Genomic DNA, 119952 nt, shown 5'->3' on the forward strand with positions numbered 1-119952 from the left:
CTCGTTATCCTGATCCCGATCTCGTGTCTCGTCACAACCCTATCGTTTAATAGCCTGCTGCCCTTCGTGTTTTATCATCACTGGACGCAAGCCTCTTATTAGTCACAATTACTGTAAAAGCATCTCCAGATAAACTGGAAATATGTCATAACTGCAGCATTTAAGACCAGTATATCTGCTCAGCACTTGGTGAGGCCGATATAAAACGGATACTCAGCAACTTCTGTGTAACTGCACGCGTCAGTTCTTTTGTTTTATTTCTCATGTCTTCTAAGATTACAATCTCAGACAGGTTGAAGCAGTTTGGTCTTAAATGGAAAAATCTTGCGTTATTACGCAAGTCACAGTTTTCATGAAACATGAGGAGGAAGGAAGAACTTTCTGAAGATGAAAAGCATCTTTCTCACTGTTTGCTGCTCACCAGTGTTTTTTTGTTTTTTTTACAGTAGCCCTTTTAATCAAATTAATTTGTTTGACAGAAACTATTCATTAATAAGCCTTTATCTGACCGAGTTCTCTTGTGCTGTAAATCATTCACAAATCTTATAGTTTGATCATCTCTATTCAGTTTTCACACATTATAGTTGTTTTCATACCTTTTGCATAACTGCACCATTTCATGCTTTTCATCTTCAGAAAGATCTTTCTTCCTCCCCATGTTTCATGAGAACTGTGACTTGCTTAATAATGCAGAACAACCTCTAAGTAGGGTTCCCATTTATCTAAGTAGACCTGGCAAACTACTCAAACCTGTCTGAGAATGACACCAGTTATCTAAAAAAAAAAAAAAAAAAATGTGGAGAAATAAAACAAACAAACACTTTCTTTGAAAAACTTAAATTCCTACTGATATGTCACTTGCATATTAATTTGGTATATTTAGAGACCTATATTAACATTAATTAGCATTTCACCATCAGATCTTAAATCTACACTGTATATTTTTTTTTTAAGTTGTAAACAAAACAAAGATTTTTTTTTTCTTAAAAAAATATTTTAGTCTTTTAACTTCAAAATATCACTTTTGATTCAATGTGACATTTCTTTTCAATTATTTGCAAGATGTACAAGTCATTTCTGAATGCAAACTATAAACTCTGTGCACTGTGCAGTTTGATCAATAAAACAATGATTTAAAGAATCTTTGTGTCCTTAATATTTCCACTCAAGATGCTCTACATCTCAAGGATGTAGTGCTTAATGTTTTAGCTGTGACCAAACCCAGAATGTAAATGAATGATTTTATGTTAAAATAATGAAATTAAAACACACTCAGTCAACACGTTTGCTGGGAGAGAGTTTTTCGGCTCCTGTAATCATGTGGTTTGTGCAGTGATGATGTCACACTGCTCCTAAAACAGCATTTTCCTAAGAGAAAGTAGAACCAGAGCACACTTCTAAAGCTCTTCTATTATTGCTTTACAGGATTAAAGTTTTTTAAGGACCTGATGAGGAAAAGATGATCTGAATCAGTGTTATTTTATCATTGAGATTTTTAATTTGGTTTAAGTTATTTTAATAGGCTACATCAAGATAAACTGAATGAAAATTACATTTAAAAGTTAATTTAATATATATATTTTTTATTTCAAGTAATTATTGCAATATTACTGTGAGAGCGGTGAGATGTTTAAATTCCCCCTGTGGTGAAAATCAGGCTTTTAATGTTGTTTATATATCTATGTGGCGTTTTTAATATGCTTTAAGACAAACCATTCATGTGCAAATTCTTAAGTCAACTCCATTGCTGAGTATTTTCCCCTTAAGGGCCAGATTTACTGACAGCTTGCGCCAGCGAAAACCCTCTTTTGGCGTTAAAAAAACGTCTGTCAGGATTTACTAAAGACGCAGTGAAAAATTAGAGATGAAAAGGCGTGAACAGTTATTTTCGCGGCTGACCTTATTGCATATGCATTTGTAGGAGTTTCCCTTTCAGGCGCCAAATTTATGGGAGGAGAGTATTTAAATGAATCACGTAAGGTTTGCGCTCGTCAATGTACGGGTGTTTGCACCATTATTTACAGCCCCCAAAAAGCATGTCTTAAACCAGACGCTACCTGGTAGATTGTGTTGGTCATTATGGAAATGATCTGACTGTGCGTGTGTTCTTTGATTTGCGCGTCGTCAGTAGATCACATGCAGAACTTTCCACTCATCAGCGCTGTTTTGGAATTGTGCTCTCACGCTAATTTGCATGGTTTGAAATCGCTGGTGTTTCTGACGTCACAAACTAACTTGTAACCAATTAGATCAACGTGTGATCATCAACGAGTGGATCTCTGAGCTGCTGTGAGTGAGTGGAGGCGGGGATAATTTGCATATTTATAGAACCGCGTATACTAAATGAGGAAAGGGTATAGAGTTACATTCAAGCTATTTTAAGGCAAGTTTAAATAGGTCTATATAATTTTGGTGATCAAAGATGAATGTTAAGGGATAAAATGATTGACTAGAGGTAAACTTTAAGTGATCTGGTGTTAAATACTCTGTGTCTGAATGCAAGTCATCAAGGGAAATCTGACACTGAGGGCAGGAGGAAGTGACTAACAGCAATTCACACATCAGATGGGCAATCTGCTACTTTCACTTCTCTATATTACTCTCAATATTCAAATATTAGCAACTGATAGTTTCATATTCCATTAAAGCAGGTGTCATTTGTTTAGAAAACCTTGTGAATTTGTGATTATTTTGATGTTCTTCAATCAAACAGCGAGGGAGAAATATAGTTTTTACTGAGAGTGATAATTTTTTTAAAAGTAAGGTTAGTTAAGAGGATGGAGCGTATATCCGTTTGGACAGTTACATGTTTGTAAGTCTGTGATGCTCTGTGTCATGAATTTCTGTGTCCCGATTTGCTTCTTAAATGGTGAGAAATATTAGATGGAGTCTTCAAAATCATAGTACGTTTGCAAAAATATAACAGGTGTACAGACACACCATTTCTGATGGATTTTCAAAGTATGCATATTTTTGGGGCTTATATTGTGCATGACCCCTTGGCACACCCCAAGATAATTTTGTTACAAATTATTTTTTTTCAAGAAAAGTGGAGGAATATGAGGCCACGTCACCATTTCAAATGCATTAAGAACATCCCTTTAATGCATTTTTGTGGACAAAACACATCTGAAAAATATCAGAGGACACAGAGCAAGCTGTTGCGGGAAAAGTGCATAAACCACGTGGACCTAAACAGAATACTTGATATTAAAGCTGCAGTCCGTAACTTTTTTGGGTTAAAAATTATCCAAAAATATATTTTTGAGAAAGTACATCACCAGCCAGTGTTCAAAACTATCTCATTGCCTTAGCTTGATTCAAAACAGTAAGCTTGTAATAATGTTTTAAACATCTGTCCACATAAAGAAGAGTCTCGGCTAGTAGGCTATGAGTGTGAGGATGTTGGAGGTGGAGATATAGCCTTTTCTCACAGCACTTTATATAATTAAACATCAATTTGATGGCGGATCCAGAAAGGTTCATACGACAATCACCACTGACAACTGGAGATTCACCCGTTGTAAAATGCAAAAGACTTTGGACTTCGGAGTGGCTACAGAAAAAAAGAGACTGCAACCGGCCCATGCGAAAACAAGAATAAATATCGGAAGGGCATTAAATGTAGTCACGCAATGCTGATGTTGTTAACATTAAAGGGATAGTTCACTTTGAAATTAAATTTTGGTATGTTTTAGCTTACCTCAAGGGCATCCAAGATGTAGGTGTCTTTTTTTCCGCAGTAGTTTCAATTTTGATATTTTTAGGTCAAACCGTTCTTGTCTGTCAGTCATAATGCAGGTCGATGGTTACTTGTCTCAAACAGCATGCACAGAGTCCAAATTAAAACAATTCCCCGTCGTCCAAATTAAACAATTCCCCATCGTAAGTACACATTGATGGCCTAAGACACGAAACGAGCGGTTTGTGTGAGAAAACGAACAGTATTTATATAGTTTTTACCTCTTGAACTCAGCCACGTCCAAGTGATCTGAGAGCGCGGGCGGTTATAGATATATACAATAGATGTCGCCTTGGCTACGGTTTCGCAGTAGCCAAGGCGACATGTTGTGTATATATCTATACCCGCCCGCGCTCTCAGATCACTTGGACGTGGCTGACACATTGGGAAGAGATCTGTTTTACGGATCTCTCTCTGCATCTTCAGAGATGCGCGGATCAAGCCGCGGGGAAAGCCATGGCCACAATGGTTATCCAAGAGAGAGGACGATGGCTTAATCTGGCTAATCTCTCTGACAGGGAAAAATAAGCCATCCTGGACGCACCGGTCATTGCAGAGGGCATTTTTGGCTCAGTTCTGTCACTGATGCAAAAGAGATGTGAAGGAAAAAAAGAGGAATGATGAGGCCTTGCAACTCTGTATGCCGAGAAAGACACAGACTGCACCCCCTCCGCCACCCCAACAGACCTTCGCACAAGCTACGGCGGAGACGGCAGAGAACTGCCTGGCATAGGAAGAACTATCCACCTGCAGCAGCTCAGACGGTCCAGCCAGCTCAACCTCATCCTGAGGGAGCGAGGAGGAAGAAGGCAGTCAACAGCCCCCCAGTTCGCTAGCTACCGACCCTCAGTCTTTTAGCGTTTGACATGAGTTTCAACGTTTTCAGATGTTCCGTGGAGAAAACAGAGCCTGGTTGGGCAAGGGGAAGCAGAGCGGTGAAAAAGAAAAGAGATGGTGCAGTGGTACACACCAACCCACTAGTCACAAGCACGTGACTACTATTAAGACATTTAATAGTATATTAAGACAACACAATATTATTATTATAGTATTTAAGACAACACAATTCGGGTACAGACTGCAGTTTGCCACTTCTCCCCCGCATTTCAGAGGGATAATTCATTCTCAGGTACGGGGAGAGTTAAAGCATGTTCTTCATGAAGAAATTTACTCTCTGTTGAAAAAAAGAGCGATAAGAGTGGTCCCATCCGAGCAAAGCCACAGTGGGTTTTACTCAAGATACTTTCTCATCCCAAAGAAAGGGACTCGTGCCCTTCTTCCCATATTAGATCTGCGTGCACTGAACAAATACCTAAGGAAGTAAAAGTTCTGAGTGCTCACTCATTCTACACTCCTAAAACTGGTGCGCCCGGTTTACATCGATCGACCTGAAAGACGCATATTTTCACATAAGGATATATCCACCCCACAGAAAATTCCTGAGGTTTGCTTTCCTCGGAGTGGCATACGAATATCTGGTTCTACCTTTTGGCATGTCCGTCAGCCCGAGAGTGTTTATAAAATGTACAGAACTGACTCCGCTCAGGGAAAAAGGCATTCATCTCGCTACTTACATAGACGACTGGTTGGTCAGTCAGAGTGAGAAGCGAGAGATCACACAGTTATGCTTCTGGAACATATACAGAAACTGGGCTTAAAATTAAACACAGAAAAGAGTGTTTTAATTCCCGCACAGTCTATAACATATCTGGGGTTGTTGCTGGACTCAGTGACCTTCAGAGCGCGACTGTCAGAGGAGAAAGTGGGAAAATTCACCCGATGCCTGACCGAATTTTAGAGGGGGAAAAGGGTCTCTTTCCGCACATGCCTCAGGCTATTGGGACTGATGGCCTCAGCCCTGATAGTTATTCCCTTAGACAGACTGTTCATGAGAGATTTTCAGCGCTGGGTTGCGTCTCTGAGCCTGAACCCATTACGGCACTCCCTGAGGAGAGTGAGAGTGCTGTCAGCGGCAGTCTTGGCACTGCGCCAGTGGAGTCACCCAACCTTTCTGGTTCAAGGGGTACCCATGGACGTGGTTCAAGCCAGAAAAGTCATAACGACGGACGCATCGTCGTCAGGTTGGGGGGGCATTCACAGGTGCAGGATAGGGAATGGAAGACGGGATCATCATCTGACCAATCTTCACATAAACTATCTGGAAATGCTGGCCATGTTTCTGACGTTGAAGCATTTTCTCCCTTTTCTGAAAGGGCATCATGTTCTTGTGAGAACGGACAACACTACAGTTGTGGCTTATATAAATCGACAGGGAGGTCTCAGATCACTTCCCTTGCCAAGCTGGCAAGCAAACTGATTTTGTGGAGCAATGGCAATCTTTCATCCCCGAGAGCGACGCACGTACAGGGTGTCATGAACCAGGGTGCGGATCTGCTGTCCAGGGGCAATCCCCTTTACGGGGAGTGGAAATTGAACAGGGAATTGGTCGAACAGATTTGGGACATATACGGCAGAGCAACAGTGGATCTGTTCGCTTCCCACGACAATGCTCAGTGTCCTCGGTTTTTCTCCCTGAAAGATCAGAGTGTGCCTCTGCGGATAGATGCGCTGGCGCACGAATGGCCCCGCACTCTCCTTTACGCGTTCCCACTGATAGCGTTAATATCCCCAACAATCTACAGAGTGAGGGAGGAGGGACTAAAGCTGATATTAATAGCTCCGAGATAGCCTGGGAAATACTGGTTGGCGGAGATCATATATATGCTGTACGAAGACCCGTGGTCTCTCCCGTTACGCAGAGATCTACTGTCTACTGTCACAGGCGGGGGGCGATCTTTGATCTTCACCCAGAATGCCTGGCACTATGGACCTGGCCAGTGAGTGGTTCAATTTGAATAGTTGTCAACTGTCTGTCTGACAGTGTTATCAGAACCATACAGAATGCTCGAGCGTCATCGACTAGGTCTCTTTATGAATGGAAATGGGGTGTGTTTGAGCACTGGGGCGCGGCTAAGCACGAGATTCCCTTTCGGTGTTCAGTGGCAGTCGTTCTATCATTTCTGCAGGATTTGATAGACCAAGGGAAAGCGTTGTCTACCATAAAAGTGTATTTGGCCGCTATATCTGCTTGTCACATAGGTTTTGATAATAAAACCATTGGGCAGCACCCTTTAATATGCAGGTTCATGAAGGGCACGTGCGCTTTGCCAGTATCAAAACCGCTTTCTCCTTCATGGGATTTAGCACTGGTACTTGATGCTCTCTCAATGTCCCCATTTGAGCCACTGGACAAGAATGATTTCAAAAACTCAAGATACTTTCTCATCCCATAGAAAGGGACTCGTGTCCTTCTTCCCATATTAGATCTGCGTGCACTGAACAAATACCTAAGGAAATAAAAGTTCTGAGTGCTCACTCATTCTACACTCCTAAAACTGGTGTGCCCGTTTACATCGATCGACCTGAAAGACGCATATTTTCACATAAAGATATATCCACCCCACAGAAAATTCTTGAGGTTTGCTTTCCTCTGAGAGGCATATGAATATCTGGTTCTACCTTTTGGCACCATCTCGGCAACCAGGTACAGGGAAGCCGATTACTAAGCAGCATTTGTTGCACTGGAAAGTGGAGGCGATTTCGTTGGCATATTCCAGTAAGGGTCATGTGTCCCCATCTGGTTTTTCGAGCACACTCAACAAGGGGAATGTCTACTGTGTGGGCTCTTTTTAAAGGAGTCAAGATACATGATATTTGTAAAGCGGTGAGTTGGTCCTCACCGCATACATTTGCAAGGTTTTATAAATTGGATGTTACAGCTCAAACTTTAGCACATGCAGTATCGAGCGTAGGAGTTTGAGTAATGACTCATGACTCGTCCAGCCCTGGAGCCGGTGCTTGTGGTTGGCAGGAGACTTCGAGGCAGGCTATCTGGCAATATGGGAGTTAGGATATCCCATAGTGAGACACCGAAACGTATGCTTGAAAGAGAACAATAGGTTACTTGTGTAACATCGGCTCTCTTATAGCATTAAGTGAGGTGTCTCATCAGATCACCCTCCTTGCTGCGCGAAGCGAGGAAAAGGTGTGGTTGTTTTAAATGTCGTAATGACGTTGTGTTGCTCCTCTTATACTGAGGGGTGGGGTAGCCACTCCCAGACACTACGTCACGTCTGCAAGCCAATTGGGCTGGCGTAATGTAATATAGGGCTTCTGAGGAATTCGTGCTATCAGAGAACGGGGTTACGCAAGTAACCTATTGTTTTGGTCTGCCTCTCTGTGCGTTGGTTATTAATAATAATAATAATGCAATTATTTGTAATGCCCTTTTCTTTAACCTAAAGCACTACAGTGAAATAAAAACTAACACAACAAGTAAAGAACAAAACAAATTAAAAACAACCTTAAATAAATGCGTCTTAGTCAACTTTTTAAAATGTTCCAAAGTTGAAGCATTTCTGATATTGAAGGGAAGCGCGTTCCATAACTTATGGGCTGTAAATGAAAAAGCTCTTTCCCCCATGGTCTTAAGTTTACATGAAGGCTGATGAAGTAAGAGTGTTGGCGGAACAGAGAAAACGCGAAGGAGTGTATGGACTAATAAGATCACAATGATACACTGGTGCTGTTCCATGTAATGCTTTATCTGTTAAAATTAGACTTTTGAAAATCAATTCTAGCATTAATGGGAAGCCAGTGCAACTGTGAAAGCACCGGTGTAATTGTGTTCCCGAGGAGAGGTACACGAGAGTTAGCACACGAGCAAAATCATTTTAAATATACTGTAGCCTGCTTAAAGATTTAGCTGGAAGGCCAGAGATCAAGGCATTACAGTAATCTAACCTGGACGTAATGAAGGCATGTATGAGCCTTTTTGCATGGGCAAAAGAGAGAAAAGGTTGAAGTCGTGCGATGTTCCTAAGATGACAGAAGACGATTTCTGAGATGCATTTTATATGTGCATCAAATGTTAGTTGAGGATAAAAAAAGAACACCAAGATTGCACCCCTGTGAAGTGGGAAGTACCTTATAAGAGTCAACAACCAAGTTAATATGATTAGCCTTACGAGTAGCCGCCTTCGTACCAATAAGCATCAGCTTAACTTGAGTCGTTCAATTTCAGGAAGTTATTCTGCATTCAGGTTCTGATCTCTTCTAGACACTTAACGTACTTAACACACCCTTAGTTAACGTACGGTGGACATTAGGGCTAGTAGTGATGTAGATTTGAGTATCATCCTCATAGCAGTGATACCCAAGGCCATGTTTCCTGATAATCTACCCAAGTGGAAGCATGTATATACTTAATAAAGTTGGGCCCAACACTGAACCCTGAGGAACTCCCTCTTGAACAGGTACGGTGTCAGATTTGTGATTTCCCAGGCTAACAAACTGGGCACAATAAGATAAGATTAAAATAAGATTTAAAACTGTCCCAGAGAGTCCCAGCCAACTATGCAGCCTATCCAACAAAACAGAATGGCATAAGGTGTCAAAAGCAGCAATGAGGTCTAGCAAAACCAAGATACCGCATACACCAGAGTCAGCTGCAATAAGGAGATTATTTACGACCCTCACTAAAGCGGTCTCAGTACTATGCCCTTTTTCTGAAACCAGATTGAAAAGGTTCAGACTGTTTAGTGCTAAGTGATTATTTAACTGAGTAACCACATCACACTCCAGGACCTTAGTCAAAAATGGGAGGTTTGAGATAGGCCTATAGTTAGACAAGTCAGAAACACCACAACCAGGCTTCTTAAGGACTGGTGTAATGACAATTATTTTTAATTCTGTAGGAACAGATCCAGAACCCGATGAATTCACAATTGAAGTTATAGGAGGACAAATTGATGCAAATTGACTAGTTTTGTAGAGTAAAACCATGACTTAGTTGTAAACTAGTATAAAGAGTCAAAAGCATTTAAAAAATGATCAGCAGTAAAAGTGAATTGATGCTGAATGGGAATTCATTTGTGTGTGTAAATGTAAGAGAACAGAACAGGACAGAGCAGATGTGGATAAAAATGTTTTATGGTTCTTCACAAAACACAAGGTTCTGTTTACTGTACTGAGAGACATTGTGGAAAAAGAGAGGTCTGACAAACACACACACACGGATATACAGTCTCTTAATGTGAATCAGTGACGGCATCTGTAATGGAACTGTCTCTTGAACACAAAAGTGATTCCTGCAGATGTCTGATCACACATTTTAAGGCAGTATTAAAAGTCCTGTGTCAACGTCTAGTGACCACGATCAGTCCTGAGTTTAAAAGGGTCTCCTTCCTCTTCCTCTCCCGCCGCCTCTTCCTCTCCCACCGCCTCTTCCTCTCCCACCGCCTCTTCCTCTTCCTCCCCTGTGAGAATGTAAATGTCCAGCCGCCCGTCTGATCTTCCTCCTCTCCTCATGATGGTCACGTTCAGCCTGCTGTTGAAATCGCTGCTTCTCCGTCTGTGCAAGTATAAGATGGAGTTAGTGGCGAAGCCAAAATGGTCCACAACTCAAAGGGATTATTAATAATTGGTTCCAAAAGGTTACTACTCTGATGAATCTTGTGATGAACGAATAGACGTTTCTCCACTGTCTGTTCAGTAGCACAATACCTCAGCTATTTTTAAAATAGTCTCTTTTCCACTAACTGGCGACCTTTTCCAAAAAAGATCAGACTAGCTTGACAACTCACCCCGGCTGTAATCAGATGCATTTTTTTTGTGCTTTCTCTCCTAAGAGGCACTGGGAAGCTTGATTCATTTTTAGTGATTCATCAGCTTTCTTTAGTCATTCATTGGTTTGTTCAGACAGTTCATGGAAAGAAACGGTTCAAAGAAATGTCCCAGCATGGCATTTATAGTAAAATACAGTCTTTAAATAAGTGCTGTGGTCCATCAGTATATTCGGAGTCTTTTCTAGTTTTGTAAGTTGTATTTAGTGTTTAGTATTCAGTTATCTGTTCAAGTTTAAAGTGGTAAACCTTAAATGGATTGGAAAACAACTACTGCTTACACTTGTCAGAGAGGTCCAAACAAATCTATCATCACAGTCTAGTGTTTTAACTCTCCCTTACTGTCGTTTGGTTGAGACGGTCAAGAACAAATTATGTTTTATAGACTATCATGCAAAAGTTTGTAAGATTTTTAAAGTTTCTGAGAAGTCTCTTAAACAGCTTTTGTGGAGTATTATTACATTTTAAAATAACTGTTTTCTAAAATACACTTTTAAATATATTTTAGTAATTTATAACTTTTAGAAAAATGTAATTTATTCCTGTGATCAAAGCTGAATTTCCAGCATCATTACTCCAGTCTTCAGTGTCACATGATCCTTCAGAAATCACTCTAATACGATGATTTGATGCTCAAGAAACATTTCTGATTATTATCAATGTAGAACAGTTTCTATATATCAGAAACCATGATATATTTTTCTCAAGATTCTCCAAAGAATTGAAAGTTTAAAAGAAATCTTTTCTAACATATTTTTTACTGTCACATTTAATGCAAATAAAAGTATTAATCTCTTTAAAAAAATCTTTCTGACCTCAAACTTTGAACGATAACTGTGTCATATTAATTTGAGCGCAACAGCAGAAGGTGTAGATAATCACTGAACAATTACAGAAGGTTATTACATGACTTTAGTAGAGCTGGATTATAGTGCATGAGTCAGAGTATTTTAATTGGTGCTTGACAGTTTGTTGTCGTTCTATGGAAAATATGTGTGTGAAGATACTTTTGTTTGGTGTTCCATTGGAAAATCTATTAGCATGTGATTGAACAGTTAAATTCATTATTCATTCTAGGGATGCAATGACATGAAAATTTTGGCCGATACAATAATTCTTTATATTTGAAAGCCGATAACCGATATATTGGCCGATAAATCTAAATCCAAATTTGTATATAATTTTTGAGGGCTTGACTACAAAAACAAAAGTCTCACCATTAAAATCCACATCCTAAGCACACAATTATAATGTTCTCACTATAATTTTATGTAGCCTATATGACAGACTTGCGCTGCACGTGTTGCACTTTACTGTATTTTCCTTTTTTGAAGAGATTTCAATCATATTTCAAGCTATTCAAAACCATCATGGCGAACAGTGCACATCTGAAGTGTCTCAGCTGAAGGAAATAATCCATTATTTATCGGCTTTAATATATCGTCCAAATAAGAAAATAATGGATTATTTCCGATAACATTAAAGCTGAACATATATCGGCCGATACCGATAAGGTGGCCGATATATCGTGCATCCCTAATTCATTCCTTCAATGCAAAGAACAATCATATATGTTTAGATTTTGTAAGGATCAGATGACCTCAGATTACTGAAATATTTCCAGGAACATCCAACAAAGCAGCAAAGTGACTTGACTGAATAATGTGTCCGAAAGAGAGGAGGAGAATGGGAATTAAATGGGCGTGCGAGCGGTCAAAGGACAGAAAACAAAGGTGAGAATTTCAGGGCATACTGAAGCCATTCTTCTGTCTATGGTGTGAGTCAGCAGGAATCTGAGCTGGGAATGTGTCTGACCCAATTTTACCACACCATCATCTTCATTTAACAAAAGAGGGAGGAAGAGCGAGAAACAAACATATGACTAGGTCCGGGTTAAATGAAAAGGTTTTCAGCAAACCTGTACGTAATGGCTTATGTAATTGTTTGAATAGATCTGTCATCTGTTTTCACTCGTTCAGAAATTTCTAGGATTACAACATCACAACTGTTCATTAAAGAAAATTCACCCATATTAACACACTTTCAGTGCTCTGCAACTCAGCTGATCAGGATGACGCATCAGTAGAGTTCAAACAAGTGTTATAAAGCGTTAGTCTGCACAGGTGGCAGCTGGGATAGGTTGTCATCATCATGCTTACCTTCCTGAGAGTGAAAGTGAGCTGTTTGCTTCCAACCGCTGCGTCGCTGAGGTTTAGCATCCCTGATCTCTCCTCCCGCTGCAGTCGCTCCTCCAGAGATGTCCTGTGTGACGGCAAACATAGTGTTCAACTTTAATCCAAGAGCGATTGAGCAAAAGACATAAAAATTACCAACAAACAAAGAACGTCTCAAGTAATGGGGCACAACGGCACAAAAACTCACTGGAGCGCAGCAACACAAAGTTGATTCTGCACCAATTTGATCTTATATCTTATATTTAAAGTAGGGCTGTCACTAGCGATAATCTTGGTCATCGAGTAATCAGTCAATTATTTTGATGATTAAAAGAGTAATCAGATTTTTTTGTGGTAAGAAAATTGACCTAAGCAAAGACCTAAGAGCGAGTGTGTGTATGTGTGAGTGTTACTGTAACACTACTTGACAGTTTCATGCGCTTTAAGTATTTACTAGTGTTTATTAGTTCTAAACTCTAAAGTTTGGTTCGACTACATTCAGGAAGTGTACTGAGCCACTTCCGGTATTTTGCCGGTTACTCGACACGGGTTAATTGCAATTGAGGATTGTTTTAAATCGAGTACTCAAATTTAAATCAAGGAATTGTGACAGCCCTAATTTAATGTTTATTTTTAATATTTTTATTTAAATGTATATTTTTTATGTTTATTTTTGGTACAATATCCACATATATTTTGAATCAAAAGTCTTAATGATTTGCATGTGTGTTCAAGGAAATTAAATCAACAGTTTTTCAATAACAAAAAGTGTAAAAGTATTAACGTTAGCATGACCCTAACCGGCCTAGGTGACGTCATCTAGTCTTTTTCTTTATAATAATGTACATTTAAGAATCATTCCCAATAAGACTATGAATATGTATAATGCAAATATTAAATGTCAAAACCGTGCTAGGTTAGGTGCAAATGGTTAATCATGTAAAACCAAGTCTGGGAGCATCAGGCAATTGGGTAACACTTTACTTGAAGTGGTGTGCGTAAGACTGACATGACACCTTCATAATCATGATATGACACGTCATTATTAAAATGTCATTAAGTGTTAATACTGTCAAATTATTTTATAACTAATACAAAAAAAAGAAGTGGTTAGAAATATATTCATGACACAGTTATAATGGCCTCCTCCTTCAAAACCTCCTTCATATTCATGACGTGTCATGCAGAGCTCGAATTGAGTCAAGTCTTATGGGGGGTCCCCAAGTTTTTTTTGGGCGGGGGGTTGGTTAGTCTCGCAATATACACTTTATACAAAATATACAGTATATTTGATCATAATATGCGTATATATACTATTTATTAAAAACGCTGGATAAAGAATTGTGTATATATATATAATTCTTCTTTTAAATTACTTACTAAAGTAATATGGATTTAGAGGGTGAAAATTTCTAACCTCCCAAACTCAAAATTTTCTAGTGACTGATAACATCTAAATTTTGCAATTGGCCCAAGTGAAATTCTGTAAATTAAATTTTATAATTTACAGATTTTCACTTGGGCCAATTGAAAAATTTAGATGTTATCAGTCACTAGAAAATTTTGAGTTAGGGAGGTTAGAATTTTTTTACAGTGTACTTAGTATATATATATATCAGTGATGCGCGGGTTGATCCGAAATGAGCGGGTGCCTGCGGTCACCCGCGGTTACCCGCGGTTACGAGTCATCCAAAAATATTTTTAATGATATTCGGGTCGCGGTCGGTCGGGTCGTTTGAAATAAAGATGCCAATTAAACCTTTGTAATTTATATAGTAGTATAGAGAGCATAAGCGGAGTGGAGCGGTGAGAATCTTCGCTCATCGCTCACGGAACTGTCCACCCCTCCGCTCCCCCGCTCAAAGCTACATCAGGCCGCTCCGCTCATTATCGCTCGATCAGCGCTCAACGCAGTTTGATCCGCGCTCCACTCAAATCGCCCCCCGCTCGCTCCAAAAAGGGGAAAAAAAATCTACATGTAGCCTATATCACTGTAGCTTAGACCACAGCCTTACCTCCTAAAGAACTAACGAGCAACAACAACATTTTTCAAATAGAAATGTTTTATTTCAAATGACAAATTAGGCCTATGTAAGAAGGAATATAGCCTACACAAAGTCCTGTAAAATTAAACGAATAAATGGGCCTAATAATATGAATAATTATATAAACAAAAATATAGCCTACATAAAAATTTTAAAAGTAAATTTACTATTAGGCCAGAATTTTGATAAGTTAACTTTTGTGCAACGCGCACGATTAAAATTTAAATGGGCTTATATCCATTGTACACACAAACTGCTGTAAAATAAAACGAATAAATGGGCCTAATAATATAAATAAAATTTATATAAACAAAAATATAAAATAAATATACATAAACGTTTTAAAAGTAGGCCTAGGCTAAATTAACTATTAGGACAACATTCTTATAACTGAACTTGTGCGCAGCGCGCAGGATTAAAATTTAAATGGGCTTGTATCAATTGTTTGCATTTTACGCTGTATTTAATTTAGGCTACACTTTAAGTTACCGTATTCAATTTGCTAACCTTTTGCTTTCTTCCCAGCGTGTTCACATATCACACTGCATGTTTTCGAGAGATGTGTCTTTTTAGATTCCAAAATTAATCTTTAGGCCTACTGACTGAAACGATGTCGTTTTCTTCTACCACATAATAGTTAGTTTTACACCTGTATGACTTCTTATTTTCCTTTTTGAAGTAGCCTACTTTTTGAACTCCATTATTGAGCCGAGTTTTGACTGAAAATAGAATCCATCTTGCAGTCATCAACAGTAGACTGAGTCAGGCTTGACTGAGCATGCTTCAGAATCTTGGTGTGCGCGGAGCGAAATTGGAGCGGGAAATAGGGCGACGCTCCATCCTTTTAAAAATGCCGCTCTGCGTTCTGTCCAAGATCCGCCCGCTTGCTCCCGCTCCACTCCGCTCACATGCAATTTTCTATGAAATACATAGGCCTACACTTTATTGGCTGAATAACTGGCGCGAAGATGACGCACGAGCTCAGTCTGCAGGTAGAGATGGAGGCGGTAAGAGAAAAGGTGAAGACTGGGGAGTGGAAGCTCCGCAAATACACAAACAGAAAGCGCAAAGTTGCCGAAATAATGAAAGATAATGACCAAAGTGCTGGCTTTGTCATGTGTATTTCTTGCTATGCATTTACTAGCCTACTTTTAAAAAATGCGGGTCAGGAAGCGGGTCGGGTACAATATTTTCTTTCTTTTTTTTTGCGGTCCGAGTTGCGGGCGGGTTAGTTGAAAACGTCGGTCGGGTCCGGGTTGTTTATACATTGACCCGCGCATCACTGATATATATATAAACTCAGTCTCTTTTGCCACAACTGAAATGGAGAACTGAACATAACTATATATAATGTGTTACATAGAAATGTAGAAAACACGTTTCGGCCCAGATCCGGCCCACATCTGGCACTTGTGGAATGCGGATCTGACCCACATGCAGAGTGGAATGATGACAGTTGGGCGGCTCACTCCTGTTTGCCAGATCTGGGCCACAAGCAGGCCATAGCAATGCCACATGTCAGCCAAGAGCAAAGAAATAAACCAGAACTGGACCTTATCTGAGCCGCAAAACCTGTGTATATTAAATATGGAGTCATTTCAGCCTTAATAAGCCTGTTAACAAGCAGAATCACTGAAGGAAAGAAGAGAACAGAAAAAGAGTCGAGCAGAAACACAAGAACTACAACTGACTTCAGCCACAGTCTAAGATGAACTGAAGCGAAAAGGAGACATTAAATCTGTGAAGATCTCAGCAGAGGAGGATTAAACAACTCCACAAACAGCATCTTAGACTGTGGCTGAAGTCAGTTGTAGTTCTTGTGTTTCTGCTCGTCTCTTTTTCTGTCCTCTTCTTTCCTTCAGTGATTCTGCTTAATGACTCTATATTTAATATCAGACTTTGTGGCTCAGATAAGGTCCGTTTATCAATGACAGCCTTTAGATTTCGATTGTAAAACTAATTAAAATATAAACTAATGGTTTAAAAATGTGTTATTTGTTAAGTGACCATGGTATAAGCGGGTTAATGCCCTGCGAGGTGTCCATTGTCAGGTATTAATGGACTTCGGCGGAGGCAACCGTCCGACGCGCATTAATACCTGACAATGGACACCTCGTCGGGCATTAACCCTTACTTATCCATCTTCATCGAGATCTCTAGCACTCCTGTAGAACCAGGAGGACTATTAATAATGAAAAATTAGTAACTTAAGCCTAAGTGTTTCCAATTTATGCAAGGAATACAAAAGCCCCGGCATGGAGTGGACAGATATAAAGTAGAAAGATATACAGAGAGAAACAATTACCCCTCAAAAAAGTCAGTAAGAAGCTTTCTTTTCCCGACTGGGAGTGGAGGTTTATTTTTCTCCATTTTTTAAAAAGCTAAAATTAGCTTCACCGGAGCGGCGCCAAACAAACAATCCTGTCAGTCAACGATGTCATGCGCGCGCACAGCGCTCTTTAGATGTGGGGCGGGGCGTTTACATTTTAAAGAGACAACTAGCTATAAACAAACTTAAAATAAATGATTGTAAATAATCAATTCACGAAATGTACTGTATCCATTGCATGCATTTAATCAGATTTGTCATTATTATTTTTACTAAAATAAAAATATCTGAGGGACCCCCCTAATTCTATTTTTTATTTCTTATGGGGGGTCCCTAATACCTTATGGGGGGTCCCGGATCCCCCCAGCCCCCCCTCAATTCGAGCACTGGTGTCATGTGATGATTATGAAGGTGTCATGTCAGTCTTATGCACACCCCTTCAAGGAAAGTGTTACCCAATTGTCTAGCACTTTAAAGGCCATTCGGAGGTTCAGAAGGACATGCTCTCTATATTTGGCACGCTCATTTATATTTGGCCCTGAGTCAACATGTGTTACCTGTCAATAAACCACCCACTGAGTGTCAAACGAGGGTAGGACAGGAGTGCGAGTATAGTTGTTTTAATAGTTTCATTACAGCATGTACACACTGATCCTATGTCTTAGAAGAAATAATGAAAAAAAACAACACATTTTAACTCTATTTTGGCTTTTTTAGAAGAATTGAATCGAACCAAATCGTGTTATTAGCATATTGTTACACCCCAAATAAATAAAAGCGTTTCAAATATTCAGAATCGGCATCAAACCGATATTTTTGACAACTCTAGTCCCTTCCCTTTAAGCAATCCGTCTTTAAAGACGACCTATTATGCCCTTTTTTAAAGTCTTGATTTTGTTTATGTGCTCTACTAGAACAGGTTTTCATGCTTGCATGTAGGGCTGGGCGATATGGCTGAAAACTGTATCACGATATAAGTGTTTCATATCGGTCGATATCGATAATTATTGAATTTTTTTATAACATATTTAAAATAAGGACCAGTCCAGGAGACAAATATATTACATTTAAAGATTTTTTATTTTAAACTTAACCTACCTCTGATTATAATCCCATCAGTTAAAAAGGCAGAAATGTCAACACGACCATGGAAAACTCAAAAGTCTAAAATCACAATGAACACTTAACAATTATCTCTTAACATTAAGGTGCAAAATTAAAGAATACGTAAGAAATGCTTTATAAAGGGGTGGGCGATATGGCAAAAATATAATATTACGATTTCTTTCTATAAATTATATAAATCTATTTCTTTCTATTTTCTATAAATTATACATTGATACTTATTAAAGCTATTAATAAAGTTATTAGTCAAGAGCAGTGAGTGATTTTCTCTTTACATTTTGTTGTTTTATTAACATTAAAGGGATAGTTCTCCTAAAAATTCTAATTTTCATAATTTACTCTCTCACGTTGTTTTAAACTCGAATAAGTTTCTTTCTTCTGTTGAAAATAAAAGTTATTTGGAAGAATGTGGGTAACCAAACAGTTGATGTACCCCAGTGACTTCCATAGTATATTTTTCCTCCTATGGAAGTCAATGGGGACCAGCTACTGTTTGGATACCCACATTCTTCAAAATATTAATATTAGAAAATATTAGAAGGCAATTAATACAGGTTTGGAACAACATTAGAGTGCGTAAATAATGAGATAATTTTTATTTTTGGGTGAACTATCCCTTTAAGGACAAGCGGCAGCGTGTTTACTATTACTACTGTCTCTTTAAGAGCTGCGCGCGACGCGTCTATTATACACGCATTTGACAAGCAGATTTTCTCTCAATTTTCTCAAGTTTGCTTTCACTTTAGACATATCCGACTAGTTTATGTAAACCTTGTGTGTATAACAGTATTAGCAAAATAAGACTCGAAAGATAACTTAGTATTCAGGCGCTGGTAGACAGGCTTTTAGTGCATGTGAGCTTCACATGTATGCGCTGAGAAACGCACACGCTAGAACAGCGCATAAGCACGCGAATAACAGAAAAACTGACGACGGTCTTGCATAATCTGCAGACGACATTGGTCTGACTACGGTCAGACTTTAAGTCAGGCGAGCTGACTTTTTCTGTTTTATCTAGTTACTAGAGAGTGAGTGCCTTTGTTCATGCAATCAAACTTGCTTTGCTGGTTTCTTCCAACGAAAAAAATAAATAAATAATTATCGAACGTTTTATCGAACGCATTTTTTATTGATATTGATTACGTGTCTATCGCGATACATATCGTTATCGTTTTATCGCCCAGCCCTACTTGCATGTTCAAAAAACACATTATTTTTCCCATATTCTCCATTGTTGCAGCTCCTCTCTTCTCAGTCTGTCAGTAACGCTCTGTTTAGTTCCTGTCTCTATGAAGCTCCTCCTTCTGAAAAGCACACTATGCTCTGATTGGTCGGCTGGATAAGTGTGTTGTGATTGGTCAAGTGCTTCAAGTGTGACTAACAAACACATTACTAACTAACTCAACCAGGCCCCGCCCCTTTATTCTGCTTATGAATAATTTAAATGAGGAAGGCGTTTCAGGAGTTCAGAAACACTGACACTGATGTAGAGAATAACTCCCACTGGAGGGACTTTGTGCTTTGAAACTATGCAGAGATTTTTCATGCTCAAACAACAACATTAAACACTCTAAAGAAAGACGAACATGAAAAAAAGCATAATAGGTCCTCTTTAAGCTCTAAATGTGGTGCTATAAATGGTTTTAAAATGTATCTATGAGAACAGGTAACTTACTTCTGCATCTTCTGCTTGTGGGAAACGTCACTGAAGCTGCGAAACTCCTCTCCAGCTTTGATCTGGTAGAATCGAGGCTGGCTCTGGTTCTGCCGCTGCAGGTTTCCGGCTGGATCTGAACTCTGTAAGTTGGTGTCTCGGTCCTGTTGCCTCTTCTCTTTCCTCTGGATGAAGTTGCGCTCTCGCTCCTCGGCCCGTAAGAGACGCCGCTGAACCCTCACCTCCTCCACCCAACTCTTATCGTCATCATCAGAGCTCTCCTCCTCTGAGCCACGGCCTTCCACCTCCTCCTCCTCCTCGCCATCCTGCTAGTGAGACCACGGGTTTGAGAGAGGGTTTATGCTCTACTTGTTATATTATTATCTCCCACAAATCAGAAGACGTTAGCTCTGTTCCTTGTGACCTGCATTTTCGCCAACACCAGTGTTATTTTATTATCACTGAGATACTACTGTAGTTTTTATTCAGTAGTGTCTCAGTGATACTAAAATAACACATAACTGGTGTAGTTTTTATTCATATTTTGAATTATTTTATATTTTGTGTTTCCTTTTTAATTTTTAAGCTTTTAGAAACGCTGTTGTGTTTTTCAGGGTTATTATGACTAACTAATACAAAAAAAATGTATACATTAAAAACATTTCTGTAAATTGAAATGGTTAATTTCGTTAACAAATTTATGAAAAAAAAAAACAATTTGGTTGACGACCTTTTTTTTCCATTATGATACCGATAAATGTCAGTAACCAAACAGTTGATGGGTCCCATTAACTTCCATGGTATTTTTTTTCCCTACTATGTAAGTCAACGGCTACCTTCAACTGTTTTGTTACCGACATTCTTCAAAATATCTTCTTTTGTGTTCAGCAGAAGAAAGAAACTCATACAGGTTTGGATCAACATGAGGGTGAGTAAATGAAGACAGCATTTTCATTTTTGGGTGAACTATCCCTTTAAGTGCATAAATGCAATGATAAATCAGAGGTCATAACATAAGCCTTGTTGTGTCTACGAAACAGTCCCAATGAGGAAAGTTTAAGCAGCCCGATACAAACATGCATGTTTTACTTGAAAAATAAGAAACGTCAGTGTTTTGTTCACCCACTGACTGTCATTGAGCAGCATTATCATCATGAAGGGTAGACACGGTCTAAATCAGAGGTTTATTGTGCAGCACTGACAGCTTCCCTCATCACAACGAGAGAGTTTGTGAGGGTGCAGTGACAGTCAGAGAGCTCGCGCTGAACCATTCAATCAATCTGATCATTCACAACAATACAGCCAGAGCTTTAGTGTGCTGTCGCTCAGCGGTCATCTCGTCTTGCATGGATATCCTACATAAATAATACGGCCTGCAACACTACACTACCGGTCAAAAGTCATTAAGATTTATAAAAACTCCGCAAGAATGCATTGAATTAAATAAGAAGTGACAGTAAAGACTTTTACATTGTTACTAAAAAATGTCAAATAAAAGCTGTGTCGTTTGAACCTTTTTTTTTTTTCATCAAAGAATCATAAAAAAGACGGTTTCCACTAAAATATTAAGCAGAAATGATTAGAAATCAGCATTGATTTCTGAAGGATCATGTGACACTTTAATGAAGTAAAGAAGTAATGATGCTGAAAATTCAGCTTTGGTCACAGGAATAAATTATATTTTACAATATTTTCACACAGAAAACCGTTACTATAAATTCTAATAATATTTTACACCATATTGTGTTTTTTACTGTATTTTGGATTAAATAAATGCAGCCTTGCGGAGCAAAAGAGATCAACTCCAAACTTCTAAACAGTAGCGCATGACAGTAGTACACGTAATCGTAGTTATATTTATCATCATTAATAATCACATTATATTATATGTGAAATAATCGTGCTGCTCTAATTTACATGTAATCGCACTTAAACCAATTTGGCTTATCGTATTATGAAATTGCAACGGCTGCGATTATTTGTTATGTTCAGCTTGTCATTGATGATCGGCTCTGTAAACGCTGCTCCATCTGAAAGCACTGCGAGTTTCAGTCACTTATAACGTGCATTTGAAAAAGCAACACGAGTCAAACATCTTTCCAAACACGAGAAGCATTTATGAACCTCTTGTCCAACAAAAAAGACAACATTTAATAACATGCTTTTACTCCAAACTCACTCCATAAGGACAGTTGAGCTCAACCTTCTGTGAGATGATGTGCTTCTTACACAGAATAAGGCAGTCGTGTGTTTATTAGTCATGTTTAATCAATCAAAGCGTTTCAACCTTCTGTTTATTCAGCTACAGCGATAGGGATTTCCTGGGATGATGTGTGTTATCATACTTCTGTGGCGGGGCATATTTGGCATGTGTGTGTGTGAGAGCGCCCTCTGGTGTTCAGATGGATCAGCATTTACTACAGATCAGCCGTTCCGCATAAAATAATCGCAGCCTTTGCCAAATCACGTGCGGTTTCCTTGCGATTGTGCAGCCCTAATTACTACATACTAAATAATCATTTTACGTAACTTATCGTGAGGCATTTGCAGATACCCAGCTCTATCAGTAAGTGTGAGTTTGCTTTTTGTGAAAGACTAGGAGTGTAACGGTTCTCAGTAAAGAAAAAACGAACCGTACTGTTCTCCACCCACGGTTCGGCACGCACTTGCACCGCTGTTCATCTCAAATCTGATCACGCATCTATAATATAGGTTTGTTGAAAATAACGCATAAAACTGACAGATCGTTCCGCTAATGTATGTTTCTGTCGATGGATGCGCATTCTGGCTTCCCAATACGTTACAATAAAAAACGTGGACAAAAGAGTCATTCTTTGTAAACTTTGTTTGTGAGTGTCATATGAGCAGTCATTTACGCCATCATCACCCAGGTGTTCATATAAGACCTGAACAGCACACGTTGCTGTCTGTGTTTAAACTACACTCCTGTAAGCCTTACCCATTTAAGCATGAGAAGGTTTGTGTGTGAAAACAGAAGAAACTGAGCCCTGATATATTGAAGGGCAGGTAAATGTGACATTTATTATAATGGGTTTATGCAAAGATTGTTTGAAGCTCACAAATTAAAAGTGGTTGTATTTTGTAAAGCCTACTTTTTTTTTTTTTAATTGATAGCTTTCAATTATACCGTAATGCTGAATGGCTAAAACTGAGAAAAAAATATTCATAGAGAAATATTCATTCATTGGTATCAGTGATATCATTGATACCAAAAGATACCATTAAACAAGTATTTAAAATATACTGTCTATATGTTGTTTCTACATTAATTTGGAGATTCAGTGTGAAATTATTACAATAAAATATTAAAAACTTTAGGTGCAGTTAATCGCGATTAATTACAGAAAAATGCGCGATTAATTAGTCATTTTTTTAAAATCAATTGACAGCACTAATTTATAATTGTCATCTTTTATTTAAATATTATTCATGTATTTTTTCCGCACTGTAATTGTCTTCTCTAAGCTGGATACATGCGATACTGCCTGAGAATCTGGCCAAAATGATCTTATATGTTATTAGGCAGCATAATGACGCCTATCTTTTGGGACACATTAAAATAGTCCTTAAGGTTTTGGAACAGAGCTGTAAAAAGAGCTGGATTAAAGTGATGCTGTTGTGTACCTGCTCCTCTTGCTGAACAAGCTGGCTGAGTTTCTTCCTCCGCTTCTCTCCCACTTTAGACACGATGGGGTTCAGCAGACGGAACTCCTCGCTCCGCTCATCCACCTGGTAATCCGGGTTCTCGAACATCACCTTGAAACGGTCGTCCATCAGGAGATTGTCTACGGCCTTGGAAAGACAAAAAGATCATAGCAAATTTAGAAAAAGAGACAAAGGATTTAAAAGATGACTAAAATGTCTGAAATATTTCTATAGTAAATCAGTGTGAAAGAAAGATTGCCCACATTGGCCTTTTTCTTCCTCTTCTTGCTTGGAAGCTCACTCTCCTCCATGAGTTTCAAGGCCAGTTCCTTATTGACCTTAGGCAGCTTCTGTTTAGAGATAAGAGCGAGAGAATGACAGTCAAAGCATTGACGATAACAGACTCTGAGGAATTAGAAACATTCACTCAGCCTAGGGCTCAATGATTTCAGCGATGAATTCCAGTCATAAGAATGGATCACGGAATGCCACGAGTTTGGCTCATTTTGGATGTATAAATAAAAAGTAAGGCTGTACACAATCAAATCGTGATATGGACGAGTGTCTGTGAATATATAAAAATGCAAAAAGACTTTTGATATTGAAATCTGCACATCTCTGTTGTGTGAATGAGCGGCACAGTTTCGTCAACTACATATCCTCAAGCTTGTTAAAGGAATAATCACACAAATTTCAAAGGAATCGTTAGATTTTCGTTTAATTATAAAAAAATATATTAAATTGTTTATGTTTTATGCCTCAATTTGATTACAACCGTTTTAGCTAATACATCTGTATTAAATCATAAATCCAGAAAAAGAAAACAACAGATTTTCTGAAAATTCTAAACATGTTATAGGACTCTATCATTGTATAAAAAAAAAAAAAAAGGACCATTAAAACGGTATTAAAAAAATTAAATGTATTTTATAGGGTCCTAAAAATGTTCCAGTTTTGATAAATTGTTGTTAAATTGTTTAAGTTTCATGTTTTCAATTAATTGGGTAAGCTTTTTGATTACTAAAGTTATTTGAACCATTCAGGGGTCAGAAGTTGCAAAAAAAGAAAAAGAATTCATAACCACCACAGCTAACTAAAACATTTCTGAAAATTGTATTCAGTGATTTTCTGGATTACACTGGGTAACACTTTATTTTACAGTGTCCTTGTTACATATGTTAATAAATGCAACTAACTGTAGCGTCTGGACCAATCAGACACACACAAATTATTCATTTATTTAATGAATAATCCAGCAAACTCACTCTCCCAACAAATGCCTGTGAAACTTCCCCCAAAAAACTAACATCCCAAATGAAGCTAACACACTGGCAGAACGCGGTGTCTTGTTACAGGACACACAGAGACTGATAAGAGGATTTTACGATCCAAAAGAATGTCCAGAAAGCTGCGACTCTTACTTAATTCTCACTGAGAAGGAGAAATAAACCCTGTTAATTCTATATATTCTATATATAACCATTTGAGAAATGTGTAAACATGTATCTTAATTTTCCGATCTCATGATTTTCCTTTAATGTGGTTGTCTTTTGTATTCTTGTAAACTCTATTGGGTTAATATTTCAGACTTTGGATAATATGGTTAAACAAATCATATGTGTGACATTTTTGGTCTCCATAAACTCCAATCTTCATCCCCGTTTTGTTCATTTACATTACATTCTGCTAACTTTGTGACGCATTAGTATTATAAGCATCTTAAAGATTATTGTGTTAAACATCCAATCAAATTGCATGTTCAAAGGGACAATGGGTCGTAAAATCTCCCTCCAAAGGGAAATCTTCTCATTGGCTCACACAGCTCCAGAGGTTGTGCCATCGTCACGCTTTAAAGTCACTGATCAGCTCTTAGCTCTCGCTTAGTCCCTTTCTGAAATGCTGATGTGAAGATGATGCTGAACTAGAAGCCTCTAAGGACCCACCAAGCTTGTGCCAGGCTGCGGCCTTGTCTTTCCATTCACCAAAGATACTCTGAAAACCACTGGTTCTCTCTCATCAAGACCACATCAGCAAAGATCGACTGGAGCCTCAACAGATTGCATCAGGACAGTTTAATTCAAATGGGCGAGACATGCAAGTATCAAACTTGGTCTCATTATTTGATACATTAAGTATCCTTACCCCTTTAAAGAAGGGCGTGTTAGAACTAAACTGATGGTTTGCTCAAGGCTGTTGATCTGCTGAATTTCAAACAATGCTATAATTTCTTGCTTTCCTGTATTCTGCTTCAGCTCTCTTTCCCTTGGTAAACTGTATGCATGTATGTGTGTGTATGTTAGAGTAGGTTAAGTGTTTAGACTAGTTAATAAAATCTTGTTCATGTCACACGTAAAGTTGTCCGTGTCTCAAGCTCATAACTGGAGTCACTAATCATTTAAGATTTTTGCTACTGCTCTTAGTAGTACTGTAAATTAAGAAAGGCATTTCCCATGCCCCGGAAATGTACATTTCTTAGAGTTAATAAACAATTAATCCTGAGTGTTCATGGGACAAACAAGTTAATTGATTGTAATATTAATTTACGACAGTAAGTTAATTATATTAACTGATCCAAATATTCATAAGCAATTATAACCAGTTATTAATATTTCATAGAGCTAATTTGCTACATAACCCTCAACCAAACCCTAATCATAGCCCAACCCTATAGTAAGTACATGTAGTAAATGAATATTACTAAGTACTTAAATGTATAATTACACTGTAACAATGACACTAAAATAAAGTGTTAACTTTTCTGTAACGAGCTTTCTTTCAGCCAATCCTTCTGCCACGTTTACTCATAGCTGAGATAAGCACACAGTCAGACATGCAGACACAGCGTGAATGTGGCAACAAGCGTTACCTTGAGCTGGACTCTCTGAGCTCTGGACTCATCGATCTTCTGGCGGATTCGGTCCTTACGGTACTCCTCATAGGCGAACGGGTTCGCCATGGTCTTTACCTACAGAAAAGCATAGCAATCAAACATGTATCATCATTTAACCATTTAAAAGATGTCTTTTAGAGAACATGCACAAATGCCCTGACTCAAATCTGCACCTTGTGGTAGAGCCTGATGTCCATGAAGAAGCCGTGCATGTAGGCCCTGAGAAGAGCCGAACCAATCAGATGCGTCAGACCTTAGAGGGGGAAAACAAGCTCAATTACAGGAATTCATCCATTTTTTTGAGTTTGGACACTTTTAATGCACAGATTTAATGCACTAATATCAAAGTAATACAAACTATAAAGATATTGTTCAAAATGAAGACTAGTATTGTGCCACTTTGCGTGTGTTTGTGGTTAGTGGAACATTAATAGTTAATGTGATGAACTCCAGTTGGGGTTTCTCTGCTTTCTGTGTAAAGTTCAGCAGAACTAACTTACGTCCACTAATAATCACCTTGACATCAGTTAATTAAAGGTCAGTTAGCAAAAATTATGAAGTATTAGTTAGCTTTAATGCACTGACATTCAGACAAGTTACACAGTGCTTTGAACAATACAGATTGTTTTGAAAATCGGTGTTAATTTTCGAAAGTTTCGCTGTTAATGTTAAAGTTCATCAATTATTAAAAAAAATTCAATTTCATCTGTAAAGCAGCTCTACAGAAAACAAGTGACATAATTCAGCTCATTGATTAAATTCAGTTCAACAAGTGTCGACGTAGCAAAGTTAGCGTTATCTCAATTCAGTTAAAATTTTGTTCTCATCCGATAGTGTCAGTGTAGTAAAATTGATAATGTTACTGAATATTACGTATCTTTTGAACCCCAACTCAGCAAAGCCAAACGTGACAGTGGCAAGAAACTCAAACTCATCAGGTGATGGAAGGGGAGGGAAAAAAAAGATGTGATTTAAGTGTGCGAATACATTTTGGAGCCACTGCAGTCCGTAAGCATGCACAAGTATAACCTCCTGCACTATGATCATCGCCTAAACACTCGGAGACACTCCTGAACTCTGAGCCTCCTGCAGGACAACATCTGTCCTGCTTATATGGCATTTTCATTGATTTAAAATGACAAGGTTCAAAGAAGACACTCAAAGCATTTTGACAATTCAGCTTTGTCAGTATTGAGTAGGGATGAGCTATTCTATAGATTACACTCACTGATATCAGCAAAGAGGCCGATGCTCAGCAGTTACACTACTGATTACACACACACACATCAGAACATTTAAACAATCACAACATTTAACATTTCATGTTAGATCCCTTCAAATTCCACCCTCTTTTGATTTTACTTCTATGCAACTCAAGGGAAGCATTAAGCAGATCAGCTGAGATACTTTCCCCCATTCATCCAAAGAGATTCCTCTGAAGCCATAGAACAGCTCTGTGTGAGAAACAACCCGAAATTCAAGACCCTTGCCTTGCCTTCCATCCAATCAAATCATGATGCAACACTTCACATTACATAAAAAATCCTGTATATTATCATACTTTTCATGCATTAGGCACCTTGAACTCACAATGACATTTTTTTATTTAGAATTTATTAATCTATAAATGAATGATCATTTCAGCATTTACTAATACTTTATTAAAATAGAAGATTATTAAATTAGAAGATTGATCAATTATAAATACTGTAGTAATAAATGTATTGCCCATTGTTAGTTAATGCATTTCTGAACGTAAACTAATGGGACTTTTATTGTACATGGTTACCTAAAATGTATTTTTTTTGTGAACTAAATCTTTAACATGATTAATAAATGCTGCTCTTACTTTGCATTAACTAATGCTGATTTATACAGCCTTACTGAGTTACCATCTTATTTGTTCTGGAGGAGGCACAACCAACTTTATCGGATCTCATGTGCATCTCAATGTGTAAGATTCTTGTATTTTATCGGTCAAAATGATAATCAGCATATGACTTGCTTCATCAATGCTTTCAAAATTTGGTAAATGAGGGAAAGTTTCAGTTCCCACAACTATTGCCTATGCTAGTGCACGAGAAATACGCTCACTAGACTTTCTCTCCTGTTACATAATCCAGCCATTGCACCTGGCCCTCCACATCACCGCCACCCCCCCCCCCCCCACACACCCCCACACCCCCACACACACACACACACACGATCCGATCCGCTCTCTGCTGACGGCAGCATTCCTGAGCGGTTTTCCCATCTCCGACCCACTGAACTGGATCTTATCACCGCGGTAGGTCTGCCTCCATCCAGTGTGGCGACTAACATATCTGTGATACTTGTCTCTGTTTGAAGTTTAGCAGATTGACGTTTTGAGGGTCAAAGCTTGTAATCACAGCTCTGTCTGTCTTTCGCAATTACTGGAATGTTCTCATTGTTAATACTTGGTATGCAGACTCACCCCAAACTCTGCATATAGCGTGTCATAACATGCTCCTCAATGATAAAACTATAACTATGTCTATGAATCTGAATCTGAAGGAATGAAGAATAAAGGCATTATTTGACTTTTTTTTGGTCTACTTTATTGCTTTCTGTGTATCAGAATAATTCATCGTGTCATTGGGTTCATGATCAGACGTACCGCTGTATCAGTGTCCTTATTTGCACATATACATTTCATTTGTTGAAGACATGATGAAATATCTGTGCGTACATGGTTCATGCTGGTTCATGTTTGGAGTAGGAGAGTATGTGAAATATGTCTTTGTCTCTTGTATAATATGGAGAAACTGATGACGTAGAAACACTCTCTAGGGCTGCACAATATATTGAATTTGTAATCGCGATTACAATTACGGATGCCACAATTATGTAATCGTTTAAAAGCGCAATTACAAAAAAAGTGTGTTGTTTTTCTTTCTACAGCTTATCGTAAGGTTTTTTCCCCCCATTGTTTTCATTTTAGTTTTAATATAACATTATAATACTATGCATATATTTACTTTGGTATGTATATAAAAAAAAAAAAATTTATATGGATAGATAGATAGAGTGCAGGCCAAAAGTTTGGAAACATTACTATTTTTAATGTTTTTGAAAGAAGTTTCTTCTGCTCATCAAGCCTGCATTTATTTGATCAAAAATACAGATTTTTTTTTTTATATTGTGATATATTATTACAATTTAAAATAATTGGTTTTCAAGTTATTATACTTTAAATTGTCATTTATTTCTGTGATGCAAAGCTGAATTTTCAGGATCATTACTCCAGTCTATCACATGATCCTTTAGAAATCATTCTAATATGATGATTCATTATCAAAGTTGGAAACAGTTCTGCAGCTTAATATTTTTTCATAACCTGTGATACTTTTTTAGGATACTTTGATGAATAAAAAGGTTCAAAAAATAAAATATTGCAAATTGTTTAAAAATAGAAATCTTTTTTAACAACAATATACACTACTGGTCAGTAATTTGGCCAAGTATTTAATCAATACTTTTATTCAGGAAGGATGTGTTAAATTGATAAAAAGTGATAGTAAAGAAGATTTATATTATTAGACTTTTTTTTTTTTAATAAATGCAGTTCTTTTTAACCTTTTATTCATCAAATATATTAGGCAGCAGAACTGTGTCCAACACTCATAATAAATCAGAATATTAGAATGATTTCTAAAGGATCATGTGATAGACTGGATGTCACATGTGACACTGAAGACTGGAGTAATGATCCTGAAAATTCAGCTTTGCATCACAGAAATAAATGATAATTTAAAGTATAATAAATTGAAAACCAATTATTTTAAATTGTAATAATATATCAAAAAAAATCTGTATTTTTGATCAAATAAATGCAGGCTTGATGAGCAGAAGAAACTTCTTTCAAAAACATTTAAAATAGTAATGTTTCCAAACTTTTGGCCTGTACTCTATCTATCTATCTATCTATCTATCTATCTATCTATCTATCTATCTATCTATCTATCTATCTATCTATCTATCTATCTATCTATCTATCACATTTGAGGCTTAATGCTATAGAAAAACAAACAAAAAAAGTTTTTCAGGAAGAGTGTTTTCAGCTGGTTTATTTTGATATAACAATATGGTATGCAGTGGCTTCAACCAATGGCATAAAGCTATTCAAAACATCATTCAATGTAAATTGTGATTATCGTAATTTATAATCACAATTACAATTTCAAGGGAATAATCGACAATTATGATTTGTCATAATCGTGCAGCCCTAATACTCTCCAGCCACAGCTGCCAATCACCACTCCGAAATACTGTATATACCTCACTTTGGTTCAACTTCGCTTTTTAAAGCGGGAGAACAAAATAGCTAAGAAAAGCGGAAAAAAATATCACTTTTCCCTTAATAACAAACATATTGAGTGTTATTGTGGTTTTCATTGATGTGCAACCTGCACATATTTGTTAACATCCCAAAAAATGTGTTTTAGGGTCGTATTGGTGATCTTAGGACAAGGATCTTAGATTCTCCAACTTACCCAGGTTCTCCAGGTCTTGGCGGGTGACAAACTTGTAGTCGTCATAGATGGTGCTCTCCGGGTTCTCCTCAAGCTCCTCTGTGAGGTTATCCAGGAAGGAGCACCAGCGTGGAGCCGGACCGAGAGCCTGAAACACAGCGACACAAAACAGAGAAAACGTCAATGGCAAATAGGGATCCTTTTCAGGTAGACCATGAATAGCTTCCCAAAACATGGCAGTTTGCAGATATTATAAAGATGATCTTCAACAATTAAGGATCAATCTAACGAAAATGGTTGTAAACAATTGGTCAGATTTCACAGCAAAATCAAAAGAAGTTGCTTGAATGAAGGCTATTTTATGCGCCAGTTTGCATTGTTCTTAAATGTTGTGAAAAGAACCATTTTCTTCCAAAATTCCCAGTGAAGTGGAAAAAAAGAGTGTACATTATGGCAATATTATTTGTAAATGCCAATAATTTATGCTGAAAGAAACAACAACCCTCTGATCTTTACTACAAACCACCAGATAAAATTGTGGTTCACTTGAATAAATTATGACAGAATTCTATTAATATTGTACAGTAAAATGTACTTCTCAAAGTAATAATAACAACGTATAAAAACATTAGATTGATTTATTATTAGGAATATCAAACAAACAAGATAGTTTAAAAGATGTTTTAACTTGTACAGTATACAAGTTCTGTTGTGCAGCCCCTTATTTGACAAAAAAAAGAAAAATGCAGTTTAAATTGTTAAAGTTTTATGATTTTTTCCCATTAGACACTTATTTTTAAATGATTTATTTAATTTTTGTTTTTAGTTTTATGAATTTATTTTTAAGACACCATTTTTGAGATAACATTTGAATTAAATCCAGAAACGTAATCCAGAAAAAAAAAATACAATGGAGAAAACAGAATAAAAACAAATAAAAAAGGTTTTCATGTGTAAAAGAAGCTTACTCTGAGGAGTTTACATGAAATTAATATTGTTGTTAAATATCAATATCGGCAAAAATATTATCATACAGCCCAACCCTAATTGTGTGTTTGGAGGAAATGTGATGAAAATTACATAAAACAGGCTTCATTTTCTTTATGCAAGATGTTATTTAATTGTATTGTTTTCTTTTGAGTTTAGTGTGAAATGTGATCCAGACATTAATACAAGATTCACTGTTAGAAGGTCTGAACCATTTTCTGTTAGAAATGTCAGTACTTTCATGAAGGGCTGATAAACTGAAATTATTTTATTGATATCTCGAGTTTGTAGTTCTTATTTCTGTAATTGCGTGTACTCAACTCGGATCCTTCGGTGAGAGTCTTTTCTGTCTTGTCTCTGTTTAATGTTTCTTTGTTTGTCTTGTGTCTGACCACATGGCTCTGTCTTTGTTAATGTTGGTCATGTGCTCTTCTAGTCCCGCCTCCACGCCCCATTGTTTAGTCCTTTTCTAGTCCTCATTTGCTTTTGATTGTGTTCACCTGATCCTCATGTGCTCTGCTCTCTTTATATTGTACTCCTTTCCCTTTTGTCTTTGCAATTGTTGTGTGTGTGTGTTTCTCACAGATCTTGTAAGTCAATGCTAGATTTAGTTTTCTCCGTCAGTTCTAGCTGTGTATTTATTTCATTTAGAATTTTTCTGTTTTTTCTATGTTCCTTATTTTTATTCTAGTCAAGTTCCAGTATGCATTTTGCTCTAGTTCTCCCAAGCTTTGTTTTCTCTCGTCTTTGATTTGATTGTTCAAGTCCCCCTGTTGTCAATAATGTTATGCCTTAAAACTCATCTTTGATCACCAAAATTACATATTTAAACGTTTTTCTTTGAAAAAAATTCTTCATGCCTTAAAATATCTTGAATATAACTCGACACCCTTGCCTCATTTAGTATACGCGGTTCTATGAATATGCAAATGAGCCCCGCCTCCACTCACACACACCAGCTCAGAGATCCACTCGTTGACGATCACACGTTGATCTGATTGGTTACAAGGTAGTTTGTGACGTCAGAAACAAACCGTGTTACAAACCGTGTTTTTGAGACCGTGTTCTGCAGTTCTGCCGGAGAAAATACTCAGCAATGGTGTTGACTTATGAATTTGAACATGGTTTGTCTTAAAGCACATTAAAAACACCGCATAGACACATAAACAACATTAAAAGCTGGATTATCACCACTGGGGAACTTTAACTTTAACTATATTATATATATATATATATATATATATATAGTCTTTACTCAGTTTAATTTGCTTTTCCACTGTTTCCTGAGCTGCTGCCTTGTAGGGCTGTCAAAATTGCTCAAAAATGACGTTCGAATATTCCCTCTAAAAAACACACGAATATTCGAACTATTCGAACATCTGGTTGCGCATTTTGTCAATGCGCATTACGCATCCTGCATTACGTCAATAACAGGACAAATTAATACAAAGAGACATACATAACTACTTGTATAGGTAGTTAATTTAAGTTTAAACATATTTGACAATGTATTACCAACACAAAACCAAGTAAATAAACTAATGGCCAAGACCGCAGACCTCACTCTCGCTCACTCGCAGGCACTCTCTCTCTCTCTCTCTCTCTCTCGCCCTCGCGCTCTCTCTGCGCATAACGGTTTAAATGATCAACAATAAGCACATGTTGAGTGATGATCAAGAGTTTTGTGCAAGCAATTTAAGGTCGTGACTCTTGTCCCAAATATTATATAATTCAGTGATTGAAACAAATTTATTAACATTAATTGAAGTTTTACAGTATAGAACCGACATTGAACGATCCGAGCGAGCTGTGCTGTGGTAAACATGGAACTTTTCTGTTTAACGTTAAATAAAATGAGGCACACAATTCCGAGAAATGTGACAACAAAGAACTTTTACCCTGAGGTTCATCAAAAATAAAGTGCTATTAAAAAAGAAAAAGGCTACTTACATTATTGGTGCTTGTATTAAAAAAGGAAAAACTGACTGCAATTTATTCCATTGTCTTTTAGTGCACTGTCAACTTTCAGCAGTGACGCTGTGCTAGACAGTGCGACTCGTGTGACCTGTCCCTCAGGCAGCGCGCGCGCCCACTCGCAGAGCAGACAGACGCGCCTCTGCTTCCGCGGGCGTGTTTTTCCATATTCGAAATTCACATTCGAATATTAATTATCACGTTCGAATTTCTGTTTTTTAAAACTATTCGAATATATATTCGAATTTAGAATATTCGTTGACAGCCCTACTGCCTTGTGTCCATCTGTGGCCGTCACATCTTTGCGGTCTCATCCCCGACTAGGGCTGTCACTTTTGTGAAAAAATCCTGTTCGATTTTTGAGATAAGTGTTCATTGAATCGATTGTAAAATCGATTTTCCATGTCTAAAGACGTTTCCATTTTAAACGGCAAATATGGGCAAATCCACGGACAACTAAAAGGCATTAGGACGAACGTAAAGAGGGCGCTTGAGACGCACAAGTCAGCAATATTCCTGATGATTTATTGGCGTGAAGTTTCGTGCACAATGACAAACAGGAGTGCTACATTCTCGAAAAACAATAAGCAGAGTGGACTGCCATAACATCAATGAGAAACATGGCTGTGTTTACGATTGGAAATGTCAAACAAATTTCACCTACGTAGGCGATTGTAGACCGTATCTGTATCTGTATGCATGAGACTGTCTGCATACCGGCAGAATTCACAGTTTTGTTGTAAAAAGAGACACCAAAATGTACACATTATGCAGAAGTATAATTTGCTGTTATGCGTGTTTGTCAGAGCCTGCAGTTGCTGTGTGACGCTCGTTCGCTGCGGGCGTATCGTGACGAGCTGGGCGCGCTTCGAGAGAAGCCGTTAAAATCGATTCCCTATTTTCGTTTTTCGAAACTTGCGTTGGTTGGTCCGATCGATTGTGCAATCGATTTTCGAACGTAAAGTGACAGCCCTATCCCCGACCAACCTGTTCTCCAGTTGTATTCCCTGTATTTCCACCTCACCTATCTTATGCTGTTACTTTGTTGTCAATAAATAACAACCCTTGGTTATTCTGCATCTGGGTCCTCCCTCTCAGAATTCCTGACACAGACAGAATGAATGCTCTCTTATTGCCAAACACACAGAGCTACATAATGTGCAGGTCTGGATCAGAAGGCAGTTTCTCAGAAAGGTTTCGGTTGCCCTTAACTACCACTGCTCTGTTAACTATAAACACTATAAAACCACTGGGAGGTTTTGCTTTTACGTAGAAAGACATGAAAAGGAGTAATTGGTAGAAGGCGTTCACGGACGTGCCGTGACTAATCAAGGTACAAAGAAAAAAAAGTGCTCAAAGCATATGCTCATTTTCACGTCATACTTCATTTCACGCCATCTGGTACTTACAGGAATGTAAAAGGTGTTCATTTTGGGGTCTTCGTTGGCAGTGAAGAGCATACCTGTAAATTGAGGCATATAGAAGCAATTAGAAAACAGAAACGTCACACAAAACCCCTATATACGCGAGTCACCTTCAAACGCACGTGTCAGATGATGGTCTGATGGTCACAAGACATGTGTGTATGCAGGCCTTATCATTCTAGCTGTGTAAATATAATGCACTCACAATAAAGCAAGCACAATGAACCGGTCACCATCGTTCATGTTTGAGATCAGTAAAATTTTGGTCAGCAAATCTCTTATACGCACCATATTTTTGATCAAATGAATTGGACAGTAAAAAAAAAAAAAAAAAAAGAGTAACTATTATTACAATTGTTGTAAAGAAAGATTTTATATAGCAGTTACTGTATTGTTGCAAGATGTTTAATTGTATATTTTCTTTATATGCATGCATTTTTATATATACATTAGTCATATATAAAAAAGTTTGCCATTTATATGATTATATAATTATTATTTTGTCATATATAAAATGGCAATAAAAATGTTTACTGATTAACAGAATTTGCACTACCGTTCTCTTCTGCTCACCAAGGCTGCATTTATTTGATCAAAAATACAAAAATATTGTGGAATATTATTACAACAATTTAAAATATGAATATAATTGGAATATATTTTAAAATGTAATTTATCCCTGTGATCAAAGCTGAATTTTCAGCATCATTATTTATTATTTAACATGTATTATTATCATCATCAATGTTAAAGCTGCCGTCGGCAATATTTTTTTGATCATATTCAGTGTAATCGACACTATAATCCGACAGAACAACATAAATAAGGTGGTTTTAGAAAAAAACCCGAGCTTCTAACTCCACCTGGAGCGTGTTATTTGTTTTGCAAAAATCCAGCGCTCCCGCTTCATCAGGTCCAATCAGCGCAGGGGGGTGTGAGATCTGACTGTCAATCACAGGTCGTGCACACGCCACAGATCCCCCCTCACTCGCGCACGTTAATATCACATGCACACGCCACGCATGAAGTTCGCCTGGAGATTGCATGAAGCGTGATGGCGGAGAGAAAATCTACTAACAAGCTTCCAATTCCTCGGTTATTGCTATCTATGGATAGATTAGCCAGGGCAGCCTACCTCCGAGTCCATGGTGTTGACAGATGCTGAAGAGACGGACGCGTTCACAGAAAATCAGGTACACACGCACAGTGACGCACTGACGAGCACGACCTCGATGGGAGGGTGCTCGCTGGTAGTGGGGAGGGGCATGAGAGTTGTAAACATTCAAAATTTTGGCTAATCGACCCAATCTGCCAGACTTGCCGACGGCAGCTTTAAAAACAGTTGTGCTGCTTCATATTTATTTCTGGAAACCGTGGTATCTTTGAAAAGAGCAGCATTTATTTGCAATCGAAATCATTTGTAACATTATAAACGTCTTTACTGTCACTTTTGATAATTTAATGCGTCCAAGATGAATAAAAGTATTATTTTGGTTAAAAAAAACAAAACTCTTGAACATTAGTGTGGGTGAGCTGGTTTTATGTATCATGGTCTTTCTTCTAACATTCAAAAAATATTTATTAAAACTGATAACCCAAATTAGTACTTCACATCTATGTATTACTTTGGCATTACTGCTAAATAAATCCTTCAGGATGATACAAGATCCTCTTTTGGTCCAGATCACCCTGCAGTGATAATGACTGGCAGATTGCCTTTAAAAAGGGGTGGGATACATTAAAAGCTCTTTATGGGGGTTTAAATATCTAACAGTCTTTCGTTTAAGACAAACAGAGACATTCTCATTCTAGAGAGCATCTGATTGGACCAAAAAAATAAAAGTTTGTACACACCCCTATGAGCGAGTTGAGATCAATCATTTTGCTCTGCTTTCCAGTAAGAGAAAAACAGTAACTTTTAAATATATATTTCGTCTACAAAGTTTATGTTGGCAACCTCCAGCAGTGTATAAATGACCTTAAAGCTCACACACAAGGGCGAAATGCCACAGGATTCAAATTTAGGTTTCATGGGGTCAGATAGAAATGAACTAGTATCTTATTGTGGTTAAACTTCAGTTCTATTTGTGTGAACTAACCAGAGCCGGGGTAGAGAGACACATCATTGATGTTGGCCTGCGGTTCGATGGAGGAAAATACTCTTCCCTGAAATCAAGACAAAAAAAACAAAAAGTAGTTACGCTTCTGATGTTTTTCCAATAAAGGATCCATGCTGAACGTCTGGATAAAGAAATACACCAGCGAAGCCGGTCTTACATTGTCTTTGTGCCACATCTTGATGATTTTAGAGTCGGCGGACAGCACCAGGTCCAGCGGCTCGTGGAAGTGAAGGGATTTGATGGGAAGACCATAGTAATGATCTTTAACTAGCAGAGGATGTGAAGAACGAAGATCATAGACGAGGATCTGAGAAGAAATCGCAACTCAAAGTCAAAACAAGCATGGTCCATGAATCTGAGTTCACGTTTGCTCTCTCTTTTGAGCGGAGATGTCTCTATTTTACCAGGACTTTACACTTTAGATGTGAGGGTTAAATTAGTAGTGACCTGTCCGGTGCTGGTGCCCACCGCCATTCCCAGAGAGCCGTTGAACTTCAGAGCGCTGACGGACGGCAGACCTTCCACCCTTCAAACACAAGACGTCAGACGGTTATTATAGAGTTGTCAAAAGTACCAACTTCAGTAATTCAAATTCTTCGAGTTCAAAATGTGACGCTTTGTGCGCTGTTGAGCGGAATCGTAAACACCTCTGATTGGCCGTTGTGTTCATGCGCTCATCAAATATGTCTGTGATTGGCTACAATGATCAGCGCTTCATAAACATGTTATAAATATACATCAATGAGCTCTTCACCGAGCGCTTACACAGAATCACTCGGGAACGTTTGAAAGCAGGCGTCTATCGGCGGACCGGTCCTGCTTTTGCTTTCAATCTCTCTCGCTTTTTAAAGTCTGCATGAACCGGAAGTTGCAAACAACTTTTCTCCAGTATTGTGAAAGGGAATATTGAACAGAGGGCAGGGATTTACTTTAGCGCTCCTCCTCTCCATCTCTGCTCATAGCAGACTAACGGTTTGAGGGGAGTGGTTAAGCATTTTCAACCCAAGCTGTCAAACTGACGTCATCATAAAAGGAACGCCATTCCAGACCGGAAGTAACTTTATAGATTTTGATTAAAGTTTACCACGGCAAACAATTTTTTTCTGTGTACTAACTTGCACGGATTAATTGTTCACCACAAGACTAGTAATATGCGCTAACAAAGTAAATAGGGTCCATTTTGATTTCAGATGGACTTTAAAACACTTAGCGTCATATTTGGTACAGAAGTCGGTACTTTTGACAACACTACGTTATTACTTAAGCCAGTATGCTTTACAATAACAGCTTTGCATCACAGTAATAAATTGCATCTTAAAATCTATTACACTAGAAAACAGTTATTTTAAATTGCTAAATTATTTCATAATTTACTGAAAATTGTATTTGTTGTTTTTGAAAAAATAAATGCAGCCTTGGTGCGCAGAAAATATTAAAATATAATACAATGATTTAAATGTTTATAATACAGATATTATAAACAATAAGTTATATTCTTACACAACTGGTGAAAAGTTTGAAACATGGAAGATTGTATTGAATGTTTTTGAAAGAAGTCTATTATGCTGATCAAGGCTGCATTTAATGGTAACACTTTACAAAAAGGTTTCATTTGTTATCATTACTTAACTACATTAGTTAACATGAACTAACAAATGTACAATACTTCTACAGCAATCTTAGTTCAATGTTTACTATTACATGATTAAAATCAAAAGTTGTATCTGTTAACACTAGTTAATGCACTGTGAACTAACATGAACATTCAACATTTCATCAAGCTTTTTTATTAACATTTACAAGGTTAATAAATGCTGTGAAAATATTGCTCATTGTAAGTTCATGTTAGCTAATGCATTAATGCTAATAAATGACACTAGTGTAAAGTGTATGCCATATATTTGATCAAAATTACAGTAAAAACAGTAATGTTGTGAAATACTATTACAAATTTAAAATAACTATTGTGAATATTTTTGTAATGTGTAATTTATTCCTGTGATCAAAGCTGAATTTTCAGCATCATTACTCCAGTCTTCAGTGTCACATGATCCTTCAGAAATCACTCTAATATGCCACTTAATATTTTTGAAGAAACCATGATCATTTTCAGGAATCTTTGTTGAATAGAAAGTTCAAAAGAACATACATTTCTGTTTTAACAGAAATTTTAAATCGAAATCTTTTGTAACATTATAAATGTCTTTACAATCACTTTTGATTAATTTAATGCATCCTTGCTGAAGAAAAAGTTTTTTTTCAAATATTACTCAAAACTTTTAGTATCTGACAGTTTCCACAAAAATATGAAGCAGCACAACTTTTTCCAACATTGATAATAATAATAATAAATATTTATTGAGCATCAAATCATCATATTAGAATGATTTCTGAAGGATCATGTGACACTGAAGACTGGAGTTATGATGCTGAAAATTCAGCTTTGCTCACAGGAATAAATTACATTTTTACATATATAGAAATCAGTTCTTGAAATTGTAATAGTATTTCAAAATATTACTGATTTTCTGGTATTTTTGATCAAATAAATGCAGCCTAGGTGAGCAGGAGAGACATCTTTCAAAAACATAAAACCCTGGAATTTTTCCAAACCTTTGACCAGCAGAGTATATTTACTGCGATATCTCAGGTCTTCTGAAGCCATATGATAAACAGACTGGACCTTGTTCACAGAAAATCTAGTTTAACGGTCAACATTTTCATTGCACAACACTTGTTATGAGTCCCCACAAAAACATAATCATGCGAGTATTCATAGACGAGATGGAGAGTAAACAATGACAAATAGCTCATTCTTGGCTGAACACTGAACTATTTCTGTTCATGAATGAAACTTACTCAGTGGCGTCAGTGATGCTGCTGAGAGCGCAGTCCAGAACGCCCACTCGACCCCGGACACGAGGATCCCAGCAGTCCACTCTGCCCTTCACAAACACACACGCTCATTGATACACAGCGGCACAAACATCAGTCAGTCTCCTGACATCAACACATACCTCTAATGTTCCCGCAGCAAACAAGTTATGGACGGGGTTGATGTCGCACACGTTGATTTCCCTGCGAAAATATGAGAAATAATGTATGGCAGTTTATCATCATGTAGTGAAACATCTCAAACTATCATAAACAGCATTTGCTATTCCTCTCTTATATCTTATTGTAGCAGTCGCTCTTTAATTGAGAGAATATATGTGTTATTTTAAATGTGCATGTCACACATCTAGACTACGGATTAAAAACGTAAAGAAATATTGATTATCTACCAAAAATATACATTTCTAATATTAGGGGTGTAATGATGCCCTCATGTCACGATTCGATACACGATACTGAACTCACAATACGATATTATTGTGATACTACAAGACATATGGTAAAAGGTTAACAAAGAATGTACTGTTGATTAAAATGCTAAATTTGATATTACATTGTGTGTGTAAATGAACAGTCTTGGACTTGGTGCTGGAAACCCAAAGCACAGGACAATAGAGACGCCAGAATAACAATATTCATGATTCTGAAGCTGAAAATGCAGAATTATTGTAAACTTACATACATGCACTCCTTCACTGACCAGATATACAGTATTTAAAATAACATAGGCCACTTTTTACTGGTAACATCAGACATTTGGCATTATCAGGACCCACAAATATTCCCCCATTGCATTATTATACGTTATATTCAACATTATATATATATAGTAGTTTAATGTAGTACTGACACTACAAAACTTAAATCTTTTCTCACACAGAAATAGTTTATTTTGGGTGAACTATCCACAATACATATTGCTGCATTTTTTTATTGTGATATATTGTGACTTACACCCCTATTCCTTCTAGAATTGATTCATTCGAAATGCACCTGAAGTGTTGGTGTTTGTGACTGTAGAAGTGCGCCCTCTGGTGGAGAGATACTTACGCCGCATCCGTCTGTAAGGAGTTCAGGAATCTGCCCTGTTCAAGATTCAGCCTGAAGATCTCCGAGCTACACATGCATGTCATCCGAAAGAACAAAAGAGAGGACACAAATTTAGGAGTTAAGAGGGATTTGCACAGAGTCCCGTGTATGTCTAACATTTGTAATGGTCCTAAAGGTCGTTTAATAACAAAACAATCAAAGCGAATCGAAGATAAAAGGTCCATTCACGTCGAGAGTGAACTGAAAAAGCATGTCAGATGGACAGACGTCAGTCGTTCTAGCAAATCAGCCCACATTTTTCAAACATCATCTGATTATAAATATTTCACTTGCTTTAATGCATTTATATACTGATAGCATCATAGCTTATGCATTACTGATAGCTTATGACACAGATACGCAAATAAATGGATATTAAATATTACACTACTGGTCAAAAGCTTGGGATCAGATGTTTTATGTTTTGGAGAGAAGTCTCTTCTGCTCACCAAGGCTGCATTTATTTGATCAAAAATACAATAAAAACAGTAATATTGTGAAAAACAGCATCAAAAGAATAGCATTTACTTGAAATCGAAATCGTTTGTAATATTATAAATGTCTTTACTGTCACTTTTGATCAATTTAATCAAAAGCATTCTTGCTCAATAAAAGTGGTCTTAAAAAAATTTAAGAAATAGGTAACACTTTACAATAAGGTTTCATTTGTTAACCATTTTAGATAACATGATCTAAAAATGAACTACAGCATTTATTAATCTTAGTTAATGTTAATTTCAGCATTTACCTATACATTAAAATCAGAAGTTGTGTTAACATTAGTTAATGCACTGTGAACTAACATGAACAAACAATGAACAGCTGGATTTTATTAACTAGCATTAACAAAGATTAATAAATACAGTAACAAATGTATTACTCATGTTACAGTTCATGTTAGTTTGTACATCGATAATGTTAGCAAAAGAAATGTTAGCACGAGTATTACCAATAATCTTACTGATCCCTTACTAACAGCAGAAAAAGAAAAGAAAAAGTGAGCAGAATGAAATGTAAAGATATTAAAATATAAAATTGGAAATAAAAAACTAGCAGTTTAAGGATGATTATACAAATACAAGCCAGCAGAATGCCACGTTTGACCAATCATACAGTCCAGACAACCATAAAAGGAATATATTCAGTATAATGACAACAATATGTTTGCTCTTGGTGTGAACAGTCTCTGTTTTTACCTGGCACCAACAAAGTAGAGGTCGCAGGACGGGTAGTGGTAGGAGAAGTCCCGGCCAAACTTGGGGATGCGTGTCTTATAGTAGTGTCCGTGCTGAGAGTGGAACGACACACTGCGGTCGATGTGCAGAAACACCAGCTGGGACACACAAAAACACACTACATGGATCCTTCTGAAATCACATCACATTTGTTTTTCTATTCAAGTCAACGTTAACCTTCTCAAACATCATGATGACAGAGTCTCTGCATCGTTTTAAACATCCATTTTAATGCGCTCATCGATTCGTCCCTGTTAGAGAGACAATTTAAAGTCCCCCTGTGGTCAAAATCCAGCTTTTAATGTTGTTTATGTGTCTATGTGGTGTTTTTAATATGCTTTAAGACAAACCATGTGTAAATTCATAAGTCGACATTTTCTCCTTAAAACTGCAGTGAACCAAAGACAGTCTCAAACACACGCTTTGAAATCGCTGGTGTTTCTGATGTCACAAACTACCTCGTAACCAATCAGATCAACGTGTGATCGTCAACCAGTGGATCTCTGAGCTGTGTGAGTGAGTGGAGGCGGGGCTCATTTGCATATTCATATAACCGCGCATACTAAATGAGGCAAGGGTGTCGAGTTACATTCAAGATATTTTAAGGCATGAAGAATTTTTTTCGAGGAAAAAACTTTTAAATATGTCATTTTGGTGATCAAAGATGAGTTTTAAGGGATAAAATGATTGACTACAGGGGGACTTTAAGATTTCTAAAGGATATGCTAGTCTTTGGATGAATCACGTACAACAATAAGATAAACAGCAGACAAACAGAAAGAGACACACAGGCATATATACAGGCCGTTTGGGTTTTACCTTAGAGTAGTCGTCTGATAGGATGTCAAACGCCACCACTGTGAGGGGAATAAATCATAATCAGCAGCACATTAATGACAGCTCAGGTTGTCTTTGTGTGGACAGTCTCATTAAACATTCAGTGCATTGGGCTTTTATTACAGAGACCATTACCCAAAACCTTAGACCACTACAACTAGCACACATAACATGAAGGCGTTCAGACCCTGCATGCTGATTGGCCGATAACATCATATTTGCATGCATTATACAGTTATTATAACACTTACCATCAGAGTCCAGACACCTCTCAAACTTCAGAGACAACTGGTAAGTGTCATAGCATCGGACTCTAGGTTTGTACGTGCCTGAAAGCATTCAAAAAGATTTCAATGTTCCCCTTTCATCTGTTCCCACTCTATATTCAGCTTATACACAGCACAGGTAAAGCTGGTGAAGACACAGACCTGCCGCTAAAATGAACTGGCCATCTCGTGATACTTTGATGGAGGTGCAGACTGTGGGCATCTCAAAATCCTGGATGAGCTCGATCCTCCTCTGGATGTCTATTACACACACACACACACACACACACACACACACACACACACACACACACACAGAAATACAGAACCACGTGTCTTTTTTAAAAAGCTCTACAGGAGAAAGTGTGGAAAGCTGTGCTAAAGAAGGTATAACTAATACATTAAATTATGATTTAAGAAGTCTGCTTTTAGCTGAAATTAATAGAAAAAGATCATACTATATAGGCCAAAATAAATATGCAAATCTTATTATTATTATTATTAATAAAGGTATTATTGGCAAGGTATAAACTGAATCACTGGGGAACAAACACACACACACACAAGTTTCACAAAAAAATTATATGCATTTCACTAAATTAAAGGGTGCCATAAATTTTAATCACATTCAAGTCGGTTTTAACACATTCCACAAAAATTATTATTAACAGCAGTATTTAACATAAAATGTTGAAGTAACTCACCAACATCCTTATTCTGTAAAACTCTCTTCTTTCGATCAGACAGCCACTGAAATAAACATGTGCAATTAGGGCTGCAACTAATGATTGTTTTGATAATTGATTAATCATATATATATACACATATATATACACACACACACAAATTATATATATATACATACACACATATGTATATATATATATATATATATATATATATAATTTGATGCTCAAAAAACATTTCTGATTATTATCAATGTTGAAAACAGTTTTTGCTGCTTAATATTTTTTTATAACCTGTGATGCATTTTTCAGGAATAATTGATTAATAAAAAGTTAACTTAATGAAAATAGAAGTCTTTTCTAATAATACAATCTTTACTATAACTTTTTTTATCAATTTAACACATCCTTGCAGAATAAAAGTATTCATTTCTTAAAAAAATAATAAAAAAAAGATAAAAATAATTACTGACTCCAAACTTTTGAACGGTAGTGTATATTGTTAGAAAATACTTTTTATTTTGAATAAATGCAGTTCTTTTAAACTTTTTATTCATCAAAGAGTCCTGGAAAAAGTATCAAAGGTTATAATAAATATTAAGCAGCACAACTGTTTCCGACACTGATCATAAATCATCATATTAGAATGATTTCTGAAGGATCATGTGACACTGAAGACTGGAGTAATGATGCTGAAAATACAGCTTTGATCACAGGAATATCCAAAATATATCCAAATAAAATATAAAAAAAACATTATTTTAAATTGTAATAATATTTCACAATATTACTGTTTTTCTGTATTTTTGTTCAAATAAATGCTGCCTTGATGAGCAGAATAGACTTCTTTTAAAAACATTAAAAATAGTAATATTTGTTGTAATAGTAATAACAGAAACAAACTTTTGACCGATAATGTATGTATATACACACACATACATACATAAATAGATATACATTAAATTTAAAATGATAAAAAAACAAAAGCACAGATGTGTTCTACAAGTAAACATTACATGAGGTGCATTCATAATTGTTAAAAACTAGAGTTGAATATAAACATATAAACGTATATTAGCATCATCATATCATAAAAAAACTGTTAGTGACATCACTGACACACCATAATGTATACATAACATTCATGTAAATGTCCCCAAAGCATTAGTATTTATACTAATTTATTAAAAGAGTCTTGAATGTAAACTCAAACTAGCTGTGTACATAAAAATAACGTGGAAACAATATAATTATTTTACATGCATTGAAAACAGGCTTATTTTATTCATAATTATTGAAACACATTTGTTGAAGAGGGGTCATACAACTAACTGTAATTGACAGGTAAAATGAGTAAAACTACTAAACTATGCAGGTTCGACTTTTGATGTCTGATTTAGAGGTAAATGATGAGGTTTTACACTACAATGTTTACTGTCACTGTATTTACCGGCTTACTACCAACACGCTTCAGACTAACACAAACAGAAGAAGAGTTTTACCTCCGGAAGAGATTTCCCGTGACTCAGATTATATATCTTCACGTTATTCACACTAGACACCTGCATCTCTAAAGCGCTCAGTCAAAGCTTTCAAACATATCACATAAAGTCATGTAAAAGCTGAAGAACTAATGTAAGCTGGCATGAACATCAGCACAAAACCCACGTGGATCCACAACAGGAAGTGAAGAGAAAATGGATGAAGTCCGTGTGGAAACACATCTGGCGACAATAGTTCCTAGTGTTCACCGATCGCAGAGAATAGAGGCTTTTTTTTCTTTCTTTCTTTCTTTTTTTTTTTTTTATAGCATTTTATTGTTAACATTAACATTTAATAATAACAAAAAAATACAGCCAAAATTAGCCACTACTAATTATTCGGTGCTCTACTTTGAAATAAATATACCTGTAAACATTAAAATCTGCCATTAAGATTATTTTGGTAAGAGATGTTAAATGTTAATAATAGATGTTAAGAGATGCTTACGCAGAACGCAAGCCTGTAACATAGTAACATAGTTGACTGGAAACATTGTCAACTGTTGTGTCTCACAGATGTTAAATAGTGAGTATAGTTGACAGGGAAATTTAATTGTAAATTTCACCATTTTGATTTATAATTTCAATGGGTGGCCTTACTTGTCCTACAGGATAACCTCAAATTTTAATATATATTTTAATTGAAATAATAAAAAAATTATATAAATACATCAAATAACTTTAAAATAAAAATCAATAAAAGGTTGTTGTTTTTTTTCTTCTTCTTTGGTTCCGCTGTGACCACAAGACTTGCCATGGCCGGAGAATTAAAAAAATATTTTACAGTGGGGGAAATTATTATTTGATCTCCGGATTTTGTAAGTTTTCCCACTTACAAAGAAATTAAGGGTCTATCATGTTTTATGGTAGGTTTATTTTAACGGATAGAGACAGACTATAAACCCAAAAAAAAAATCCAGAAAAACACATTATTTAAAGATTGTAAATTGATTAGCATTTGATTGAGTGAAATAATTTGATCCCCTACCAACCAGCAAGAATTCTGCCTCCCACAGATTGGTTATGTGCATGTGGAACACAGATTAGTCCTGTCACTTTAAGAAAGTACGCCTAATATCAGCTCGTTATGTGTATACAAGAAACATGTCCACAGAATCTGTATCTTCCATTCCAACACCACAGCAAGACCAAAGAGCTGTCAAAGGACATCAGAGACCTGCACAAAGACTGTAGACGTGCACAAGGCTGGAACGGGCTGCAAGAAGACCATCAGCAAGAAGCTTGGTGAGAAGGAGACTTGTTGGTGTGATTATTCGGAAATGGAAGAAATACAAAATAATCATCAATCGCCCTCGGTCTGGAGCTCCATGCAAGATCTGGCCTCATGGGGTACGGATGATGAGGAAGGTGAGGGATCAGCCTCAGAACTACACGGGAGGAGCTTGTTAATGATCTCAAGGCAAGGTTGGGACCACAGTCACCCTTCATTTCTTTGTAAGTAGGCGAACTTACAAAATCAGCAGGGGTCAGGGGATCAAATAATTATTTTCCCCACTGTACTTGTCCAACAGCATAACCTCAAATTTGAATATATATTTTAATTGAAATCATTAAAATAACATAAATACATCAAATAACAGTTCAATAAAAGGAAATATATATATATATATTTTTTTGGTTCCGCTGTGACCACTAGACTTGCCATGGCCGGAAAAATAATATATTAATAATATATAAAACATATTTTTAATTAAAGTCCCGATGAAATTAAAATGGACCATTCTTATTTTTTATTTAATATTTTTTATTTAATATTATTTAATATTTATAATATATGATTTATCAGTGCACATCATTATTGTTTTTAATTCATGTGGCTGGTAATCTTGAATCAGAATATCTTCCCCTCCCTCTTGCAGCATCTTTTCTCTTCTCTGATGAAGAGGGCGGGGCAACCTGTCACTCACATGAGATCAGCCCATACAAACCACAACCATCCAATCACATTTGTTCTTGTTCCAGAAGCCCTTTCAATCGGATATACGGCACAATAAGGAAGAAAAGCCAATTGAAACTTCTGTTAATTGATGACTTTAAATACATTTTTAAAATATAAATTCATGGTGCACTCAACCGGTGGTGCTTGAGGTTTTGAGAGCCTTACCCCAATATTGGCAATGAATAAACAATGCCCTCGCATAATGCCAAATTTAACTTGAACTTTTTAAACATTTCTAGACCCTAGACCCCCAGCCAGAAGAAAAATAAAATAAGATAGAAACAATGGCTGCCTACACAGCCAAAACAAGCAGACAGTCATGCTTTAAAAAAACGTGATGGGAAACAAATTGTACTGTATGCAACGTGAGAAGAGCGTGTGTCTCTCATTATGGTGTGTTTGCACACAACACCTGTTCTCTCTCAACGATGAATTTACATAACAGTGCACTGTCTGCCTTACCTCACATACCTCAGACCACAACACAGAACACAGGCATAAACTTCATTCATTTAATTTAATTCATATTTATCTTCATTCATTGTTTTATTAGACACCTGCAGGAAACATGGCAAAATAGGTAAGTCAGAATCCATATGAATCACTTATTATTTGTTTCTAAAAGTCAGGATAAACTTGTAGGCCTTGTCTAACAGTTTAATTAAATATTATATAAACAAACAAATAAATTAGTAATTGTTGTGCTGAATGTGCTGTATTTTCAGTTTAAGAGATTAAGAGAAGTTTTGTAAAAACTGAAGATGGATCTCACAGAGCGTTCTTGATGAGCGATTACCTCATTCACTCTCATCATAAAACTTTAGTGTCTTTAGAACATGAGAATTGTGCTCGTCTGTCTGAGAAACCTAATCTTCTCCGACACTGTAGTCAGCAAACCAATGATACAGTCAGCGAGCGGTCAAGGTACGTCCACTAGAGTTCCTCATTTGCCTCAGTGTAAGTCTCAGACTCTTGTCACAGGTGAGAAGGACGAGCATGATGGAGTTCTGGTTGATTTCAGTTCCTCTGGATAAAATCAGCTGTCAGTCTTTAGAGAAACTCAAACGTGTCGCAGCTAAATCAGGTCTGGCCACGAGCACCAGATTCACTGTCCCAGAGCTGAAGGTAAGGAAACACTCTTCTTCTTCCACTTCTCTCTGGAGAATCTCAGATGATTCACTGTACGCCAGTTTACGGGTCATGGTTGAATCCCTGCTGACAAAGAGCGTTTTCCTAACGTTCACATTGAGTTCTAAAAATTTTATTTCTGAATGTTATTTCTGTAAGTTCTTTAAATGTTATGTGAACGTTAAGGAAACCTTCTTATTTATAATTTTGCACAAATTATGGGAACTTTACTTTAGAATTTTTCATAATCATTCTGAAACAAGTAGTAACATTTAAAAAACAACTAAAACGTTTAAGGAAAAACAGTTCCCCCAATGGAGGACAATGAAAACAATGAAAAAACAAACTAAACATGTTTATTCTTAGACATTTTCCATGAATAGAGTACAAAATGGGGCTTGAAGGAGATGCTTAAGCTTCAGAAATAAGCTGTATTATTTTCATGAGGAAAATGGAATGCGATCCCTAGTGAAAAAAGTATACTTCATTGTAATTTAATTATATTCCATTTTTCAATAGTATATTGCAAATATACTAACAAAAATGTTACTATCTTTAAATATATCAAAAGTAGATTAGCATCATGCTGTTACATATTTTCACAATACAACCTTTAACACACTTTAAAATAATTGTACTTTAAAATATTTTCAAAAAATTATATTTTAGAAAAATATACTTGAAGTCAAAATTATTTTTCTTTTTTTTAAGTGTATTTATTTGCACTTTATTAAAAATATATTTAAGGTATATTTTAACTGTGTGGTGGAAATGATCATAGTAACAATGCATGGAAAGTACACTGTACAAAATACTATTGTATACTATAATGTATTTTGAAAAACTATAGCTAAGTATTATTCGTCTATTAATGTGCATTAAGACAAAGTGAAGACAAAGTGTGCAATTTGTAGTAAAACTTATGATCGCCTCCAATAGCCTTGTGGGCAAGTGTATTAACATATAGTGCCATTGTGCTTTCAGGAGACCCGAGTTTTGAGTCCCGGCTCGTGGACCTTTCCCGATCACGTCCCCCCTCTCTCTCTCTCTCTCTTCCACCTCACTTCCTGTCAGGCCACTGTCCTATCCTAATTAAAAAAAATATAGATATATATAAATACACTTATGGTATATTGCTTGTATGTTTCGAAGACACTTGTAATGTACTTGTAACACAAATAAAGTTCACTTTAATATCACTAATCCATCCATGTATCTTCTTCCGCTTATCCGGGGCCGGGTCGCGGGGGCAGCAGTCTAAGAAGAGATGCCCAGACTTCCCTCTCCCTAGACACTTCCTCTAGCTCATCCGGGGGGACACCGAGGCGTTCCCAGGCCAGCCGGGAGACATAGTCCCTCCAGCGTGTCCTAGGTCTTCCCCGGGGTCTCCTCCCGGATGGACGCGCCCGGAACACCTTACCGGGAAGGCGTCCTAGGACATCCTAGGTCTGAAACCAAGATGGCGGCGCGAGTACATCGCGAGGCTCGCGGTCTCTCCAGATTCTGCAATTTAGTAGTATTTTTCTTGCTCATTTCGGGTCTGTTCGTGCAGAACAGTTGTGCCTTAACATCGTACACCCAAGGTGAGCTTTTGGATATTGGTTTGCGAATTTCCGACAGTTTTATGGACAACCTTCGACTCCTTCCTGAGATCGCCAAAACACCCGGGGCTATGCACTCTGCCCGGCCGGGCGGAAGTGCTCGCAGGCGGCGTCGAGATCGTAAACAAAGGCGGGGGAAGCGCGGAGGACTAAGAGCTAAGCTAAAGCTAACACCACACCGGCTCTCTTTACCCAGCATTTTCCTTGCCAATGTACGGTCGCTGTTGAACAAAATGGAGGAGATTCGACTCAACATCACATACAGCAAGAGACTTTTGAACTGTAATGTTCTAATTTTCACGGAAACATGGTTAAACAGCGGAATACCGGACAACGCTATTGAGCTAGCGGGACGCCATACATTCCGGGCGGATAGAACATTAGATGGCTCCGGTAAGACCAGAGGTGGTGGATTGTGCATTTACATTAACAAAGCTTGGTGCACAAACTCTGCTATTGTTGGGAGACATTGTTCAGCTAACCTTGAGTTTCTCATGGTTAAATGTAGACCGTTTTATCTACCGCGGGAGTTCACTTCCACTATTATAACTGCAGCCTATATTCCCCCGGATGCTGATGCCAAGTTTGCTATGAAAGAACTTCACGCAGCCATCAGTAAACAACAGACCGTTCACCCGGAAGCTGCGTTTATTGTTGCGGGTGATTTTAATCATTCAAACTTAAAGTCAGTGCTACCGAAATTTCACCAGCATGTTTCCTGTCACACCAGAGGAAACAAAACCTTAGACCATGTTTACACAAACATGGCTGGAGCTTACGTCGCGACACCCCTCCCCCACCTGGGACAGTCAGATCACCTTTCTTTGTTCCTCACCCCCAAATATGCACCTCTCATCAATCGCGTGAAGCCATCAGTGAAGACCATCAAGGTGTGGCCTGCGGGGGCAGATTCCTCACTCCAGGAAAGGTTTCTACACACAGACTGGAGTATGTTTGCTTCTCAAGCCACCAGTGGCTCTCACACGGACATTGACTGCTACACCTCCTCTGTACTGGATTATATCAATACCACCATTGACAGTGTTACAACCCAGAAGCAGATCACCACATACCCAAATCAGAAGCCATGGATGAACAGGGAAGTGCGACTCCTATTGAAGACACGCAACACTGCCTTCAGATCAGGAGATGCACAAGCCTATAGCACATCCAGAGCAAATCTGAAAAGGGGCATCAAAGAGGCCAAGCACTGCTACAAGCTTAAGATAGAGGGACACTTTTCCAACGCTGACCCTCGGCGCATGTGGCAGGGCATTCAGGCCATCAGTGACTACAAACCCTCTCACTCCACCCCCGCAGCCACTGATGTCAACTTCCTGAACGAGCTAAATGACTTTTATGCTCGCTTTGAAAGAGACAACAGAGAAACTGCCACCAAGCTCAAATCCTCAGCTGACCACCCGCCGATCACACTCTCCTCCACAGATGTCTGCAATGCACTGAGCAGGATCAGCGCGCACAAGGCTGCTGGACCAGACAACATCCCTGGACGCGTACTCAGGGCATGTGCGGAGCAGCTCGCTGGGGTTTTTACAGACATTTTCAACCTGTCTCTTGCCCAAGCAGCTGTACCAACATGCTTTAAATGCACTTCCATTGTGCCAGTGCCAAAACACTCCAGCCCGAAGTGCCTTAACGACTACCGCCCTGTAGCACTCACACCCATCGTAATGAAGTGCTTTGAGCGGCTGGTCCTGGCACACCTAAAAGACTCTCTTCCATCCACATTGGACTCACACCAGTTTGCCTACCGTAGCAATAGGAGCACAGAGGATGCAGTTTCCATGGCACTGCACTCTGTGCTCACACATCTGGACAATAAGAACACTTATGCACGCATGCTGTTTGTTGACTTCAGCTCAGCATTCAACACTGTCATCCCAACTAAGTTAATAGCCAAACTTGGAGACCTGGGCATCAACACCTCCATGTGCAACTGGATTTTGGACTTTTTGACCAACAGACCCCAGAATGTTCGATCAGGCTCCAACTGCTCCACGTCCATCACACTCAACACTGGTGTACCACAGGGCTGTGTGCTAAGCCCGTTTCTCTACTCCCTCTTCACCTCCGACTGCAAGCCTGTGTACGGATCTAATTCCATCGTCAAGTTTGCGGACGACACTACGGTGATTGGTCTCATCAGCAACAACGATGAGACTGCCTATAGGGAGGAGATCAAGCACCTGGCCACATGGTGCACTGAAAATAACCAGCTCCTCAACACCACCAAAACGAAGGAGCTCATCGTGGACTTCAGGAAAGTGTCAAGAGGCACACACGACACCATCCACATCAATGGAATGGCTGTTGAGCGTGTCTCCAGTTTCAAGTTCCTGGGGACCCACATCTCGGCGGACATGACCTGGACAACCAACACCTCCAGCCTGGTCAAGAAGGCTCACCAGCGCCTTTTCTTCCTGAGGACACTGAGGAAGAATCAGCTTTCCTCCACTATCCTGGTGAACTTCTATCGCTGTGCAATAGAAAGCATCCTGACCAACTGTGCTACAGTGTGGTATGGGAGCTGTTCTGTTGCAGAGCGCAAGGCACTGCAGCGGGTGGTGAAAACCGCCCAGCGCATCACTGGGACTCCACTACCTGCCATCGAGCACATCCAGAGGAAACGCTGTCTGCATCGAGCTCGCAGCATCCTTAAGGACTCCTCTCACCCAGCCCACAGACTGTTTTCTCTCCTGCCCTCCGGCAGGCGTTTCAGGTGCCTCCGGACCAGGACCAGCAGACTAAAGAACAGTTTTTTCCCCAGAGCTGTCTCTTTATTAAACTCTAACCCTCATTGATCCCACTCCCCTCATATACTGATTGACTCTCCTCTCCCTCCTCACACCTGCCTCCATTTTGTTATTTGCAATACTATAATGTTCATTTGCACTGCTGACTGTTATTACAGTAACAACTGTTTACATATGCATCTTGCACTACTACCTTGACTGGAATATGCTCAATTTGCACTGCCGACTGTTTATTTACAGTACCGACTGTTTACATATACATTTGCAATACCATACTTTAACTGTAATATGCAATTACTTCCACTGCACTTTCACTCGGATAGCTTCTGTCCAAACTTTATTTGCACTACTTTAAATCCATTGTTATACTGCTCATTTTAGCCTAACTTATACATATATCTATTTGTAAAATTCTGTTTATAGTAATAGCCATCTGTATATTATGCTCACATTCTGTTTATAGTAACACCCATCTGTATATATATATTCATAGTACATATCTATCTGTAAAATTCTGTTTATAGTAATAGACATCTGTATATTATGCTCACATTCTGTTTATAGTAACACCCATCTGTATATATATTCAGTACATATCTATCTGTAAAAATTCTGTTTATAGTAATAGCCATCTGTATATTATATTCAGTACATATCTAGCTGTAAATTCTGTTCACAGTAATAGTTATCTGTATATTATATTCATAGGACAAATCTATCTGTAAATTTTTGTTTATAATAGTATTCAACTCTATATTTATTCAGTACATATCCATGTTCTGCACTATGGAACCACTGTATATCCTGCACTTGCTGCTATTGCACTTCTGGTTAGACCTAAACTGCATTTCGTTGCCTTGTACCTGTACTTGTGTAATGACAATAAAGTTGAATCTAATCTAATCTAATCCGGAACAGATGCCCGAGCCACCTCAGCTGGCCCCTCTCGATGTGGAGGAGCAGCGGCTCTACTCTGAGCTCCTCCCGAGTGACCGAGCTTCTCACCCTATCTCTAAGGGATCGCCCAACCACCCTGCGGAGAAAGCTCATTTCGGCTGCCTGTATCCGGGATCTTGTCCTTTCGGTCATGACCCACAGCTCATGATGATAGGTGAGAGTAGGAACGTAGATTGACCGATAAATCAAGAGCTTTGCCTTGCGGCTCAGCTCTTTCTTCACCACGACAGACTGGTACATCGACCACATTACTGCAGAAGCTGCACCGATCCGTCTGTCAATCTCCCGTTCCATCCTTCCCTCACTCGTGAACAAGACCCCAAGATACTTGAACTCCTCCACTTGAGGCAGGAACTCTCCACCAACCTGAAGTGGGAAAGCCACCCTTTTCTGACTGAGAACCATGGCCTCGGATTTGGAGGCGCTGATTCTCATCCCAGCTGCTTCAGACTCGGCTGCAAACCGTCCCAGTGCATGCTGAAGGTCCTGGTCTAATGGGGCCAGCACGACAACATCATCCGCAAAAAGCAGAGACAAAATCGTGTGGTCCCCAAACCTGACACACTCCAGCCCCTGGCTGCGCCTAGAAATTCTGTCCATAATTTCTTTTTTACAGAAACGGCGAAAAAGTGCAGCCCTGCTGGAGTCCAACATGCACCGGTAAAAAGTCTGACTTACTGCCGGCAATGCGAACCAACCTCCTGCTCCGGGCGTACAGGGACCGGACAGCCCTTAGCAAAGGGCCCCGGATCCCATACTCCCAGAGCACCCTCCACAGGACGCCACGAGGGACACAGTCAAATGCCTTCTTTAAATCCACAAAGCACATGTGGATTGGTTGGGCAAACCCCTCCAGCACCCTGGAGAGGGTATAGAGCTGGTCCGGTGTTCCACGACCGGGACGAAAACCGCACTGTTCCTCCTGAATCCGAGGTTCTACTATCGGCCATTTTCTCCTCTCCAGTACCCTGGCATAGACTTTCCCGGGGAGGCTGAGAAGTGTGATCCCCCTGTAGTTGGAACACACCCTCCGGTCCCCCTTCTTAAAAAGAGGGACCACCACCCCGATCTGCCAGCCCAAAGGTACCGTCCCCGACCGCCACGCGATGTTGCAGAGGCGTGTCAGCCAAGACTGCCCCACAACATCCAGAGACTTGAGGTACTCAGGGCGTATCTCATCCACCCCCGGTGCCTTGCCACTGAGGAGCTTCTTGACTACCTCGGGGACTTCAGCTTGGTTGATGGACGAGTCCACCTCCGAGCCCTCAGCCTCTGCTTCCTCAATGGAAGACGTGTCGGTGGGATCGAGGAGATCCTCGAAGTTTTCCTTCCACCGTCCGACGACATCCCCAGTTGAGGTCAACAGCTGCCCACCTCCACTGTAAACAGTGTTGGTAGGGCACTGCTTCCCTCTCCTGAGGCGACGGACGGTTTGCCAGAATCTCTTCGAGGCCAACCGAACTCCTCCCAAGCCCGATTTTGCCTCCACAACCACCCGGGCTGCAGTCTGCTTGGCCTGCCGGTAACCGTCAGCTGCCTCAGGAGTCCCACAAGCCAGCCAGGCCTGATAGGACTCCTTCTTCAGCTTGACGGCATCCCTTACTTCTGGTGTCCACCACCTGGTTTGGGAATTGCCATCTCGACAGGCACCGGAGACCTTACGGCCACAGCTCAGAGTGGCCACATTGACAATGGAGGTGGAGAACATGGTCCACTCACAGTCCCTCGGGATCCGGTCGAAGCTCCGCCGGAGATGTAAGTTGAAGATCTCTCTGACAGGGGACTGAAACGACCACAAAGTCGATCATGGACCTCTGGCCTAGGGTGTCCTGGTGCCACGTGCACTGATGGACACCCTTATGCTTGAACATAGTGTTCGTTATGGACAAGCTGTAACTAGCACAGAAGTCCAATAACAGAACACTGCTCTGGTTCAGATCAGGGGGGCTGTTCCTCCCAATCACGAACCTCCAGGTGTCACTGTCGCTGCCCACGTGGGCGTTGAAGTCCCCCAGTAGAATCCTCAATCAGAGACACAGTCAGAGTACTTTCCAGCACCCCTCCCAGAGACCCCAAGAGGGCCGGGTACTCTGCACTGCCGTTCGGCCCGTAGGCGCAGGGAAGTGACCCTCTCGTTCACCGGGGTGATCTCCAACACATGGCGGCTGAGCTGGGGGCTATAAGCAAACCCACACCAGCCCACCACCTCTCACCATGGGCAACTCCAGAGTGGTAAAGAGTCCATCCTCTCTCAAGGAGTGTGGTTCCAGAGCCCAAGCTGGAGGTGATCCCGACTATCTCTAGTCGGTACCTCTCAACCTCACGCACAATCTCAGGCTCGTTCCCCGCCAGCGAAGTGACATTCCACGTCCCTAGAGCTAGTTTCCGTGTCCAGGGATCGGGTTGTCGAGGCCCCATAGCACCGGCCCCTTACGGTCCCTCCTGCAGGTGGTGAGCCCACGGGAGGACGGTCCCACGTCGCTCCTTCGGGCTGAGCCCGGCCGGACCCCATGGAGGGAGGCCCGACCACTAGGCACTCGTATATGAGCCCCAACCCCTGGCCTGGCTCCAGGGTGGGGCCCCGGCTGCACCATGCCGGACGACGTCACGGCCCTCGCTTTTAAATCCATCATAAAGGGTTTTTGAACCGCTCTTAGTCTGACCCGTCACCTAGGACCTGTTTGCCTTGGGAGACCCTACCAGGGGCATATAGTCCCGGACAACATAGCTCCTAGGGTCGTTCAGTATGGTGTATGATGTTCCCACAAATGAATATCTCGTGGCAACAATATATTATCACGTTCCCACAAGTTTATATGTTGTGGCCACGACAAAACTAAGTGAACCGAACATGTCCCCTCCCGGTCACTGTAGTTTGGGTACTCAAACCCCTCCACCACGGTAAGGTGGCAGTTCAAGGAGGGGCAATATCACTAATCAAGCATGTAATTAGTCCCTAGTAAAGTATACTTGAAGTTAGTCCAATTTAGTACACAAAAGTACACTAAATACACTTAAAATGATGCTTTACTACAATTTAATTACAACTAAAATACTTAGTACAAACTTAGTTGTTTCAAAATAGCACACTTTAAGTTAACTAATCATTGACACACTTAAAGTATACTAAATTAGTCTGGCAGCAAAATACTTAGCATATTTTTTACCTGTCTGTCAAAGAGCGTTCCATTTTTAAAATATCAATTTAACAACTTTAAATGATTTTAAATGGGTCTTATTATGCTTTTTTACATGTTTTCAAATGCCTCCATTGTAGTCAACTCCAACTAACGCGTCACAGTATTCCTCATTTAAATAATTCCCACCCAAGTAATTGGCTGCGTTCCAGTACACTTTTAGACACGCACTTGCGAACTTCCCTAAGCACTTCCCCTTGGGGGAATCCCTGCCGCCATTTTTAAGTGCGTTCCACTTCGTGAAGTGGACGAGGGAAGTTTATGGACAGACCCTCGTTCCTTCGATTTTTTTGACAGAGGGAGCGAGTCTACTTCATATGTCCCACAATGCAGTATGATTGTGACGTCACCACAGATCTCATCTAATCACCACTAGAGTTCTCAACGGGCCTGAAAATTACAACCCAACCCGACCCGGCCCTTGGCTTTTAAAGCCCGGACTCGATGTAACCCGACACATCAACATGAATTATATGCCCGAACCCGGCCCGCGGCGGAATTTTTTTTTCTCATACACGTATTATCATGACCAGCAGACGGGAATTCAAATCAACCTTTAATGTTCACGCCTTTTAACAATACAAACAACTGAAACAATAACTGAAACAATAAACTTTAAATATATAAATAGGCTGTAGTAGTGACGGTGAATTCACCTGCGGCAAGTTTACTTTCCACCAACATCTTCTTCTCCAGGCTAAAGGCGTGCACCACGCAGCGGCGTCAAGTCTGCCCCCGCCCGTCTCCATGATGCACGTTGCACGCAGCAGCCAGACTTTCTTTAAGGTGAACAGCAGCGATGATTAATAAATGTTTGTTTGTTTTATCACTGAGCGGAAAAGATTAAGCCCGAGGTCCGACCCAACCCAAGTCATTAGCTTATATTTTCGACCCGAACCCGGCCCGAACCCGCGGGTCCCGTCGGGTTTGTCGGGCCGACCCGACCCGTTGAGAACTCTAATCACCACCACAACAAACAACTCTATGATATATTAATTATAATTTTTTTTATTTAAAACAACCCAAACACATCTATATACATTTGGATGCTGCATTAAACAAAGTCTTAAACAAAAACAAAAGGGAAAAAACATTTAAATAATAAATCAACTCCATAGCTGATTCCAAGTGATCAAGGGCTTAGGACGTTCCAATGGGCTTTATGCACAGCTGCACTACTTCCTGAACTTCAGCCAGCTCTTTGTTTCCTGTCTACCATTATTGGACAAACTGATTAATCCAGGGGCATGTTCAAGTTCAAAACGGTGCGCAACGTTTTGCTACGGTTTCCGGGTTGAACGTCATGTTTCCTGGAAACGGCGTGCACCGGTGTGCAATGGGGTTTGAGATACGTTTTCTCTTGTTTGGTGGGTGTGTCAGAACTGCAGTCCAATCAGCAGCAACATGTATATAAAACACGGGGTATTAAAGTGAACTTGCACAATGGGTTCAAGGAAAGTAATTTACAAATGTGTTCGATGCAGCTCGGTATACGCAACAACTGAGGATATTAGAAGACATGTTTGTCGTAAGTTTTATTGTAAAAATATAGGATATCAACATAATGATGTAGTTGTTTATATTTTTAGCTTCATTGCAAGTGTATGACATTTGGTATAAAAATAAACAATGGTAATTAAGTGCTTTTCCTAAAAATGAGAAAGAAAATACAGGGTATTAAAACAGTATGACCTACAAATAAAGTCAGTATGTGAGGCTAAATAGATGTATTTTAGTCTGAATTAGGTAAGATGTGTGCTTCCATTTCAGTTTCAGCAATCCCTTCACTCGATTGGGATGTTCTCTTTTGTTCTGGGCGGCAAGTGCAGTAACTGTAACATCGAGCATATTTTGTAGTATTAAACACATATTTATACCGACTTCATCAGGCTCAGAAAATTCTTCACAAAGAACACAAAGAATGAGCCTTCTCAGCTGCCATAGTTGCAACTCTTGCGTCATCAGAACAGTGTGTTCAACGCATCACCGTTTCTGTTTAAAAAACGTTGTGCAACGTTTTGCCGGGGCTGAACGCAGCCCAGGTGTGCCTGACCTCAGTAACAATAATCAGACACACCTGGATTAATCAGTTTGTCCAATAATGGCAGACAGGAAACAAAGAGCTGGCTGAAGTTCAGGAAGTAGTGCAGCTGTGCATAAAGCCCATTGCAGTTTCCGCCAGTAGTGGGCACTCGTGCAACGTAAGCAATGACGTACATCCGAGTGAATGAGACGGAGGGAAGTTAGCGAGTGAAGGGCATGACAATTTTGGACTGGAACACAGCCCTAGTATTTACAGCACCTCAGTATCAGGTGGTATTATATATATATATATAAGGGGTGTTGCTTTTCCGACACATGCTTAAATTGGTAGACCAATCACAACAGACTGGGACCGGTTGACCAATCAGCGCAGACTGCACTTTTCAGAAGACGGGTTTTTAAAGAAGCCGAGACTAAGATGGCGTCCCAAATCGCATACTCTCTGGGTAGGCACTTATTTTGAATAAGTAATTACTTCGCGACTACTAAAAAAAGTATGTTCTATCACGTCACTGCCATTCACAAATCATCTCCCACAGTCTCATGGTATAGTAAAGTGTCCATTGTATGCGCATTACTCTATTATGAGTACTGTGAGTTCGGACATACTGTTTTTCGCCTACTATATAGTAGGGAAGTAAGCGATTTCGGATGCAGCCTAAAACAGAGCGTTCAGACAGACGTTGAAAACAGGTAAAAATTTGTTTTTTGAACATTGAATGATATAAAATTATTCTAGTAGACCCCATAACAAATTTATGAACCCCTAAGTTAGCATTATAGGACGCCTTTGTATTATTTCACCTTAAAAGTTCACACCAAAATTACAAATCTTTCATCATTTCCTCACCCTCATGTCATTCCAAACCTGTATGACTTCGGTTCTTCTGTGGAACACAAAATAAGGAATTTTGTAGAGCCCGTGTATTTTTGGTGCCTAGTGACTTCTGTTGTATGAACAAAAATCACTGACTGAGACATTTCTCAGAATATCTTCTCTTATTAATACAAATATAATATGAGGGTGAGCAAACAATGACAGCATTTTATTTTTAGGTTGAAGTATCAATTTGAATGGTGAAGTGTGTAATTTCTGTTTCACTCTTTAATTTAGAAAATATTGATTGTTTCCAAGCAGGTTTCCCAAACACTTAGACTGGACAACAGTGTCTCCCATTCTTAGGATTTTAAAAGGCATAATCTCCTCAAACTCAATACTGATGAGCCAGAATCTGTCAGGCTGCTCAAACTATGTTATCAAGGCTCCAAAGCACCAAAGAGTGTTACACTTTTTAGGAACTGCAGGAGAAAGAAGTTTATCGTAAATAATACACACTTGTGTAAAAAATGTAGGCTATATAACTTTCTTTCTTCAGTCAAAGAGAAATTAAGGTTTTAGAGGAAAACATTTCAGGATTTTTCTCCATTTAATGCAAGTAAATGGGGCTCACTTCACTGTAGTCATTTTTTTCATGGACCAAAACCCACATTTAGGCAGCTTTAAAGAGCTCCACACAACTCCAACCGACGATCATCTCTAGGGAAACGATCAGTCATTTACAAAATTATTTTTCTTCTCTGAAAATATCTGATTGTTTTGCTAGAGAAGACCCTTATTTGTTTGGTTGGGGACCTGTGAAGCCATTTGAAGCTGTCTAAATATGGATTTTGGACTGTCGCAAATAGACTATAGCTGAAAAAAAAATAAAAAAAAATAAGTAATATACATCCTGGATGGCCTGGAGCAAATAATCAGGAAATGTTAGTTTTTGGTTGAATTAATCCGTTAACAGAAGCTGATAGAATATGATAATGGAAAGCACAAGTTCTGCTTACCAATAATTGCAACACGACTCTAGATAATGACCAGTTTGTTCCATATGAATTTACGGAAACAAAAAGAGCTTACGGGTGTGTCAGCTGCTATCTGTCAGTCTATGAATCATTACAGGTGTTAGATTCCCTGCTTCAGTGAAATGTGTCTTTCAGAAGTACGCTTCTCAAAATCAGTTTCAGAATGGTAATTTCAGCTTCAGATTGTAAAAGTATATATGGGCTAAATGTTTGACCTCTTAAAGGTTTAAGTCATAAACATTTCTGGGGGACCATGCAGTTAAATGGGCCCTCAGGGTTAAAAGCCTCAACATATGAGAGGCAGATAAACCAAATACTTTATGGTTAAATTGTCTATAATTCCGTTGGTGTAGGTTGTGTAACTCATTGTTATGATGATTATGAAGGTAGGAACACTGGATGTGCTGCTGGGAGTTTCTGATGACCTGTCCCGACTGGACACCTATACAGAGGGGTAAGTACTGTTGCTTTAAAAATATATTTATCTCAGTATGAATGCATCGTGTTCTTTACTGAACTATCACATTCTTCTTTATTATAATGCATTCCAAGTATAATAATAGGATTATCTTTGACTCAACTAGCATAGGTTTCTAGTTTACAACTAGTAACTTACTGTAAATTTACAGTAATATTTAACTTTTGATTTAATTAATGAAAAATTTAGTTAATGTGTTTGCCATCACCAAATGTCATTTTACCTTGTAAAGCCTGATATATTAAATATATATAAAAAATATATTTTATTTAAATGGAACAGTTTATTGAACCTTTAAATAAAACATATTTAAAAAAAATATTTTTTTTAAACTACATGTTTTTTTTAAAGTATCACATTTGAGCCTTTATAGCTCATATAGAACAGTGGTTCCCAAACTCGCAGGGGTCGCGAGATGATTTCTTTAAAAAAAAGTGGAAAAAATATATAGGCCCTATATATTTTTGTTGCAATTAATTTAACCCTTTCGCACGTACGATCACACCGGGTAGATTTTCTGTTTGTCGAGTAAATCTCAAAAGGCTATCCGCCACACTGGCGGGTTGAATGTTCATACCAAAATATGAAATTTTCAGCGCGCACGGCACGCGCTCTTCTGCCTCTAGAGAGAGAGAGAGAGAGAGAGAGAGAGAGAGAGAGAGAGAGAGAGCGATAGCCCCGGCCGCGCGCGCGCACTCACTATTCAGAGCGGCCCAGCGTCAAGCTTCCCCATACTTTTTGACAAGCGCCCTTGACAGGACGGCCAGAGCTTCTTTGCAGCTCAAGTCGGTGGCGGTGTGTACACAGTTAACGCTCTATCTGTTGACGGCGCTGAGGAAAAAGCTCCCGCCACTGTAAGAAGCGGTCGCCGCCCATTTGTGTCCTGCAGGCAGTGGAAGGCTGCGCACCCATCTAAGCCGTGCAGAACGTCTTCAGCACTCGCGGATCGTGCATACTCCGCCGCTGGCCAGGCTGCTTCTGCTTTACACACCATAGCCGTTCTTTTCTCGAGAAAATGAGTTTTCCCATAGCGTTCGCAACGCAATACTCGTTCCCTTATCTCTCAGGGAACCGAGGTTACGTTCTGGCTTCCCTTCCACATGAGTCAGGTAACAAAACTGACAAAAAACAAACAAAAACATTTCACCCCAATGATAGTAATATTTAATATATTTCTCACATTTTTTTATTATGCATTTCAAATTTTGCTCTGGACATTTTTTTTACGTTTGTATTCAACATAATAGGCCTACCTTCAAGGGCGCCACCATCAATTTTGGGCCCTATGAAAGAATATGAGGTTGGGCCCCCTACCGCACCCATTCCATTAATAAAATCGATTTCTGGGGCCCCCAAAAGTGCCTGGGCCCTTAGAATCCCCCAAAAGTGCCTGGGCCCTTAGAATCGTCCTAACTTTCCCCCCCTTAGTGGCACCCCTGCCTACCTTATAGGCTTACCTTTCCTGAAATGGATGTATATGTGACAAAAAAAAAGGCTGTTTATTATTTTGGTCGGTTAAAAATATGCTTGGCTGGTGGATTTTTTCATCTACCAGTCCCCGTGGCAGGTGAGCCAAAAAGTTAATCTCGGACCCTGGGGTGGGGGAGGTGCGGGGTCGCGGGGCAGCAACGCATTTATCATGGGGGTTGCGGGCTAAAAAGTTTGGGAACCCCTGATATAGAATATAGTGAGAATATGGAGCTCAAACTCGAGGGGGGAAAAAACACCTCAAAATTATTTAGATTCCCAAACTTAGCAAATATATGCAATTTGATGTAGTTCTGGATATTTATATGGCCAAAAAGTAAGATGAAATTCTGATAATGTAAAACAATGACATCTTTATACCAGTATAAGAGACTACTTGCATAAAATGCATATAAATATCAGTCGTCACTCTATATCTGTTATGGTGCAGCCGAGGCAAGGAAGTAGAAGGGAGAGGTGGATCCAGTTGCAGCACTAAAAACCTAATTGCCAAGCAAACATCAAAGACAATACATGACAAAGGGTAGAGCAAAACTGAGACCTAAAATACACAGGCTAAAAGAAGAACCAAACAAGACAATCGTAATCGATTAACCAATGAGTGGCCATAGAACTAACATGGTGTGGTTTAATTCCAGGCTGTATGTATCACAAGTAAGAATTTCATATTGATATAATTCAGAAGATTTCATGCAGTTTATTCTACTTAAAGATCAGGGTCCATTACACCGACATTTGGAGGGAGGAGGAGTTGAAGCTGGCCATAGGGTCTGTGCAGAGGACTAGTCTTGTTCTTGTAGCCATAATGGTTTGCTCCAAACCAAATTTAGTGTGGCATCATCTAGGCTTGGTCAACTCACAGAACTGGGCAGAGTATAACAACAAGGGATGACCTTCTCGGGCAAGATCAATGAAGGCTGCTGCTAGATCCATGTTAGTGGTCCTGTATTCTATTACGGTGTAGCCGAGGCAAGGAAGGAGAAGTGAGAGAGGTGGATCCAGTTGCAACTGCACTCTTAAACTTTTATCAAACAAACTAAACAAGCATGGTATTCCGTAACACGGCAAGGCAGAAACATAATAGCTAAGCAAATAGCAGACAAAACAGGACAAAGGGTAGAACAAAACTGAGGGCTTAAATACACAGGCTAAAATAAGACACCAAACAAGGCACAGATAAACATAATCAATGTTCATCTGTGCAATGAGTAGCCATAATAACAAAGGAAATAATCAGGGTCATTCTTCAATTACGGTGGCAAATGGTTTTCCCCTAATCATAAAATATTTGCATATTTCTAGGGTGAAAACAATTTATGCACTGTTAAAAGTGTTTTTTTTAAATGCATATTTACTCGAGTTTGAGAGATTTAATTTGTAACAAAATCTCTGTAGCCGCCACAAATCTGCTATCGTGGGATGTAATTGCAAAAATATAATAATTTTAAAACAAATAAAATGGTTATATTGTAATTTAGATTTAATTGAACAAAACCGATTTATTAAAGTGCCCCTATTATGCTATTTAAAGGTTCCCTAATTTTGTTTTGGAGGTCTCCTACAACAGGTTTACATGCATCAAAAGTAAAAAAACACTTTAATTTTCTCTTAATATACATTGAACATCACCACATTTTTCAATGATTCTCAAACATGAATGATGATTCCTGTCCTTGAACTTACTCTGCTCTGATTGGCCAGATGTCCCAGTCTGTTATATTAGGTCTGTTGCTTACATCGTGTGTTTCGGAAGCTAAACATCCATTAACATAACTGAACTTCAGTTCCGTCCGGAGGCTTCCTAAAGCTCAGCTGACACATTGTAAAGACAGTAATGATGACTTTGATTTTACCATATCAATCCCAGCGTGAGTCCGATGATGAAACATTGAACAAACTAGTTATTCAACCCAAACCTCCATCGCAAGGACAACTTGAGCAGGACGTTTCTCAGTGATACGCTACTCAGTTTGATGTACATTATGAGATGTTTCAACTGTAATTCCTCAACATCAGCATTGACAAGAGTATGTCCATCATCAAACCAATGTGTGTATTATTGCGGTGCACATATGGGAACTGTCAATAATGGTGCATACGTTAGCCCAGCACTAACGTGAACGGCTGATAACATAAACGATAACATAAACAAATCTTGCTCCATCCTTTATCATTACTAGTAGTAAGAACGACAGACATTCTGTATGTAATTAGTTAATAGTGGCCCACAGTTGCTTAGCAGAAGTATTTTAAGTAAGACAAAGACAGTAATAACGTGAGTTAGCTGATTGGCCGGAAACTTACACAATATAAAACACAAAACTACTTATTTTGAACACCCAGTAGAAAATATACATCCATATTTAATCATACTTACAGGTTGTGATTCTGAGAAGCAAGCTGGTCCAAATAAACTGGGTACTGACCCATCTTTCAAGAGCAAGCATTTTGCGAATCTTGTGTTCCGAGATTTGAGAAGCACAAGCAGTCGTCAGTAAAATGACGTGTTGTGGGCAGGTCAAGTTGTTCGCTGGCGGACATCGCACAACATAGACGGGCATTATACAAATATATCTTCTAGTGACTTAGAACCGTCACTGTCACACTCACACACCATTTTGGACTTTGTTTTCAGTTTGCACTGTTTCCCTCATTTGTTGTCATGGTTATTAAAGGGATAGTTCACCCAAAAATGAAAATTAGGGCATGATTTACTCACCCTCAAGTCATCCTTGGTGTATATGACATTCTTCTTTCGTCGTAAATCGATGCGTACGGCCGTCTGTGTCACAGATCACCCTAGCCACTATCCTCTTCACTTCATTTCCCAGCACTCTCCTCGGTTCCCACCTGCACATCATTCCCAAACAATCACACCAATCCCTTTACCTCACTATAAAGACACACGCCTCATCACAGTTCCTTGTCCGACCTTGATTGTTCATATTCGTGTATGTTATGTGGACTCATCTCCCTGTCTCCTGTCCCGTCTCCTGTCTCCAGCGATCTCCCTGTCTCCAGCACCTTCCTCTATCACCCTTTGGACTCCACTACCCTGCTCATCTCATCACATCCTTTGTTTATCAATTGTCCATATAGCGTAACAGTCTGCCTGAAGTGAGTTATTTTAGTCGATAAATTAAATATGGATAATTTTTTTGCACAAATGCATTGCTTCTCATCAGAAGGCCTTTATTAACCCCCCAGAGCATTGTGGAGCACTTTTATCATGAATGGAAGCACTTTGATGGACTTAAAAAAAGATACAGCCGATCACTGCCATTATAAAGCTTGGAAGAGCCAGGACATATAACTCCAATTGTATTCGTCTGAAAGAGAATGTCATGTACACCTAGGATGGCTTGAGGGTGAGTAAATCATGGGCTTATTTAAATTTTTTGGTGAACTATCGCTTTAATTCATTTTTTCATTTGGTTCAGCTGTGTTCACCTTATTACCACCAGTACTTAAGTTCTCGGTTTCTGTTCAGTTTGTCTTGCTTCGTTAATGGTATATATAGTTGCTTTCGGTGTTCCTGTTGCCTGAGACTTATATTAAAATTCTCTTGTTCCTTCATCATCTTCGTGTTTGTGTTTTCCTACGTACCGTGACAGAAGGCAGGACAAAGAAAATATTTGTGGCGTGTTTTTGAAACGTTTATTTTTATCGTTTGTGTTTCTGTTCCTGATCACCATTCATACTGGCAGTAGTACAGCTGTTGTGCTTTGACCAAAAGGACAGCTCACTCAAAGTACATTATTATTAAGGAATTATTGTTCCATGTTGTTCCAACCCAGTAAGACTTTCTTTCATCTTCGGAACACAAATTAAGATATTTTTTATGAAATCTGAGAGCTGGCTCACTGAATCACATAGGCTGCTAGGTAATCGATATCTGCCATCCCAGAAAAGTTAGTAAAGACATCATTTCAATCTGATTGAAAAGTTTTATTCTACAGGATGTCCCGGAGACGTATGTGTCGCGTTCTTTACAGTCTGCCTGGAAACAAAGATGCCGTGACACCACACCCCCTCAGGGATAAAGAAAGCCGTCGTATTTACAACTATGACAATGAGCATTTATCAGGATCAACTAAACGCTGGATTTTCCAAAGTATGTGAAGTTTGTAAAGTTCACGGCATAGACTCTTTAAAATACGTCCAAGAGTTTTACACACCAGTCTGTTATTTTAGGGACATCGGCATTACATTTTCACCCCCCTAAACATGACGTGAACAAAACGAACTGTGATTGGTTGCTTTACATGTCAGTCAGACGGCCTCCGGGCGGTCCTTAGCCAATGAAAGCTGCGATGGAGTCCAGACCTTCTGCTGTCAGTCTGAAGATCTGGCTACGCAAGACTAGTGCTAATTGTGTTCGTGTTACCGTCTTTCATGGTAAAACCACATACTCCATTTTAACTCCACAGATAATATACAACTAGAAATGTTAAATTTGTATTAAAAGTATACCAAGATCCAGGTATACAAGGCTTGCATGGTGAGCATGTTTCTCTATGGCAGTGTTTCTTGGACCCTCCATGCTCGGCAAGAAAGACATAATGCTTTACATACAGGTATGCATCGCCTCCGTCACATCCTGGACATTACCTGGCAGGAGAAGACCCTCAACTACACCATCCTTGAGAGAGCAGGAATTTCTTCCATGTTCACCTTTCTCAAGCAGAGACTCATGCGATTGTTGGGTCATGTTGTCCAAATGGAAGATGGGCGCATTACGAAGGATGTCCTGTATGGTGAGCTGTCACAAGGAACGTGACCAACAGGCAGACCCCACCTAAGGTACAAAGATGTTTGTAAAAGAGATCTTATGGCCCTTGGAATCAACCCGGACTCTTGGGAAGCTACACAGCAAAATCCCCAGAGTGAAATGAACTCTGCTCAGAGTACATATGGTCCCACTCTGAAGAGTGTTAAAGTAACTATTAATAATTTAATAATTAATTAAGTGATGATTGAGCATTAGTGATGAACACCTGCTGTTAACAAGCAGAATAACTGAAGGTAAGATAAACAACAAGAACTACAACTGACTGAAGACACAGCCTTAGATGAAATCAACTGAAGATAAAGACATGAACTCTCTCAAGATCTCAGCAGATCTTGCAGCTTCACTTATTACAAATCAATTTATCAATATATATATATATATAAATCTTTTTTTTTTTTTTTTGAGAATTAACAGAGGTTTAGAAATTAATGTTTTCTAGAAAATGTTTGGTCACCATTATACACCATTACACTGGTGACCAGTGTTTCCTTTAGTTGGTCAGTTTGAGGAGAAACCTCAAACTGTTTGGCTTTTTATGTGAGTTTGTGGTATTTGTAACAGTGTTTATCAAAACACATAATTTATGGCAAAAGGAACCAGAAACGAAGATGATCATGTGATAATAGTTTTCAGCATCATAAAGTAAAATACATCACTAATCTTATCCCTAACCAAAAGTGGTTATTTCTAATTAATAGATTATATTCACCAATATAATAAATTAAATAGTGTTGATATGGCAACTAGTACATGCACTTAGTTTTGTCATGCTAGCATGTGTGGAAGTATTTAAAACAAGGGTGTTACAACTAGCCCCGCGTTAGGTTGTGCCCCGCTCTCCTCTACTCTGAGCAGAGTTATTTTAACTCTGGGGATTTTGCTGTGTACTGCCTCAGATAGACCTAAGTGGAGACAGGCTGCATTGAAAGGCCTCTCCAACTTTGAGGAGACATTCAATCAGAGGTCTGAGGAAAAGCGCTACAGAGGAAGGCCAGGAGCCAAGCTATCCAACCTGCCTCAGAGTTCATCTGCAGGTTTTACAGCAGAGACTGCCAGAGACCGAGCGTCACAACCGACACTGCACTGGTGATCCTCATCAGGCCTGATCCATGGCCTCCTGAGACTGGAGGATGCCTATATAGGGTTTATAACCTTTTTAATAGAATATAGGCCTTGTTCTGTTAGCGCCATGTATTTAATGCAAAAACAAATTCAATTTAATGAATGGTTTTTATTTGCTGATTAACTAAATAATTGTCAATAATGAACTCTTGTACAAATCATCTAGTCAACATGGAGGAAACTCTCATTCTGTGTGCTTTGCTTCATATTTTTGCTTCACAGCCAACACAAGCAATGTCTGAAGTCTAACAAAGTTAACACTATTCAAATAATTTGCTTAAAGAAGCTTACTCAAAAGTGATAATACACAACTGTTAGTTTGTGGGTTTTGTGGGCCCCCCTTCGTCACATTATCATATCTTGTTCCTGCATCACGAATAAAGACTGTCTTACCAGATCAGACAGTTGTGTTCTATAGCACGTGTACCTCTGAGTGTTTGTGGGGAAATACTCAAGCTGCTGTAATACAATTATCACTGAGTCACCCAATCCAGTCGATTCCAGTTTCAGGTGCCAGCTGACATGAATCTTCCTGTCTCAGCTGCAATGTTTATGTGTTGTGGAAACTGCCCTCTCTTTTTCTCCTTTCTCTCTTACAGTCTACGGTATCCATTCAAATGACTTCCAGACAAGGTTAAACTGGGTTCAGGTGCTGGGTTGATTTTTTTTGGTCATAGTTGTAAGTGTGAATAGTGGCATGATTTCAATGCTTCATTATTATCCTGACTGAGAGACATTTTTTTTGCCATTGCAAGATGAATGGAAATTCAATGCAAAAGGTTACAAACCGTATTGTTACATGTCCTCGTTATCATTTATGCTATATTTTTAATCAGATTTTTTTTTAAAGTACACTTTATAATACTTTTAAAACATAGTACTTATTTCATATTCTTTAAAATGAATATACTTAAGTGCAAACTGAATGTAATGTTTGCATTCAGTAAATATTTATGTTGAAAATATTATAGTTTAATTTGAATACATTTTATTGAATTAAATGCAATAAGTTGAATTTAGATCATTTTTAAGAAGCACTTAAGTACATATTTATATACTGTATAATTTCATAATTACTTGTCTGTGAAATATGGTTAAAGTGTACTGCTGAATGTACAGACAAGCATTTAATTTATAAATTAATTTACAAATATATAGTTTAAAATTTACTTTAATGTGGTGAAGTTGCAATTTAGTACATTAAAAATGCTTAGTTAATCACTTTAAATGTAATATTGAATAGTAAACTACAGTTAAAAAATAATCAAGTTTAAAGCATGACAAGAGATTACTAAAACATAATTATTTAAAATGTACTTCAAGTAAAAACTTTTTGACATTTTAATTTGTGAATTTTTAAAAAGAGTAAGTGTGTTAAGAACATTCACTTAAGTGGCCTTTTATTTAGTTAAAATTATATTATCAGAAAGTTCTGTTACAAAATATACTTTTAAGAACTGAAGTACACTACACGTGCACTTTCAATACAATTAAGCACACTTCACACATCACAACAGTTTATAAATTAACAATATTGATAAATGCTGTAAAACATGCTAATTCATGATACCTTGTGCCTTAACTAATGTTAAAGTATAGACCCTTATTACAAAGTGTAACCAACAATTCACTCTTAATTTCTCTTGCACCATAACACAGTGTGATGCGTCAGACGTCTCAATGTTTGGGTGAGGTGATGGAAGAATTCAGTGGAAAACTCCTGGAGAGCATGCTGGCCAGTGGAGGTGAGTGAATGCGGAGAACACAGGCTCTGTAACGGCTAAACCTGTTCCATAAGAAAGCAGAGAAGAGCTCATTAGCACAAGGCCACCCCCTCTGAGCCAGGCCATGTTCACCAGTAGATCAAGTTACATATTACATAAACATGGCCTGATGGAAGGGTTTCTATCTGCCTTGCAATATTATACATTTTTCTGGACAGTTAATAAAAATTATCTGTAGTACTTCACTGTTAAAAAACTGAAAATAATTATATTTTTTGCATGGGCTTTTTTGAGTTTTACTTATATTCCAAAAGTTGAGATAACCTTTTTATTTATTTTGTGAATTCAAAAACATTGGACAAATCTATTGGGTAAACAAATTTTAAAGTTTATTTGACTAAAATAAAAAAATATATATTTTTACAGTTTTTTTTCTATATTCTCACCAGAGCACAAGACTAACCAGAAAAGTCGACGGTCACCATTGAAATCGTACTGCCAGACCGTACAAGGTACGCTAACATTTGCGAGTTAACTTTCTGTGCTAATATTATATACTTAATATTAGTATACTAACCTTGTCTGTGTAAAGTTATAAGCATATCTTTCAGCCCTTGCGAAAGAAGTTTGCTTAATTATATTGAATATGTACTTGTATAGTCATAAAAGTATATTTTTGTTTAAAGTCCTTGCAGATAATATAATAATAATGAAATAAAAGGCAACTTATGTGTGCTGAAAGACAGTGCATGAAGATTTGACCAGTTCATAGCTACACTGTGTAGATTAATGACCAGTTGTGTGTAAATGTTATTCAACAAAAATGATTAAAGGGACATATTCGGTATAGTAAGCCAAAAATCACTTTGTCTGCCTGCTTGTTGTAATTATGCTGCTGATTTGCTTACACATTGCTAGAGTGTGTAGTATGAAACAGGCCTTCGTTTCAGATGCATTTATACAAGAATATTCCTTTAATATATTTTGTGGTTTACTGCTTTCTGATTCAGTGTTTCCTGATGTTTCAATGGACCTGGCAACATATGTGACCAGATTTCAGTGGGACAGAGCCAAATACCCCACTGCACAGCCTATAAAGACCCTAACTGAGATCATCTCCAAAGTATACACCTTATATAAAGCATTTTATAAAAAAGAACAACTATTTGTTTCTATATTTATGTCCTATCGGATAAATGTTTGTCTGTGTGGGTGGTTGTGTGTGTGTTAGCAAGTTTCGCAGGTGGACACTGAGTTGAAATCACGCAGGGCTGCTTACAGTCACCTTAAAGCCAGCATTCAAAGCTTTGAGCGGAAAAATGAGTGAGTTTTCATATCTAGAAATAGGGCATTTTATATGGGGACATACATAATATTGTTTAATAATGTCTATTATTATGACCTTTTTTTGCATCGTTTTCATGATTCATTACGTTTATTTGAACTAAAAGGACATTGTGATGGGAAAAATGAGATTGGAGGAATATATCTCGGGTTACGTATTTTGTGTTGAAGCTGTAGGAGCGCTTCTGTGTGAGCCGCAAAGGCTTATTAATTTCACTTTTGCTTTGAAAGGGCCTTTGCATTTTCCAATAATAAAAAACATATATTTTTTTTTTAAACAAGCAAGCCCAGTCCAGATTAGGAAAAGTAACACAAAAGTAACATAATACATTAAAACATTTCCATAAAAAGTAACTAAATAATGCAATTAGTTACTTATTAGGGAGTAACACAATATTGTAATGCCTTACTTTTAAAAGTATCTTCCCCAACACTGGTCATGAAGTAGCATAGTGAGCCAATAAGTCCATAAAGACAGCAAAAATGTGTGTCGACAAATTCTAATTGTTTAACTGAGACGAGACAACGCAATGCCGAATCTCGTTCCCTTCTCGGGGAACTGGGTTACATACGTAACCTGAGACATTCCCTTCGAAGTCGAACTTCGATGCTGCGCCATGGTGTTGGCGCTATGGGAACTAAAATACAAATGTTACCACGCCCAAATTAACAGAGACTTCCTACAATGCTGTGTATAAGCACAGACGATTGTTAAGCTCAGACTGGACTTGGGTCAACCCTGAATGATTAAAGATCCTGGGGTTAAATCTGCATCCAAACTGAAGAACCTGATGAATGTGTGCGGAGAGGACCAGCCTGCCCTAGCACAAACATCCTGTAAAGGTGCACCCCAACAAGAGCTTTCAAGGACGCTATACTCCTAGTGGAATGGGCGCTAACCCCTAGAGGTGAAGCCATTACGCATGCCTCATAGGAGAGGGTGATGGCTTCAGTAATCCAGTGGGGGAGGGAACTTGCTACCGGCAGATATGCCTCAACTGGCTGGCAACGCACAAGAACAGAGACACCATGGTGTCCCTCCCAACCAAAGGCATGTGGATAGCGGGAATAGTGGCCACACATAAATTTAAGGTAGCTGGAGCCAACCCTGTTGAGAGATGTTCGTGAAACTCCAGCACTGGACCAATCAGGCAGTTAACTATATTAACCTCATGTTGTTCACACAATGTTACAAAAAGTTGCCATTTCAAGGCATACAACTTCCTAGTAGAAAGAGCTCTAGAATTGAGGATTGTCTCAGTGACCTCAGCCAAAAGATCATAATCTATGAGCTGGTACTCCTCAGGGGCTAGACCCAAAGCTTCCAGATCTCCGGCTGGGGATTAAAAATATTGTCCCCTGCACTTGAGAGAGAAGATCTCTTCGGATCAGGATCTCCAAGAAGATGCCGTCCAGGAGAGACACTAGGTCCGCAAACCGTCCAGAACAGAGCAACTAGAAAGAGGTGAACTCAGTCCTGGCAGTCCTGGTAGACAGGATGTCTGCCCCCACGTTTATATGCCTCAGAATATAAACTACTCTTAGAGAAAGGAACTTTTCTTCTGGCCAGAGCAAGATCTGCTGCTACTACCTGAAAAGGGGGTGTGAACGAAGCCCGCCCTAGTAGACTGCCAAAGTGTTGTCTGTATGAACCAAAACACGGTAGTCCCTCAGCTTTGGAAGGAAGTGTTTCAGAGCTAGGAACACTGCCCTCATCTCAAGGCAGTTCATGTGCCAGGAGAGATGAGGGTCCCCCCATAGACCAGGGGCTGGTCGGCCATCGAGAACCGCACCCCAGCCCGCAACAGCAACATGGTCCTAGTGTCAGGCCCCTGTTGAGGCACCCAGGCTTCTTCCAAAGTTGAAGAGCCCGCGACACATGACTCTTAAGACTCTGCAAGGATGATTCAGAGGATGAAAACCTATGCTCTTGAGCCAGAACTGAAAATGTCTCGTGCAGCAGACCCAAATTAATAATGTTGGCTACTGCTGCCATGATACCTAACAGCCTCTGAATTTCTATAACAGAAAGCTCCTGACCTAGCTTGATGTCACTTACAGTGTTTAGAATCGAAACCACACGTGCAGGAGACAGATGTGGCTGCATTGTGGTTGAGTCCCACACTACCCCCAGAAAAGTAGTTCTCTGTTTGGGAGAAAGTACACTCTTTATACTGGGTGTCGCAGACTCCTCTGATTGAGCTAGTATCAGCTAAACATCTATACAGATGATTCACAGAGGAGCCAGAGCAGCATCCATGCACTAGATGAATATGCATGGGGACAAGGCTAGGCCTAAAAGAAGAACTCTATATTGGTATGCTTCACCCCTGAAAGCAAACCAGAGAAAGTTCCTGTATTCTGGCCGAATCTCAATGTGAAAGTAAGCATCCCTTTAGATCTATCATCAGGGTAAGCATCTTGAACCTGTATGCCAGAAGAGTATGGTTCAGGATCCTCAGATCAAAATTTGGATGCAGCCCCCCATTCTTTTTGGGCACTGCCTCTCTCTTTCTCTGGGAGGGGTACATATTCTATGGCCCCTTTCACCAGGAGAGAATGCAGCTCTTTTTTGAGACATTTTTCATTTTTCATCTGCCATCTGGCACACCTACATTGCTACCACACCTCAGAAACGGGATGGATGGGAAGCAAACTGAATCTTTTAACCTTTTTTTATAGTGTTCAGGACCCACTGATAGATGTTGGGCAGAAGTTGCACTGCTGCCGCAAAGTCTGACAGATAGCATCTGTCGGTTTGAGGTGAACTGGCAGGGACCGTCTGAACTAACTGAAGGGAGGGTTCACTCATGAGAGAAGATGGGGCGAATGGCCCATCAGACGCCTCCACCTCCTGAATCACCAAAGGTGGCGGGAAAAGTAGAGACACACCTTGAAAACCTGAAAAAAATCTGGCACACGATGTTGTCCTTGCAATGTGGTCTTTGAAGGTCAGCTAGTCATCAAAGATATTTACTGTACTGTATTTACTGTCTTGCCGAACAGGCCAGAGGGCAAGATCAGGGTGTCAAGGAGAAATGCCTTGTCTTTTCTTTTCTTTCCATAAGGTTGAGCCACAGATGCTGCTTTTGATCGCAAAACGTAACGTTTCTTAGGAGGTGGCAAAACACAAAATGCAAGGGCATTGACTTATAATTTTTCCTTCCATCTCATATTTTTATATGTCCTTTTTCAGTGTTCCGTACAATTCCCTACCTTAATGTCAAAGAGTAAAATAAGGTTCTTAGTTTTTAAATGGGATCTAGACATGTTTATTTGAGATTCAAAGAAAGTTTAATAACCATTGCTACTGCTATACCTAACCAGGGGAAGCTTGCAGACCCGTTCATTGACCAATATTGTGAAGAAGGAGGACTTGGTTTTGAATTCAGAGTACCTCACAACACTGCTAGTTGTTGTGCCCAGGTCAGTGTGAACTCTGAGAGTAGATAGCTCATGTATTACCCATCAAGAGTTTTTCTGAATGTATTTGTATATGTATCTCTATAGGACGGCATATGTACTATGGGAGAAGACATATGAGTCGATGTCTAAGTTTGTTGTTCCTCGTTCCAGCCGGTTGGTCCCATGCATGTTTGTGAAGAATTTATATTTAATGGAAAACCTGAAAATATAACTTTTTAATTGTTTTAATATATTAATTACGATGATTTGTATATTACAAATTGATGTCTGCCCCATAAATCTCTATAAGATGTTATTTAGCATTCATGAATGATTGAAAAAGTTATGAGAATTTATTGCTCAAGACTGGTACCCCTGTTGTTTTGACAGGAAGTTGGTTGAGGATGCAGATGCAGGGATTTTCACAGTAACACTTTTTAAGAGTGTCATCAGTGAATTCAAGGCCCATGCCAAAATTCACAAGTAAGCATACTTTCAAAGTGTTACTACACTCCCTTGTGAAAAATTTTGCATACTTCAAAAAAGAGTGCTTATTACCTAATAAAATAATTTAATGAATAGTGTTTTCTGGCACTTCACTGCATGACAATTACATTTAAATGAAAATGTATTACAGTTTTAGTGTCCTTAGGGCCAGATTTACTGACAGCTTGAGCCAGCGCAATCCTTCTTTTGGCGTTAAAAAACTACTGATAAATAAAATAAGCGCTGAAAAGACGTGTTATTTTTGCGGCTGACCTTATTGCATATATGCATTTGTAGGAGTTTCCTTTCAGGAATCAAAATTTATGGGAGGAGAATATTTAAATGAATCATGCAAGGTGATTTACTAAGGTTGCGCTAGTACATTTTCTGGCATTTGCACCATTATTTAATGACCAAAAAAGCATGTCTTAAACCAGACAGTTGTTCTCCTTTATAGGTTCACTCGACGCTGCGTAGCGATGACACAATGGGAACGCCCTCAGGGCGGTGCAGATTGTCTGAACCTGTATAGAATCACGCCAATTCATTGGCCTGATGACGCGGGCGCCTCCTCAGCGACGCTATGTCACTCATCCTTTAAATAGTGAATGCGCCATCTGCTCCTCAGATTTTCTTCTTCAGAAGAAGCGATTCTTCTAGCCCGTGAACTAGTTCACTTTTTGGATTCTGCATTTGGATTTTTGGATTTGGATTCTGTCTTGTGCTTCAGCGACCGCACTCAGTGGAACTTCGTTCTCCTCTCGGTGAAGCACTATGGATTTGCGTCGTTGCCAGCCTCCATGCTCTTGCTTCATTGCAAGCGACGACACGCACGGTAAGTGTGTGAAATGTCTTGGCATAGCACATGCTCGCGAGGCTATCTTTGGCCCTTCTAGCTGCAAGTCTTGTGAGAATTTTAGACTAAAAACTCTCCGCGCCAGGCTTGCCTGCTTTGATAAAGATATCCAGTCCGCTCTCCCCCACCGTTCTGCTGTTAATGACGAGGCCCACGCCCTTCATGAAGCCAAGGCCTGGGGATTGAACGTCGAGCTTGAGGCGTTAGAAAGTGAGCAGGCCTGCTATTCCCTCTCTCACTCTCTCTCGCCCGGGTGCGTGCGCCGTGCCGATTCTCCGGTGGAGTTTCTTCACGACTATTTATGCCCCAATCCAGAGGCACGCAACATCGTCTCCTTTGGACTGGAGGGTGTTTTATTCACAGCGGCGTCTGATTCTGAGGATTTCGGGTCCTGTGGCCTACACCGAGCTTGTGGATGTGTTAGCACATGCTACTGAGAAGCTTAGCATTGAATGGCCGGACGAGCCTCATGATTCTCAGTCCTCCAAGCTCGACAAACGTTTTTTTAGTGGTCAATCCTCTTAGCGACACTTGAGAAGAAAGCTGCCATTTTTCAGCAATCTTCACTGTGATATTTCTAGGCCCTGGAAGCAGCCTTTCCCCGCGCGGCTGACTAACGCTGCGGCCGATGACTTCACCAACCTGGTTGGTTCTGTGGAGCAGGGCTACATGTGCATTCCAGTGGTTGAGGACACGTTGGCCATGCACCTTTCGCCTTCATCCGCTCCTTCCTGGAAGTCTCGCCCTCTTCTTCCGCCGAAGCCCTGCAGGACCACGTCCGCCCTCATGGCAAAATCTTACATGGCGGCTGGCCAGGCAGGTATGGTGCTCCATACCATGGCGATTCTCCAGGCCTACCAAGCGGAAGTCATTAAGGAAATGGATGAGGACGGGGGCCTCATGTCAGAAGCGGTCAAAGAGCTCCGCAGAGCTACCGACCTCGGTTGGACGCACCATGGCGGGTTTGGTGGCTGTCGAGCTATGGCTGAATCTCACTGAGATTCATGAGAAAGAAAAGGTCTTCCTATTGGACGCCCCTATCTCCCAGTCAGGCTTGTTTGGAGAGGCGGTTAATTCAGTGGTTGACAAATTCCGAACGGCTAGGACTGCTAGCTTCCCCCATCTCAGAAGGGAGGGACAGACCGCTGAGGCGTATCTGTTTCCCCTCGAGATGCTCTCCGGATCAAAATCTGTCATACCCCCCGCCATGCGCGCTTGGGGATGTAGAGTCAGCCTACCAAAACCATCTTCCTGTATTGAAGGATGGAGACGCTCAAGGCTATCTCCCCTCAAAGCATCTTCTCGCTCGAGCTGTTTCACCCACGGAAGGAGAAGCATCTGGCTTTCTCCTCGTGTCAAATGCTCCAGCCCCTATGCTAGACCCCAGAATGAGAGAGACCTCGATGACCCCTGTGGGCCAATCTTCACAGTCAAAGGACGCTTCAGGCCCCCCTTCGGCTGTTTTAGCTCTATGCCCACCACCTCTCACTGGCAGTCACTCAGAGAGTCTGGCGGCGAGGCCCCTCCCAGGGCCCATTCCCGCGCAGCCCTTGTCTCACCACCTAGCAGCGTGGAGACTTCTGCCAGATGTGTCGCGCTGGGTTCTCCGCACAATCCCATTCGGATACACACTCCAGTTCTGCCGCAACCCTCCTTGCTTCGATGGGGTTCACCCCACTGTCACGAACAGCACCCTAGAGGTTTCTGTTCTACAGCAAGAAGTAATATTCCTCCTACTGAAGGGAGAGATAAAGAAGGTCCTCCTTCAGACTTGGACCGCGGTTTCTTCAGCCGCTACTTCCTTGTCCCAAAGAAGAATGGGGGTCTGCGCCCCATATTGGTCCTGCGTCATCTGAAATTTTCCATTTACAAATGGAAGTTCAAGATGCTGACGTTGAAAGATATCCTGGTGCAGATTCGAACAGGGGACTGGTTCGTCACCGTGGACCTGAAGGACGCCTATTTCCACATCCAGGTCATTCCACGGCACAGGAAGTTCCTCCAATTCGCCTTTGGGGGAAAGGCATATCAGTATCAGGTCCTTCCTTTTGGTCTAGCTCTGGCTCCGCGGATGTTCTCCAAGTTCATGGATATGAGGCCCCTTGAGGCTCCAGGGCATCCGTGTGCTAAATTATCTAGACGACTGGCTCATTCTGGCTCATTCTGGCTCATTCCAGAGAGTTGGTGTGTCGTCACAGGGACAACCTTCTCCACCACCTCCGGTCTCTTGGTCTCAGGTTGAATGCTCAGAAGAGTGTCTTAACTCCTTCTCAGCAGACCACTTTCCTGGGTGTCCAACTCGATTCCCTCTCGATGCAGGCCCATCTGGCCCCTGCTCGAGTTTCCAGACTCTGTGCATGCTTGGCCCGTTTCAGGCTGAAGAAACTCATGTAGTGGTGGGCATATGTCGCCGGCTTCTGGGGCTCATGGCAGCAGCCTCTCCTGTGCTGCCCTTGGGTCTCCTTCATATGAAACCATTCCTGTGGTGGATGAAACTTTTCTTGGTCTGCCTTCCGCCTGCTGACAGTGTCGCGCAGTTGCCTTTGCGCTCTTTGGAGGTGGAAAGACTCCCCCTTTTTATTGTAGTTTGCTGTCGCCAGGTTGTCACAACGGATGCCTCTTTGGCTGGTTGGGGTGCGGTCTTCGAGGGCAGACCGGCGTGCGGTGTTTGGACGGGCAAGCTTCACTCGTGGCACATAAATTGCCTCGAGTTGCGAGCCGTCTCTCTGGCTCTGGATCATTTTCTCCCGGCCCTGATGGGCTGTCATGTCATTGTCAGGACGGACAACATGGCAGTGGTGTCCCATGTAAATTGCCAGGGAGGCTCGCGGTCGCACACCCTCAACAGGCATGCGCGCTGCCTCCTCCTCTGGGCTCAAGACAGGTTTCTTTTGCTGAAAACAGTTCTCGTTCCAGGGGACCTGAATGTCACAGCGGACTTTCTGTTGAGACAGAAGCTCAAGTCGGGGGAGTGGATGCTGCACCACCAAACAGTGGCTCAAATTTGGAGCATGTTTGGTGAGGCAGAGGTGGAGCTCTTTGCGTCGCAGAGCTCAAAGCAGTGACCCCTGTGGTTTTCCCTGTCTCATCAGATGCCTCTGGGGATAGATACCCTTGCTCATCCGTGGCCGGAGTTGAGAGTGTATGCATTCCCTCCGCTCCTTTGCACAGGGAGGGTGTGTGGAATCCGCCTCCTTCTGGTGGAATCCGCCTCCTTCCGCCTCCATCCCAGACGTTGTTCTCGGAACTGAGCTCCCTGGTGGAGGGGTCCTCTTGGCAGATTCCTATCAGGAGAGATCTGCTGTCTCAGCTCCAAGGCAGGATTTGGCATCCTCGTCCCGAGATATGGAGGCTGTGGGTGTGGCCGATAAGAGGCAATCGCTAGCGACAGTGGCGTCTGGTCTTCCCGCTGATGTTCGGGAGACCATTGATAACGCTCGTGCACCTACTACTAGACGACTGTATTTCTCTAAGTGGAAGGTTTTTGAGTCTTGGTGTTCGGCTCATGCAGTGGACCCAGTCAGCTGCCCGGTCGGTTCAGAGCTGGAATTCCTGCAGAATAAGTTTGAGGCTGGAGTAGCTGCTACCACCTTGAGAGTTTATGTTGTGGCTATCGCTGTCTATGGGGAGTCAGACGAGGTCCCCTTAGGTAGACACCGTCTGATCTACTCATTTGTGCGAGGAGTTAGATGCTTGAGGCCTGCATGTCCTATTAGTGTCTCCACCTGGGATTTATCAGTTGTTCTGGAGGGGCTATTAGAGCCTCCCATTTGAAGCCTTGGAGTCAGCTCCGGACTGGATTCTGACTCTCGAGGTGGCACTTTTGTTAGCGTTGGCCTCTCTCAAGCGCGTGGGGGATCTGCTGGCTCTTTCTGTGAGTGAGCCTTGTATGGAGTTTGCCCCAGGTCTTGTGAAGGTGTTTCTAAGGGCCTAGACCGGGTTATGTCCACAAAGTTTTGTCCACATCATTTCGCTCTCAAGTGGTTGTGCTTCACTCTACTGAGGAGGAGAAGCATAATTTGCTTTGCCCTGTTCGGGCTTTAAAGGCATATGTGGACCGCTCTGGCCAGTGGCGCAAGTCGTCTCAGTTGTTTGTATGCTTTGGGGCTGGCCGCTGAGGGCTTAACGCCTCTAAGCACAGAATCTCTCACTGGGTGAGAGACAAAATTTCCCTGGCTTATGAGGTTCAGAAGCTTCCTTCATCTCTGGGCGTTAAAGTTCACTCTACTAGGAGTATCACATCCTCCCAGGCTCTTTACAAGGGAGTTCCTTTGGAGGATATTTGTGTGGTGGCAGGTTGGTCCTCTCTGCACACTTGTATTAGGTTTTATAACTTGGATTTAGATGCGGCCCCTGGTTCCCGGGTTCTTTCTGTATGAACTGGAACCGCCTAGGTCCTGGTTGAGTCTGGTCTGGCCCAAAAAAACAAAAAAACAAACAAATTATAGGTAAGTTCCTTGTTGGCCCAGATCCGGCAGCGCTTAGCTTGAGTCGAGTGAACCTATGAAAGAGAACGTCTCAGGTTACTTGCGTAACCCATGTTCTCTGAGTAGGGAACGAGACGCTGCGTTTGCTGCCAAGCTCCTCTTGCTGGGCTTCTTCTTCTTCATTGTTGGAAATTCTGAGGAGCAGATGGCACGTTCACTATAGAAAGGGTGAGTGACGTGGCAATGTTGAGGAGGCGCCCGCACCATCAGGTGTCATTCTATACGGGTTCAGACAATCTGCAACGCCCTGAGGGCGTTCCCATTGCGTCATCGCTACGCAGCGTCTCGATCCCTATTCAGAGAACAGTAGACGTTTGCGCTGCTCTTGGTAGATTGCGTTGGTCATTATGGAAATTATCTGGCTTTGTTCTTTAATTTGCGCGTCATCAGAAGATCAGCAGCAGAACTTTCCACTCCCATCGGCACTTATTTGGAATTGCGCTCTCACGCTAATTTGCCCTGTTTAGTCAATCTGGTCCTTATTATTTCTCTGTTGGCCAACAGGTTTACAGTGCGGGAATACAATTCGGATGAGGCCGAGAAGCAAAAGCAGGAGATAAGCCGTCTCGCAGTGGATAAGAAGGAACTGTATGTAAGTAAAACAAGATCAAATCTAGGGTGGGACTTGATTTTGTCCATGGGAATTGATTGGATGGCTGGATGACTGTGGTTTGCTATTGGTTGATCTCATGTGAGTGACAGGTTGCCCAGCCTTGCGTCAGTTAACAGGTCATCAAAGAAGAGAAGAGCTGTTGCTGCAAGAGGAAGTTATTTTGATTTAAGATTATTCATGATCTGAATTTAAAAAAATATGTGCATGGATACATCATACTGCGATACTGCAATATTCCATAAAAAACAAGAAGAGTCAGATTTTAAGCACTGATTATTAAGACAAAACAAACCACTGAATTGACCACTGAATCAGTGATCTTGATTAATATCTTCAACTTGTTCACCTGTGTTTGGCAACCTCGGGTTATTTTGGGATAGTGAGAGATTTAATTTGATAAAATACAGATAAAGAAGAGGAAAACTATTGAAATGCTATGATTATTTTCAAGACTAATGGCAGGTAAAAGATTTATCCCATGTCTCAAGAATCAATGCAACAATAATAGGGTGCTTATTTGTCCCAGCAGAGAACATTTGTGTGTTGGCTGAAGGTGAACTTTAGTGAGATCTTTGTGGCCTGGATTCATGTCAAGGTCCTTCGGATATTTGTTGAGTCAGTTCTCAGGTAAAAGAACCTCTTGAACAAGCAATGAATCAAAAAATATAAACAGATCAACACACTCATTACAGTTTCTCTGCTGTTGGTTAGGTACGGTCTGCCGGTCAGTTTCCAGGCTGTTTTGCTACAGCCCAGGAAGAAGAGTATGAAGCAGCTTAGGCAGCAACTCAACTCTATATTCAAACACCTCGACCCAATGGCTGTGACTGGTAAACCAGATGTAAGATTGTTCTCTCTCTCATTCTGTACCTGAATTCCCATTTCCACAGCCACTCACAGTTAAAAGATTGGTTCACACAAAAATTAATATAAGGCAATATTTGCGATTATAATTGCGTTTGTTGATTGAAAAAAAACAACAACAAAAAACATCTTGGCAGAATGCACAGACATTTTAGAATGACCATCAAAGTGTCACAATCTGTCAGCTGTATTCAGTGTTCGACGCAGGAGAGTATAACAAAAACAATTTAATTTAAGTCTTTAATTAATAATCTGGTTTCACTTCATTTTGATGGTCCCTTTAATACATTCTGCTGACTATAAGTAGCATTACACTTACATGTCTACTAACTCTCGTTAGAGATTTAGTCGAGTATTAGTAGACTGTCGACATGTAGTTGTAAAGTTACTTGTAGTCAACAGAATGTTCAAAAGGGACCATAAAAAAAAACACGGTGCAGGCGAAAGGCAGGAACTGAGTGGCACTGGTGGCAGGAGAGACCAGGGCAGTGATGACAGAGGGAGGAGTCAAGAAGGAGACAGAAGCAGGAGGACCCAGGCAGGGACCCAAAGTGCAGCCAGGATGATGGCCCACAGCGGAATCGAGGGAGGGAGGAACCACAGAAGAGATTTGGCTGATGACACCAGGGGACGTCTGATATAGATAGAGCCGATGGAAGAGGAGACCAGGGTGCAGATGGAGAGCTGACAAGACCGGGCAACACCGATAGTCCTGGAGGTCTAGGCAGGGCTGCAGCGACAAGCATCTGAGGTGAAGCCAGGGTGCCAGAGGACTGAAGTGGCGCCGGTACGACCGAGGACCAAAACCGAGCCGGAGCCGGAGCCCAGTGGAGGGTGGAAATGGTGAAGTGGTGGAGGGACGAAGCGTAGCTGATAGCCTGTAAGTCCATGGTGCAGGCAGAGCAATGTCTGACCAAGGTGGAGCCGGAGGAACGAGGGAGCCCAGTGGAGCCATAAGGACGATGGTCCCAGGTGGAGCTGAGGGAGAGAGGAGCCAAGACGGAGACAACAGGTCGACGGGCCGAAATGGAGTGACTGGATTGACGGCTGGAGGCAGAGCCAGGGGATCCTCTTGACTGGGCTCGAGACAGGAAGAACCAAGGCAAATCAACACAATAGAGTTCTGTCAGAAGATGAGCTTAGGGACTGAAGGGAACTAGCGGAGGCTTGGCAGAGGAACTGCCTGACCTTGGAAGAGGAGGTGGGAGAGGAAGGCTGGATGGAAACTCTGGAGACACAGGAGATTTTGAGATGGGCAGAACCAGCAGAGACACAGGATTAATAATAAAAAATATATATTAATATAAATATTCTCTTCCAAATCCAACTAATGTCGAGAGGTCAGCAGCAGCTCATCCTCAGAAGTGCAAGTGTGGGTGGGGTCTTCCTCCATTCCCTCGCACTCCACTAATACTCCCACAGTGGCACATGTTGTTAACAGCTCACGCACCTGGTCAGGCATTTCGGGATGCTTGGGCTCCGGGGCAATGGTTGGCTGAATCCTCTTACCTGCCGCTGGCTCCTGCATCATGGCAGGCTCAAGCTCACTGTCTGCAGTGGGCTCTGGTGTCATGTCCATGCAGCGAGGTGAATGACTAGCTGGGCTCTGGGTCTGGAGTGGGGCTGGTGAAGTCCTGCCCTGGGCCGATGGTGAAGGCAGATCCAATATTCACCAGCACACACTCCAGCACAGCACAAGTCAAGTCAAGTCAAGTCAAGTCACCTTCATTTATGAAGTCACCTTCAACCTCTGCGCAAACCTCTATGCAAACACAGACATCATGTGCACATGCGCATCATGTGTTCAGTCCATAGGTATGCGCGTTTGAATATATATACATATATATATATATATATATATATATATATATATATATATATATATATATATATATTAGGGGTGTAACGGTTCACAAAATTCACGGTTCGGTTCGATACGATACACTTGTGTCACGGTTCGGTACGTTTTCCATAGGCTACAGCAAAAATAAATAAATATCAGAGAAATTTCCTTTTTCTGCATTTTTTATTTATTTAATGAAACTAACATCATAAAGTATGATTTTTGTATTTATTTATTTTTGTGCTTTTTTTACTGAGCAATAATGGAGCTATACTTGACTCTTCTTATGAGCATATAAAACAAAACAGCTCCTTGGACAAAATGAAATGTAATATTGTAGTAGTAGGCTAGTTATAATCAAAGGTTTATTTTAGTTCAGATTAACATTTGAGGGCAGTAATTGTATTCATAATGTCAAAATAAAACAGACGTAATGTTACTTGAAAGCATTATAGCCCACTATTCCTGACAAACTTCCATACCTTGCAGTTAGTGTTACTACAGCAAATCCATTCCACGGTGAATGCTGCTGATCTGTGGACACCGGCCAGTTCATTCATGGCACGATGTTTCTTCCTGGTTTCCACGTCAGCGCTGTTTGATCCGTTAATAACAGAGAAATGTGCATGTTTCTCACTAGATCTCGCAGCGATGTTATTACTTCAGTGGCGAATTCAAAAAGCATTTGAAATTCAAATGCTTTCTTTACTGGTCTGGATCTCTTAGCACTGTGTGGTGTTGCTTGATCAGTCCCGCTTCACAGGTCAAAACTGATAAACGGTCCACACAAACACAATAAGAGTAGCTCAGTTTCGTTCCTTACATTGCATTTGCCAGTTGATGTTGTGGTCGCGCCAGCCTCTATGAGCGCGCTTGCCACCCGCGATGCGCCTTCATTTGAAATAACGAAATTTTGGTCGGCAGAAAAGAACGGTTCGATACGAATACGCGTATCGTTACACCCCTAATATAATATATATATGTATATGTGCGCAGGCGTGTAGTCCTTCTTTACAAATCAACCCTCAACAAACTACTTGTCTGGCCTTAAAAACGTATCATACATAATTATTTATCGCGTCCGCGTAGCCATGTGGTGACTCTGTACAGATAAAACAACAACATTTTATCTGTACAGAGGTAAAGGGAAGGGAAGGAGGCCTTCACAGGGGAGAGCCTAGTTGACACTTCAGGACTGCGTTGTCATCGTGTCCAGGCGCTGGTCCTTCATCAGATCTGGAGTGTGTGTTTGAGTGTGTGTGTGAGAGCACAAAGAGGAACATACACATTGCACAAAGGAGAACGGTGCTCTTTATGGCCAGATGATGTAGTTACACATGTGACTTTTTATTTCTTCTGTGGAACACTAAAGGAGAAATTCAGAAGAATTATAGGCCTTCTACTTGCTCTTTTACAATGAATGGGAACTAAAATGTTCAAGCTTCAAAAATGACACAGTAACACCTTACTCAATAATATAACTTTAGTCCACATGGCTTTATTCCTAGTGTTCTAAATCCATACATTATATTTGTGTGAAAAACAGACTGAATTTTTGTTTGTTTTGGTGTGAACAATTACTTGAACTGCCCACTAACATTAACTATGTTTCCATCCAAGGATTTGTTTGCGATTTTTGGGATATCGCGACAAGGAATACAATCTTAAATTGTGCTTGAAAAACATATGCACTCAAAGGAGGTGGATAATTTTTTTATTCGGTAAGAAATCATGCGCACAAATTACGATGGAAATATTTCATGAATAAATTACTGGTTGCGCAACTAAAAGTTGGTGGCAGTGCAAAGTGACAGTGCGTTCACGCTTTGTCAGAATTAGCGTAATTATGAGAAAAGCATTCACTTCCTTACAGAATTCGTAATTACAACTTGTAAACTCTTTAAACTCTTTTATGAGTGATCCAACTTGTACTATGTATTCGCTGTACCATCTGACCACTGCAGATTCATTTTGGTGTTGTTAGTATTGACATAATAATGCATAATTCCAAATCCAAGGTCCTGGTCCAGCTCTGTAGAATATCACATGTTGTCATCTCATAATTGCGGTAATTACAACATGGTGTGAATGCAGCATTTGACTCAACAGATGTATATGAATAACTGAACTGGCCAGTGGACCAGTCTCATTTTACACCATCTTAAATGTTTAGTCATTCTGAAATGCCTGAGCCAAAGTTTGTCATTAAAATTATTTTCTATAATCACCACCTAGAATTCCCAAACATCAGGCATCCAAACGCAAGATAACATGACATGTCAGTTACCCAGGAAGTGAAGATTTTGTTCTCTAGTCTAGAACACATGGGATGATGGGATGAATCACATGTGCTTTATTCACAGCTGTTTTAGTGCAGCTTCATTTGCAACTTCAGATGGAAACATAGCTAGTGTGTAATTAAATGAGGACTTCAAAGATGAATAATGTTTTGCATTCTGTTGTGATGGTTTTGCTGTCACTCTTCTTAGGTGGGGCTTGAAATCCCAGACGGAAGCACCGGTCAGCAGGAATATTACACCTTCATTTGTTATCCTATCAAAATTAATTTGGTGGATCCAAGTTAGTGCTAAATCATGAAATGAACTCAGGAATTTTAAGTTATTTGGCAATCATGTTTCTGTTTCTGTTTTGCATCTTGCATATTAAAATAAACCCAGACAAACAGATGAAATACATGTCTACTGAGTTTTTGTACTTTTTTCAATGTTAAACAGGAGTAGTAGGACTATGTGAAGTTTTGAAATTAATTTAAGGAACCTTCAACCAACTGCAAGGTCCCATGTTATCCATAAAGAGTTTAGTATTCTTATGATTGGTGCGTGTGTAACAGAGGAAAGCTAGTTAGACCTGTGCCGTAAAACTCACTCCCTTGGCCTCAAGAGGTGCGCTTGAGACTGTTTAGACTCACAGGTAATGCATCCCTCGACCTACATATTTGCAAAACTTAAAATTTACATATACCAGTCCCACAAGGACTTTGTGATTTTTCTTTGGTGATTTTTTTTTTGTGATCAAAATGACTGATTTTGTGCTGGCAATTTCCATAAATGTGCAAAAATATGCTTTGTTTTATTTATAACCAGGATACCACATTTAGCCTACCATATTGTGTATTATATTAGAAGACACAAAGGACAAACAAAATGCATAAATCTTCTTTTTGTTTTGTTTTTCACACAGACCACTCACTGACATAACGTGTGAAAATAATTGTTTGTTTGTTTTTTGTTTGTTTACTTTTATTTTATTACTTTAATTACTTTTAAAGGTGAACTAAGTAACTTTTTTTACCTTAACTGAACAGCTTCGGGGTCATTGGAATGGTTATATTACTTATTTCGGGTTGAATGGTGGTCGTTTCGCACCCCCCTGGTGCCCGTGAGCAGAAAATACGCACTTGCAAATTTGAGCCGGCGGGCCGCTGGCCGCTGCGTCAAGAAGTCTCGCGTGATATCAGGTCTCGCGATGTAAACAATTGCTTTACGGCCAAAAGAAATCTGCTAAAATGCTGTCATTATTGAGCTCCCTCACGCTGTCCGAACCCGAATGAAGAAGACGTTTTAAAGAATGTTCCGTCTGCTTTGATGTCGTTGATCTATAGCCTCTGGTGTCTGAGAATCACCAACGAGTTTTTACAACAGTGTTGTCAAATATCTATTCCGAAGCTGTGGGGGGAGCTCTAGAGAGAAACCTGCGAGCAAAAAGCGAGAATACAGCGAAGAAATCCCGAAGCTACTGAGTGCTGCTTTAATTAGTTTTGCAGCAAAAGGGTAACAGACATACAGACAATACATAAAAAAACACAATACATAATGCACATTGCACACATCATAGTTCATATACATATAAAAAACACAAAAACCTCTCCCATGAAGAGTTCAATAGACCAACAGCCACTGAAAAAAACAAACACCCGGCACCCTAAACCGACGCCCAGAAGGCAACAATTGAAATTCTTTAAATAAGGGATGATCAAAATGTTATCAAATTGAATCTGCCTTATTCAAAACCACGTTATGATAAATATCAATAGGCTGGATTTGACTTACCCCTGTAACTTTTCCTGCAAACTTAACAAGACTATTTAGGCTATTTTCTGTAATGCGTTACAATTTTAATTCAATTAGGGATAATTCAATTAGATAATTATATATATATATACACTCACCTAAAGGATTATTAGGAACACCATACTAATACTGTGTTTGACCCCCTTTCGCCTTCAGAACTGCCTTAATTCTACGTGGCATTGATTCAACAAGGTGCTGAAAGCATTCTTTAGAGATGTTGGCCTATATTGATAGGATAGCATCTTGCAGTTGATGGAGATTTGTGGGATGCACATCCAGGGCACGGAGCTCCCGTTCCACCACATCCCAAAGATGCTCTATTGGGTTGAGATCTGGTGACTGTGGGGGCCATTTTAGTACAGTGAACTCATTGTCATGTTCAAGAAACTAATTTGAAATGATTCGAGCTTTGTGACATGGTGCATTATCCTGCTGGAAGTAGCCATCAGAGGATGGGTACATGGTGGTCATAAAGGGATGGACATGGTCAGAAACAATGCTCAGGTAGGCCGTGGCATTTAAACGATGCCCAATTGGCACTAAGGGGCCTAAAGTCCCCTCCTTGAACTGCCACCTTAACGTGGTGGAGGGGTTTGAGTACCCGAATGACCCTAGGAGCTATGTTGTCCGGGGCTATATGCCCCTGGTAGGGTCTCCCAAGGCAAACAGGCGACGGGTCAGACTAAGAGTGGTTCAAAAAACCCTTATGAGTGACGTTAAATCGAGGACCGTGACGTCGCCCGGTATGGCGCAGCCGGGGCCCCACCCTGGAGCCAGGCCCGGGGTTGGGGCTCGTATGCGAGCGCCTGGTGGCCAGGCCTTTCCCCACGGGGTCCGGCCGGGCTCAGCCCGAAGGAGCGACGTGGTGCCGCCTTCCCGTGAGCTCACCACCTGCAGGAGGGACCGTAAGGAGCCGGTGCTGAGAGGATTGGGCGGCAGTCGAAGGCAGAGGCCTCGACAACCCGATCCCTGGACACGGAAACTAGCTCTAGGGACGTGGAACGTCACCTCGCTGGCGGGGAAGGAGCCTGAGATTGTGCGTGAGGTTGAGAGGTTCAGACTAGAGATAGTCGGGATCACCTCTACGCACGGCTTAGGCTCTGGAACCACACTCCTTGAGAGAGGATGGACTCTTCACCACTCTGGAGTTGCCCATGGTGAGAGGCGGCGCGCTGGTGTGGGTTTGCTTATAGCCCCCCAGCTCAGCCGCCATGTGTTGGAGTTTACCCCGGTGAACGAGAGGGTCGTTTCCCTGCGCCTACAGGTCGGGAATAGGTCTCTCACTGTCGTGTGTGCCTACGGGCCAAACGGCAGTACAGAGTACCCGGCCTTCTTGGAGTCTCTGGGAGGGGTGCTGGAAAGTGCTCCTGGAGTGACACCTGGAGGGGCGTGATTGGGAGGAACGGCCCCCCTAATCTGAACCCGAGTGGTGTTCAGTTATTGGACTTCTGTGCTAGTTACAGTTTGTCCATAACGAACACCATGTTCAAGCATAAGGGTGTCCATCAGTGCACGTGGCACCAGGACACCCTAGGCCGTAGGTCGATGATCGACTTTGTGGTCGTTTCATCTGACCTGCGGCCGTATGTCTTGGACACTCGGGTAAAGAGAGGGGCGGAGCTGTCAACTGATCACCACCTGGTGGTGAGTTGGATCCGATGGCGGGGGAGGAAGCTGGACAGACTCGGCAGACCCAAACGTACTGTGAGGGTCTGCTGGGAACGTTTGGCAGAGTCTCCTGTCAGAGAGATCTTCAACTCCCACCTCCGGCGGAGCTTCGACCGGATCCCGAGGGAGGTTGTAGATATTGAGTCCGAGTGGACCATGTTCTCCACCTCCATTGTCGAAGCGGCCGCTCGGAGCTGTGGCCGTAAGGTCTCCGGTGCCTGTCGAGGCGGCAATCCCCGAACCCAGTGGTGGACACCGGAAGTAAGGGATGCCGTCAAGCTGAAGAAGGAGTCCTATCGGGCCTGGTTGGCTTGTGGGACTCCTGAGGCAGCTGACAGGTACCGGCAGGCCAAGCGAACTGCAGCCCGGGTGGTTGTGGAGGCAAAAACTCGGGCCTGGGAGGAGTTCGGTGAGGCCATGGAGAAGGACTATCGGCTGGCCTCGAAGAGATTCTGGCAAACCGTCCGGCGCCTCAGGAGAGGGAAGCAGTGCCCTACCAACGCTGTCTACAGTAGAGGTGGGGAGCTGTTGACCTCAACTGGGGATGTCGTTGGACGGTGGAAGGAATACTTCGAGGATCTCCTCAATCCCGCCGTCACGTCTTCCATTGAGGAAGCAGAGGCTGAGGGCTCAGAGGTGGACTCGTCCATCACCCGGGCTGAAGTCACCGAGGTAGTCAAGAAACTCCTCGGTGGCAAGGTACCGGGGGTGGATGAGATCCGCCCTGAGTACCTCAAGTCTCTGGATGCTGTGGGGCTGTCTTGGCTGACACGCCTCTGCAGCATCACGTGGCGGTCGGGGACAGTGCCTCTGGGATGGCAGACCGGGGTGGTGGTCCCTCTTTTTAAGAAGGGGGACCGGAGGGTGTGTTCCAACTACAGGGGGATCACACTTCTCAGCCTCCCTGGGAAAGTCTATGCCAGGGTACTGGAGAGGAGAATACGGCCGATAGTAGAACCTCGGATTCAGGAGGAACAGTGTGGTTTTCGTCTGGGCCGTGGAACACTGGACCAGCTCTATACCCTCTACAGGTTGCTGGAGGGTTCATGGGAGTTTGCCCAACCAATCCACATGTGCTTTGTGGATTTGGAGAAGGCATTCGACTGTGTCCCTCGCGGCGACCTGTGGAGGGTGCTCCGGGAGTATGGGGTCCGGGGTCCTTTGCTAAGGGCTGTCCGGTCCCTGTACGACCGAAGCAGGAGCTTGGTTCGCATTGCCGGCAGTAAGTCAGACTTGTTCCCGGTGCATGTTGGACTCCGGCAGGGCTGCCCTTTGTCGCCGGTTCTGTTCATAATTTTTATGGACAGAATTTCTAGGCGCAGCCAGGAGCCGGAGGGTGTCAGGTTTGGTGACGACACGATTTCATCTCTGCTCTTTGCGGATGATGTTGTCGTGTTGGCCTCATCAGACCAGGACCTTCAGCATGCACTGGGACGGTTTGCAGCCGATTGTGAAGCGGCTGGGATGAGAATCAGCACCTCAAAATCCGAGGCCATGGTCCTCAGTCGGAAAAGGGTGGCTTGCCCACTTCAGGTTGGTGGAGAGTTCCTGCCTCAAGTGGAGGAGTTTAAGTATCTTGGGGTTTTGTTCACGAGTGACGGAAGCTTGGAACGGGAGATTGACAGACGGATCGGTGCAGCTTCTGCAGTAATGCGGTCGATGTACCGGTCTGTCGTGGTGAAGAAAGAGCTGAGCCGCAAGGCGAAGCTCTCGATTTACCGGTCAATCTACGTTCCTACTCTCACCTATGGTCATGAGCTTTGGGTCATGACCGAAAGGACAAGATCCCGGATACAGGCGGCCGAAATGAGCTTTCTCCGCAGGGTGGCTGGGCGATCCCTTAGAGATAGGGTGAGAAGCTCGGTCACTCGGGAGGAGCTCAGAGTAGAGCCCCTGCTCCTCCACATCGAGAGGGGTCAGCTGAGGTGGCTCGGGCATCTGTTCCAGATGCCTCCTGGACGCCTTCCCGGGAAGGTGTTCCGGGCACGTCCCACTGGGAGGAGACCCCGGGGAAGACCTAGGACACGCTGGAGAGACTATGTCTCCCGGCTGGCCTGGGAACGCCTCGGTGTCCCCCCGGAAGAGCTGGAGGAAGTGTCTAGGGAGAGGGAAGTCTGGGAATCTCTGCTTAGACTGCTGCCCCCGCGACCCGGCCCCGGATAAGCGGAAGAAGATGGATGGATGGATGGGCCTAAAGTGTGCCAAGAAAATATCCCCCACACCATTACACCACCATCACCAGCCTGCACAGTGGTAACAAGGCATGATGGATCCATGTTCTCATTCTGTTTACGCCAAATTCTGACTCTACCATCTGAATGTCTCAACAGAAATCGAGACTCAAAAATCAGACCAGGCAACATTTTTCCAGTCTTCAACTCTCCAATTTTGGTGAGCTCGTGCAAATTGTAGCCTCTTTTTCCTATTTGTAGTGGAGATGAGTGGTACCCGGTGAGGTCTTCTGCTGTTGTAGCCCATCCGCCTCAAGGTTGTGCGTGTTGTGGCTTCACAAATGCTTCGCTGCATACCTCAGTTGTAACGAGTGGTTATTTCAGTCAAAGTTGCTCTTCTATCAGTTTGAATCAGTCGGCCCATTCTCCTCTGACCTTCTAGCATCAACAAGGCATTTTCACCCACAGGACTGCCGCAATCTGGATGTTTTTCCCTTTTCACACCATTCTTTGTAAACCCTAGAAATGGTTGTGCCTGAAAATCCCAGTAACTGAGCAGATTGTGAAATACTCAGACCGGCCCGTCTGGCACCAACAACCATGCCACGCTCAAAATTGCTTAAATCACCTTTCTTTCCCATTCTGACATTCAGTTTGGAGTTCAGGAGATTGTCTTGACCAGGACCACACCCCTAAATGCATTGAATCAACTGCCATGTGATTGGTTGATTAGATAATTGCATTAATGAGAAATTGAACAGGTGTTCCTAATAATCCTTTAGGTGAGTGTGTGTATATATATATATATATATATATATATATATATATATGAGATCTTTTAATGTTCGCGGTTATTTTGTTGTGAAATGGCGAATTATGCAGGATTGCAAAAATGTAGTTTATTTTGAATTGTATTCAGCGGTTGGGGAATCGTGGGAAACTGGAGGGACTGATATACACACAAATCAAAGCAGTTTACAGTTGAAATTAACACAAGTGGCAGTACAACACCAACAACTTTTATTCCTTTTCACACTAATTATAATTACAGGGTCCGATTATTGATTAATAAAGACAACATGGTTATTTGCACATTACTATGTCATGAGCTCAAAACACTTTTACCATAGTACATGATTTGTAAATATGTGCATTTCTGATGTAGTTAACTAGCTTGTTACATGTAGTTCACCTGGAACAGCATTGCACTTGTGCTTGGAAACGAGTCCTGGTGTTACACCAAATTCTGTGACCCATTGAATAAATAATGACTGTAATAGACACTGTTGCCAAACTAACCCTAATCCCAACACTAACCCTTATCCTACCATCACTACAGTGCAGCCTACTATACTTATACGGTCACATAATTCGATGGGTCACAGAATTTGGTCTGACACCGAAAACACGAGTCACAATAAAATAACTCAAACACTTGTAGAAGTAACTTGAAATGGCATGGTTGCTTCAACAAATGTGTGTTATCTCACATTTGCTTTTGTCAACACTATCGGTTATGTTTAGTGTGGGGTATGCGTACTCCTGGGGGTACACAATCAAAATTCAGAGTTTTGCCGTTCATTTGATTCTAACGCACCTTAAAATAACAGGCAAAATACCACCTCTAGTGTAAAAACATAGTGTAAAACATTGCCAGATTCACATTCATCTGTTTCAGATAAAACTGAAAATGCTTTTTAATGCCACTCACTGGACATTTCGCTTTCGAAAGTGTCGCAAAATGTTCAAGAAGCAACATAATAGGCTCGTTTGAGATCTGCACCGAACCGATCGATGCATGCTGATGAGAAAAGTGCCCGAATGTGGAGGGAATGATGTAAGGAAAGAAAATGAGGATGGAGGAATCAAAGGAAAGCTTATTTGTACATTGGTATATTCTTGTCTACTCAAGCATCAATTCAAAGCATCATCAACAGCGTTCAAGTGATCTACCTTTATGTTGTTAAAGTTTGGTCAAGAGCTACTGAGAAGCACCCTATTTCTCTCACCCGACACCGTTGAACAAGGGTACGATGGGAAAAAAACTTGCTGACGACATAGCTTAATGGCTGTTCAGCAAACCTAGTACAGCTGGGGAGAGTTAATGTATGAGATCTCTCCCGAACCAATCTGCCTCTTTGAATCAGACCCCTTGGTGGGGGATAAAGAGGAGGAGGAAGATGATGACACTACTGTCCATCTCTTGGAATAGGATATGGAGGAAGATGAAGAGTATCCAAGAGTGTAGAATAGCAAGAGGTAGGCTCATGCTGTTAAGTGTACTGCACGTGTTAAGTGTATTATTTACATTGCAATACCCATGAATGAAAACACCTGCCATGTCTATCGGCTCGCTTTCGGGTTAAACTTTCCGCGACTGGGTTATAGGTTGCCAGGTTGAGGTCACAAACGGGTTGAAATTGTATATGGTGTGTGGATTGTGTGAATATAATGCATTTAATACAAGATCTGGCAACTGGTCAACATTAGACAAACATATTGGTCCGATTATTCATAAAGGAGTTTGGGCCATGCAAATTACGGGAGTTTCCCGAGAGAAATAACAAACTGGGAGGGGTCCAGGAGATAGGGCTAAAAAAACGGGAGAAACCCGGGTAAAACGGGAGTGTTGACAGGTAGCCTATGTCGCAGATGCGCACTGTTTCTGAGACAAGCCTTTCTCTCCGAGAGTGCTCTTTAAAGGTTTCTCTAGGTTGGATGTGCATAATATGTAGGAGTTAGGGATATCCAACCTCTAACCCTTATCTCCATCCCATTCTGGATTCTGGAACCTCAACAAACACCTCAGAAAAGCACAAGTTCAAAATTATAATGCTAAGGCCTGGTTTCACAGACAGGGCTTAGGATTAAGCCAGTATTAGGCTTTAGTTAAATAAGAACATTTCATTAGCTTTTATAAACATGCCTTATAAAAAAAACATTACTGGTGTACATCTTGAGATGAAACAATGGCCCTGATATGTTTTAAGATATCTCAGTGCAAGTTGCTTTTCGTTAAATCAGCTCAAACACGCATTTTCGTCTGGGACTAACTTAAGTCTGTGAAACCAGGGGTAAGAGTGCTATCTCACTTTATTCATCCCATAAACTGTTTTATGTCAGTTGATCTGAAGGATTCATATTTTCACATAAGCATCTATGGATAATCTATATATAAGCATCACACAGAAAATTCCTCAGGTTTGCCCATCAAGGCACAGCCTACAAATGTTTGACTGTTCAGCAAATGTGTTGAAGCTGCTCTGACACCGCTGAGAATGAGTGTCAGCTTATCTGGACGATATGCTGCTCTGTGCTGTCACACAAAAGATTGCAGAGATAGATATGAATATGTTAATGTCTCATTTAGAGAACCCAGGATTCAACATAAACGAGATGAAAAGCTGCTTGGTGCCCCACAAGAGATAATCTAGGTCTCAGACTGAACTCAGACCTTTATCAATCATACTAATCATACTTATCTGACCGTTATCAGTTTGTAGCAGTAAATGAAGAAATGTCTTCATGTTCAGTTCAGTATGGCGTACCACAAGGCTCAGTGCTAGGACCATTGCTGTTCACTCTGTACATGCTACCCTTGGGAGATATCATTAGGAAGCATGGAATTAGTTTTCACTGTTATGCTGATGATACTGAGCTCTATATTTCTTCACGCCCTGACGAAACTTACCAAGTCACAAAATTAACCGAATGTATAGCAGATATAAAAATTTGGACGACTAGTAATTTCCTACTACTTAATTCTGAAAAAAAAAACAGAGATTATAATTATTGGACAAAAAACTTCTTCAAGTAATAATCTAGAATACTGTCTAACACTTGATGGCTGCTCTGTCAAGTCTTCGTCGTCGGTTAGGAACCTGGGTGTGCTCTTTGATACCAATCTTTCATTTGAAAGTCACGTGTCTAGTATCTGTAAAACTGCATTTTTCCATCTTAAGAATATATCTAAATTACGTCATATGCTCTCATTGACAAATGCAGAACAATTAGTCCATGCGTTCATGACATCAAGGCTAGATTATTGTAATGCTATTATGGGTGGTTGCTCTGCATGCTTAATAAACAAACTACAGCTGGTCCAAAACGCAGCAGCTCGAGTTCTTACCAGAACCAGGAAGTATGACCATATTAGCCCAGTTCTGTCAACACTGCATTGGCTCCCTATTAAACATCGTATAAATTGAAAAATATTGCTGATTACTTACAAAGCACTAAATGGTTTAGCTCTGCAGTACTTGAGCGAGCTCTTAACGCATTATAGTCCTTCACGTCTATTGCGATCTCAAAATTCCGGCCAGTTGATAATACCTAGAATATCAAAATCGACTGCTGGCGGTAGATCCTTTTCCTATTTAGCACCAAAACTTTGGAACAGTCTTCCTAACATTGTCCGGGAAGCAGACACACTCTGTCAGTTCAAAGCTAGACTAAAAACACATCTCTTTGACCTAGCATACACATAACACATTATAGATTTTTATAATTCAATGTTAGGCTGCATAGATTAGATCAGCCGGAACCGGGAACACTTCCCATAAATCCTGATGTACTTGTTACATCATAAGAAGAATGGCGTCTACGCTAATATTAGTCTCTCTGTTTATCCCGAGGATTACCGCAGTCCGCCGGATCCAGGCTGTATCCAGATCTGATGAAGGACCTGCGCCTGGACGCGACGACAGCGCAGTCCTGAAATGTCAACTAGGCTCTTTCCTGTGAAGGCCTTCCTCCCCTCCCTTTACCTATCTACAGATAAAGCGTTGTCAGGATAATTCCGGTTCGCGTGGCTATGTGGAAGTGATACAAATTCTGTATTATTCATTTTAAGGCCAGACGAGTTGTATGTTGAGGGTTGATTTATGTAGGGAAGGACTACACGCCTGCGCACATATATTCAAACACGCATACCTATAGATTGAACTCGTAATACGCATGTGCGCATCGGCGTTCTCACTGGTTCGCGTTTTTGAAGTTTGCGCAGAAAGAACTTAAGAGTTTTCTGTTAAAGCGGTGTTGTGTTAGCGGCCCCAAAGTTAATAACTAATGATCATTGCGACGGAAGTGAATCAATCAAACTAACTTTAGCTGGACAATAACTTTATTCTAGAGCTGCTATAAAGCCAAAACACTTTACTTTAATGTCCTATTATCAATGTAAAGCTGCTTTGGAACAATCTCCATTGTTAAAAGCGCTATATAAATGAAGGTGACTTGACTTGACTTGACTATCAACAGGCCTCGACAGTCTCAGTAATTCCATTAGGATTGTTGCAAATTGTCATGATTCCTGTCTTGTGTTATCCTGTCATTTTTTTTTGTTGCATTTTCTAAAGAATAAGCAGAAGCTTATGCCACCATGAAGTGACACTTTGTAAAGCTGTACAGCAAGAATCCTGAAGGAAGAACTATTTGATGCAGGCTTGCCACTTAAAGGGATACTCCACTTTTTTTGGAAATAGGCTCATTTTACAACTCCCCCAGAGTTAAACAGTTGAGTTTTACCGTTTTCGAATCCATTCAGCCGATCTCCGGGTCTGGGGGTCCCACTTTTAGCATAGCTTTAGCCTGGGAAAACCCAGACTACTTCCGGCGAATTTTAATTCTCTCTCCAGGATAGTCTGGAGAAGAGCCCATTGAAACTCATTTCTGTGCCGCCGAAATCGCGGCACCAATCAGAAACGTTTGGGGAGGGATTTACATGATGACGACAGCGCAGCAACGCTGAAGGAGATTTCATTACAAAGATGGATGCCGCCGTGGAACATCACTCGTTCGAATCATAGACAGTATATAAACGAATCAGTTATCGCGTCTGTTTTGAGCGATTTAAACTTACCGTTTTCGTTAAAACCGGAGCAAAGAAACTCGAAGCATACGTCATCTCCTTCATCGATCTGATCGCAAAGACCCGCCCTCCTTAGTTACTGTCGCTATGCCCGACAAGCTACGCTGCTCTCACGCCACACCATGTTCTCACGCAGTGAAAAATACATCGCGGAGCAGAGAGGAGACTGACAACACGCTGACAGACAGGACAGACCAGGTTACTTTTCTGTTACTTTTGATATTAAACATATTAAACAAAGTCTCACTTTTCAAATTTGGTCATTTTTTAAAAGAAATTGAAACGATACATACCGTTTTGTGGCTCTTTAATGTGTCTGACAGATCGCTGTAGAGCATCAGTTAAAGCTGCTCGTGAACCAATCATCACTTCCTTCTAGTTCATTTATAGCATCAAATAAACATGAATGAACATGGGAAGGATTGTTGTTTTAACCACGGAAAGACGTCAGTACACTCCGTTATTCATGTTCAAATCCTCCCATGTTAATCTGCTATCTCTCCAAAGAGTATAGAAGTTAACGTTACTTCTATACTCTTTGATCTCTCCTGACTGCTTTGTCAGACAAAATGGCGGATGGCGGATTATGATTGGTTATATCGCCTGTCAATCAAGCTCCCTGCGAAGGGAGCTACGTCGGTTGGTGACGCCCCTTTGGAAATGAATTGTCTACATAGCTTCCCCAGACCCTACACTCAGTTTCAACTGAGAAGGGTCTGGTTTTAACCAGGCTAGCATAGCTTAGCATAATGAATTGAACCGGACAAGACCATTGGCATCTCTCTCAAAAAAATGAACAAAGAGTTTCGATATTTTTCCTATTTAAAACTTGACTCTTCTGTAGTTGCATCGTGTACTAAGACCGAGGGAAAATGAAAAGTTGCGATTTTCTAGGCTGATATGGCTAGGAACTATACTCTCATTCCTGCGTAATAATCAAGAAACTTTGCTGCAGTACCATGAGTCCAGCAGGCGTAATGATATGACGCAGCACCTGATAATAGTCCCCAGCTCAGTAGCCTATTATCAGGCGGCATGCGCTGCGTCATATCATTACGCGTGCTTCACCCATGGTACGGCAGCAAAGTTTCTTGATTATTACGCAGGAATGAGAGTATAGTTCCTAGCCATATCAGCCTAGAAAATCGCAACTTTTCATTTTCCGTCGGTCTTAGTACACGATGCAACTACAAAAGAGTCAAGTTTTAAATAGGAAAAATATCGAAACTCTTTGTTAATTTTTTTGAGAGAGATGCCAATGGTCTTGTCCGGTTCAATTCATTATGCTAAGCTATGCTAAAAGTGAGACCCCCAGACCCGGAGATCGGCTGAATGGATTCGAAAACGGTAAAACTCAACTGTTTAACTCTGGGGGAGTTGTAAAATGAGCCTATTTCCCAAAAAAGTGGAGTATCCCTTTAAGGAAATGTTTCATTATGTTTTATTTAGGTATGAAAATGTACACATCAGAAGAAAAGTTAATACCATAGCATGATGAAATGTCAAACACCTACACAAGCCTACAGATATCAACACGAATGGCCTTTGCTCATTACAATGCAACAAAACAACATAATACAGAGTAACAATATAATATATAGGCCTAGTTTATTTCCACATATCGTTTCAAATTGTTATTAATTTACCACAGTACTGTTGTAATAGTGGAATACTCTATTCAACATAATTTCATAAAGTCTATAATAAAATCATCAGGCCCCACTGATGAAACATGAGCAAAATGAATTTCTGCAGAAAGAATAGTTATTCTTGTTGTATCATGATCCGTCCATCATGCATCTGTGTTCCTCCCTCTACCTCCCCCACATATATTAAACTAATGTAAGGTTATTCTTACCTTTAGGTAAGAGTGATTTAAGGGTTCATTAAGACCAAAACTGTAAAAGTCCTTAAAGGATCATGAAACCCCAAGACATTTTTTGACATGTGAACAGATATGTACAGGCTGCACATCACTAAAAATACTAAAAGCACTTAAATACATTTTATCCATAAGTGGAAATTGGTTATTTTAAAAAAAATTGGAGAAATTTCATTCTTCTGGGTTGAAGTTTTTTGTACATATTTAGAGCTCTAAACATGAACCAACACCGTGTATGCGCACATATTTCATAACGTCTTCTTCAAATGAAATAAATGTTCAAATTAGGACAGCAGTAGTGTCACAACTGATGTGGTAGTAGTGATGTTATGTATGACACTGAAGCTTCGATGTGCGTATCACACATGCAACTACCCTGGTAAACCACAAGTTGAATTTGCTCAGCGAGTTACTCTGGTGTCGAGTAACAATGCTCATTAAATATGCCCCTTGATCTGAGCTGCACCAATCACATCGGGTTATCTGATATAGGCGGGCCAGAGGCGAGCTAAACAGATGACGACAGTGCTGTGACGTCGAGTCATTAGTAAACATTGCAAGATGCCAATGGATGAACACCAGTTGTTTAAAACGGCTTTGGTCGCTACAATGAACGAGTTAGACTTGGCTTTTTAGCTAAAAGAGGAAGAGAAGAATAACACGAAATAACACGAAAATAATACATGGAGGAAGGCAGTGAGAATAATCTCACATAAAGACGAGAACCGACAATGAACTGAAAGAAACGGGGTATAAATACACAGGGAACTTAATGACAGACAGCTGAACATAATTAGTAACCAAGGAGACTAACTAGCAGGTGATGAAGACTGAACTGAAGCACACGAAACCAACACACAGAAATGAAAACGACACAACATAATAATGACAAGTAGCCTACGTCTGATCATGATGAACGTGATGACACAAATTATTTCTGATACACAGAAGACAATGATGTAGACCAAAATTTCAAAGAGGAATGGACAAAAAAGTAACTATACCTTTATTCTTTCTGATGTGTCGTTTGTTCAGAGACTGCAGTGCTCGTAAATGTAGTGGGAGTTTGTTGTATGTCATATAGGCTTTTTTTTTTTTTTTTAAATACATTAAGGTGCCCTCATTTGTTTTATTATTTTAATATTAATTTTGCTGAGTAATGAGTGTGTTGTAGGTCTGTGTTTTATTGGTTATTGTCTCCCCTCTTCCTGCCCTCTACACTCCCACTATTCAACAGCTTTAAACACCCATTTATTGAGTCTTTTTCAACTCTGAGGTGTGAACACCAGGATAAAACAGGGGCCTTTTTATGACACTTTTAAAAATGTATCCTTCCAGTTTAGGTGATTAAAGAGGGCACATAACTGCATAGTGTGGTCCATATGGTGCTGGTTCCCTGTCTGAGGAACAAAATTTCCTGTGCTGGATCCATTTGTGGTCGAGTCTTCTAGAGGGAACTCAAAAACAAAGGAGAACTGGATTCAAACACAGAGAACAGAGAGCCAGGAACAGAATGATCACAGGACTAATCAACAGGAAGAACTACAAAAGATTCCAAAACATGGCAAAGTACAGGACATTACGAAAAGTCCACACAAGACCAGGGGAGCACAGGCCGGGATCATTGAAATTGCATACTCTCAGATACTTATTCTTAATAAGTAATGACTTCACAATGTGTGTAGTATTAATGTAATCTGGACGTACTACATTGTTGTAAGGGTGACAAGACACTTATCTCATGAGACACGAGGTTGGGTTCACGTGAACGAGACGAGAAGAGAAGAGATTTTTGTACATTATTATAGAAATCCATGACAAAATTCATGACTGGAAAAATAGTCTGCATGTGCATTTTGAAATGTTTTAACTAATAATTTATTTTATATTATATGATTTAAAATATAGATCATATGATTTCACATGAGTCTCTTCAGGCCTTACTGTACATGAATAATGAGCTTGCAGATCTTCTTATTGAGGCTGTGTGTGACCTTGTATTTAAACTCTTCCACAAATTGAACATAGAAAAAAAAAACAGTTTATTAATAAAATACAGTATAAATAACAAAAATAAATAACAGTTTTTTTTAAGTGCAAACAATAAGTGCAAGTTCAAAGTGCTCTCTCAATATTCAAAGTGCAAACAGAGACCAAAACAGAGACCAGAGCCACAATTACACAGTCCAGAGATGGGTCTGATATTGGGAGATAGTCTATTGTATACTATTCAGCATAATTTGCGCACTTGTTTTACTTTCACTTTCGGATTGTGTGTAGCGAGCAGCGGTGCTGAGCGCGCATTATACAAGATAAGACATTTATCAGATGCTTAGGCTCTGTTGCGCAATGAATCATCTCGTCTCTCATCACGCGATCCGTGAACTGTACTCCTGCTGCACTGTACTGTGTGTGGACTGCAACTCGCGCTGGATGAGCAGAGCAGACGTTTACAATAGATTACATTGGTTTTTATTTTGATAAAAACAGCAAAACGACAGTGCAGGCAGTGACGCGATGGGCACCGTAATAGGCTTGTTTGAGATGCGCTTGCCTCGCCTGAAATGTATGCGAGAGTAGGCGGCTGCAGTGAGAGGAGGAGTGAAAAAAGCGCAGGCAAGCCGGACAGTTCTCTCTTCTCATAGTGGATCAGACACAGATGAGATCAAAGATGGATATCGCGGGATTGACGCTCGTGCATAGTGTTGCTAATAAACTGGATGTAATTCAAGTTCTGTTGCTTTTATATGAAAATAAATAAATTGAACAAGACACCCAAAGTACTTGTTATTTAATTCCATTCCAAATACATGTTTATCAATCTTTTTTCTTTCTTTAATACAGACATAGGCTATGTGTTTTTATTTATTAAATTTTTTTTATAAAAATTGAATTGCATAACCCAAAGAGATCGCACTGTCAGATAGTTTGGGAATATTCGCACATAATTTATACACATAAAACATGATATCAGAGTTTTAAAATCAAACATTTTAAAAGAGAACAATACATCACAGTTGTTTAAAACAATGAGCATTAAGCTGTGTCGTTTCCCATTGTGCTTTTGATCAGCGCAGTCAGTGGAGAGCAACTGCGCTTGACTGCAGAATCCGACACGTCCGCCTTGCGCTCGCGAGAGATTTTTGACAGTCAGCATGACATCAGAGCAAGGCGGACCGCACTCGGACACATTTCTAACCGGCATGCATCTCGCGCTGATAACCGGTGATCGGTTCTGCAAAGATTTTGCTCATCTCAAACAAGCCTAATGTAATGTAAATGTAGCGGTGGCATATTCTGTTGATTTCACCCACACGCTCCGTCATGGCGATATCGCGAGACAGCTTTTCACTCGATGAGAAATCTGGTCACATTTTAGTCTCACGAGCATGAGAACTCGTCACACCAGCGTCAGTTGCATTGCTTCACTGCCATTCACAAATCCTCTCCTGTCGCCTCATGGGACAGTAATCGGATGCACACTTCAGAATCTGTCCGGAAGCAGTAGGTCATCCAGGTACTTTTCACCTACTCTTTTATGACATTTACATTGAACATTTAATCATTTAACAGATGCTTTTATCCAAAGTGACTTACAACTGAGGAGAACAATAGAAGCAATCAGACCAGCAAGAGGGCAACAGTATACAAGTGCTGTAACAAGTCTCAGTTAGTCTAGTACAGTTAAAACAGCTTTTTTTTTTTTTTTTTTTTTTTTTTAAACAAATAGAATAGAATTGGCAAGTACTAGTATTAATTGGTCAGGTGCTGACGAAAAAGTTGTTTCTTTAGACATTTTTTTAAAATGGATAAAGACTCAGCTGCACAAATTGAGATAGACAGGTCATTCCTCCAGCAGGGAACAGTCCAGGGAAAGGTCTGTGTGAGTGATTTTGTGCCTCTATGGGATGATGGCACAACAAGCCGTCTTTCACTTGCAGAATGCAAGCTTCTTAAGTCTGAACTAGCAAGTTTAGGTATATTGGTGCAGACCCAGTGGTTGTCTTGTAGGCAAACATCAGTGCCTTGAATTTGATGCGAGAGGCTATTGGCAGTCAGTGCAAACTGATGACGAGAGGTGTAACGTGGGCTTTCTTCGGCTCGTTGAAGACCACCCTCGCTGTTGCATTCTGGATCAGTTGCAAAGGCCTAATAGTACATGCCGGAAGGCCAGCTAAGACAGCATTGCAATAATCCAGTCTGGATAGAACAAGAGCTTGGACACGAAGTTGTGTAGCTTGCTCTGATAGGAAGGGTCTGATTTTCCTGATGTTGTATAAAGCAAATCTGCAGTACCGGGCCGTTGTAATAATATGGTCTGTGAAGCTTAGCTGATCATCAATAACAACTCCAAGATTCCTGGTTGTCCTGGAAGGAGTTATGGATGATGAACCTTACTGAATGGAGAAGTTGTGCTGAAGTGTTGGGATGGCTGAGACCACAAGCAGCTCTGTCTTAGGAAGGGTGAGTTGTAAGGTGATGGTCCTTCATCCAGCAAGAAATGTCTGTCAGGCAGGCTGAGATGTGCACAGCTACTGTTTTTCGTCTACTGTATAGTAAAGTATGTGATTTTTAAATGCTGCCATTGTTTCTCTGTATAATATAATATAATATAATATAATATAATATAATATAATATAATATAATATAATATAACAATATATGAAGAGTTCAGATGCAAAAGCCTCTAAATGCCATCTGAAATTTTCTTATAGAATGATCATTTTTATCAAGCTCGTATATTTAAGTTCAGTAATTTCACTTAAATGACAATTAATAGGTAATCTTCATTGCCATTTAAGTGAAATTATTGAATTTAAATATACGAGCTTGATAAAAATGATCATTCTATAAGAAAATTTCAGATGGCATTTAGAGGCTTTTGCATCTGAACTCTTCATATGTATCCCTGTACAAAGTTTTGAAAGGTGTTTGTTGAGGTCAGCTGATCCATGTCTCCTCCAGGGTTATTAGAGTTAATACTAAAACTGAAACTAAAACTAAAACCATAAAAAAAATGTGTTGCTTGAAATAAAAAAAAAATGTTAACTGAAATGAAATAAAATAAAAGATAAAACTTATTTAAACATTTAGTTTAACTTGATGTACTAAAATAACTAAAACTTTCAATTTTTTTATAAAAACGATGTAGTTTGACGGAACGGCTGCCTCTCCCTTGCAATCAGCGCCACCCCGTCCCTTAACTCGCCGCCCTTCGCCAGGTTCCTGTGGGTGGGTTGTGGGTGTGATTGGAGAGGAGGGGCGCTGAAGAGGAGAATTGGCGGCGTGTGAAGCTAGCCCTGTGTCTCAATGTCCATACTATCCTTCCTAAACAGTATGTGAGATTAAAATAAGTGTGTCCCAAAGCATAGTATGTTGAAAAGAGTATGCCAGAAGTCCCCGGATGGTCTACTATTTCCGGTGGTTTTTCGAAGTGTGGATCCGTGCACACTCTAAAGTCTAATATTACCCACAACCCACTGCGCTTTGGAGGAGGAACTACAAACATGAGTAAAAAGTGTTAAAAAAAACGACAAAACATGGCGCATATGCGCAACCAGTGGTGAGAGGTTTAGATAAAGGTTTGAGTGACTAATCAAAGTTTAACCTGATACAAAAGTATGTTTTTAATGTTATCCGTGTGCAACAGTTATCCTGTTACAGGGGTGAAATTGTGCATCCTGGCCTCAAGAGAGCAACAAAGAGAGGAAATGGTTTTAAGTTTGCAGGTAGCATAGAGAAAGAGAGATGGAAGCATGGTGATGGAATGGGTTGAATGAGGGTGAAAAAAGGCTGGAATCACATTGTGTTTAAGGATGTTTGCTGAGAAGCTCGCAGAGAAGCTCACAGATGACTCTGTAATGGGGCTTTAGAGGAGAAAAGAGAGTTGTGATGATATCTACTTCTTACCTGTGTTAGATTACGCCGTGTAGTATCCGTGACTTTGCCTTCCAGTATCGTGCTTTGTGTCTCAGATATAGGAGGGACATGCCTGAAAAGGAAGTCATCCAAGCTATCCTAAGGAACTGCAACCCAAGGCTAGCCAGTTTGCTTCGAGGAACAGTGAAGAGTGTGGGTGAACTGGTAAGGATTAGAAACCCAGATTGAAAGGGACTTTGAGGAATCAAAAAAATATTGGAGCAGCATAAATTCAGAATCCCAAAGGAAAAAGAATCAGCACGTACAATTTCCATCCATCAATGGCAAGTAGTAATAACATACAGTCTGAACCATTTGTTACCCAGCCCAGTAAACAAGAGATGAGGATGCTTACCCTGGCTGTTCTTCTACATGGCCGATATTTCCATGATATGCTTGACACTGGGAGTACATGCTCCTTGATCCAAGAGTCCTGTTGGAGGCAGTTGGAGTCTAAGCAGAAGTTGAAATCTAGTGGAGGACAGATGTTTTTACTAGCAAATAGACAAGTTCAGACTGCATTAGGACATTCAGACTGGGAGTGTGAGGTGTTTGGACAAAAGTTCATGGTCACTTTATATGTGATGAAGGATTCTGATTTGACATTCCCTCTCATTTTGGGAATGGAGTTTTTGATGTTTTCTGGGATCATTTTGGATTTCTCTAGATCTCAGTATATCCTACCCACAGCTTCAGATGACAAAGATCAAGTCTATCCATTTGTTACCAAAGAATCATGTTGCCCACCTCGCCTAAACTTTTACCTTGCCGTACCTCTTCCTCCAGACACCATAGAGACTAACCAGTTGATCCATCAACTTGTGCAAGCAGCTGACACCACCAACGAGTATAAGGTTTTGTGGCAAGGGGTCATGAGAGAATGGCCAACGGTGTGCACCACTGCCATTGGGCATATTAAGATTGTGAGGCATTCCATCATCACACATAATGAAGTTCCCATCAGGAAAAGGCTGTATCGGGTTTCAAGAGAAAGACAACAGATTATAGATCATGAAAGTTCAAGAGATGCTGGCTAAAGGTATTATTTGTCCATCTGTCTCTCCTTGGGCCTCTCCTGTAGTGCTGGTGCCAAAGAAAGAAGGAAGTACATGATTCTGTATTGACCACAGCCGTCTAAATGCAAAGACTTACCTGGACTGCCATCCAATGCCTCAAATCCTAGAGATCCTAGAATCACTGCATGAAGCCACAGTGTTCAGCACCTTGGATCTGAAAAGTGGATACAAAAGTGGATACAGATGGATATGGATTCAGTCAGTATTTCAAAGACAGCATTCGTTACATCCTCAGGGTTTTATGAATTCCTCCGTCTTTCTTTTGGTCTGAAAAACTCCACTGCCTCTTTCCAAAGGTTGATGGAGTTTGTGTTGAAAGAATTAAAAGGGGAGTGCTGTTTCGTCTACGTAGACAACATTGCTGTTTATTCTAAGGGTGAAGAAGAACATCTAGAACACCTCTCACAAGTCTTCAGCTGTCTTCAGAAAGCAAGTTTGAACGCTTGACCTCAAGAAATGCAACCTGGTTCAGAGATCCCTTCAGAGATAAGGTGTGAAGACGGATCCCGAAAAGGTGAGAGCTGTGAGGGAGTTCCCAACCCCTCAGACACTCAAAGATGTACAGAGATTTCTTGGCCTAGCTGGACGGTATCAGCGATTCATCCCTGGTTTCGCTGAGAGAGCCGCACCTTTGCATGCCTTGAAATGAAACTGGGTCTGGCCTAAACTTGAGTGTCAGAAATCTTTTGACGACATAAAGCAATCACTTACCAGAGCTCCAGTGTTGAGTCCTCCTGAATTCTACAGACCATTCAGAGTTCAGACCGATGCTAGCCAAGTGGATCTCGGAGCCGTGTTGACCCAGGAGTATGAAGGCGAGGAACATGTTGTAGCATATGCATCCAGATTACTACATGGAAAAGCATAAGAGTGTCTGAAAAGGAGTGTCTCGCCTGAGACACTCTGAATCAAATAGTCTTTTAAAAGTATTTATTCCTGCAAGAAGGCCCAGTCGCCACATAGGAGTTACGCTATATGGTGAGTGAGCCAAAAGTCAGGAAGAGCTGGGCAGCCTTTTATACTGGTTTCAAGGTCTTATCAAGAGGTTTCTTTTTTCGGTCCAAATAAGGAGCAGACGTTTCTAGTCGACACTAGGACCATCCAATTTAGATGCACTCTGACTTCTAGGGTCAAAGGTCCCTTCCCAGCTGTTCCCAAAGTGCCTCACTCCTGCACGTTCACAGATATTCAAAGACAAATATATCTCTTGTTCAAATACCACAATAGAACAATATAAACATGTGACTCAAACTACTTTGTAATATCTACTAAAGATCAATGAACATGCCGCAATCTGGTAATATCACCTCAAATTGGCTGTGTCCTTTCAAAAATACATTACACCATTGAAAATAGTGTACCAAGCCAGCAGCAGGGACATTAGTTTCAGTTAGTCATTCCGACACGTTTCTGGGAGGAAATTTTGAAGTTTGCTCACGATAGTCCTAGTATACAGAAAGATGTCTGGAAATATTGTAGAGACTGCCAAGAATGCAAACAATACAAACCCTCAATCACTAAATTGTCTGGACAGTTACAGTCAACCCCAGTTGGTGGAGCCTGGGCATATGCTGGGTGTAGATTTTATGGGACCATTTCCCAGAGGTACTAAACAAGATGAATATCTATTTGTGGTGGTGGACTACTGCTCCAAATGGGTGGAAATGTTCCCAATGCAGACAGCTAAAGCATCACAAGTGGCAAGTATCTTGGTTAAGGAGATCTTTACTCGCTGGGGTACCCCTGTCTACCTTGTGTCCGATTGAGGGGCTCAATTTACATCTCGTCTTCTCAGTCTATCAACAATGGGGAGTAGTTCAAAAGCTGACCACCGCTTCTGACTGAGCAGATCAACCGTACTCTGAAAACGATGATGGCATCTTATGTGAAAGATCACCATCTTTCCAGATCCAGATGGTGATCCAGATGGTGATGGTTTCCAGAATTCAGATTTGCCATAAACTCCACTTGGCAAGAAAGTACAGGATGTACTCCAGCAGAGATTACTCTTGGGCGTCCTCTCAAGGTTCCTCTTGAAAGAGCAATACCAATACCACCTCACCCTGACAGCCCTACCTATAAGATATTGGAGAAACAACGAAAGCTTGTGGAAACCGTGAAAGAGAAATTATTTTCCAGTGGAATTATTTGAAGTTATTGAATATCTTCACTGCCCGCTGGGACATTGCAAAGACTGGGACTTTCTACAACATTCAGATAAGAAGATTTGCATTACAGACTGTATTTCTTTTCTCATACTGCAGTTACACCTTCCGTACCTCATTTTGCCTGTTTTTGTTTATTTGTGTTGCAGTGGTTTGGGGAGTATTGTTACATTATCCTGGGTATTCCATCAAGAAAAAGCCATATTGTCTGTAGCAAGACTTTATTATTTTGGGTTTGATTTGTTTATTTGTTTGTTTCCAGTATTGAGCTTGGTATTTGTAATGCTGTCTTGGGTTTCATCAGTATTTTTATTGGTATCTTATTGGTATCATTCAGTTTCAATATATACTATTTGTTTTCACTCCCTTATTGAGACTCTTAGTTATTTTTAACACAACTATTGGCAAAAGTGAATTCCCCTTTTTATGTAACTTATAGTCTATGAAACAAAAAGGTGAGACGAGTTGATCATCCCATTTGTTATTTTTCAAAGAAATTTAACAAGCACCAGGTCAACTATTCAACCATTGAAAAAGAGGCTCTAGCTTAGCTATTGGCACTCCAGAATTTTGAAGTTTATGTTGGATCTACGGCATATCCAGTGATCGTGTACACTGACCATAATCCCTTAACCTTCCTGTGCCGAATGTATAATCAGAATCAAAGGTTAATGGTGGGCTCTGATAGTCCAAAATTACAACATTGAAATTCGGCACAAGCGAAGCTCTGAGAACGTAGTAGCCGATACGCTTTCAAGGATTTACAATTTTTTTGTTTGTTTGTTTGTTTGTTTGTGGATATTGTATGACAAACATAATATCATGTTTGTTTTTTTTAGGGTGGGGATGTTACGTGCTCAGATGATATGGTGTTCGGTTGTTTTTTTATTTTACTTTCACTTTCTCCGCTATCCTCTCTCTCTTAGGGCGGTGCTGTTGGCTGTCAATCATCATTTCAACAGTTACACCTGAATGGTCATCCCTGTTATAAAAGTGACGCAGACCGGAAGCGGGGGAGAGAGAAGGAGGGAGTTGATTCGTTTTGTTTGGCCACGCTGGGTTGTTGATGTGTTTTGTTTTTGTTTTCTGATTCTTTGTTTAATCTTTTCAATTGTTTTAATTAACAGTTTGTTTTCTCTCAGTGATTTGTTGTTTTCTAAGCATGTAAAAACTTTAGGTCTTTATGTTTTCTTTGGTTTACAGCCGACCAGGGAGTAGTGACCAGGGAAGCATGTCACGTGACTTCCATTTTTTGCAACATCTCTAGGGAAACACGTTGTTAAAACATTAGGTAAGGAGCGGGTGCCACTATTGTATGTTTTGAGTTTTAAGTAGTATAGTTTAGGTAGGGCGTGTTGAACGTCGAAGATGTTTTTTGTATCTTTTCTTTTTGAATTAGTAGCTTATTGGGAAGGGGAGATAGTTATACTGTGGGTTTTGTTTTATTTATTTATTTGATTTAGCCCCGCTCAGGTTCCTTCTCCCTGGGTATGGTATTTTTGTTAGTCTTTGAGTTATCATATTGTGAATAAATGTATTATTGTTCTTCAATTTAAACTCCATTTTGTTCCTGTGTTCTTTTGCACCAGCGCCTTAAACACGTACCTGGGTTAAAACGATCTGGGAAAATATTAATTTATTTTATGTTGTGTTTCCTCATGCCCTTAGCGACTTTAGGGACGTAACACAGACTTTACCTGGACTCATCCCATCTGTTCACTACCCATCCTTCACAATTCCCTGCCACGATGAGGACACCAGATCGCCTTTTGTTTTAACACTTTATTTCCCCCATTTTTGGACATTTTATGTTTATTTACTTTAATAAATACACCACCTGACATCACTCCCACTGTGTCTGTCATTTGCTGCTCGTGCCACAGTACATATTTTTTTTATATTTAAAAATAAAATAAAACAACAACAAAATGAAAATTGTAAAACATTCAAAATATTAATAAAAAATATCTCAATGATACTAAAATAACACTGGCATTGTCTACTTATAGAGATTACAGTAGCAGTGTAATATGACAGACTTGCAAATACATTTCAGAGATCAAAGCTTTCCATGTGGGCTTAAAAGTCAAATTAACTTTCTCATTGGTGTAGGTGGAAGAAAATGACATAAAAAAGAAGCTTTATCAGATAGCAGAACCATGGAAACAACTGAGACATTTTATCAAAGCTGTGTTTGTGACAATACCACATGATCTCACATATGGGCCGGTCTATACAAACATAAAGGAAAGGCAAGGGGAACTCAACACTGAAGCAGGTGCATCACAGTTCAACTGGTCGTGAATTATTCCTCTCATCTCAAATCAGTCAGAAGAACTTTAAAGAAGAGGCCGCTTTGAGGTACAGTTTTTTAAACACAGACATTCATTTGATAAAAGTGTATTTGTTCACAGTAGATTATACACAAATGTGCTATTAGGAATGTGGGGAAAATGTGCTTTTATTCAAATGAAAGTTTGGACATATTTATATAGCAGTTCATATAGTATCAAAGCAGCTTCACATTAATACACAGGGAAAAAAACTGTGTTAATGTTTTACAATTCATCAATTATTAATAAAAACTGCTGTACAGCAGCTCTACAGAAAACGATAGAGCATAATTCAGCTCAAGTTAGTTCAATAACAATGTCGATGTTGCAAAGTTAGTGTCATTCTCATCTGATAGTGTCAGTGCAGTTAAATCGATAATATAAGTGAATATTTGTTGTCTTTTAAACAGCAATTTCTGGCTATGCTTTATGCTTAAATACTGTACTTTGGGATAAATTGTCCTTGGGCATGGGTTTCTTAACAAAACGAATACTTAATTTCCCCTTTATTACTATGTTTTAATGAACAAGTTGGAGTGAGTATTACTTAAAACGTAAAATGTTTTACTTAAAAAGAAGAAGTAGCATTCAGAATGTGCATAAATATACCTGTAGTACTGTGTATTTCTGATATGCTCCTTAAACAAGACACATTTTAAACAAGGACACAAACATCTTTCATTTTTCGTAATTATGACTGTGGTGTCATTATCTTATCTGATATCTATACAGATGCAAACATGATGCAGAAATATTTGCATAGCTTCCCTCTCACACGCAATTAGGCAAAATGTGTTATCCCTCGTGTAAAAAGTTTACTGTACTTTAAATAGTACTATGGTAGTAAACGTAAAAGTACCGTACTACGGAAATAATGTACTGTTCTCTATAATGTTTCAAGTGATTTCCCCAAATTCATCTGAAAATGAAACTTTTAATGAATTCTGCAGTCTCAAAATTATTCGACCCCTTCATGGCAAGCATTTTTATTACTAAGTAGTAATTACAAAAGTACACCCTTTTGCTGTTATAATATAATAATAATAATAATAATAATAAACTTTAATATTCTATAGCGCCTTTAAAAGTCACATCTCAAAGCTCTTCACAAAAATAAGAAAAATATAAGAAATACAATAATATAAAAGAAATGCATTCATAAAAGTGAAGTACATTCATATATACAATACAAAAATAAGTATTGTTAATATAATATGTTATCAAAACAATTCAATAAAAATAGTATACCAAAAATAGTTAGAAGTAATCAAATAAAAGCCATAAAAAAGTATCAGAGGGCAGAGAGCTCCATAATTTTGGAGCAAATTAAGAGAAAGTCATATCATCCATATATCTTAAACGAGTTGGTGGGACACTTAAATGACCAGCTTCGGAGATTAAGAGTTCTGACAGATACCATGCAAAGCCTTATACTGTAGGTAAGCATGAGAATTTTAAAATCAACACGAAGCCAGTGTAAGGACTCCAAAATAGGAGTGATGTGATGATCACTTGTCCTGGTCCTAGTCAGGATTCTGATGGCAGATTTTTTTTACAAACTTTTAGCTTTTGAAACCCCAGCCAGAAGAGCATTGCCATAATCAGTGCAATAATATAGAATAATGTTAATTAACTTTTCAGCCACCCAAATGACAACATAGGACACAGTCTGGCAATGTTTCTAAGGTGAAAAAAATATGTTTTGACAGTATTCTGTAAATGAGGATCAAATGTTAAATTAATATCAAATATCACCCCCCTATTTTTATCTAATTTTTTATATATCGCTTGGAACTCTAAGATTGAGCCATCCACATTTAAAGTTAAAGACCCAGCTTTACGTCAGCTGGTGGGGTGAACCAATGAACCTCAGTCTTATCACTGTTTAGACAAAGAAAATTTTGAGACATCGATTAAAAAAAAAAAAAATCTACATTGAGACCGAAAGGCAACTGCCATATTATCATCAGGTTTTGAATGTATGTAAATCTGGGTGTCATCTGCATAAGAATGAAAGTTAAGACCAATCTTAAAAGTTGACCAAGTGACCAAATGTAGATGCAGAAGAGTAAAGGGCCCAGAATTGATCCCTGAGGAACACCAGATTTCACCACACCAACCTCAGACCTGCAACCACCCATAGTAACAAACTGCTTTCGATCTGAAAGGTATGACTTAAACCAGTTTAGTGCAGTATCAGAAACACCAAAGACAGTCTCTAAACGGATGATCAAAAAAGAGTGATCTACAGTGTCAAAAGCGGCCCTGAGATCAAGGAGAGTCAAAATTGAAAGACAACCAGAGTACAAAGCAATTAACAAATCATTTGTGATCCGATCATAATCATTTTGTCAAATCATACCTCAACTAATGCAGTTTCAGTGCGGTGGACTTTACGGAAGCCAGATTGAAGGGCCAAGGAAGCAAAACATGATTGAAACAGACAAGTCGGTATAGGATCAACAATGGAAGTGGCAGCTTTCATTTGTGAAATCTCATTGCTAAGAGAATGAAAGTCCAGTGTGGAGACATTTGAAAGAGAGCTACCAGAAAAATCTGAAATATTTAAAGAAGAAACAGATGAAGTAGTAATAGTGATAATGCATTTACAAATACACTCAATCTCCGAGCTGAAGAAATCAAGAAAGGTGAGTTGAAGCAGGGACATTAGAGAGACTGTAACATTTGAGCAGCGTGTTAATGCAATGAAACTATTCTTTGATTATTTACAATTATCTGTGAAAAGTAATCAGACCTCGCCGATACAATCTCAACCTTATATTCCAGTAAGTGGTCTTTCCAGGCTTGGTGATGAACAGTCAGGCCAGACACACGCAACCTACGCTCCATTTTATGACAAGATGTCTTCATTGCACGCAGGTCGTCATTATACCCGAGAGCAGAACGTACAAAGGAAACAGATCGAGATTTTAAAGGAGCAAATGAGTTCAGGCCAGTCAAGAGAACAGAATTTAACATAGAAACTTTGTCCTCCAATGCATCAGATACAGGAAAACAACTTAAAGAAGAGTCAATAAAATCAGTGAAATCAGAGGGCTCAATAGATCTAGGAAATGTTTGTGTCAAGCAGTTCCATATTAAAAAAGATAGGCAGATGATCAGACAGCCCTAAATCAGAGGTGGACAACTGGGACACAAATGAACCATTAGAAATCCTAAAGTCTATAGTGCGGCCTGTCTTATGTGTAGGACAGTCCATGAGCTGGTTCAAATCATCTCCAATATAGACAAAAAGTCGTTTGTTAGTCTTTTTTGTCCATGTGGATATTAAAATCACCCAAGTTCTGATAAAAAGTCTTTATTTGTCTTTGGAGGCCTGTAGACTTGTAGCAATGTAGTAGTGAGGGGCACAGAGACACTCAGAACAAGACATTCGAATGTATTAACCCGAGAAACAGCCACAGTACTCATACTGTATTGTTGATTATGCAACACAATGATACCCCCACCTTTACCAGAAGGTTGCAGGAGATCAAATAATCCACATTTGGCAGGAAGGTACGAGGTCCCAATAACGCTCAGAGATAAAAGCAATAATCCAACTGGTGAAGCATGATTCATTTTGAGACTGCAGAAGTCATTAAAAGTTGAATTTGGGGAAACCACTTGAAACATTTGTTGTGTTGGGCTATTCCAATTACTATTGTTTGATCTGATCATCGCAAACAGCTGAAAGTCTGTACATTTGGCCAATAAACCTGATTTGCAATGGGGGTTGAATAATTACAACTGTACTTAAGTGTGAACTGCATGTAAATTTCAATTAAATGAAAATGACCCACTTAAGTACATCTTTATATGCAATTTCATAATTACAACTACGGTTCTCTAAATATGGTTAAAGTGTAGTGCCGAATGTCAGACAAGCATTGATGGTAAACTAAAATAAACAAAAAATGTATGTAGTTTCTATGTAATGTATGTTAGTAAACACAGCAATGTACTTCTTTATTCACTGATTATTAAAACAGTGATTTAAAATGTACTTCAAAGTAAATCTTTTAATTTGACATTGCAAAGTGGACCTTGTGTAAGAAACAACCGTGAAAGTGTACTCTCTTTAAGTGGCCTTTTATTACATTAATGTTATATGCAAGTACAGTAAAGATTTAAAGTGCCCATTCGAAACAATTAAGGCACGAGCTTCTGTCTGAAATGCAAAAGTTGTCATAGTACTGTGTGGTTTCCATGATGCTCTTTTTAATTTCACTCCATCTGTCTCTTTCCTCTCAAGGTCAATCGTACAGATATGAATTTTGACATGGATGAAGACTCTTCTTATTATTATGATAATTATTACGACGAAGCAGTGCCTTGTAACCTGACGGGGTACAACAAGGATGAAGGGATCATCCAAACGTACATCTACTCCCTGATCTGTGCTCTCGGCCTGGTGGGCAACGTTTTGGTCCTCGTAACGTACGCCTTCTACAGGAAAGCCAAAACCATGACCGATATCTTCCTGGTTAACGTGGCATTGGCGGATCTCCTCTTCGTCGTGGCCCTTCCGCTGATCATATACAACGAACAGTACAGTTGGAGCATGGGCACGTGGGCCTGTAAGCTGCTGAGAGCCGCCTACAGCATTAACGTGTACAGTAGCACGCTCCTGCTAGCCTGCATTAGCGGCGACCGCTACATCTCCATCGTCAAAGCCACACGATCCATCCGGATTCGATCGCAAGCTCGAGCGTACAGCCGCATCATCTGCGTGGCCATATGGCTGCTTGCATTCATTTTGTCTTCGCCTACGTTCATGTATTACCAGATGGAACAGAACGAATGCATCAACATCTTTGAGAAACCCCAAACCGCCATGCTAATGAAGATCCTGATTCCCAGCATGCAGATGCTCATCGGGTTCTTGCTGCCGTTGATGGTCATGATATTCTGCTACTCGTGGACCATTGCGACGCTGCTCAAAGCAAAAACCTTCCATAAGCACAAGGCGGTCCGAGTGGTTCTGGCCGTGGTCTCGGTTTTTGTCCTCTGCCATCTGCCTTACAACGTGGCGCTCCTCGTCTACATCAGTAAACTGTTCACTGAGAGATCCTGCAAGGAGGAACAGCTGACTCTGATGACACTGTCCATCAGCAGGAGCATAGCTTACCTTCACTGCTGTTTAAATCCCATTCTGTACGCCTTCATCGGGGTTAAATTCAGGAGCCACTTCTGTCAGATCCTGCAGGACTTGCGGTGCCTGGGGAAACGGTACATTTACTCGGGACGCTCCTCTCAGCAGACCTCTGACCTGTACGTATCGGCTATGAAAACCGTTGTTGAAAACAATCATGACAACCAATCGTCATTTTCAATGTGACGTAACATTTTCGAGTGATTTCTGTGTGGATGTTCTCAAGAAAGCAGTGAATGATTCTGTGTATGATTTACCAAGTACTGTTATATGCTATATGTTTTGGTAACACTGTACAATAAGGTCCCATTAGTTAATGCATTAACTAACATTACCTAACAATGAGCAATACATTTGCTACAGTAAGGGATTATTTACATCCAAGAATATGTTTAATAATCTGTTAATGTTCTATTCATTGTTAGGTTCAGGTTCATAATAATATTAACATACAACCGTTGATTTTAAAATAATGCATTAGTAAATGTTGCAAGTAACATGAACTAAGATTAAGAAGTGTTTTGTCATTGGCAAAATGTTGTGATGTTTTCTTCATTGTCTTATTCAAATGTGTTTAACAGTAACTTGACTGTGGGCCGACTTCTACAGCCCATGTCTGATTTGCAAGGCAAATGCTTACCAGCCTTGTCAACAATGTGGTATTAAACCATATGAGTCTGTAGCTTGTAAATGGCTCAATATAATATATTATTGCAATGTACAAAACAAGCTTTAACAAGAAAACCAAAACATTTAAACATGATTAACCCTAAAGCCTAATGTACCATATTCGATACTCACATTTCTAAGGCCTGTAAAATGATCAACATGATCAAAACTTTGCATCTACTACATGCCTTCTGTCGTCTGATTGATAGTTTATACTTTTTATATAGTTTAGTTGTACAAACGTGCTCATGTACACTTGAACACGCACACGTTGTACACTTTGGCTCTTGCTTCACATGTCTTCTGCTGTGAAATCTGCACTGATTTTTATGAAAATGAAAATAACTTTTATATTGTTAGTAATATTTCAAGATGAACTCTTACTGGACTGAAGCAACTCAGGTTTACTTGATCTATGCATATTTTATTTATTTTTTATAAAAATCATGTTCAAATGTGAGTGTCAAATATGATCATCAGGCTTTTGAGGAAGGTTTATTTGTTCATCTCTCAATTATCATTGTATTACATTACATTATACTGTATGTTTTAAAACTGCAGAGCTTTGATTATAAAAATAAGCATTTCAATTTCATCTTACTAAGACATATTATTGGCAGATATAGAGTGACAGCTGATATTTATATGCACTGTTATAAAGATCTCATTGATTTACATTACAAGTATCAGAATTTCATCTTACATTTTGTCTGTATAAATATCAGTATCTGCACCAAATTGCAAATTTTTGTTCAGTTTGAGCCTGTGTTTTTTGAGCCGTGTTTTTTCCTCCTCGAGTTTGAGCTCCATATTCTCACTAAAAAAAAAAACTAAAAAAAACCATGCATTTTTAAATATATTTTGTCTAAAGGTTTTAATAAAATGTTCAATTTAAAAAAGATGACTATTATTTCTGACTATTATTGCCTGAGTTGTTGACTCAACAATAAAGTTTCACTGTGTATAATCATGAAACTGTGAAAGTGCTCTATGAGATCTGATGGACAGGTTTGTGAAATCGATTACCTATCGGACTAAATAAATAAATTAGTAAATTTGACATATATTTAAGACCAAAATCATTTTCCAAAATTAGTTTTCAAAATCTGACCTTTGACCTTTTTTAGGGTGCCGTTATTTATAACTGACTTATTAGAGTAAATCATTTTTTGACAAATTGTCTGAAACTTCACACACTTTCAAATGCGCTTTATACTGTCTGAAAAGTATTGAAAAAGTCAATACTTGCATTTTATTTTTGTTTAAAAAAATTTATAATAATACTATATTTAATTTGGAACTTATGTGAAAATGTCAAAATCTTGACACAAATTCATGTGCAACTTCACTGCCTGGAAAGTAGTGAAACAAGTGTTTCAAAAAACAGAAAAAAAAAATAAGAAAAAAACCTTTAACATTGTTCCAAATCAATGATTGTAGCACAAGTGATAATCAGCAAGACTCTTCTCTTTCAGCGTAGCCCACACGTTCCTCACGTAACTCGATTTTGACCTATTTAGATGTACAATGCTATATCTTTTTTTTGTTCAAAATGAATTTATATGTATTTCCCAATCTATAATGAACTCACAATAGAGTCTTGACAGGATGTGACCTATATGTGCTAATGTCTCCTTCACTTCCTTGTTGCCAAAAATGTCAAGCACATGGCTAATGGATTTTAATTTTATTACCAGAGGCGGATGTCATATGATAATGATAAACAGTATATTTTGGTGCAATAATGCATGAATACTATTATTGTTTTTGTTTTTTATTGCATTTTCTCTGCGGCATTTATAAATGACGATCCACCATATAGAGTAAACAGGGTTGTATTTTATAGCATTGTATACTTGAGAGCTAGTTTTTGAAGCTTCGACTCTTCCTCTGGAGTCTTAGACAGGGACTTTTGGCCTTGTGGTCAGAAAGGAGGCCTTTATATCTATTCATATCTTCACAAAGTGTGGATAGGGGCCAATGACACACTTCTTCTTCCTCTGAATATAAATGTAAATGCACGGGTTTACTGAAAGTAGTGGGATGATTATCTAAATCTAACTAACTGGGTCAGAGAGCAATA

At 40.0% G+C, this 119952-nt stretch overlaps 3 protein-coding genes and 1 long non-coding RNA gene across 5 annotated transcripts; 3 read left to right on the forward strand and 1 right to left on the reverse strand.

Moving 5' to 3' along the window:
* Positions 1-9715: 9715 nt before the first annotated feature.
* Positions 9716-46014, reverse strand: nol10 (nucleolar protein 10). 2 transcript variants are annotated; one of them, XM_082143471.1, is made up of 21 exons: positions 45817-46014; positions 44333-44378; positions 43791-43889; positions 43614-43691; positions 43345-43382; positions 42487-42623; positions 41252-41317; positions 40324-40384; positions 40166-40251; positions 37754-37832; positions 37464-37613; positions 37286-37352; positions 35172-35224; positions 30823-30949; positions 26482-26561; positions 26285-26383; positions 23682-23768; positions 23398-23565; positions 19774-20078; positions 12585-12687; positions 9716-10154 (listed from the first exon to the last, which is right to left on the reverse strand). In XM_082143471.1, exons 1-21 carry the CDS (start codon positions 45880-45882, stop codon positions 9972-9974), a joined length of 2178 nt encoding a protein of 725 aa, XP_081999597.1. In that variant the 5' UTR covers positions 45883-46014; the 3' UTR covers positions 9716-9971. The 2 variants fall into 2 exon arrangements, with proteins under 2 accessions (XP_081999597.1, XP_081999596.1); XM_082143470.1 differs by having other exon boundaries at positions 19774-20081.
* Positions 46015-48774: 2760 nt separating this feature from the next.
* On the forward strand, positions 48775-87505 carry atp6v1c2 (ATPase H+ transporting V1 subunit C2). The gene is made up of 13 exons (XM_082143565.1): positions 48775-48940; positions 61756-61823; positions 70909-70994; positions 71423-71485; positions 71984-72096; positions 72205-72296; positions 75645-75743; positions 75828-75911; positions 76113-76205; positions 82056-82143; positions 82694-82791; positions 82876-83005; positions 87361-87505. Exons 1-13 carry the CDS (start codon positions 48812-48814, stop codon positions 87454-87456), a joined length of 1239 nt encoding a protein of 412 aa, XP_081999691.1. The 5' UTR covers positions 48775-48811; the 3' UTR covers positions 87457-87505.
* A 16098-nt stretch (positions 87506-103603) lies between these two features.
* Positions 103604-111558, forward strand: LOC309478601. Its single transcript, XR_014199053.1, has 2 exons — positions 103604-104069; positions 110639-111558. It is a non-coding gene; the product is annotated as an uncharacterized lncRNA (long non-coding RNA).
* Positions 111559-111917: 359 nt separating this feature from the next.
* ccr6b (chemokine (C-C motif) receptor 6b) lies at positions 111918-117724 on the forward strand. Its single transcript, XM_082143002.1, has 2 exons — positions 111918-112073; positions 116301-117724. The coding sequence occupies exon 2, from the start codon at positions 116316-116318 to the stop codon at positions 117384-117386; it is 1071 nt and encodes a 356-aa protein (XP_081999128.1). The 5' UTR covers positions 111918-112073; positions 116301-116315; the 3' UTR covers positions 117387-117724.
* Positions 117725-119952: the final 2228 nt, after the last annotated feature.

This window comes from Leuciscus leuciscus (assembly GCF_965113295.1).
Source record: "Leuciscus leuciscus genome assembly, chromosome: 17".
Taxonomy (NCBI): domain Eukaryota; kingdom Metazoa; phylum Chordata; class Actinopteri; order Cypriniformes; family Leuciscidae; genus Leuciscus; species Leuciscus leuciscus.

Bases quoted from the DNA above. Each gene is read 5' to 3' on its own strand.
- nol10 (XM_082143470.1), bottom strand. From the start codon at position 45,882: ATGCAGGTGTCTAGTGTGAATAACGTGAAGATATATAATCTGAGTCAC. The intron at 43,692-43,790 runs GTCTGTGTCTTC...GAATGCTTTCAG, and splicing joins CCAGTTCATTTTAGCGGCAG to GCACGTACAAACCTAGAGTC. The intron at 40,385-41,251 runs GTAAGTATCTCT...ATATTTTCGCAG, and splicing joins TCCTTACAGACGGATGCGGC to GGAAATCAACGTGTGCGACA.
- atp6v1c2 (XM_082143565.1), top strand. From the start codon at position 48,812: ATGATGGAGTTCTGGTTGATTTCAGTTCCTCTGGATAAAATCAGCTGT. The intron at 82,792-82,875 runs GTAAAAGAACCT...GCTGTTGGTTAG, and splicing joins TTTGTTGAGTCAGTTCTCAG to GTACGGTCTGCCGGTCAGTT. The intron at 83,006-87,360 runs GTAAGATTGTTC...CACTCTTCTTAG, and splicing joins CTGTGACTGGTAAACCAGAT to GTGGGGCTTGAAATCCCAGA.
- ccr6b (XM_082143002.1), top strand. From the start codon at position 116,316: ATGAATTTTGACATGGATGAAGACTCTTCTTATTATTATGATAATTAT.